The following is a 144,179-nucleotide window of genomic DNA, read 5'->3' on the forward strand; positions in this document are numbered from 1 at the left end:
ATACAGAGTTGTAGTCACTACTTTGTCCAAGTTTGTCTTAATTTGTAAATATTTTTGAGATTATAATATAATTATATCATTTCTCCTTCCCTTTTTCTCCTTCCAACCACTACCCTATGCTCCCCTCCTTGCTCTTTTTTTAAACTCATGGCCTCTTTTTATTCCAATATTTGTTATACGTGTACATGCAAATATGTGTGTGTTTCTAAATATTTAAATACAACCCGCTCAGTTCATATGATCTTATTTGTGTATGTTTTCAGGGCTCGCCATTTGATACTGGGTCAGCAACTGGTGTGTCCTTCCCTGGGGAAGACTATTCCTCCCACTCTCAGAATTCCTTAGTTGTTTATAGTTCTTTGGACAGGATTGAAGCCTTATTTGCTTTCCCCATCCAAATTAGAATGCCTGTCATTGTCATCCTCGTTCCGGTCATGTTGAAACAGCCATGTTGAGACGCCATAGGTGTAGCTTCTCTGATGGTTCTAGAAAACAAAGTCTCATAGCAAACTCTTTGATCCTCTGGCTCTTACAGTCTTTCTGTCCTCTTTCACAATGATCTCAGAGCCTAAAATGCAGGAGTTGTGTTGGAGCTGTATCAGTTAGGACTGGGCTCAACAGTTCTGCATTTTGGCCAGTTAAGGTTTTCTGTAATGGTCTCTATCTATTGCAAAGGGTTTTCTTAATAAGGAGTAAGAAACTACACTTATCTGTGGATATAGGAGTAAGTATTTAGAATGTAGCAAGGGATTTTCTTCCAAGATCCATGACTTTATTAGCTCTGGGTTGTTGGCTGATTTCCAGTACAGGGGATAAGTTCTCTCTTATTAAATGGGCCTTAAAGCCAATCAGAGAGCTGTTGGTTACCACAAAGATATGTGTGGCACTATTGAACCTTCTGGGTTGTATTATGTTGATTGTTGTTGTGGTTTATAAACATTAGAGCTTGGTAGAACTTTTGGTGGCTTCCATGCTTTGGAAGCTTGCATGAGTTATTCTGGAACCAACCAACTAGCCCTGAGAGAGGAGGCTTTCAGGTCAGATCCAGCTCAAGTCCTCTGGACCCTTTATCCAAAGTCAACAGGGTTTTAACTTTTACCTCTGAGGTCAACCAAGGACAATTGCAAATGTGTATAATGAAAAACACTGTTCTAAAGTTTATATGAACCATAAAAGACTTAGATATCCAAAGCACTCTTGAACAAAAAGAGCAATGCTAGAGAGATTACAATGCCAGTTCTCAAGGTATATTTATGTTAATATTAATAGTAATAAAAACAATATGGTTTTTATTACACAAAAACAGATATGTAGACAAATAGAGAAAAATCAAAGATCCAAACATAACTATAGATGTTTCCATACTACACATAACTACAGATACTTCATATTTGACAAAGCTGGCAAAGCACATTCTGGAGAAAATAAAACATCTTCAACAAAAGGTGCAGGGAAAATTTTATTCACAGCAGAAAAAATGAAATTAGACCTACCTGTATGACCTTCTAATTTCAAATAGACCAAAGACCTAAATGGGAAACTTGAAAACACTGAAACTCCTAGAAGGAAATATAGGTAGTAGCTACATGATATAGGTGTAGAACTTTCAGAATCAGACTCCATTTGCACAAGGATTAAGGTCAGCAGTTGATAAGTGGGAAGTCATAAAACTAAAACAAAGAAATAAGAAAGCATTAGGGAAGTATGTGCGTGTGTATGTGCATGTAGAGGTCAAAGACTGATGTTAGGTGTCTTCTTTGATCATTTGCCAACCTTATGGCTTGAGACAGAGTCTTTCATTGAATCTGGAGTTCACCAATTCAACTAGACTGACTGGCAAATGAGGCTCTGGGCTCCTTCTATCCTCCCTGACACCCAGCCAAGTACTGGGTTCTAGGTCCTCTGCATAGCTAAAGAAACAATGAAGCAGGTAACTGGGAAGCCCACCGAATTGGAGAGAATCTTTGCTAGCTATGCGTCTGAGAGAGGACAAATATCCAGAATACATCAAGAACTCAAAAGACAAAGAGATGAAAAAAAACAAAAACAAAAACAAAAACATTCAAATAAAAGAGCATGAAACCCAAACAGGGTTCTCAAAAGAAGAAATTAAAATTACTAAGAAATGGCTCTTAAAAATAAAAATTAAAAAAGAGGTTGTCACTAGCAATTAGAGAAATGCAAATCAAAATGTTGAGATTTCATCTTACTCCAGTCAAAATGGCAAAACAACCAATAAGAAATGCTAGAAAGGACATGGCAGGAAAGGAACTCTAGTTCACAGTTGCTGGGATTACAAACTGGGGTAGCCACTCTCTCTAGAAATTAATGTGGAGCATCCTCAAGAAGCTAAAAATAAGTCTACTGTATGACCCAGCTGTACTATTCATTGGCATATGCCCAAAGGACTCAACTTCATACTTCACAGATACTTTCTCAGTCACGTTCATTGCTACTTTACTCTAGGAAATGGTAACAACCTAAGTGCCCTTCTACCGATAAAAGAATAATTCAAATGTGCTCCATATACAAAATGGAATACCTTTTGGCTACAAATAAAAATGAAATCACAAGTTTTACATGTAAGTGAATGGAACTGGCTAAGATCATATGAACTGAGGTAACCCAGAACCAAAAAGGCAAACATCACGTGTTCTCAATCATCTGAGTTTCCTAGCTCCAATTCTTCAGATGCAATTACATAACTTGGCGTAACTGTAGAAATCAGAGAAATAAAAAGAGATACTGGTTGGGGTGGAGGCAGGCAATATATAAGGAGGATAGCAGGATATAATTTGATCTGAGAAGGAAATGGGAAACAAAGAGGCTTTAACCAGGAAGAGGAGAGGGAGAGAAATACAAAGGAGAGTAGGGTAAAACAACATTAAGGATGTCTGAAAATGTCATAAGGAACAATTACTATGAACTATCTTCCTAAAACTACCTAGGATACAGATAAATCTGTGTATACACATAGCATAAGTGAAATTTTCCCATCTGGGCTGATCTTGATAGATTCACATTAAGTGCTATGCCTTAATTAGCATAGCCTTTCTTACGTATTTGCTTGTGGGAATTAAATAAAGTGGAATTAAATAAAATTCTTCTTGTTTATCACCCTAGAAATGTCCTTTATTATTCCAAAAACTCCTTTTTTTATTTGATAGGCTGAGATTCAATAAACATATGCCAATTTGCTGCCCTCAACCCATGCATTATTCTATACTGCTTACCACAATTTCCCCTTTACTTCCCTTCACTGAAGAGTTTTGATTACTGATAACAAATGCCTCACTTCAATCACGCTAGTCTCACAAACTGATGGAAATGAAAGTTCTCTCTGCTTATGACAAAGATGACTTGGACTTTGTGCCTTCCTCCATTAAAACCACCAGCACCGTCTTCACCTCCTGACTGTCTCACAGCTTCACTTTATCCATAAACTTCTTTCTCTTAGAAAATATTCATAAAATGATCACCTTAACCTGAGATATTTAATTTCATACTTACTCCTTTCCTCCTATTCTCCATCCTCCCTTGTATCTCCCAGCTTCCGACCAGTCCCTTGTTCTCTTTACATCTGCAGCTGAGGATGCTGTTGTGTCTCTGTGTCCATCACTGAGCAATGTGCTTCAGCCCAGATCTTAGGTGTAGCATCGTGGTTTCTTCCCTTTCCTCACCCATAATTTATTTTCCAAACTAAAAGATGTTTGTCACCTTCTGCCCTTCTGCAGTGTTCAGAACTATATGAAACCATTTATACCTGTAACAGGTGGCAAGCTATTACTATTAAAAGTGGACTCCATTACCCGCTGGCTTCTAGCATGCATGGCAGCCTCCTACATACCACCTCTGAGAGAGTCTTGCGTTTCATTCTAGTTTGGAGACATTTCTACATCCATTAGAGCTGACACCATCAAGCTCCATCCACATTCCCTGGGATGGTTTCCTATAATGACCAACTGTTCCATCTGCCCAGGGCTGTGGATTTCCAGAGTGAAAGACTTTTGAAGTTAAATGTGAACACCTTAAAGAAGACCAGGATTTATTGCCCACTCACCCTCACCATTTCTACTCATGCTGCTTAGGGTATGTATTCATCCCCAAAACCTGTCACCTGTGCCCTTGTCAACTGCCTGCATTTACTCCTCAAAGAGCAAGAAGGAAGTGAGAATCTGTGTACCTCTAGGATACAGCTTAGGATACAGATCAACCAATGACTGAAGGGTAAAGGAGTTTGGGTTCTCCAGGGTCTTCGACCTTGATAGAGCCAAGGGTGAACATGGCTGGTACTGTCCCTAAGGCTCTCTGACTCTACATTCTCACTGTTTGTTTTTTATCTCTCCACATTGTTGTTACTCTTCCCCCACACTGTTTCAAGTTTTCTCTAAAAATATCTTCAAATAACCATTTCCTGTTTTCAGAACCAGCCTTTAGAACTATTCTCATCAAAGCAATCATTTTTTTGGCCTTTCATAATTCATTATATTGATTGCACTGTATGGGATAGTTCTTCGATGCCACATGGTGACAGCTAGAACTGTGACCATCTTGGGGCTCACCTGAGCAAGAGTATCTAAGACGTCTTATGCCATGATACTCATGTGCTTGAAGCCTTTAGCAGTCCTGTTTATTTTCCTTAGAGTCTCCCATGTGTCTTTGTCAGACAGCAGTGGGGCTACCGTCATCTAAGAGGTTAACCCCAGGTTGCTGTAAAAACTGGTCTTTATTCATTTTTTCATGCATTTTCTAATCTTCTCTTATTTCCTTAGCAACTACAAACTGGGGCCTTGAAACAACTGTGTCTACTGTCTCACAGTTCTGAAAGCTAGAAGTCCAGATTAAGGTGTGCTTCTGAAGACTGTAACTAAAAATCCTTTCCTTGATCTTAGCTGCTGGTGGCTTTGTGCTGTTATGGTGTTTCTTGGCTTACAGCTACATCACTCCAGTATCTGTATCTGACATCACAAGACCTTCTCCTAATAACATTGAATGCATGGGTTCTGGATGGTCGGAACTTGAGAAGAATATTCAGCTCAGAACATCTATATGGATTCTTGGAAATCTGTTCTAAGTTTCCAGAAGCACCAAAGTAAAAGCTACCAGGCCCTTCTGGAGACTTGTCAAGAGCTCAGAATGTGTCTGTCATTATGCTCCATACTCAGGCCATCATAGGCAACAACACAGACAACACACTTGAACTACAGACAATATCATTAAATACGCCTTATGTATCGAGCTCTTCACATGACTTTGGAGCAGTGTAGAAGGAATAATGAACTATGCTTGGCACGTAGACTCTAACTTTGCTTTGGGTTTCAGACATAATAATAGATAATACAATCTTCTTGCTTGATCGTGTCCCTGGATGTCTATTTCTTCAATGAAAGGTGTGACCCAGACAATCTGAGGTTCTTCCTACTCCTCATGTATGTATCATTTATATAGATGCCTCCCTTTGTTCAAACATCTTCCTAAAATCTTTGGAAGTCTAGAAGTAGGGGCACACATTTTTAATGTTAGTATTAAGTACACTTGAGACAGAGGATGGCCAAAAGTTCAAAGCCAGCCTGGGACACACAATAAGGCTCTGTCTCAGAAAGAAAAAAATTAATAAAGCAAACAAAATGTCTTTACAAGCATTTAATACTTATAGAAGATTAAGAAGAGAATGAGAGATCTAAAACGTGGGAAACTAATGAGGCTCTTGGGTAGTTCAAACTGTCTCTCCCCTTCCCTATATAATTTTGTAAACTTCAGTTTTGGCATTTCCCCAAATTACTAATAAACATCTGCTCAATGTGTGACTTCCATCTCAACTGACCTATTTGGCAGGAGTGGCAAGGTACTGTGTCACCAAACAAAACCAAAAAAGAAGAGGAGAGTGGACTTGGAGAAAGAATAGGAGTTCACTTTGGGGTGGGTTTAGTTTGAAGTGTTTCTGAGACATTGGAGCACAGATTTTTTGGAGATGACTGAAACATGGAAGTCATTGCTGTTTGGAATGTACTTGGACTCTTAAATGTGACCAAAATCACTTCAAGATCTCTATTCAAATGAATGGCAGTATGTTGTACTGGTTCTGCCCATAGACCCTGAACTAAGCAGCTTGTACTGTGTCCACCATTGCTACTTCCTTGTCATGCCACCAGGAAAAAATGCTAAAATATCCTAAATGAAATCTTCTTTATCTATAGAACAGAGACAAAACATTCGCTTCTGTTGTCGAATGGTACTGAGAGTTGGAAATGGTACAATTCATTTAAAACTTTGAGTACGGTTCTGAGTATTTACTAAGTGCTTTTTCAGTCACTTACTATGAGCAGATCTCTGCTTTTAGAGAGCACACAGTAAATGTGACCCATGGCTAAGACTTGAGGAGACCCAATGCTTCATAGTTAGCTAAAGAAGGATTGGTGTATGCTAAATTGCATCTGAAGGCAAGAAGTTCTAGTATACACAGTAGAGTAACTCTAGATAACAGTGATGTATTATACATTTCAAAAAGCTAGAAAAAAAGTGATTTTGAAAGTTTTCACCATAAGCAAATGACAAATGTTTGAGAAGACATAAAATGGTTTGAACAATATATAATGCACTTCTGCATTAAACATTACCTAGTATCTTATCAATACTTTTATGTCAATGTATCCATCAATGAATTTTAAGTCACCTGTGTTGTTTTGTTCTAAAAGTATGTAAATTTTACACTTATACCTTGTTCTAATATGTTATCTTTAAAGGTGATTATTCTTTTTTAGGTTGCATTATGTCAAATAATAAGTCTTGATCCAAAACCAGCTGAGAGAGAAATTTACACTGTTCTAGAAAAGTTTGTTGAGATGTTGGTAATGATGCTAGTAACATCTCAGCAGCAGCAGTACCCTAGCCAGATATGGTATCTGCAGAGGGAGAGAGAGGAAGGGAGAGAGAGAGAGGGAGAGAGAGAGAGAATGTGGAATGACAAGAAAACTTAATTAAAATCAAATCTGGATTCGCACCAAATATATAGCAAGAGAACTGGTATTAAAAAACAAAGTGTTGATATTAGCACATGCTCCCGGAAGTCTAGTCCCATTATTATGAGAGCTTTTATTTTCCCATTAGATTGATGGATGGCTGAAGGGAGCAAAAAGTGAATCCATCTTGGTAAGCAAAACTCATTTCACCGCCTGTGAATTTCTTTGGGTCAGGCCCTGATGCTGAGACACACGAAGGTTGAATATTGAGTGGTCTCTAGCTTAGGTCATTACCAAAGGCAAGCACGGGGCAGGGAGCACTTGTTTAAAGACAACCTCAGCATCGTCTGGAATATAACAAAGATCTTGAGAAATATTTAAAGAGACTAAAAGCACTGCTAAGGGTGTTTTTCCCCTTGAATAGAAATGTTTTTCTGAAAGGTCTTCAGACTGACACTGTCTGTTTACTTATTGATTGCCTGGTTCCCTCTGTGCCAACCGCATTGTGGCCACGGGGAACATTGTTGGATGCAGCTCTTTCATTTCCTTAATTAGGACAATCTAATGTATTAAAGACAAGCGGCTACTGAGAAGTCGTGCTTTCCACACCCACTCACAGGTCTACACATGAAGGATCCCTTCCTCCTCATTGCTGCCCGGCTTCTCACCAGGAACCCTTGCTTCTTTTGGTTGGGGGAAGGGTAAAAATCACTCATCCAACCATCCATGGTCCTGGTGGCTATGGACCTGGCCAAAAACAAAGGCAGAGGAAGAAAGCAAAGTGTTCACTTTACCAGTGTTAAAACTGGGCTGGGTAACATGGTTCGGCCTGAGCACAGGGTCAGCTGGGCAATATTCACTAGAGAGTAGAGGCCTCTTTCTTAAGCCATGTAGGATAAAACAGCTGAACCCACTTCTTCAGCTAAACACCTGGAAGCTATGCCTACCCACCTATCTACACGTGAAAAGCTAATTCAAGTGATGGAGCTGGAGGAAGCTGACCCATGGGCAACCTGAGACAGGTCTGTATATCTTCTAAGAATCCCAGTGACAAAACTAAACCCAGCAATGACTCCCCTAAGAGAGAAAAGTGTTATCTGCGAAAGGCAACCTTGTCTTATCCAAAAAGGGCCCTGATGACACTGAACATTGTTGCCTATGGAGACAGTCTTCTATTTTGTCAACAGAAATAACATACTGCCTTTATTTCCTTCCCTGTCATATCAGGCGCTGTTTACAGCAGGATATATGGATGACCCAGAATTCTACAGTGGGCAAGACTGTACTGAGGTAAAGTTTAATTCTTTTTTAGGGTCACTGTCTTGGTGGTGTTAACCTTCTTTTTTCTTCACGAAACAAAGAATTTCTAGAGACTGGCTAATTCAGCCTCTATGAAGCTGCTGCAGTTTGCTGTAAATGTGTTTTGCTCTGCAGACAATAGTACTGTGATGGAACGGTTAGTCAGAGAGTCTGCGAATAAATGAATAAATCACACACCTGTTAAATCATGTGCTGCACAGAATGAAAGGTTTGTGAGCAGTTTTTTCTCTTTAAGCAAAATATTTTTTTCTCTCCTAAAGACTTTCTCAGTGGAATGCCTTGTGTATCTCCTCTTTTAATGAACCTCAAAGGACTTCATAGTTTTTATATGTATGCAGTCTTTTTTCAAGTTTATCCATTATCATCATCATCATCATCACCATCATCATCATTAACATCATACAAAATCATGCTATGTAGCCCTGGCTATCCTGGTACACACTATGTAGTCAAATGTGGTCTCAAACTGGTGGTGATCTTTCTGTCTCGGCCTTTCAAGTCCTAAGATTATATGCCTGTGCCAACATGCCTGGCTCGTGCGTGTTGAATGATGGGAATTCTAAATTACTGGTCCCCAGCAATCCTAAGAATTGCAAGTGAGGCCACTAATTTGCCATAAAGAAGCCAATCAAACAATGGTGTGATCCTGGGTCAGAGTGTAAGTCAAAGAAGGAGAAGTAGAAGCAACAGGCTCTAAAGTGGTACCTGAGGCAGGCTACTCACGAGGGAAGGTGGACCACAGAAAGCCGCAGAGTATGCTGAGCTGGAGGAGCCATCAAATCCTTTGAACCCTAATCTCCAGTTCAAGAACACTGAGAGCAGTTGATCTCTCCAGGCCAGAAATGCATCTGCCCATCAGCCCAGATCAGCATAAGATGCACATCATGAAGCTGCTTTAGCTTCGGGGTTCTTGTGTATATCTTGCAGTTTTAACAACAATACTCTCATCAGAAGTGTACAAGTTTATGCCATAATAAAAACATTGCATCATTATCCAAGGCAAACAATAAATATTTCACTAAGTGCTGGGGATGAGACACAGAGGCACAGTTGCTGCCTAGCGTGTGTCAGGGCCTGGGTTCCATTCACAAGTACCACAAAAATAAGTTGTTTGTTCTTTACCTATTTTGTTACTGTTATTTCCTAAGAGATAAAAGAAAAAAAGGGGACAGGCTCTGAAACCAGATTCTGCAGCTTAAAATTCATGCTATGTATTCTAGTAATTTTTCATTGTTAAATCAATTAACCTGAATTTGTTTACTAATTCTAATGCCATGAACATGAAATTACTAGAGAGTAAGACTCTTAGGGGAATTAAGTGATCCTCGTGTGTGTGTGTGTGTGTGTGTGTGTGTGTATGTTAGGGTTTCCATCATGTTAAAACACCACAAACATAAGCAACTTTGAAAGAAAAAGTTTATTTATTTGTTCATTTATTTATTTATTTATTTGTTTATTTGTTTATTTATTTATTTCAACATCACAGTCCATCATCAAGGGAAGTCAGGATAGGAACTCAAGCAGGGCAGGAACCAAAGGCAAGAGCTGATGCAGAAGGCATGGAGGCATGCTGCTTACTAGTTGCTCCTCATGGCTTGCTCGACCTGCTTTCTTATATCCCCTCACCAACATCAACAGTCCATGGGTTGAACACACAATGGGTTGGACACAATCACATCAATCACTACATTTTTTCAAATGCCCAACAGGCTTGCTTACAGACAGATATTACGGAGGCATTTTTCTCAATTGAGGCCTCCCCTTCTCAGACAAATCTGTCTTATGTCAGGTTGACATAACACTGGCCAGCACACGCCTGTGTGTAGCATGCACTGAAAGAGAGCTAGTTAGAGATTTTGACTGGATTTTTAGGTACTACCTTATTTGCAGTATACCTCTTCCGTAGATAGTTATCAGTTGAAGCACTAGAGAAGCCAAGAAAAAAAAAAGACAAAGAGAGACAGAAAGATCGAGGAGGAAATGATTAAAAAAGAAAAAGAAAGAAAGACGGGGGTGTGGAAAGTGACTAAAAGCCACTTACTGAAAAGCGCAGAGCTTAACCAAGGTGTACTGGTGAACAGTCACAGTTACAGGCAGGGAAGTTCTGTCACAAACAGCAAACCTCTCCACCAGGAACTCCAGAAGACTCCATCCACGGGGCTGGTTAACAGCATAGTTAATAGCATGACAGGGGACAAGCTTTCCTTCCCTTCTCAGGTTAATCCAGCAGGATCTTCCGTGCGCACTGAGTTCTTACACACTCATTTTCTAATTCGCTTCCCCCAGCTTCTCTTCAAACTCTCTGACCACTATCACCATTGTTAAGGTGACTTCAAGCCCAGAGTACACTGAGCCCAAATCTCCTATATTTTGTTTACCTAAGATAGCACTGAAATCCCTCTCTGTCTTTTCCGCCTTGAAGACGTGTGTTATGGTTGTGGCCCCGGGGAGATTTTGCTTTTGTTTCTGTTTTATGTCCCATTTTGTTAGAAAGTATTATTTCAAATTTCTATTACGAACCATAGACTCTGTCACTGGATAAAACACGGATGCTGGAATACTTGAGGAATATTTTCTGTGTATTACAGGTACTTATAACCAGAGCAGACAGAGGTTATGTTCCTTCACTATTTACCTCTAAAGCTGGAGGGGCTTCTAAAGCACTCAGGGGATCTTGAAATCTGTTATTTTCAAGTGGTATTTTCCGAAGTTCATCAGCGGGACTTTTGAGGCTTATAAAATAACCAAATAGGTAGGAGGCATCAGGAAATGCCATCTGGCCTTTAAATACTGCCTTGCTTTCTCCAAACCTATTACTTTCCTACAGTTCCTGAGCTCCTCAACATTGTCTGTGTGTTCTTCTAAGGTATTTGTTAAGATCCTCCAAGCATTCCATCAAAGAGCTGGGCAGCAGAAATTGGTATGATGGGCTTATGTTTATTATACGAAGGAGGCAGCACACAGGGCTCACAGCTGAACTCGGGGGTTGGGGGGAACAAAGACGGACAGATACATGAGTGATCCCATTGATGGGTGCCAAGTGCCTGGCAGGAAATTCTCAAGGGGTGTGGAAGTGGGGGTGCCCTTAGTGATACCCTCTAACCCAGGAGATAAGGAGAGCTGGAGAAACTTCCTAGAAGAATAGCTATATTCCATCAATCTTATCATGGATTTATTTACCTTTAAAAAAAATTCCATTTTCCAAAAAATGCTATTAGAGCGCAGGAATTCTAGAAATATTAGCACAGGTTAATGTCCATAAGACAAGGCCCTGAGTAGGTAAATATTAGAGTCATTATATTTTAGACGGCACCAAGGGAGAGAAGCTGCCAAGGGCTCTGTTTAAAGATCAGGGAGATATTTCTGGGGAGGAGGGGCAGGGTGCCTGGTGGTTCAGACAGGCCAAAACACTGAAACAACACGCAGGCTTCAGCAACAATTTCACCTACATTACAGTTTTGCCTACAGCCTGCTCTAATCTTGAGCTCTTCTTACACTCCCACTCAGCAGGGAAAATACCCAGCTTGGCTTCATAGTGCAAGTGAAGTGTAAGAGGGAAATGGCTTTTAAAAATCTGATGAAGTGTCTACAGTTGTCGTGTGCCAAGCCGAGCTTGCCTGGAATGTTTCCCATACTGCTGTCCTTCAGACTGCCTCTCAGACCCCTCCTTATTGTATCATCTGTGTACTGGAAGCTCAGCATAAATATTTGTTATTTTCTGCTTGACAGAAGCATGTGCCAGCGCCTATGTGTCCTCGTTCCCACAATGCTTCAAAAGAACCAGTAAGTGAGTCCTCTATTATCTACAAGCTTTCAACTAAAATCACCACAGTGTAATTATATAGACACTCAGAGATGTAATCCAAAACCTCTAACCTGAATGGTAACCTGTGTCCCTTTTCTTTTGATCCAATTCGGAACTCTTGTGGAGTGATTGACTACAAAGGTGCCCTCTATTAAGCAAGTTCTAGAAGGTGTTTTCATGCAAAATGAAAGGTGTTCACAAGCTATCCCTAATAGGAATTTGGCTTCTTGCTGTGAATGAGGCTACACTTCTTTGAATCAGGACCCTCTCTCTCCCACCTTCCAGGAAATCCAACTTAAGAGTTGACAATTCTGTTGCACAACAAATATCTGTTTATTGTGCTTCAATGTGGAACTGGAAAAATTTCAATATCACTTTACAATTTGGACAGCATTCACTTTAACCCAACAATAAATCTGTGGAGTAAAATGACTGGTTATGTATATTTAGTTTACCAACTTTAAAGAATGGATGTCTTTAAATAAGATTGAATCTATTTGTGAGAAAACATTACATGGACCAGAAATGATGCTGGACTATATATTGATGTTTCTTTTGTTTTGTTTTGTTTTTATTGTACACCATCAATGCATCACTTGCATTTGAAAAACCTTGTTTGAGAAAATTTTTCCAACCATCATTAACTTCATCAGGTCCAATAAGTCCAAGAGCAGTGAGACATTAAAAGTCCTTGTAGAATGCATGGTTGTCACAGAAAACAAAGAAAGTTTTTACAACGGGAAGTGATATGCTGGGGAGATGGCTTAGTAAGTTAAAATGCTTGCAGTGCAAGTGTGAGGTCATGAGTTCAAATACTCAGACCTGTTAGGCCAGAAGTGATAGCATACCTCCACAGTCCTAGTACACCAATGATGAAAGGGGTGGAGAATGAGGAACCCCTGGAAGCCTGCAGGCCAGCTAGCTGATATTTGCAGAGGGGAGCAACAAAAAGAGAGACCTTTCTCAAACATGGAAGAGTTGTTCATTGACCTTTCCTGGCATGCCATACACATACAGTTGAAAGTGGAGAGAAAGAAGAAATGTTGTCTGTGAATTAATTATCTGAGAGTGAAATGATTCTGGGAGACAAAAAACAAGTCACCCAACACATCAGCATGTCACCCCTGAGCTAATGGATAGCACCTGCCAGAAGGACACATTAGAAAACGCTTGGACAGTTGTGTATCTAGACACTTGTGGGTAGCAGCATCAAATTAATTCCAGAAGAATTTAATCCCGAGGAAAGGCAATAGTCTGCCTCCATAAATCTTCATTAGAGACAAATGAGAATGATTTGGGGGCTTGAGGATTATTATACATATTCAAAAGAAATAGGCTCTTAGTATCATCATTTTGCTAAATATTACTCTATAACCTCTAGACACACATACAGAATTTATATGAACTAGAACACTAGCCATGGGTGAAGGCTTTGAAAACTGATACAGGATCCTGCTCCTGGAAGTCCTTTTAGGGATACCAACTTCTTGGTTTTGAAATTTCTAACAAATGACTCCACTTAAAACCCAGTTGTAAACAGACTCTGGTGTTAGTATTCTGATCTGATGAGGAAATTTGGCTGCACAAGTCTTCAGGGATTGTCCCCAATAGACAGAAGTAGAATGAGAATTCAATTCAAACCAGTGCTTTCTTCAAATACGTCTTAATTATACACACACATACCACACACTGTTCTTTTTTCAGCTCTATGAAGTAAACATCAGGATACATTATCTTGAGTTTTTTGTAATCAGTGAGGTGCTTCTCTCTAGTAGTTTACTATGTGTGGCTAAAGATTATGGCGTCTAAACTGAGCACGTTTAGACATGTGTTGGAGTTTCCTCAGGGCTTGCTTTATATTCAACAAAAAAGATCATGTAGAACCAAAAGGCTGTTAGCTTTGGTACAAGGCTCACTTAAAGACCTGGAACTGTTTCAGAATGTCTGTAAGTCATAGCAAATATGCTGTGTATTCTGGGTGTCGTCTTGGGTGAGATAAAGATTAAGGTTTCAGCTATGTTAAGGATATCACATTATTAGTTTAATTTTTAAATTCTCTTTTAGTTTGTGATACATTGTTTTGGTAAATTACATAAAGAATAGTAATACACTGACAATATTTAGGCTTAAAATTATTAGATTAAAAATCTAATCTACCCAATGATTAGATGTTAAAACAGCTGCACTGAAAAAATCAAAGTAGTTACTTGTTTTGGCAAGATACCTCTCTTTAGAATCTTCCCTTGCCCAATAGTGTCTAATACACAAAGACATGAATTTATATCTAGTTCATATTTTCTTATCAGGAAGTAAGGATTAGTAGAAGAAGGAATAGAGAATATTTTCCACCCACGCTGAAAAGCATCTGAGGGTCATTTTCACTCTGGAATATAATTACATCAGTCTTTTAGTTCTAAGTGCCTTCATGTACCAGTTAACTATCCAAAAGCCACTCTTAGTATTCTCTGTATCAGTTCCTCTTACCACAGAGACAGGAAAATAGAATAAGAATTATATTAAGTTTTCAAGTTAGAACACTCACATGATTCTGTTATGGTTCCTGAGACTTAAGTGGAAGCCCCTTGGGTGGAAATGGAATTTCTCTGGCACTGGAAGCAAGTCTGGAATATCAGACACCATTCTACAGCTATGAAGTAAGCAACAACTGAGTGTAAAGGGTCTGTAATTAGAAGCCTGTACCTATAAGCTCTTGCCTATAGTGGTCAATGAATGTTGAGGTTTTCAGGGGCCAAAAGCATCTCACTGATAGCTATGTATAGATGAGTAGGTAATCTAGCTGTCCATTTTGTGTTTAATCCTTAATCTAGCATTGTTTCTAGGGAAAGTTGTTCTGGCTGCAAATAGACGTATAATTCTCTTTTAAAAGGAAAGTAGTTTCTAATTTAATTGTTCAAAAACTCGAGTGTTCACTTTCATGACATCTCCCAAAGCTCAAACAAATGTTTGCTAGCTGTCTCTCTCTCTTTCTCTCACACACACATACACACACACACACACACACACACCTGTGCTTGCCCCTCTTACCTAGTGTTAGAATGATAAATTGGTTTCATCTGAGTTGTCAGCATTGATAGATGGGTAGCGGCTGTCTGCATCACTGTGTTGAGAATAATTTTGAGGCAGACTACACAACTTATAAGGAAGAGTGTTGTGATCAATCGGCCAACTCTGCCATGGGTATGAAAAATGGAGTGACACAATTGCGTTTATAACAGTTGTCCTGGTCCAGCCTACTCAAGGTTAATTGCTCAATCTGATGTAATCTTTTCTCCTCTGTTAACCCTGCATGCAGGAGTCTAGTGTCTTCAAAATTGGGCGTTTAGTCCCCATGTGGCCTCCAGTTTACAAACTAGGAAGTGAGAATATGCCACCTAAAACAATGTCCCACTGGCCTATTTCAGTTGAAACTGCACAGAAAATGTCATGACTTAAGATAACTGTGCTGGGCTATGCTGCGGTGGGAGTAGGCCACTTGCCCCTCCTTTCAAGAAAATTTTATCATTCAGGTGCAGTAAGTGCAGTTAGGTCGGCTGGAGTGATGGCCCAGGAGTGAAGAGTACATACCGTGACAGAAGGCCCAAGTTCAGTTCCTAGAACCCAAACCAAAAAGCTTACAACTCCTGTTAACTCCAGCTTCAGAGGGATATAATGCCTTTGGTTCCCTTTAATGCCTGCCCTCTTGTTAGTACACATACACACATGCACACACATGATTGAGAAAGAGAGAAGGGGAAAGGAAGAAAGGAAGGAAGGGAGAAAAAAAAGGAAGAGAAAATTAGCTCTGACCTCTAGCCACTGTGGGGAGAATCCCCCTCAGCTCAGGGGTATTTTGAAGACTCAAAACTGACTGAAGATGTGTGCTCATGCTCACGTCTTTTCCATCCAGTGCAGGACTCAGCTGCAGACAACTTCTCTCTGGGACTCTCTTTGTTGGCTACTGTCTCATTAGATCTGCATCACGACCTCAGATATTCTTAGCTTGGCTCAACTTCCTTCTATAACTGACAAGTAATTGACAGGTAGGTGTCTCTTCCCATCTGACTCATTCCCCCATCGTGGCTCACATGTGTGAATCTCTCTTCCTAATTCCACTGGGGTTTCCACTTTCTGTAGCATTCAGACTGGTACACTCATTACACTCACTTTTGCTTTAGTTTGAATAGGAAATATGCCCTGATGTCCCTTCTTGTTTTAAAAGTCTGGTCCCCACCCATGGGTAGCAAAACTTCAAGAAGCATGTAATTTTAGACCACTGAGGTATTTTGTAGAGGGAGACTGTGAGACGTTGGTTGTCCTCCCCTTTTCTTCCTTTCCTGGCCACTATGATGTAAATAGCTTTGCTCTTCATGGACTCCCCCATGAGTGCTGCCTCACCACAGGCTCAGAGGCCCCAGCTGACAGTAGATAGAGAACTTCCAAGCTGTGAGTCCAAATAAACCCTTTCTCTTTATAAGGAGGAAGGTCTTCCCATCTCAGGCATTTTGTTATAGTAACAGAAAGCCCACTGTGGAAATACATCCTTAGGCCTACAAAGCTTTTTCGTCAAATGCATAACATGCAAAAAACAGGCCGAGGGCTAAGTCAACTTTGATATTAGAGAATACTGATTAAATGCCAGACATTTGTCATAGACTGGCACAGAACCTGCATGCTCAACTTTAACATGAAACAATTACCAGCAATATTTGATAGAACTCTGTAAAGATTAGGTGAGACAATACACATGAAGTTGATTTCTAACTATTAAGCATGATACATTAAATTTAGCTATTAGTGTGGCTAATATTTCAAGTAATTCCCTTTGAGTCTGTGTGTGTGTGCTTGTGTATGTGCCTGTGCTCATGTACATACATGAGCCTGTGTACAATGGTTAGGGGTCAACCTTGAGCATCATTCCTCAGGAGCTATCCATCTTGTTTTGTGAGGCAGAGCCTCTGGGCTTGCTGATTTGGTGAGGCTGGCTGACCAGTGAATACCGGGAAGCTACCTCTCTCTGCCTCTCCAGCATTGGGATTAAAAGTGTGCATCACCATGCCTGGCTTTTTAATGTGGGTTTGAGAGATGGAAATTGGGTCCTTATGTGGCAAGTACTTTGACAGCTGCACTGTCTCCCCAGATCTTTCCAGTAATTTCCAACAGCAACTCGCAGCAGACCATTTAAATTGCAGTACAAATGCATGTTTAGGCCTCTCCAAGGCACTGGGATAACTGAGAAAATGAGGAAGAAAAGGGTCCTGTTCTAACGGAGCTTCCATTTTCTAAATGAACCAAGTCGGCTCAGATTTGCTAGCAGGTTAACCATAGTTCAGTAAACAGCAGCCTGAATCCTGGCTCTGTTCACTTCTAATGGCAGCAGCACGGCTCCATTCCAAGATTTGTATGTGCTGAGCTTTCCTGCTGAACTGCCTTGTCTTTCCTTTAGTTCCACTATACCTGATGCTGGGAATCCTGCAGGATGCTAACAGCCTCGAGTGATGGATTCTCCCTATACCCTCAGCTCAGCAGGTCCAGCTACTTGTTTTACTCACTTGCTATTTTTCTCCTGCTCTCTGGCCCTCCCCCTCCTTGCCTGAATGCTTGTACAGTCTTACCTCTCTACCCTCTATTTCTCTTGGCTTCACTTTGGCTCTCCTCCTTTGCTGTCACCATCCTGAGAAGGTATTCTCTCTGTACCTTCTGGTGGCATTGATATCTATGCAGGGAAGGCGATACTTCCTGGCAGCAATAACAGGAAGGTATTCTACTCAGGAAACAGGGCCTCTAATTCTAACACTTTCTGCAGACTGGTCGCCTCGGGAACCGACTTGGGTCTCAGAAACACTGAGATTAACTCAGATCTTAGCAAGGCAGAGACAGTTACTGCTATCTTTTACTGGTCATGGTCCCCTTTCACTAGGAAGATGGCCAGAGTGTGCCTAAACTGAGCAGACCTACTCCAACCTAATCCATAAAAGACTCACCACAGTCCTCATTCATCATTTAAAACACAGATTAATTTGTCATTACCCTATTCATCATTTAAAGCACAGACTATTTTGTCATTGCCCTAATGTCTAGTAGCTTGTAGATCACTGGCTATCAGACATTTTTTATATGTTCTACAATTAGAAATAAATATATATTCATAGAAACATATACAGCATGAATATTTATATGTGTTTAAATATATACAATATGTATATTTATATGTATTTAAATATTTGCATTCCTAAAACAAAAGTTGCACAGAACAGAACTTTTCCCTTGTTATATGCAAGACTTAATTTTTATAATTCACCTAAACATATTCTATTGACCCTCATTAAAATGGTAGTTTTGATCTAGAGATGTTTTACCTTTTTGTGTATGTATATACCATTTCTAACCAATATGATAAAGACTATGCATCCCTACTTTGAATGTTTTATAATGTATAAAATAAAGCTCATAGGATCACAAAGGAAAACAATTATTTTAAAACTCAAAGCCTTTTCCTGGGCCTTGGGAAAGGGGTCAGTATCAACAGTCCTCAGGTTAAGGACCCCTGTGTGACTAAATTAACTTTACAGCTGTCTACAGCGCCATAACCTGTAAAAGTTAACTATAAATAAAGCCTCACAACACTTTGTAGCAATTTAAAATATTAAATATTTGTCACATTGCCACGGTTTTAAGACTTTCTTTCCCCTCCTTTTCCTCTTCTATCCAGTCATGCACACAAGTGAACATGCTTCTTCACACACACACACACACACACACACACACTCAGGTTTTATATCATGTGCAGAGGGTGACACTAAGGCCTTAAGCCATTATATGCAAACCCTGTCTACGCTCCTAGTCACGCTCCCCCAAATCCCCTCTGCCCAGCAACTCCAACTCCTTCCCTCCTGGCTTTTATCTCTGCAGGACAGCGCTCACCACCCTGGCTTTTTTTTTTTTTTTTTTTTTTTTTTAAGTTTCTGTCACAGCATTATGACTTGGTAGCTGCCTTCTGCCTTCTGCCCTGGAGTAATGGTGGAAGCTCAGCCCAGACTCTCTGACCTTTATTTCCTCAGGCTTCAGTGAACCTCCCATGGCAGGTGTTTCCCTTTGATAGGCCGTTTCTACCTCCCACCAGAGGACAGTTACTCCATGTGTCACGCCCAGCCTCCAGCGGAAGCTCTGGCTTGGCTCACAGTGGCCATCCTGAACCTGCTCTATCCCCAAGATGAAGCAGCTTAGCCAGAGGCCACAGGAGAAAATACAGTTACTGTCGCAACTGAATTATGCAGGTGCTTCCCCAACGATTTGCTACAGCAATTTCCTGCTGACAGAGCAAAGTGCCCGCCGTGAATTGTTTTCTCCTTTGCATGTAGGAAGAGCAGGGCTCTCTGAGCAGAGCCCAGGTAACACACAGGGGCAGGAAGCCTCTTTCTTGTGTCATGTTACCCAGTACAGACTAAATTGGGTGCCTTCCCTCGACCTCCAGTGTTTCGGAATGCAACCAAATTTGGAGAAATGTACTGTGTGTGTGTGTGTGTGTGTGTGTGTGTGTGTGTACCATGTGTGTGGTGATGAAGTAAAGGCACCCTGCCTCTGAGCTTAATGACCTGAATTGAGTTCCTGGGACCTCCGTGGTGGAGATAGAAAACACTGCTGAGAGCTGTCCTCCTACCTCCACCCGTATGCCAGGATATACACACCCACCTCCTAACCCTCCCCCGCACTACATACACACTCACACATACAAAAGGATTAACATGGAATACAATGTTTAAAGGAGGTTACCAGAATGTCCATTCTACAAAGATTGCTGTATTATGTGAGAGAGGAAAGGTAAGATTTGGACAGAGAGGCAGACCTATAAAGAGTGAACTTACCATGAAGGGACAGGGAGAAGACAGAGCCTCTAGGAGCCAAGGAAGGAGGCCTCAGAAGAAAGCAGCCCTCTTGACACCTTGATTTTTGTTTTCTCACCTCCAGACAGTGAGCAGCTGCCCAGTCTGTGTCACCTGACTCTGAGGCGGAAGTGGGGAGCAGGATGGTTTGCCCCTCTCTCTGCACACAAAGCAGCCTGGAGTTTCAAGTGACCATTACATCCATGCCCCACTGCTCTAAGAAGATTTTGTGTGGTTAGCGTTCTGCGCTGAAAAGAAAATATTAACTACTACCATAGTCAAAGCAGGGAACAGGTGGACGAAGAGTCGCATCACTTCCTCTTCTGGGTGAAAGTGGGCTGGACTGCTCTAGAACTGCATTTCTCTAGACTAGAACACTATCAGCACAACTCTCAGAATACAAACATAAGCACAAATATATAAACATTTGCATTATGCCTAATGTTGGGTTTCAAGCCTGGGACAGTGGATAGGGTATGCAGGGTGCTGATCTGCCCTCCTATATACAATCCAACCATTTTGGTTACCTGCAGTCTTTGTTGTTGGGAGTCATGAAGGAGCAATGGCAAAACAGCTCTAGAACTCATGGAGTGCGGCTCACCGGTTAGCACAATCGCAATGAATTTGTCTCAGGAGGCATACCTCCAAGAACTACCTATCCTGAGGACCTCATGCAGTTATGGGGCGTAGCTCTGTTTGTTGCCCTTATTCACTACATCCCTCATAATATATGAGTTGTATGAAGACACCCTGCTCTATAGGGTTTGTTCCATGCACCAAGGCCTATGTATGTAAGGTGGTTTGGATCTCACTATTTGGAGTTTGTTCCATCCATTAGGATGTGTGTATGTGTATATGTATGTGTGTAAGGTTGGGTTGGAATCCATTTCTGTCTACCCAGTGTGTCAGTGTGTATTTATGTATGTGTATATATGTATATATGTATATATGTATTGTACATGTAAAATAGAAGAAGCCTGTAATAGACGCTAAATAAATAGAAAAAGCTTGTTGGAACCTACCTGTTAGAGTCTGTCTTACTTCATCATCAGGCATAAGCGTGTGTGTGTGTGTGTGTGTGTGTGTGTGTGTTCTTTTTCTCTCTTTCATTCATTTTCTTTTTAGATGTTTTGATGTTTTGCCAGTATTGGTGGAAATCCAAAGCTAGGAGCGAAAAGCACTAGCCGACGCTTACCATAATAGGTGTAAGCCTATACCAGGAAGCTACCTGTGACCAGGTAGCTAGCTGACACCAGCAGTTTATTTCTGGCCCCTCAGTTTGGCACTATCAGTGGAAGCCATGGTAGGTAGCCATCAGTTCCAGCCCTGGGAAATTACCCTCAGAAAAATTCTATTGGGCCACCAGCCAACAGCCAGGGATCTACACCCTGACTCAGTTTGCCCCAGTTGAATATTGAAGCTTTTTACCCTGTGGTGTTGAAGCTAGTTCTCCACACTTTGTACCCTTGGGTCTTCTGTCTGTTCTACCCTGGTTTCTCCCTCTATCCACTCTCCATTCCCCTCCTCAACTCCCCACATGGCTTAGCTCAGGGTCATGTACACACTGGACTCTCCCAGAGTCCCCGCCTCTGCCTATGCTTGCTCACCTATCTATAACAGATCTCTCCTCCACCATACCTAGGAGCAGCCATGTTTTCTTTCCTTTTCCTTTCTTATTTCTTTCTTTCTTTTTTCCTCATTCATTTGGTGCAGTGTTAAAGATAAATTTTTGTGGGCTTGATCTTAATGACTAACAGCCTCTAACCAGGAATTGTTATCATGTTGTAGAAACCCAGATGTAGCCTAGGCCTTCAGATGGGTTCAATTCCATAACTTCATGTAGGAAGAAAGACACCGAGACTCTGAAAAAAGATGGACCTGCCCAAGATCCCAGAGCAGGAAAATTACACCAGCCTCTGACCAACATTACCTTCCATCCTCCTTGAGTCATTAGCACTCCGGGTCGCAGCCACATCCTTTCATGGAATGGTTTGGAAGGTAAAAGGTCACAGACACTTCATAAAGTCACCCAAAAGAACTAACAAGACAGTCAATGACAAAAATATTTATTGTAAAGCCTCTGGTTTCCTCCCTTTAGGAAAAGAAAAAAAAAACCCTCCCTACCCCCCACCTCCATGCTCCTCTAAAATGTGCCCTTTTAAATCCACTTGATATAGTGCTTTTTTGCTGCACATAATTGCCATTTAATAGATCCTTTTTTAGCCAATGAAATTATAAACCTTTTTTTCTTCTTCACTTTCAAACCTTTATCTTTGTCCCATATCATAACTTTTTCCCCCCTTTCAAAATTCAATGAATTACACAAGTTATTTCTGGAGCTTCCAAATAGTTACTGTTTGTGTGTAGGCCACAGTTGTCTTCTGGAAGAGAAAATGCTTATTCTGCCCAATAGTGTCATTGCTTGTATTAGTCTTCTGTTAAGAATGGGAGAAGACCATTCATCAAACAGTATGGCTCTTCTTTACGGCCACTGGGGAGCTATCCTGAAGGTTCCTTTCAGCCTCTGACACTGTGTGCTTCCACCTTGGACAGGCTGTCTGAGGACAGACTGGCAGGGTCTTCAGACCACAGTGCTTCATTGTCCTCATTTCAGAGCTGATGAAACTGAGGAACATTACCCCCCCCACCCCCAGGGCCCTACACCTAGCTAATGCCTCCAACCTGCAGGGTTTTCCACTAACCAGGAAGTTGCAGAAATTCTTCAAAATGCCTCAAGTTCATAGCAAGTTGGTCTTGTAATTGTTTATATTTATCTCAGCAATATGGAGGCATAGGAGCACATGACTCCAGCCTCTATATAATATCGCTTGATTAATTTCAAGTTGCTCTGGTTTCAGGACTTACATTATTTCACAAATTCATCCATAAATCAGAATCTGGAAGCTGTAATCGTAATGGTACACACATGGCGAGTTATTAACCTTCTTTTGCCTCAGTTTCCCCTCACTTATTCATTTATATCCCTTCGAGATTATGTGACTTAACACACAGAAAAGGCTCAATAGCCATAACAGCTCAGTAGATATGAATGAATCTTACTCAAACTACAAGTAGGAAGATGTTACCCAAGAGTGGTTTGATAAATGTTTGCGTGGAAATGTAAAAGAGTTATTACTGACTGAAACAAGAGAAATCTCGGGCTCTGAATGGAGAAAGCTAAGCCACAGACACATCCTTGCTGTGAAGGAGTTTGAGAGTTGGGAAAACTGTTAACGTTTCTGGTTCTGTGTTTTAATCACCAGGCCTAATGATAAACTCTCAGGGAGAGAAAGAAACATCCTGGGAAGCAGGAAGTACAGCGTAACTGACTCAGGGAAGCGGCCCCGCCCCGCTGAGAGCTATTGTCCTTCCTGAAGTGAGCAACGTGGTTACCTTGGTCTACACACCCAACAAAAACAAGCCCTGCGCGATTGCTCTGAAGCACCCTATCACCAAAGCAAGTGTTATCCCAGCCTTTCCCTCAGGGGAGCCAGTCTGCCCAAGCTCCAGCGGGAGAAAGGAGCAGATGAACAATGAACGTCAGAGCAATTAGTTTAGGCAATTAAGCAGGCAATTAGTTCTGCAGCGTGTAGAAGGGGAGGAGAAGGTAAATCAGCAGCATCAGAGGTGACGGGGAAATGTGAGCTGGCTTCAGGCTCTGTTGACACCCAGGTGAGGGGCCTGGTACTCCCCTGCCTACTTTCCCTCCCACTGTCAGGACCGCGGAGGAGATTGCTTTCCAGGAGCAAAACAACCGCTCTGCGCTTTCAGCGCCACGTTCTAATTTCTTTCTCCGAACGCCGCAGATTCTCGCTGTTTGTTCCAGCAGAGGCCCTGTTGCTCTCTCCCCAGGAATCCTATCTGCAATGTTGAAATTCTTAGACGCAGTTTCCTGGGGACTCTCTCTCTGCAAAGAGTCCATTTGTTGTTTTCAAAGCTTGGGAAGGTCTCCTCTAAGGGGCAATTAATTTCTCACTTACATAAGTGTGGGAGACAGCTGATAATACATAAAAAAAATCATGATATAGTGAGAGGGTACTAAAACAGTGCCTAAAAGGTGAAGCTGGGCGTGGATCACCCCCCTGCTTCTTACGACGCTCTGGCCTTTGGCCTTGGTCAGCTCCCAAATGCAGTAAGGACAGAATAACCTGGAAGACCGTGTGGAGCTTCAGTGTGTGCTGGTCAGCTCCAATCGGGGAAACTCATATGTTAAAAATTATTGATGTTTATTTAAAATTCAAATTTATCTGGCCGTGTTCTATTTTCCATTGCTAAATCTGGCAATTTTGGATGTTAAAAAATGATAATACCCTTCTAGAATGTTATTGAGGTTAAATCAAATACCGCACAGCACAACTGCAAGGAACTGGGGGCGGGGGGGGGGACCCCTAATGTTCCTTTCTTTCCCCTTCCCTCTGCTATTATCCTCTAATTTGATTAAACTTGTTTTAATGCAGTATAGAGGTTTAGAATAACACCAGTGGCAGCTGGCTGGCTTTTCAGAAAAAGAAAATCTTTCTATAAATTGCCTGCACCAAGGGTTTTAGGCAAGGATAAAGACCTCTGAAATAAAGACTCAAGGAGAATGCCTGTATGTGATTTCATTGTGCTTTTCCACCCCAACTTTCTAAACCAGTGTTTCCAGCTGCTTTTCTTGTGAGTAAGAATTCCAAGCCTCTTAGAAGGACAGAGAAATCGGAAAATGTGGTAAGAGCCACAGGCCACAGCAGCATTTTGTCCAGCTCACTGAGAAGGATTCTTAGGAGAAGTCAGGGGTGGGTGCCAGCGCTAGCTTTCCAGTTCCCTGTGCATAGCTAGTGCTCCCATGACCCACCTAGCCAAAGGCACCTTCAGTTTCTGTGAGACACGACGATGAACCAATTATAGGAACCCTTGTTAAGAAAAAGATGCAGAATTACAAATACAAAATTAGACACAAAACTGAATATTTACTTAGAATGAGAAATTACATCGTAACAAATTACAGGAGTGCTGGAGAATCAGGCCCCTTTCTTCTAAAAATCCCTATAAGTGATTTGCTAGAAATGCTGACACAGAAATGTTCGCTGATTATAACCCAGCTTTTTCTCTCCACCTGGAACCTTAGCAAGCCAGGCACTCACACCGACCACCCTGACCAGGAAGGGACCTGAAATCTATACCTTATTAGTGTCATTATATATCTTCTCTTGCACTTAACTGAGCACTTTTATAGTCATGTTTATTGTGCAAACAATATTGTAAGCATGTTGATGGAAAACAAAAGGTGGGAGGGGATTCTCACATTTTTGCCACCTTAATCTACCATCTGTTTCTTTCTTCTATGTTCCTTTTAATTTTTCACTCACATGCACAGCTTATAAGCCTGAAACCGTGATGCTCTCATGCATTTTATGCTTCTGTAACATAATATTGTGGGCTGGGTAATTTATGAACAATAGGAATTATGGCTCTAGAAGGTAGAAGTCCAAGAACAGGTCCTGTTGTATGGCTGCTCTATGTGCCGTCTCCTAACATGCCAATGAAGCAAGTGAACCCAATACAGTGAGGGGGAGAAGGACTTTTCCTTTCACAAAAAAAGCCCACTCCCACACTAACGGTATTAATCCATTCATGAAAGACTTTGTGACCTACCCACTCCTTACGCCTGCCGCCCCTTAACACCAATGACAATAGCATCAAATATCAGCATGTGTTTGAGAAGGGCCTTGTAACTACAACACACCATTGGGTGTTTTTCACTTAGCATGGTGTCATTTTCCTATGTTTCTCATACTCCTCCTCACTGTGACATTTCAAGGCTGTATGATTATCCCGTATCCATTGTTAAGAATTCAGATAAAGATAAATGTAGTAAACGGGAAATGAATTTCAGGTTACTGTGAACAGTTTTATACTTCTAAAAAAATTAAAAAAAAAAAGAAAGAAAGACCTTAGCAACATTGTAACTCACACAGGAGTAAATAATCTGTCAATTTATAGAGGGGAAAAAATCACTTCAACCATTTATTAGATGTGGGCTGAACAAGAAACTATCAGCAGGCTGGCTTTCCACTCTTCAACTGATTTCTTCAGCAAGGTGATTCGAAATCTGTTGAGCACACCCCTCCTCGTGAGGCAAAAGAATAGAATAGGCAGATTGCCATGGGACGGATACTAGACTGGACAACGTTTTTCTCAAGAAATGTTTCCTGATGGGAAGGATCCCTACTGGAGCCACACCATGCCAATTCTACAGCAATAATTTGATTATGCCAATTAGAGAACACATTTCCCAAGAAGGCATTATGAGGACCCTCTCTGGAAGAAACGTTTGAACAAAACATTCCCACAGTGCTCAGTAGCTCTCCCTTCCTGGGTGAAAATTAGGAGTCGAGTACACTATGATTCATACCTTCACAGAACAGTTCCTGTGGGTGGACATGCGTCACTCACGTCCCCCTTACAAGCCTAAGGCTACACCCCCTTACCTTTCACTTTCTGAACTTCTCCGTGGGGTGCAGCAACCGAACCACTCTATGCAATTTTGACTTTTAAAATCTCCAGGGTAAAGATCTAGAGCAGAAGAAAAGAAAAAAATCAAATGAAAACCTCCCATTTCAGATTCTCCGGGTGTCGCTTCAAGCACCAAGCTCAGGGTGGGAAATGCCCAGTCTGTGGCTTGGAACTGTCTCCACAGCCCATCGAATTTATAAGTAAAGGTGATTATGGCTCATCAAAACTCACTTAGAGCAGCAGATCAAGATGGATCTGAGCTACTAAAATCACGGCTAAGGCAATTTTAGAATGAGCCCTCACATTAGTGGGCATGACTCATCTTATTCTGTGGCTCCTAATACATCAAAGGTTGTTGAAAATGTCTCCCCTCTGCATCCCTCATGTTCTCACATACAGGGCAGAAAGGAGGTCTGGGAAGAGAAAGCAGAAGGCAGTAGGCCAGAGCCAAAGACTGATCTGTTTCTGTGCCAGTTAGATTAACTGCTGTGTTCTGACAGTGTCAAGGCTTACACCCTCCCCAGTCCTCAGCCTGTAACATCTATGCAGACTTTAGGGCTTAGATGCCTTGGGATAAAAGGCAGATTGGGAAGGCCATCTACAAGAACAGTTTTGACCAGAGCTCTTCAGGCATTACCCTTCCTTCTGAAGCAGCGACTTACCAGGTCTCACAGAAATCAGGGTGCAAAAGCCTTGTAGAGACAGGAAAAAAAAAAAGTGTACTCTTTTTTTTTTTTTCTTTTAATTTTATGAAAGCCAACGTCTACGTGAACCAGAAACAGGGAATGACATTCTGACCAGCCAATTTTCTCACTGAGGCTTTTGAAAAGTGAAATTTCCTTTGCTTCCTATTTTTATGCTGTCTTCTAGTGTTGCTGGCACGGGTAACAATCATTCTTGGCGCTTCTGCCGTGCTTGTCATCCAAAGATTTCAAAGTGCTCTGCAGCAGGATTTCATCATCACAGTGGGCCTGGGAGAGAGGTCAGCTCTGTTGTGCTTGGTGAGCAGGTAGGACGGCAGAGAGGTGACGTGACTTCGAAGCACGTCTAATTTGCAGAGCAGATTAGAACGTCAGCTTGGTAACTTCTCCTCAGGCTGCTGTTCACTCATCTTCCCCGATGTGACCTCCTGAACATGAGGCTCACCATGACAGATTATGAACGGTTTGCTAAGTGTCTGACCCTACTGAGAAACTGAAAAACCAAAGGAGAGCCGTTTGATTTGTTTTTGAGATTTCGCTTCTCAGGCGTTAGGAACTTGAACAAATAAGCCTAAAACACTGGTGCGGATCCACTGGGTGAAAATGGCTACCAGATTTTAGTACTTGAAAACATCGAAGTATTGGCAAGGAAGCCCAGCAACACGATCTTAAAGTCTGCAGTTGGGGATGTAATTAGCACAACCACTGGGGAAAAAAAAAAAAAAAGCAACTTAGTTTTTTGGCTTGAAAAACAGATCATGTACAGCACTTCAATCCAGTAATATTAATCCTAAGCTTTGAAAGAAACCTTCATTCATTGGCCCAAAGAATATGCAAACAGATATTTATAAAATAAAATATCATCCACTGGTGAAAATGAATAAGCCACATCTTCCCATAAAATACGGATAAACTCTGTATTGTATCCATAGAGTATGGTGGGAGGGAGAGGAAAGTAAGTTGGAACTGGATATGAAAGAAATTTTGTGAAGCTCTTTTTTTTGAAGCTCAAAAATAAGAAAAGTGCACACATGGCTAGAGGAGCAAACATACATATCATAAAACTAGGAGTGGTGTCTAGAAGCAATGGAAGCAATACCAATTCGAGTGGCATGATAGTCCCGTCTTGGAAAAAAAAGCAAGGCTCTCAGAGTAGGGAGCAACTCAGCACTGCTGGTGTGTTCCAGCTCTGGGTGTTAAGTTCTGCCTCCTCATCACATGTGTGTGACATTACTTCTAGGCATTCGAAAATGATTTAAGTCACTGCTAAGGGGCTAACAGTGGGGAAAAGAGTCTTCAAGGAAGGTATGTGTGTCTGCGTTTAACTTGTTGTTTAAAGACTGTAAACGGTTAATGTTTTTTGAGGGATAGCATTTTTTTTAAATGTCTGCCAAACTGAAGTATTCAAAATAAAGATGTCATAGAAAGATTTATTATGGTAAGTTTGTAACTAGTTTACGTAAATGAGGAGCAGGATCTTAAAACTCAATCAAAGTTCTGGGAAAGTGTATAAACAAACAATGTTAGAAAATTTTAAATGAGGAAGAGATGAAAGATGTTTGAACTGTGCTGGTAAACAGAGAAATAAAGAATGTGTGGAGTCTCTTTTCAGCTCTAGGGCTGCTGAAGATTGGAAACCTAGGTACCGATAGTTGTCAAGTGGGTGCAGAACTATGAAACACAGCCTTCCAAGAGGCACTTTATGCCTCCAAGGTTTTGTTCAAGAAGGTCCCGGAAACTTCTTCAAAAGAAACATTAGAGCCCTAAAAATATTCACAGCAACACTATCCTTAATAGCAAGAATTAGCCTAAATATTGAACAATTGGAAAGTTAATAAAGTATTGAGCACCCTCAATGGAGGCCACACAACCATTAGAATGAGATTTTAAAAGATCTTTATTGATGGGAATGCAGCCCACAAAATTATTTGCACTTATCAAATTTATATTCATAGCGTGCATGCGCGCATACACACACACACACACACACACACACACACGGAAGATGTGAAAGGTTTAAAAGGTGACTGCTTTATTTATTACAAGCTCTAATACACATCTCAGTTTCTACTTTGTCCCCTGTCACAGTTTCAATAGGCAGTCTCCTAGATGAACACTGCCACAGGAATAGCATTTAAAAGACCAGAAAGTATGTGGTCTGGGAAGACACTCGGTAGTTAACAGAGCTCAGCTATGAAATGTTCACTGTAGGGTGACCAACTCTCCTGGCCTGTCCAGGATTTTCTCTGTTTCAGCAAAATCCTCCAGAGAGTGAGGACAGTTGGCCGTCATTCCTTTGGATTGGGAGCCTCGCTCTAACAGAAGCATTTCCTCTCTAACTTTCAACCTTCGTCTTGGTAATTCCTCCAGTCTTGGTACAGAGAGGGCTACCATGAGCTTGCAGAGTTCTGCGTAGCACTTGTTGATAATGATCTGAGTGCATCAACACCATCCGCCCAGCTTAGATACATCACCCCATCTCGATGTGCACTCAAAAAGGTCACTTTTCTGTCTGCTTTAGTCTTGGCTCTATGTGTACACTTCCCTTTTGTAAAGGGTAAGCGGCTCTTGCATCCAGTTATCAGGGGAAAGCTGCACCCTGGGAAATGCACATGGATGGACGCAATGGAAATGCACAAGCAAGTTCTGCCTCCTCCACAAAGCTCTGTGGAAGAGTAAAGACTCTGGCAAGCACCCAGCTCTTCCATAGACAGTTTTAGGCAACTGCAGCAAATCCTCACTCACAGTAGATCCTCAGGAAGCCCTTCTTTGAGGCTGTGTGATAGAATCTCTGCGTCACAGAGAGGCATAGTGAACAGCAGGTGGAAAGGCAGAAAGGATTCAGAGAGACTGCCTCTGCTGAAAGCCTCCTCCATGTCCCAGTGGTGGGAGTACCTCAAAACAGCCACTAGGCCTCCGTCTTGAGCCTCAGTTTCCCCAGGAATAAAATAGAGGGTGCTATTAGGGTGTACACCACAATATTTACAGGGTTGTAAATATTGTATAGGCATCAAGAATCAGAGCAGTGCCTGTAGACGGATACCCACAAAGGAGCACCAAAGGCCAGGAACACTAGATACCAGACTGAGAGGAGTAAGCGATTGAGCCGGGATGTGTCTTCACAGTGCCTCAGTGGGAAACTTCCAAATCTGTCCCAAGTTGGAGTGAGAGGGGGGACTTCAGTATCTCTGTAAGCAACCAGAAGACAGTCACCCAAAGAATGAAATGGGGACTTGGTGTCACAGCTGAGAGAGTCCCCACCTAGTCTCTTCCTGCAGACTGAGGAGCTGGGATCGACAATCCATCAGGGGGGTGGATGCAGGCCACTCTTCCCACCACTGCTTCCAGCTGGTAGCATAAGTCAGGCAGGCCCTTTCCTGGGAGGTCAGGATAGACCTGTCAGATGACTTTTCCTGGAGAAATCCTTTAGTGTTTTTCTCTGTCCTCAGTGGCCTAGATCCCTCCTTCCAGCCTTCCTTCCTTCTTTTACTTAGGATCAGCCCTTCCCAGCCCCCTTCACACTGGTGGCGAAGAGTTAAGCACAACCGTAGCCTTCCTTCGGGAACAATGTTTAGTTAGCACTGGCTTTTGTAAATTATCTTTCATTTTACTTTTTGAATATACATGATCTTAAAAAAAAACTGAAAAGGTAGGCAAACAAACACAATTAAGAAGTACACTCTAGAACTCGAGGGCCCATGTGGAAAGGCAGAAAACGGGGTGGAGGAATTGTTCTGTAAAGGGAGACTGAAGGCACACAACAATCCACTGGGTCAGGAAAAAAATAAAAATAAACAAAACTAGCAAATAGAGAAAAATGAAAACAAATATTAACATGGGTTAAGAATGCTGTCTTATTTCTGAGTCTTTCTGGTGATCCTTGAATTTTCTTTAAAGATATATTTAGAGGAAAACTAAAAAATACTTACTGGTCAATGCACCTGGTCTTTGGATTTTTATTATTTGGATTTGGGGAGTTGGCTTCATTGATGAAGCCCTTGCCTTGCAGCACGAAGATCTTGTGGTCATCAGAACCCATGTAAAAGGCAGGCATGGTGGTGCATATGTGCAATCCAGCACAGAAGAGGCAGGGATTGGCACATATCTGGGGCTTACTGGCTTATGTGACAAGTTCAGGCTTGTTGAAACCCAGGAAAGATGAGATGCCTGAGGAACAATAGCCAAGATTTTCCTCCAGCCCAGCAGTGGTCATGACCCCTTTGTGTGGGGTCACATATCAAATAGCCCATATATCAGATATTTACATCACAATTCATAATGGTAGCAAAATTATAATTATGAAGTAGCAACAAAATAATTCTATGGTTTGGGGGTCACTACAGCATGAGGAACTCTATTAAAGGGTTGCAGCATAAGTAAGGCTGAGAACCTCTGCTCTATCCTCTAGAATCACACACACACACACACACACACACACACACACACACACACACATACACAGAGAGAGAGAGAGCGAGAGAGAGAGAGAGAGAGAATGACAGAGAGAGACAGAGACAGAAACAGAGAGAGGAAGAAAGACAGACAATGCCACGTAAGCCTAAAACCTAATTTTTCACAAGTGAAGCTGGAAACAGTGGGGAGTTTTGGAGGTTGGTCTGATGTGTGTTCCTGGCCCTCATGATCTGGTTACACCTATCCTTGTCTTGTAAACCTGCCTAAGACTTACCTGATTGGTTGTTTAAACAGCCTATACCTGGGCAGGGCAGAATGGGGTAGGCGTGGCTAAGGTTCCTGGGCTTTTGGGTTCAAGAAAGAATCACCTGAGACAGACTAATGGGAAGAGAGGAGGAAGGAGGACACCAGGATGTAACCCACCTATCTTGTGCGTGGAGAGAAAAAAAAAAAAAAAAAAAACATGGATCAAGAGAAAGGACTCCAATAATGTTGTGAAAAGTCCCACATGAAGAATGTAAGCAAGTACCACGGGATTATGTATGGAAGACCAGACGGGGAGGATTAAGGTGGACGGCATTGGATTGGGACTGGGAGATGGATGGTGAGGTTAGTGAGACAGTGTAAGTGAAATATCTGCCTGGCCCAAGATAAATAAGGCAATTATAAATCTAACAGGTGTCTGTGTCTTATTTATTTGTGATAGTGGGTTAAATAATGCTGCCGTGATAATCTTAGGGCAAATAATAAACATTATCTAGCCCAACAGCCATTTTTATTATTTACAACAACAGGAGAGAGTCTGGGAGTTAAGAGAAGGCACTGCTTAATTCTCCAGAGTCCACACAGATGTAGGAAGTATGTGATTCTTAAGCACTTGGAAAGGAGTGTAGTCATCACTAAGAGACAACATATGTTCATTAAGCATGGGTCATGCAAACATCCCTTTTTTATTTTTCTCCCAGTGGGGAGCATCAAAGGTATCAATTCTTTTAATTACACAGAGCATTTGAAAAGGCTGATCATATTGGCTTTGTAATTAAGCTGGAAACACAGCTAAATTATTAGCCGAGTACCATTCCATCTTTCATTCCTTCCTTTGTTCACATCTTCATTCATTCAGCATTTATTCTGTATCCTACACTGTGCCAGAAAGCTGAAACACCCTGTTAAAACTAAGAAGCATTTTGTCAGCTTCAACCTAAGGAAACTTTCTGAAGATGCTTCTAAAATGTGGCCTAAGACCAAAAGCATCAGAATAGCATATGGTGCTTGTTAAAAATGCACATTCCTGGAGTCACGTCTCAGTCTCACAGAATCCAAATTTCAGGAAATGAGACTTGGGGATCAAGCACATTGAACGCGCGTCCTGAGCGATTCTTTAACACTCTCAAGTTTGAGAACCACTGTGAAGCCTTTCTCCACCCTTCTAAAATGATCAACATTTTAATCAGCTAGTCATTTGAACTCCAATATATACCTGGGCTGGCCAGGAGTAGTGACACACATCTTTAATGCCAGCACCCAGGAATCAGAGCCAGACAGATCCCTGTGAGGTCAATGGTAGCCTGGCCTACATAGTGAGTTTTGGACCAGTCAGTGCTATATAGTGGGAGCCTGTGTCATAAAAACAAAAACAAAACAAAAAAACTAAACCTATCAAGTTTATACATGACAAAAAGTTAGAGGTAATGCTGATAAATCAGATTAATCAAACTTAAGTCAAAAGACCTTGAAAAGGAGAAGAATAGAATGAAATTAGCAATATACACTTAATAGGGTTAAATGTTAAGTTTTGCATCCAAGTTCAAAGAATCAACTACTTAAATATGAGGTAGGAAGGCTTTAGATTGACAGTAGTTCAGTTGATAAAGATTTAAAGTTCAATGAGAGTCAAAAAGGGGATATTATTTTTAACAGAAACTACTACAAATTTTAGAAGGCATTAGTAGAAATTGAACTTAAGCTGGAGAAGGCCAAAGCTGTGCCCATCACTTCATGGACTGGTGAAGCACAACTACTTTTGAATACTAAAAAATGTAAATAGATTAACCTCGTTATCGTTTGGATGTTGGATGCCTTTCATGGCCATGTACTGGAGGCTTGCTTCCCAGGGTGGTACTGACAGAAGTTGTAGAACCGTAAGAGGTGGAGGCTCTGAGGTGGTAGGCCATGGGGTATGAGCCTTGAAGAAGACAGTACCCCCATAATCTCTCCCTGTTTCCTCTTGTTTTCTGGAGCATGGAGTGAAAGTTTTACCTCAACATTCATTCCTGACATGAGGTGTCACCCTTGCTACAAACCCCCAACCCAAGGAGGGGACACTCAATTTTGTGCTGGAATCTCCATAACCCAAGTAACTTTTTTCTTTTTATAACTTAGTATTGTTATGGTGGCAAAGAGCTGAGTAATACAACCATTTCATTATTACATATCTATATATTATTACATGCACATATATATATACAACAACCTCGAGTATGTTTTAGTTGTCTGTGTACATAAGGTTTCAGGGCTGACCATTTTTTATTGTTAACCAATAAGGGAACTCATCCTTGGGAGAGGCTAATTCTTTCTCCCTGAATAGCCATTAGTCACCTGTAATTAATTCTTTTGTCTAGGGGTGAGAGCCTGTGAACTTTTCTCCTTCCTGTTATTCTGGCTCTTACAATCATTCTGTCTCCTTTTCTATGATGTTCTCTGAGCCAGGAGCTATGATGTTCTCTGAAGCAGGAGCTGTGATACACATGTATCCATTGGGGCTGAGCTTTCCACAATCTCTTGATCTCTGCGTTGTGTCCAGTTGTGGTGTTCTGTGACCGTCTCCATTTGCTGTAAAGACATGCCTTGTTGATGAGGCACAGCAGCTGTACTTACAAGTGGATATAAGGATAAGAGTTAGTAGGTCGTTAGGAATTTTTCTGGTCTAGCAAGGTGGCGGTAGCAGATTCTTTTCTGAAGTACATGCCCTCATTAGCTCCAGGATGCTGGCTAGCTTTCCAGTACCAGGCATGATTGCCCTCCTCTTGAGTGCTCTTAATTTGAATTTGATAGCTGTTGGTTACCACAATTTGTGGGTGCCATGTATGCACCAAAGAAATATAGGAATATCTTGCCATGCTCGTCATTGCTGTGGTTCATAGGTGTCACTGCTGTGTAGAACTATTAATTTCTCCCTTCCCTTAGCAGCTTATATAGGATTATACTATGGAAGATAAATTCCAGGAAGTGGATGTTCAGGTTATATCCAGCTCAAATAATCCAAATCCTGCGCAGAGTCATCAGCACGCTTGACCAACCATTTGAAAGGAGGTTTCTCCTGACTGGCCCTGGGGTTTTTGTTAGTCTACATTTTTGTGGGGAGCATTATCAGCCCAAGTGGCATTACTTCAATCAAGATACAGATAAAATATTATAATTTTAGGCAAACTTAAAATAATATGATTTCTTGAGGTTTTATCGAAAAAAAAAAGAAACCTGGTGTTATTTGTCCTTCATCTCTCCTCCTTCTGTGTTGATTGACTAATACAACCTACAATTTAAGTATTCATGTTAAACAGAGTGTGTGAAAGAGAAGGTAGCTGGGTAGTGAGGTATATTGATCTTACATTATACTAAGAATTAGTGAGGAAGCAGACTGTTTTACACAGAAAAGTGAAAACTCAGACATCATGAGAGCTGAATTGATGGAGTTGAGATTCTATTTTGAAGTGGGAAGAAACAGACTTTTTCTATAGGGTTCCACAAGAAAGACCCAAGACACTAAAACCAAGTTTCAGGAAAGATATTTTGGCTTCATATTATAAATAACTACATAAAAATTAAAGAGCTCTCTGTGTGAAATAAGATGATACCCTTAGGAGCCAGCGAGTTCTAGGAGTCAGTTAAAATACCTGTGATGAATCATGTGGTGAGCATTTCTGTCAATCAATCAATCTATCATCAGTCAGTCAGTCAATCAAAGAAGATGCTGTAGTTGAAACGGTTTTGTCCCTGTCCAAAATTCATGTTGAAGTTTAACCCCCATGTCAAAATAAAAAAAGAAAACTGCCTGCTTTTCATCTACTCTCACAGCACTGTCAATACAGAATTTCTGTGACCACAAAACATGAATTTTTTTTCCCAACCAGCAAGTGGTTCTGCAGCCGTGGACACCAGCTGCTCTGTTCTAATCCAGATCCTGTCCTCTAATCCAATTTAATTCTGACACCATCTTTCTTGAAATAACATCAGGGCTTACAGGTTGGAGCTCAGTTCCCAAAACTGCTTTGGATTCCAGTCACACAGCCAAGATTATTCTACCTGTGCTTTGAGCAATGGGGAGAGGGTTCTCACACCTCTTTCTTGAATGTGATTAATTTGCTTGAGTCAGTCACAGGATTTGGGGAGGCGCTGACTGATATTTGCAGGTGTGTCATGAGAAAGGATGCAATGGAAGTGAATGCGTAGGGTGAGTTTGGGATCCTAGCTTCCAAGCCTCCACCAGCAGCTCTCTGTGAACATCCATGTGTTCAATTAACTGGAAATTCTCTGAACTTTGTCTCTGGGAGTTTTAGGAAGGTACATTACATACACATGCTGGCTCATAAGCTGGGAGAAGAAACTCAGCAAGGCCCATGTATTCACATATACCTGAGCAAAATTCTTTCCCCTAGAGAATTAAGGCAAAACTCTCCTAAAGGAAGGAGGGTATATATTATCAGTTTCTGGCAAATTGGAAATTTTCTTTTTGGCTAACTGAAGGCAGGGACAGATCAGAACTTTAATGATTCACCATTTGCTAGAAATTTATAATCTAGGAGACTTTTCCGTAAGAAATAGAATCTAGGAAAGCCATTTCGCTCACTATAAACATTCTCTCCTGGAGGGAGGAGAAAGGCTCCCAAGACTCATGAAATTAGAAAATAAAATAAAAAATTGTACAAGACCCAGAAAGCTTCTAACACTTAAAAGATTTGGATAAGAATCCCAGTGTTGTAGTTTGCTTTCTTGCTGCACTGATAAACACCAGGAACTGGGAAAGAAATCACTTATTTTAGCCAACAGGTTATAGTCTATAGATGCATGAAAGTTAAGTCAAGGCGGGAACCTAGAAGCTGGAACTGAAACAGGATCCACAGAGGAGCACTGTTTGCTGCTTTTATCTAGCTCATATTCAGACAGCTTTCTTCTGAGCATGATTAACAATCAAGAAAATGCCCCTCAGACGTGTTCACAGGCAAGTTTGATGGAGGCAACTCTTCAAGCGAGGTTCTCTTTTCTTAAGTATGTCCAATTGACAACCAAGAGTAGCTGCCATGAATCTATCCCTTGTCAGCCTGACACCCAAACTCATCAATGTTAAACCATAACCTTTACTTTATACCAAGATTGCGTGTTAACATAACAGTGTAAAACACAGCACAACTTCAAAAGTCCCATAATCTTTACAAATTTCAACACTTAAAAGTCCAATGCCTCTTTAAAAACCCAAAGCCACTTACTTGTGAAATCTTATAAAATCAAAACAAAATTGCATACTTTCTAATTACAAGAGGGAAGGACCAGGGGAGAGTTCTAATCAAACTTAAGTAAAAGTAAATTCCAATAGTACAGTTTGCTCAATATTGGACGTCTGGGACTTTCACATAAACTTCTGGCTCCAAAAGGCTTAAGCAGCTTTATTTCATTGGCTCTGCTACCTAAAGCACACACAGCTAGACTCAGGATGGCTCCATTCCATATCCATCACTGGTCATCCCACAGTCTTGGCATCTACACTATTTTGGGGTGTACATGGTATGAGAGTTCACCTTCACCAATGTCAGCTCCTTCCTTCTCTTCAGGGAATGGAACCCTGCCTATGGTCCAAAGCCTCAGCTTCTTTCCATAACCCCTTCAGTCTTGTAGCTTCCATGCACTGAAACCAGTATCATGTGAGAGAGCCTCATACACTGTCAAATTAGGCTGCCAATTTAAGATGCATCATTGGCCCCGCTGCACCACAGCTTCTGCGTGCTGATTCTGAGAAAATACTTCCCAGAAGACTCTGCTTCAGTGATGTGGATCTCTTATTAATCGTCACTGATTCTTCAGTCCAAGATGACCAGCATCCATTATCCCAGGAAAACACAGGTTTCACTTTCAGTCTTAAGACAAAATATCACACAAACAGCCTTGACAGAGGTTTTGCTTCCAGCAAAAATGTCACACCATGGTCTGCATTTTGCTCAGTGCTATTTTTCTAATTTCCTCTTTTTTTTCCCCCATTTTTCCTTTCATTAAAGATAGCTTTTTCTTTCCTCATATAATGCATCCTGATTACAATTTATCCTCCATTGACTCTTCCCAGTTCCTCCCTCCCTTCTTTTCCACCCAGACCCATGCTTTCTCTGTTTCTCATCAGAAAACAGACAGGCTTCTAAGAGATGAAAACAAAACAAAATGAAATGAATAATAAGACAAAACAAAAAAAAAACAATACATGGGAACAGGACAAATCAAATAATAAACAGTAGGAAAAGGACTCAAGAAAAGGTACAAGAAACCTATATAGACATTCAGGAACCCCATAAAAGGCATTAAACTAGAAGCCATAACATATACACAAAGACCATTAGAGTAAAAGAGAAAAAAAATAAGAAATATAAAATAAAATGAAAAAAAACAAAAATAAATTAAAATAAGATTTAAAACAAAACAAAACAAAAAAACCTTAACAATATTACAAGACAAGGAGCCTCCAAAGATGACATGGAGGTCTTTCTCTGTTGGCCATCTCCTGCTGGGCATGCAGCTTGCTTCCCCACGTGGTTATCAATTGGAGAATGCTTCTGGACTAAGAATAGAGTTATGTGTTCTCTTCTTTCACTTCCGGGACCCCATTTGCTGAAGACCCATGCAGGTCCTGTGCGTGCTGCTTCAGGCTTTGTGAATTCATATGTGGGTTCATCCTGTTGATTTAAAGGACCTTTCTTTCTTGTTGTCTTCTGTCTCCTCTGGCTCTTACACACTTTCTGCTTTCTCTTCTGCAGGGTCCCCTGAGCCCTGAGGAGATGATTTTCTGGAGACATCCCATTTAGGATTCAGTGTTCTAAAGTCTCCAGCAATGTCTAGCTGTGGGTCTCTGTATTTGTTTCCATATGCTGCAGGAGGAAGCTTCTTTGATAATGGCTCAGCAAGGCACTGATCTCTGAGTATAGCAGATGTTATCAGGAGTCATTTATTGCTAAGTTCTTTTAGTAGAACACTGTTTAGTTTCAATCTAGGTTCCCTGGGTATATAGTCTTTGGATCTTGGTCATCCAAGCAGTGTGGATATGGGTTTCATCTCATGGAGTAGGCCTTAAGTCAAATCAGATATTGGTTTGTTACTCCCACAAGTTTTGTGTTACCATTGCCTTAGCATTTCTTGCAGGCAGGGCATCATTGTAGACAAAGGGTTTGTAGCTGGATTGGTGTTTACATTCCCATTTGGTAGCATGCAGAGTACCACTTATGCCAAAGACACTAGCCCTTAGGGGTGAAGGCTCTATGTAGGCGCCAGCTTGATTTCTTCATATTCAATGAGTTATGTAGGAGTTGTCTTCATCAATAAGGCCTTGCTATCACTTTATGGGGAGCAACCTATAGTCTTTGCAACAGCCTGGGTTGTTTGTGGGTTCACATGGAACCCCTTTGGCCAACAACTCAATTACATGTAACTGATTACTGGTATGGAAGCTTCATTTGGTCACAACAGGTCAGTTGGGAATCTGTATCCCCATTATTTGGCAATTTCATTTTGATTGCCTACATATATGTATATATTTTAGAAAGCTTCTACTGTATTAGATTTTCATACTAACCTTCAAGTGACCCTTAATTTTAGCTCTCTCTCTCCTCATATTCTCTCACTCCCACTTGATTTCAGAGCCCTCACCACCTATCTATGACTATTCTATTTCCCTTTCTTAGGGAAAGTTATCTGTCTCCTTGTCCTTTACTCTGTACCTCACCTCTGTGGTTCTATGGATTGTAGATTGGTGATCATTGACTTAACAGCTAAGACCTACATCTAAGCAAATATATACCATATTTGTATTTCTGTCTGAGTTACCTCAGAATGATTTTCTTCTAGGTCCATCGATTTACCTGAAAATTTCATATTTTTAATGGCTGAGTAATACTCCATTCTGTAAATATACCACATTTTCTTTAGCCATTTTTCTATTGAGTGAAATCTAGGTTGTTTCTGGTTTCTGGTTATTATGAATAGATCAGCAATAAACATTATTTTGTAGTGTCTCTGTGGTAAGAAGAAACATCCTTTGGGTATATGCCCAAGAGTAGTATTGCTGGATCTTGCAGTACATTGATTCTCATCTTCTGATTTCCATAGTGGATGTACAATCTTGGACTCCCACCAACGATGGGTCAGTGTTCCCTTTATTTTACATACTTGCCAGCATGCGCTGTCACTTGGGTTACTGACTTTAGCCATTCTGACTGGTGTAAGGTGGAATATCAAAGTAGTTTTGATCTGCAGCTTCCTGATGGCTAAGGATGTTGAGCATTTCTTTCAGTATTTTTCAGCCATTTGATAGTACTCTTTCAAGAATTTTCTGTTTAGATCCAAACCCCATTTTAAAATCTAGTTATTTGTTTTCTTGACATCCCATTTTGTTTTATTTTGTTTTGTTTTTTAGTTCTTTATGGATTTTAGATGTGAGCTCTTTATCAGATATGTAGTAGGTAAAAGCCCTTTCCCATTCTGTAGGCTGCTGCTTTGTTTGAATGATGGTGTCCTTTGCAGTGCAGAAACTCCTCAGTTTCATGAGGCCTCATTTATTAATTGTTGATCTTAGTGCCTATGCTAACAGTGTTCTGTTCAGAAAGTCTTCTCCTGTGCTGATGAGCTCACAACTACCCATTACTTTCTTTCCTATCAAGTTCAGTATATCTGGTTTTAAGTTAAAATCTTTGATGATTTGGAGTTGAATTTTGTTCAGGGTGATAAGTAGAATCTATATCGATTCTTCTACATGCAGCTATCCAGTTTGACCAACACCATTTGTTGAGGGTTCTTTTTTTCCAGTGTGTATTTCTGGATTCTTTTTTTTTAATGAATGTGTGACTTTGATCAACATGTCTAGTTTTGTGCCAATATTATGCTGTGATTATTATCTCGTAGCACAACTTAAAATCAGAGACAGTAATATCTTCCACAGCTCTTTTATTATTCAGGATTGTTTTAGCTATTCTGGTTGTGTGTGGGGGGGTGTGTGTGTGTGTGCGTGTTTCTGTATGAAGCTAAAAAATGTCTTTAAGATCTGTAAAGAACAGTGTTGAAATCTCGATGAGAATTACATTGAATCTATAGATTGCTTTTGGTAGGAAGACCATTTTTACTATTTTAATCCTAGCAATCATGAGCTTGGGAGAACTCTCCATCTTCTGATACCTTTTGTCAGTTTCTTCAGTATCTTAAAGTTTTTATCCTACAAGTCTTTCACTTGCTTCCTCAGATTTACCCCAAGATATTTTATATTATTTGAAGCTACTGTGAAATGTGTTGTTTCTCTGATTTCTTTCTCTATTTATTTGTCATTAGCATATAGAAAGGGCATTGATTTTTTTTCTGGTTAATTTTATATTCAGCTATTTTACTGAAAGGTTTTTTTTTATCAACTGTAGGAGTTCTCCAGTATAACTTTATACATATACATAACAATTATATATAGTATGTATGGATATATATATATATATATATATATATATATATAAAATCATATCATTTGCAAATAAAGGTAATTTTAGTTCTTCCTTCTTAATTTGTATTTCCTTGATATCCTTCAGTTGTCTTATTGCTCTAGCTAAGACTTCAAGAACTATATTGAATAGTTCAATATGTGGAGAGAAGAGATAACCTACTCTTGTTCCTGATTTTAGTGGAAACGCTTTGAATTTTTCTCCATTTAGGTTGTTGTTGGCTGTGGGCTTGTTGTAAATTGCCTTTATTACATTGAGGAATGTCCGTTGTTTCTCTAAGCTCTCCAGGATTTTTATCATGAAAGAGTGTTGGATTTTGTCAAAGGCAACTAATTTTCATTCTGCAACTAATGAAATCATCAATGGGGTTTTTTTCCCCTTAAGTTTGTTTATGTGATAGTTTATCCATTTATGTATGTTGAACCATCCTTGCATATTTGGAATGAAGCCTACTTGATCATGGTGGATGATTTTTTTCTCTGTGTTCTTGGATTTGGTTTGCAAGTGTTTTGTTGAGTATTTTTCATCTATTTTCATAAGAGAAACTTATCTGTAATTTTCTTTGCTGTATTTTTATGTGGTTTGGGTATCAGGACAATTGTAGCATCAAAACAAATTGGGCAATGTTCCTTCTGTTTTTATTTTGTGAAAAAATTTGATGAGTATTGACATTAACTCCTCACTGAAAGTCTGGTAGAATTCTGCACTAAAACCATCTGGTCCTGGGCTTCATTTGCTTAGAAGACTTTTAATGACTGTTTTTGTTTGTTTCGGTTTTTTTGTTTTGTTTTGTTTTTTGTTTTTTCAATTTGGTGGAGTATGGGTTTTTAAAGTATGTCCTTCCGATTCTCTGGATTTCTTTGTTGTCAATTGTTATGCCTCCCCCTTTTAGTTTTGATTTTGTTAATTTGGATATCCTTTCTCTGCTTTTTAGTTAATTTAAATACAGGTTTTTTAATTTACTGATTTTTCTCAAAAAACAACTCTGTTTCATTGATTATTTGTATTCTTGTTTGCTTATTTGTTTCGCTGTTATTGATTTCAGCCCTGGGTTTGATTATTTCTTGCTGTCTATTTCTTTTGAGTGTGGTTTCTTCTTTTTTGTTTACAGCTTTTAGGTATGCTGTTAATTAGTTTCAGATATCTCCAATTCTTTTTTAATTTTTATTTTTAATGTACGTACTTAGTGCTATGAACTTTGTCTCTCAATACTGCCTTTATTTTGTTTCCATAAGTTTGGTGATGATATATATTCATTTCCACTCAATTCTAGACACTGTTTATTTTTTTTCCCCAATTTCTATCTTGACCCATTTTTCATTCAGTAATGAGTTGTTCACGTTCCATGAATTTGTAAACTTTCTGTTGTTCTTAATACTCAGCTTTAATTTGTGGTGGTCAGATAGGATGCAGGGTGTTATTACAAGTTTTTTTTTTTTATCTGTTGAGACTTGATTGGTATTTGAGTATGTGTTCAACTTTGGCAGAAGTTCTGTGAGGTGTTGAGAGGGTATATTACTTTGTGATTGGGTCAAAATGTTCTGTAAATATCCATTACATCCATATGGTTTATGACATCAGTTAGCTTCCACATTTCTATGTTTAGTTTTTGTCTGGATGATCTGTTTGTCTGCCAATCCGTGTATGAGAATCAATGTGTGATTTAAGCTGTAATAATGTTTCTTTTACAAACTTGGGTGCCTTGTGTTTGATACACAGATGTTAAGAATTGCAATGTCCTCTTGATGAGTTTTTTCTTTGATGATGAGCATGTAGAGTCCTTTCATATCTTTTTTCATTAGTTTTGGTTGCAGCCTCTTTTGTCAGATATTAAAATGGCTACAACAGCTTGCTTCTTAGGTCCATTTGCTTAGAATATCTTTTCCACCCTTTTTACCCTGAAGCAATGCCTATCCTTGATGTTGATGTTCTTGGATGCAGCAGAAGGATGGATTCTGTTTTTGCATGCATTCTGTTAGTCTCATCCAATCTCCCACAGAGAGTAGCATTAAGCTCTGAGCCTTCAATGGTTTTTCCAGCTCAAAATTTCAACCACCTCTACAAAGCTGCCAAAAAACAACATGATCCAGTCCATCACAGCAAAAACTCCACGTTTCTGGTACCAATTTCAGTTCTAGTTTGTTTCTGATGCTGTGATAAACAATACAGCCAAAAGAAATTTGGGGAGGAAAGGGTTTATTTTAGATTATGAGTTATAACCCATCATTGAGGGAAGCCACTGCTCAAGGCAGGGGGCTAAGGCAGAAACCACAGAGGAATGTTGCTTCCTAGTTTATTCCCAGGCTCATGGTTAACTGCCTTTCTTATATTACATAGGTCCACTTGCTCAGGAATAGTACCTCCCACAGTGCTGGCTGGGTCTTGTCACATCAATCATCAATCAAGAAAATGTCCCCAGAGACATACTCACAGACATATCTAACAGGCAGAAATTCTTCTATTAAGATTCCCTCTTCCTCGTTGTGTCAAGTTGACAATCAAGGTAAACCATCACAACTCAAGATTATAAAAGCAGTAAAGCTATTTCTGGGAAGAAGAAACTGACATACAGTCAGGGAGATCCAGGGATGTAGTGCTCCTAAATTGTCACTCAAGCTGGGGTGGGAGTTTTGGTGACATACCTGTCTTTGAAACACCCATGTTTCTAAGAGTAAACCCTCACCCACATTCCTTCTATAATGCACTCCAATAAACTCACTGCTCTGCTAAGCCATATTTGGGGAAATCATTTCCTGTGTCACAATGATCAGTTCCTTACCTGGGATGAAACAAACAGTTGTTCACATTCCTCAGGGAAAAGTCACACAACACATGCCCAAACATGTATAACATCACATTCCCTGATGCAATGCATTAAGAAATGTGGTTTGATGTTTGTAGCAGCTTTATTCGTAATAGCCAGAACCTGGAAACAACCCACATGTCCCTCAACTGAGGAATGGATACAGAAATTGTGGTATATTACACAATGGAATACTACTCAGCAATTAAAAACAAGAAAATCATGAAATTTGTAGGCAAATAGTGGGAACTGGAAAAGACAATCCCAAGTGATGTACCTCAGAAGCAGAAAGATACATGCGGTATATACTCACTTATAAGTGGATATTAGACATATAATATAGGATAAACATACTAAAATCTGTACACCTAAGGAAGCTAATCAAGAAGGAGGATCCTGGGTGAGAAGTTAAATCCTCATTCAGAAAGGCAAATGGGACACATCTTGGAAGATGGAGAAAACAGGGAACAGGACAGGAGCCTACCACAGAGGGCCTTTGAAAGACTGCCCAGCAGGGTATTAAGGCAGATGCTGAGACTCATAGCCAAACTTTGGATAGAGTCAGGGAATCTTATGAGAGAAGGGAGAGATGGAAAGACCTGAAGGGGACTGGGGTTCCACTAGGAGAACAGAACCAAGAAATCTGGGCACAGGGGTCTTTTCTGAGACTGACAATCCAATCAAGGACCATTCATGGAGATAACTGAGAACCTGTACATATGTAGCCGATAGCAGCTGAGTCTACAAGTAAGGGTAACAGAGGCTGTCTCTGATATGAACTCAGTGGCTGGCTCTTTGACCTCCCTCTCCACTCCCACCTGAGGGAGAAGCAGCCTTGCTAGGCCACAGAGGAGGACATTGCAGCCAGTCCAGATGAGACCTGATAGGCTAGGGTCAGATGGAAGGGGAGGAGAACCTCCTTATCAGTGGGCTGGGAAGGGACAGGGAGGAGAAGAGGGAGGGATTGGGAGGGGACCAGGGAGAGGGCTACAGGTGGGAAACAAAGTGAATAAATTGTAATAAATAAAATTTTTAAAAAAAGAGAGAAAGAAATGTGGTCTGTAGGAGATAACTTGACCTCGTGACTAGAATTAGCCTTCTTTTGACAGGGCTCAAACTTGAAAGAATCTCCCTTTGCCCTTCATAAACATGAAGTTATAATGCCCGTCCTTCCAGAGAGTGCAGCAGTAAGGTAACATTGTGGACACACAGACTTCACTTTTAGCCGACACTAAAGCTCCTGCATCCTTGATCTGAACCCCCAGGATGAAGAACTGTGAGAAGTGCCCCCCCCCGTCCGATTTAGGATATCCAGGCACCACGGGGCACCGGGTTGGATTGCAGGGAGTGGAGCATGACCGGCAGGGTGGGTTAAGCAGCATCTTGGTGGTGTGAGCACAGGAGAAAGAGCCTCCTCCAGAGAGAGTTTTCAGTGCAACAGCTCTTCGGTGTTGGGTGGGGTGGGGGTAGGGAAGGATATATGAGCCTTGGGGGGAGCGGGTAGGGGGTTTTCAGGTGAGCGTCCACCTTTGGCTAGGGCTGAGGTGCCGGAAATGCTTCATTTTCACAAAGGGGACTTCCAGGTGCTAGTTGAACACGCCCTTATAAGGAAGGAGAGAGGAAGTTTAACCTGTAACCTGGCCACCAGGCTGTGTGACTACCTAGAGCGGCAGAGGTGGGAGGTTGGAAGGCTGTGTGGGTTGGGACATGAAAGCCCAAAGCAGGGAGGAAGCAGTCCTACTCCACGCAGTCTCTCAGCAAAATTTTCGGGGTTTGGCCACATCTTAACCTCACTCTTGTTCCGCACAGGCTCCCTGGTCACTCAGCTTTCCTGAGTGACATTTTTTTTTTTTCCTTTTAAAGTGGGTATTTTAATAGCAGGTATTTTTGTCGTAGCAGCACTAATGTTCTAAGGCAGATGATTCTATTAGAAGATGGTGATTTGGGGGTAGGAATTCAGGATATATTTAACCTAGCACTGTACCAGAAATTAAAAAGAAAACTCTAAAAAAAGAAGAGATATAGAAACAAAGGATAACCACAGCACACGGGAATCTTCATTCAACTAGAGACTCCATTTCTTTAAATTTCTATATAATTTTGGTTTCAACGCTAAGCCTTTGGCTCTTTCTCTTGCTCTGTCACTGACTCACCAGAATCTGAAACCTTTCAGAGTGAGTCAGGACTCCCATAGCATATTTCCAGTGTTGTGAAGAGGGAACATGACCATGGTGGATCCAGAAGCTTCATGATCTTAATCCTTCAATCCTGGCACCCCAACTACATAGCAGCCCTTGCCAAGAGCAGACAGCAGGCTCAAGGGCAAACAGCGTGTTGGCTAACCAATGCTCTCTGTGCCAGTGCTTGCTCTCTGGCAACTCTCTATGAAAATGGGTGTAATTGTGTTTACATGAAGGGATTGTTTTCTCACTTGTGTGGAGAGAGACAGTCAACATACAATTTTACTTAGACGTTTGGGATATAAAATGGGGACAAAAGACTCAGAGAGAAAATGGGCCCGCAATTTTTGGGAGGACATTAATTAATAGAAAGGTGACTATATAGGAAGAGGAGGGAGACAGCTTGAGAGGGAAGGAGGACAGAGGACATGAATGGGATGGTGAATATGATTCAATTATATTGTGTTCATGTGTGAAAATGTCATACTGACACCCACTTTGTACAAAGAAGAATATATACCAACAGGAAGAACTTATATATACACTAAATTTAGAGAACAAAGGTGTAAAAAAAAGCAGAAACTGAAAGGCATTTAGATTGTGGAAAGACAGGCAGCAGTGGGCATAAGAACTCTTGAAGGTTCTTATAGAGACCTTTATCAGAGTTCCCCAACCGCCAAGGCATGCGGCTCTCTGCCGCTGATGGGGTGTCCTGATAACTCTGTTACCAGAACCACTCAGCGTTTGAGCTAGCTTAGCTCCTTGAGCAGCATTTTGGTCTACACATTGGCTTTCTGTGGGGTGGTAGCTGGTGTGTTTGTTTCTGTGTAAATCCTGTACAAGAATGCCTGACTTCCCTGGCTAAACAAAGAAACAAACAGAACCCGTGTGACTGGCAGTCTGGGACAGAGCCCAGGCAGCTTATCACAAGCTCAGTATTTCTTTGCAGTCTCACGTTGCCACGATCTTTAAATTTTCATGTGAAATTTGCATTCTCCTCCTTCGAGTATCTGTACTAGTTTTTTATGCAAAAAAAAAAAATGATGTTTAATTCATTGGCTAAAATAAACAATTTAGGGGATCAGCTACATTGTTTACTCCAGTTGCTTCCCATAATTCTCAGCTTGAGATAAGGGCTGCCTCAGTCTGAGACACGCCGCCTCGTAATGAGTTTTGTTCTCCTTGAGTTTTTCCTCGTGAGCCAGACAACAGCGCAGTAGCTTTCCGGAGACGTGTGTGTGTGCGTGTGTGTGTGTGTGTGTGTGTGTGTGTGAGAGAGAGAGAGAGAGAGAGAGCACATGTGTGAGTGCTCTCTGGGTGTGAGTGCCAGGCACATGTGAATGTGCTTACTGTATTACAGTGCAGCCTCTGATTGCAAAGCCAGAAGGCAGGCAGGTGTTCTACATTTTTTAACCATTAATATTTGTTATTTTGTGATAAAAGTAGACACTTGCTGAAGTAAGATGGAATGTAATATCCAAACCCAAATATGCTAATTCATGGACATTTTAAATTTTCTGTTACATTAAAAGGAACTATGTTTTTCTGAAGCCAGCAGCATTCACCTTACATAATTGCAGGCCTGAGGGAAGTTCACTTTCTTCCACATAAGCCTCACTGGACGAACTAACAGGAAGAGAGAGAGCCAGAAAATAGAAGATAGAAGCAGGACAAAGACAAACAAGAACGAGAATTAGAGTTAAAACTTAACTAAGGAGTAGATTTTGTGTAAAGGACTTATTTTCATTAGGTTTTATTTAAAATTTAATTATGTGGAGAATTAAATGTTTTTACATTCTGATGTGTTTCTTGATAGTTATTTAATGTTATTATTTATTAAGATCTGAAATAGAAATTAGTTTTTTAAATTAAGTATTGACTCCCAATAAATCAAATCTAAATAATTAAGTGTAATATTAATGGTGAGAGCATTCAGGGGGAGGGGGGAGCCCAGTGTGAAAGCCACTTTTGGTTAAAAGTTGTTCATGTAAATGTTCCAGCTTTCTGAGCTCTCACTGATGGAAGACTCTGACTTGCCCGGCTCTTCAGGAGCTACAAACAGCCTACAGTGAGTGCTGTAGGCAGGAGAGAGCTGTAAGCAGGGCATGAGGTAAGGGAGTTCGGAAGAGTCTTCAGGGGACCCCTGGTAGAATTCTGAAAGAGTGCTAGGTAAGACTGTGATGTGGACTTGTATAAGAGGATTCAGACTGAAGCAATTAGTGTCTGCAGAGCTATAAAGTAGCAGGATATGTGTGTGTGTGTGTGTGTGTGTTTGTGTGTGTGTGTGGTGTTTGACCGTAAAGGGAGGAAAGGGATTGAGCCTAGGATGCAGGAAATTCATTCCATCCGTTTGCTGCTAACCACAGTGTGCAATGCACCTCTCTTATAGATTCTATTTTTTTTTTTCTCATCCTAACTGCTGGACTGGCCAGCCATGGCTTTGAGATTGTATGTGTTTCTCCTCTACACAAGGCAGCTATATCAGAATGTCTGTATATACAATGCACTCTTAATGCAAGCTCTCAAATTAGTTCAATGGGTTGGCTTCTGGCTTTTATAGAGCAGGTACCTTGACTTCACATGTCTACAAATTGCTGTCCCTGAACTTTGTCCCTGATTGATGCTCTCTATACCTCCACAACCAGGGCACAAGCCAGAAGCTTACGGGGGTATTCTTTGATCCGTCCCCACCACTCACAATCACAGCCTTAGGGAAACCTAACTCCAAAAGAGCACGTTCCCCTGATTTATTCTCCTATGGTGACTTCCTCAGTTCGGGGTCTCAAGGTTCCTTCACAATTGTTAAAACATCTTGCCTGGACATCCTGCATTCGGCAGAGCCACACCCTATACTGCTCTCTAACACAGACAGCTCTTAAAGCCTTCCGGATGCAGCAGTGGCTGTGAAATAAAGTCTGAACAACTAGGGCAAATTCCCGTGTGTTCCAACTTCATCTCCTCAAACCTCACCTCCTACCATATGGCCTTGGACACTTAGTTACCTAGTTATACTAGGTATAACTATATATACCTACATAAATATATATGTTTGTATGTTCTATAAGTTTACAGATCATATCCCAGGAATTATCTTCAGAGCCTCTACACCTTTGCACCTGATTTTTTTTTCTCACTGCAGATTATGGTCTGTCTGCACGCCAACACCATCAGCATGACCAGGGGTCTTGATGAAAAAGTAGAAGCTTGGACTTCAAGCCAGAACCTCCAAATCACTACCCGGATTTTAGCTAGATCACTAGGCAATTCTCGTGTAGGTGGAATATTCAAATCTAAATAATTAATTTGATAATTAATTAAGATGAATGTAACCTATCTTCACTATCTTGACATGTTATAGCTAACACCGGTGTCTATAGTCACATTTTAAACTTTCATATGGTGATTTTGACTGCATTAAGTCAATGGGCAAGACCATAGACGGAGAAGCTGGCTCGGTTGGGAAAGGATGGCCGCGCAAGCTTGAGGATCTGAATTTGATCCCCAGTACCCATATAAAAGCCAGGTATGCAACCCCAGTGCTGGGAAGGCAGAGACTGGAGGATGCTGGGGCTCAATTCAGCTGAATTTGTGAGCTTCGGGTTCCATGAAAGACCCAGTTTCAAGGAATTAGGTGAAATGTCTGAAGAAAAACATATGTCTGCCTTTGGCCTCTTCATGCGTGCACACACACACAGACACACACACATAGGCATACATACACATGAAAAAATAAAAAAAAAAGGGCAAGCAACTTATTAAGTAAAATTTCTGTATGTACACCCTCGGGCACCATTTTGCTAAGACAAAAACATAAGCTCAGCATAATGGCACAAAGCTGTAATCCATGCATTCTGATGGTGGAAGCAGGAGAATTGCATGTCTAGGCTAGACAAGTCCACCAAGTGAGTGAGTTTTGAGCCAGCTAGGGCTACATAAGGAGCCCTGTGTTTTTCTGTTTTAGAAAACAGGAACAGGAAAAAACAAAACAAACAAACAAAAAACAGGATATAGCAAACAAAGTTAAAAAAAAAGTTTCCTTAGAAGCACCGAAGACTGTTGTCTACGAATGCAGACTCATTCAGACGTACTATGTGGGGAACATGGATTCGAAGAACAATGTGGTAGTTATGTGAATTTTCAAGATGGTGAACAATTCCTGGCAAGGTTCCAAAGACAGCAGGGCCAGAATATTCTTTTTATTCACAAAGAAATTCTTTTCCTAGAAAACGCAGTGTTTTCTGAAGATGTGTGGTGCATGCTGTGTGTTCACACAGGACATGGATTAGGTGTCAGGCTGTGAAAACTATAACCAGATATTCACTGACATGAATATCTGGGGTATATTTATACATCATGCTAGATGCAAGACATGGATTAGACCAGTCAGAAGAGCACATATCGTCTCGGGCCTTGCCTACTGGGTGAAAGACATATTCTCCTGTGAGTGACCAGAGTAAGGCCCCTAGAATGTCCAAACTGCCCAAAGGGTGTCAATCCTGCTGAGAACTGCGCCCCTGACTAATAATGTTTAGCTCCTTCAAAGCCTCAACTTACACAGTCATCGGTGTCCTGTGCCGCCTCGGGGCTGTTCTCCCTCTTGCTCTCAGTACCCTTCCCTACCCCCCAGCGCTCTGATCCGGTCCATTGGAAAGCACAGGAAAGTCTCCTAATCATCTTACCATCCCTCAGCAATCATCTAATCTGAATTGAATAAATGCTCAATAAGATTGTCAAACAAATTCATAAAAGGAAACAAACAAAAACCAGAAATAAGAACAACCCGAGAGCACACTGAAGCTATTGTCATCCATTTAAATGGGAGCCTCTCTAGTAGATCTCTTCTCTGTGAGGACACCGTGATAGAAAGGGACATTTGATGATCTTTTCCCCTATTCATATAACCTTACATATTTCTCTACAGTCATTAGTCTTTTATTCAATGAATTCAGTACCAATCGTGTGCCAGGCACTAAGCTATACTTTCTCTGACAGATTCACAATGCATCATGAGCGCGAGCTAAGTACAAAATGTGGTATATTTAAATGTGACATTATGCCTTCCTGGTGGTACCATTGGGGGGGTGGGGGGTGATTAATTCTGACTAGGCCAATGGAGGGAGGGGCTCTGCAGAGGATTGGATCCATACCTTCCATATATAATGATGCAAAGGTTCTCTGAGAATCTCATAAAAGGGCACTGGGAGGAAATACATGACTTACTTACTTCACTTTTCAGCACCTCTCAAAACATAGTGGAAGGCAAGTATCAAACAAAGGTTTACTGTTCTGGTCTAACCTACTGGTCCTTTTTTGACTGGCTTTGAGCACTTATGTAAACCTGAGATCAACTGTTAAAATTGACTTTGCCTAATGGAATGGCACAATCCTAGCTCTTTTCTCAAACAGACGTTTTACAATTATCTTTTTTCTTCCTTTCTTTTTACCATTAAAATATTGAATTTGGTTCTTGAGCCTGGAGGAAGTGAGTTCACCACTGAAACATACTTCTTAGTTCAAATAGTCAATAAAGTAGGCTTTGAATATATTTATGCTTTTAGAAAGAGCTGTGAGGAAGACAGTAAGAAAAAAAACCTCAAAACTGAAACACACTGAACATATCTAATATTTAAGAACTTCCCTTTAGAGACCCACCTAATTCCTTGTCTCAGAGTGCTCTTGGGTAAAGCACACAACAAATGGCTGCCAGAAGAGTCAAATGATTTCTATTTCTATTTACTCTGAGCTTCTGAATTTTCCTTAGATTGATTAGACTTTTAAGAAAGTAAAATACATTAAGGACATCAGTCTGGAAGGTTTGCTCTTCCACTCCCACAGTGAATACTGCCTTTCAGGCACAGAGGACTCAAGGTCAGGGAATGCTGTGACCTTCCGAACCTAGCACAAAGGTGGCTTTTTTTTCCTACCCTTCTTTCTCTTCACTGGTTTTATGAGCTGGTGCCAGCTGAGTCTAGATGGTGCGAGCTTTACACTTGAATGAAATACTCCCTGCCCTCGGTTCTGGGAGCTCCACTCTGCTGCCTCCATCTGCTGCCTCCGATAAATGCTCTTATTTTAAATATGTTACAATCAGCACACGCCCAGTGCAGTTTTGCAGGCTCTGCGCTATAAACAGCTCCACAGAGTGGGGTAGGGGCCCTATGCCACAGGCAACCCCACTGGCTAAGGTGCTGCTGGGGGCAAAGAATCAAGGCAGAGGGAAGACAGCCCTTCAGGGAGGAGAGAAGAGAGACCCAGACAGAGAGAAAGGGAGGGAGGAAAGGGGGGGGGAAGAGACAGAGAGAAAGGGGGGAAGGAGAGAGGGGGGGAGAGACAGAGAAAGGGAGGTAGGGAGGGAAGGAGGGAGGGAGGGGGAGAGCCAGAGACAGAGAGGGAGGGAGGGAGGGAGGGAGGGAGGGAGGGAGGGAGGGAGGGAGGGAGGGAGGGAGGGAAAGGAAGACACAGAGAGAGATAGAGGGGAAAAAGAGACACAGAGAGAGGATGAAAGAAGAAAATGAAGATTGTCTAGCAAAATTCATGCTGTGTCTTGCTGGTGCAATGAAGCTATCTGAATCCACAAATGGCTTGGGAGATCTCCAAAGAAGGTGAACACATCTGAAGTGTGCTCATCTTTGACCACATGATAGAAGGAAGTGAAATTTATGTTGCTTCCCCTTTCTCTAGTCAGCATAATCACCAACTGCTTTTGGGAAAAACAGAGTAAGACCTTGAGCCAGGAGTCTCTAAAGCGCAGAATCCCAGCAGAAGCTGCTGGGAACTGAGGAGTTACTGTCTCACTGCCCTGGGATCAGAGACTATTAGAGCCAGAAGGAGAGTCAGGGATCATCCTTCCCAATTCCTTTGTCCTAGATGCACCTTAAATTTCTCATGACTCAAGTTGATTCTTAGTAGCACTGCTTCCCCAACTCATCTCCCTTCCTTGTTTGCCTCAGCCCCCCACCGCTGACCCCGCCTCCACTAGGAGCCAAACACCACAGGGTTACATTTACCTCCTGGGTTTCTCTGCTGCCCCACATTTGGTCTGACAGCAAATGCTAATTAGTTCTCCTCTTAACATGCAGGACTGGGCCCCTGGTTATCATCTCTTCTACAGCACGCTCAAGTACCCAAACACACACAGTACACACACGCACACGCGCACACACACACACAAAGATATATATGTGTATATATGTATGTATGTATATATATATATATAGAGAGAGAGAGAGAGAGAGAGAGAGAGACAGCCCATTAGTGTTTCCTATATACACACAAGTTAAGGACAGACCTTAGGCTTGGACAGCCTATCAGAGTATTCATTCCTGAAGAGTACTGATCCTCTCTCAGCAGGCATTGGTGGCCTGTATTTCTTCCTGTTGTGTGTGCAGCACAGAGGCCTGTGTTCAAACACACATACTGGGGAACCTGGGATGTTAAGTACATGGGGTTCCTTCCAGGGAAGGAATGCAAAACCTGTTTTCTGCGCCTCAGGCTCGAGCAGACGTGCTTTCTGCCTGCTGACCTTTGTGCAATCTGTGTGGCTGGAGACTTTCCAGAATGAGATGCTCCTCCAGACCCTCCTTAGAAACCTGGTTTTCTCATTCAATCTACAGAACCCATCCTTACGGGAGGCCTCACCAGAACTCTACAAAGAGTCTTCAGTGAAGTCATGACTTATCTGTATTTAGATTACCTTGTTCCTCAAGCAGATTTATGAATGCTTTGTTGTGCACAGGGGATTGAGTCAATTATCATGTGATTAGTTTTCATCAGACCGTGCTGTGCTTAAATGTGCCTAAAATAAACCACTCGGGGTCAGACTCCTGAAGTTCGAACCAACACTGGTTACTGAGTCCTATTGCATCAAACTGCCTTCTTGCCTCCTACAGCTCATCGCTCTGCCATTCATGAAGGTTTCAGAGAAAACACACACACACACACACACACACACACACACACACAAATATACACAATGTAGGAGTGGAGACTTGTGAACTTGTGCGTTGAACCCCAATACATGTTGATATACCAACTGATATAGTCTTATTCAGGTATTTCATGGCAACTATATTGTTGAGAGTTCATGGGTGCAACATTCTTGACATGTCCAGAAGACACTATCTCACAACATTTGTCCTGGTCCTCTGGCTTCTACAATGTTCCCACCGTTTCTTTCTTATTTTCCCTGGATCTTAAGTGTAGGGGTTGGATTGTAAATGTGTCACTTGGAGTTGAGTACCCTGTGGCTATTTTGTAGCTCTCTGTAATAGTCCCCATCTGCTGCCAAAAGTTATTTGATACAGGGTAAGAGTTGCACTGATGTACATATAGAAGGATAAGTATTTAGAAGGCAGGCAAAAAACCAAAAAGATATTAATTTAGGAAAATGGTAAGAGCAGGTTCTCCTCTAGGGTCTGTGACCTCCCAGCCATGGGTTCTTGGCTAGGCATACAGTAGTGTAGTACCAAAAAGGAGTTTCCTCTTACTGTATTTGCTTTAAGTTCAATGACAGAGCAGTTGGTTATCCCCAAGATGGAAGAGCCACTATTACACTGTTGGTGATTTGATGCTGGGCTTATTGTGGTTCATAGGATTTAAAGCTGCATAAGACTGTTGACATCTTTTCTCCTGTGACAGCTGCCATAACAGCTTCCAATGTTATGAGAGCTAGCCCTTAGGGAGGAGACTTCTGGGTCAGTACTAGTTCCAATTCTCCAAGTCTATGGCTATAGTGTCTTCAGCAATACGATCTTCCATCGTATTTTGGAAGGTAGCCAAGAGTAATGGCAATAACCCACACTGGTTATTGGTTATTGGTGGCCCCCTCACCAACAACTGGAAGGAAAATATCTCTTTCCTGGCACTGGACTATTTGTTAAATAATCTATGGCTTCTGGGGGTACATTATCTCTTTATGTAGGTAACTCCAATTAATCTATATCTATCTATATATACAGCATATGTACCTACATATATTATATATTCATTTTAAGTAAGCATCTAAAATAATAGGTCTCTCCTTTGGATCATTGCAATGATATACAGGTCTGTATATGCCAAATGTAATAGCTGTTTTGGAGACTAACGTTTTGTTGGTCCGTGGCCACACTCATTTGCTAGTACAGCAACAGAAGATTCAGTACCCTGAAGAGACCTCTTAACTAAAAATATTTACCATCTCTGGCTCTTCACTGAGTTTTCCAACATGTGTAATAGGCTGTCTGCTTTTTTTACTTTGTTTTGTTTTTAATAGTGTCTCATATAGCCCAGGATAGCCTCAAACTTCCTATGTAGCTGAAACTGCCCCTGAAAGTGTCCCCTGAGCACTGGAATTTCAGGCATGATCCAGCATTCTTCTAACTGTCTTGTAAGTTGGCCTCAAAACTTCTTGTCAGGGTAAAAGTTAAAGTCTAAAAGTCTAGAAGAGGGTTGCGTGAGCTGGAGCTTCCATTATTCCTCTGACCTACTCTTCTCACTTTCCCTCACTCTGATCTACTGATGGTCTGTCACACCGGCTACCATTTTCACCAAATCTAATCTTCCTCAAATAAACCAGGCATGTCCCTGAGACAGAACTTTGCATTTTCTGCCTTTTCCACCTGAATGGCCCTCTGGAAGCACCATAAATGCAGATTTTTTTAAATATACTTTATTTCCCTCAGTACACCACAGGACCTAGGCATGACAGATGAGCAAATCCTGGGAGGCAATGATTCCACATTCCAGGTGGATATTATCCATATCCCAGCAAAGGTTCTGTAAATGTTCTTGCTCCGAACACTAGGAACCTCAGGCATAAATAACCTATAGATTTGTGAAGACATTTTTTTGTTCACCTTCACACTCGCTTCCTTCACTCTACTCCTTATCTTGTAACCAGTGTCTCATGCCGTGTCTTGAGTCTCTGGCTCTATTTCTATAGTGCCTCGGAACTTGCTCTGTACTCTTTCCCCTGTCATTATTAAAACGTATCTCCTTGGTTTCTATTACCTAAAGACCCTAGCACTTCTCTTCTAAGCCAATAAACTCATTAGAGCCCAAATATTAATGAATAATAATGTCTCTACTGCCTGGAAAATAATTTGCATTTAAACAACTTTTAGTGCCTGAATGCAAAGGGGTAAATGACTGGGGAATTCTCAGCAGGCCCTAAGCCTGGTCCAGCTAGGGCGGCCACAGAGAGGTCCCTGAAGAAAAATCATATCACAGCCCATACATAGCTGTCCACTCTGTCTCCGCAAGGTGAGCCTAGCCATGTCTGTCCCTCAGAGCATGCATGGCACAGCTAGGCAGGGTGCCAATTAGAGGTGCTGCGAACACCTCGACTTGCATAGAAACAAGCCTGTGGTTTGTGATATATATGTACACACTTGCATATAGTGTTATTGATTCCTCCTGGTAGAGTTTCGATAGCTTTTCATCCAGCTTCCAATCCCGCCGGCACAAAACACTTCTTGGGAGAGAAAAAGAAAACTAGTTAAAAAAAAAAAGAAAGAAAGAAAGACTAGTTGGGTAGAGGGTGAGTATTGGAACACAAATGATAAGCATATTTCTCCAGCATTATCGAACAAGGGAGCCACCCGAATACATGATGAAGAAGGGTCTATCCACTCGCAAGCACAGTGCCTTATTCCTTCTCCAGTGGACCGATGCTCACACTTGAACTGTCTAGAATGCTCCCAAACTTTTCCAAAGACAGCGGGTTAGGCCAAGCATTCCGCCTGATTTCCCAGAGCCAGCTCCAGGTGGTCCGGCCCTCATGATTGTTGAAAATGAACAAATTTTATTTCCAATTATAGTAGAATATAATGCCTCTCTGTTCTCATCCACACAATGCCACACAGGCTTCTGAGTTTGCCACCGGGTGAAATGGGTATTGATCTGCTCTTCCTCTAGGGGATCTTGGGTCTCGCTTATTTCATTCTCCAGACAAAGGTGTCACCTATAGAAGCTTTCCGAGTTTTCTCAAAATGTCATCCTCTAAGTGAAAACTCAGGAGACATTAGTGCAGATTTCAGATACTCAGTTTCTTGATGGACACACACACACACACATAAAGCACTTTGTAACTACAGAGAACCCTGCCTCCCAAGCTGAGTCTAAACTCACTACAGAAAGAGCATGAGGATTTTTCATACCACTTAGGAGCATGTGTTGGTTTCTGTCACAACAGAAGCGGAATCTACTCCTTCAGTGTGAGGCATCAGAGACCCTGCTGACCACAGAGAGGGCCTCACTTGTGGTTGGCATACTTCGTGTACTGGGTTTAGTGAAATCCCATGAGACACCTGCAGATAGTACAAAATCCTCAAAGGACAAAGAGAGCTGAGCTTCTGTGCTTCACTACAGGACTCTCCCTCCGAAACAAAAAGTAGAGAGAAGCCGAGGACATTTGACTACTACATATCCCTCTGAAGACACACCACAGGCCTTCTTCGGTTCTGCTCCAAACCAGAGGTGGTCACATGTCTGTACCTAGAATCCCTTGGCAGAGTCATCAAAACCAACACTGCTGAGCCTCCCACCCACCCCCATGCCCATCAAACAGAGTGTTGGGTGCAGAGTACAAAAATGGCAGTTTCTAGCAACCCCTCAGGGGCTGTGGCTGCCACTGCTCCAGGTGCCACCCCAGGAACCACACTTTCAGTATGTTAAATTGCAGTAGTATAGGAAGTTGTGGTGGGTGGAGTGAGGGGAAACATTTCAGTTTCTGCAGCTGTGGTTGGCGGGTGGGGCCGTCCAGCCCATGTTGCCATTCGATGCAGATAAGAAAGGTTAAAGACACATGGAACCTTTCTCGCAGTTCCAGGTACGTAGGATTTGCATCCGGGAGCATGGTCCTGGTGCATCTGCTTTCACAATGATTGCCTGATCAATCTGTGTGCCCTGGCCCACATTCACTGCCACGGCCACTGGCCCAGAGTTAGAGAGGGGATCCAATGATCAGCAGATGTACCCACAGGACTCATGGATGAATGACGGCCTGGGGGGTGGTTTTCAATAGTTTTTGCACAAGGGAACACAGCAGAGCAGAAAGGGCACACCCAGAGAGCCTTAATATAGACAGGAAACAGAGTTCTCTATTGACTTTCCTGGCTGCTGCTGGTGGGATTCAGTGGAAACTGGAGACAGGACTCTCAGTCTGAAATATAGACAACTACAATAGTCAATTACAAAAGACAAAAACAAAAACCACTTGTGGTAGTTTGAGTGAGCATATCCTCCGCGGGCTCATATGTTTGAATACTAGGTCTTAAGTTGGTTGAACAATTTTGGAAGGAATAGAAGGTTGGAGACGATGTGTCATTGGGGGTCTCCTTGGAGGTTTCAAAAGCCATGCCACTCCCAGCTTGCCACCTCCCACCCTCTTCCAACTCTGAGAGTAGTGTTAAGCACCCAGTTACTCTTCCTGAGTCATGCCTGCGTGCCTGCTGTCACATTCCTCACTGTGATGGCCGTGGACCAACCCCCTGAACCTATAAGCACCCAATAAACTTTGTTTTTATTACAAGTTGCCTTGGTCAGGTTGTCTCTTCACAGAAATTGATAAAGTAAGCAAGAACGTCCATGCTGCTTGTCCTGGAGACCTTGATCCTCAGCAGTCTTTAAAGTCAGATTTTTTTTTCTATGTCTTAGCCTTGGAAGAGAGTGTTTAGTGAACTAAAAAGTTGCGTTGGGTTGGGACAGACAGAGAGGAACCTTGACCATGAGGAGTGGTTTGAAGCCATTTGAGGATGTTCCTATGTAGAAGGAAGGAAGCAGGGCATTTTATTCAACAGGAGATATCACTGAAGAGCAGGGCTGCGGTTGAACACTGCACAGGACATCTGTCAGGAAGGATGACATGTTCATTTGTATTCTTGCGCTTGCTCGGCAGGTCAGCTGGGGCTCCATCTTCTGTCTCATCCTTGCTCTAGGACCCAGCCCAAGGGATCAGCAGTCCTCATGGTTTTGCTTGATTGCCACGGCAGAGGGAAACAGAGAGAGTGGTTCATTGCATGCTAGGGACTTAGGCATTTGTTCAGAAATAACACATGTCACTAGCTCTCGGGAGCTAGTGTGCAAATTCATGTCTGCCTACAACCTTAGAGTATGGTTTTAATTTGGGAACAGGTCCTTTGCAGTTATATGTGGTTAAGGGTTTTGAGATAATACTGGACTTAGACTGATCATAAAACTGGTGGCGTGGTGTGAGGAAGAGAGGGCGTGGAGACGACAGGCATGTGAAGTTGGGGCAGACACTGGAGCTATGCTTTTCTTTGAGAAATGTTATAAAAATTAATATGGGACATATATGAAAAAGGACTTACCTATAATTAGCAGGATAAGGTCCCACAGACACTTATAAGGCCAAATCCTCAGAAGCATATGAATATTTTAGTTTGTAAAACAAAAGAATGGATGAGATGATGGATCCAGGTCTTATAAAAGGGAGATTATTCGATGTTACCGAGGGGGGGCTCCACCCAATCACTTGAGGTCTTAAAAGGGAAAGGCAGAAAGAAAGTAGGCTTAGAAATTAAAGATGTGGGAACAAGAGGGGAGACAGAGGCAGTAGGAGACCCTAAGGAATCAGTGGGCTGGTCTCATTTCTAAGATGTTTAGACGTGGAAGACCTTGAGGCTGCAGCCAACAAGGAAGCAGGGACCCTGATGCTACGCCGAATGCCTGCCTGTCACTTGGATGATACAGGAGATGCGCTATTCCCTGGAGTCTCCAGGAAGGACAGCAGCCCAGCCAATGCCTTGACTTCAGCCTTGTGACACTCAAGCAGTAAAACCAGCTAAGCCCCTTGGATTTCTGTTCCATGGAACTTTCAGATAACGTGTGATTTTTAAACGCCTATGATTACTGCTATTTGTTACAGCAGTGGTGGAAAAGTAAATACTCTTGCATACACCAATCACATGTAAGTTATCTAGCCTCAAATTGTACAGTTTGATACCAAAGGGCTTCTAGGCCCTAAACACTACCAGCTTGCAAAGACCTGTATGCACTTTGATTTGAAATCTACCTGGAAGCTGACTCTCTCTTCAGAGCTTTCATATTTCTGTGACAACAGACTTCCCACGTGAGTGGTACCAGCATCAGGAAGGGCAGAGGCCAGAGCAAGAACCACTCACTGCAAGGCCATGGCCAAGGGGGGAAAAGAAAAGCAAGCATCTTAGTGTCTGTCTTGCAGAGGGAAGAGTACAGAAGATCAGTTCAGCACCTCTATGGCAGGAGGGACCTCTCTCAGTCCTATGGCCTTATGCTGAAGCACCTTCTGCTCCTAATATTTTGCCCTGAACTTGGGTGTCTGTGCCCACTTTAGATCCCCAGGGTATATTTACAAAGACATTTTGAAAAGAGACTGGCATGAGATTTGGTAGAGTGGGCAGCAGCTGGGGACCAAGATCCAACAAAAAGGAAGAAAGGGGTTTCTGTGTCTTTGGAACTGGGACATCTCACTTCCGTACCTGGATATCAGAACTCTATACACACTGGCCTTCAGACTTCAGCAGTAATACCAGGACTCCACCACGTTCTCAGATCTTCAGCCCTGTACTAAGAGTTAATATCACTGGCTTCCCCACTTCTGGGGAGCTCAGACTTGGTATGAGCTTTGCTACCAGCTTCCTGGTTCCCTAGCTTGCAGGAGGCTTATCATGGGGCTTCCCAGCATCTACAATCACACAATTCAATCTCTTTAGTAAATTCCCCCATCTATCTGACCATCTTCCATCCATGATTCCACACATCTATTTTTTCTATCTACTTATCTATGTACCTGCCTAAATATACACTACCCAGAGTAGCCTCTAGGTATCCATTGTTCTGCATTCATACATTCAATCAAAACTGTGTGGAGAACATTCAAACAAATAGGTACAGCTTTCCCTCTCATTATTTTCTAAATACGGGATAACATAGATTTACATGATATGTGTGTGCGTGTTTACTATTACAACCAATCTAGAGATGACCAAATAATTTATGTTCAAATATGTTATTTGTGCTGAGAAATCTGTCCCTGACCAACCTACAGGACTGGATGTCTCAGCAGCCTCAATCTTGGAAAGCTTTTGGGCTTTAGTTCATGTTGGAGGGCCAAAGAAGAAGGTTTCTGATGCAGTGAAGGATGGCAGCAGCAGCAGCAGTAATAACAGAGTAGATGGATTCACCATCAAGGAGCAAAAGCAGGCAGGCAAAGCACCACTGTTTTTTTCATTTGAGCTGTCTATAACTGGGCCACAGCCCAAAGGTGCTACCTACTGTACAGGAAGCTCTTACCTTCTTAGTTAATCCCTCCTAGAATTGCCCTCACAGTTCTGACAAAGAGGCATGTTTTTTAGTTGATTCCAGATCCAGATAAATGATTTTATATAGTCTATACACACTCCCCATCCTACCGTGTGAGTCATTCTAATAAATCCCTTTTAAGAATATGTTTACACTGTTCGGTCTGTTCTTTTAGAGAACCTTGACTAATATGCAATTTTATACAAAGAACTTGAGAACCCCATAGGTTTTGAAGTCCTGTAACCCATCTTCCATAAATACCAAGAGATAAATATATGACAGAGCCCATCAGGTCTGCCTCTCTGCATAGCCCTGGCTAACACACAGATGCAAACATTAGGACAAACTCTTCTCAGCTAATGTGGTAGAAGAAGAGACATACATGTAGAAATAAATATCTATTGACAAGGTGGACAAAGAGTCAGGGGACAGGCAATTAGATATGTAAAGAGAGTGAGTTATGGGACAGACGACAAACAGGGACAAGAAAGACTTCTTGAAGGTAATGTTTAATCTCAGCTTTGAAGGACAGCTTGGAATTCACTGGGTGAGGAGAGATGAGAACTGGGAAGGACACATGAGTAGAGGGAGCAACCTGAGTGAGCACAGAAGCGGAGATATACAACCGTCCAGGCGTGGAGTGATTCAGTGTTGCTAATGTGAAGAGCCTCGTTATAAAACGGAAGTCAACTGGGATGGCTCTGGCCAGAGTATTAAAAACCTATGAGCCAGGTGTGGTGGTGCACACCTTTAATCCCCATATTCAGGGAGGCGAAGACAGGAGGATGGCTGTGAGGCCAGCCTCTTCAAAGCAAGCCCAGGACTGCCAAGGCTACACAGAGAAACCCTGTCTCAAAAACCAAAACAACAATGATAATAATAATAATAACAATAATATGGGTTGTGGAGAAAGCTCAGTCACTAAAGTGCTTGCAAGCACAAAGACCCAAATTCAATCCAGAATCATCACTCGATGTTTAATTTTGGTTGTCAACTTGACTACATCTGGAATCAGCTAAGACCCAAGCATCTAGGAATGCCTTCAGGGATTTTCTTTATTTCACTATTTGAGATGTGAAGACCCACCCTAAATCTTGGCAACATCTTCTGGTAACAGCCCTCATGAAAGAACACAGAATAAGGATGCATTTGCTTTTTGCGTGCTTGCTCCACTCTCAAGGGTAAGTTTACATATGCTGCTGAGGCATTCCCCACTGGTGTTAGAATCTTCTTCTTCAGGATTCCAATGCAGACAGAAGGCCAGCATCTCTCTAGGACCTCCCTCGGACTCCAGCGCCAGATTGAGGCTGCTGCAAAATCCACTCTCCTGGACTAAACAACTACTAGAAGTTTGGCCTATCTATTGGGAGACTGTCATTGTTAGAATGCCTGGATCATGGGCTATCAGCCACCATAATAAATCACATATACAGTCTTTCGCAAACATCAGGGCTAGCAGAGTAATCATCCCTGTGAACAAGAAGGAAGTCAGGTTCAGCATGACTCAGTGGATAGTGTTGGTTCAAACATCAAGAGCCTGACACTGGGCAGTTTATTTTAGGCATATTTATGTACAGTACAATTTCGAAAAAGTTTCCTGAGGTAACACAGATCTGTGTGTAAAATGGGGCGTAATTACACTGAAATTCTTCTCAAAGTATACGTCACTTCTTCCCGGAAGATGGGTTTTACAGATAGGCTACATGTGTTACTTTAATGGCCTAGGGGAGGATCTGGTGTGGTTTCAATCATACAGTTAGTGCAGAGGTATGTGGACTATTAGCTACCTCCGGTCCTGCCTGGGGGAACTTGGTGGAGCCAGGTATGGCCTACCCCATAATGCAGGGCTCACTTGGGCTGCTAGCCACCTCAATTCCCAGCCTTCTGGGTGAGAAGCATATTATAGATTCCTTTGAAGAGACAACCCTGCACGTTTAACATTCCAAGTTTTCCTGTCGATTATCTGTGAGCCCAAGAACCTTTGGATAGTGTCTTGAAATTCTAGCCCTGAGGAAGAGACAGGGAGAAACATGGAGTTCTCCGACCAGCCAGCCTAGCGTATGTGGCAAGTTCCGGGCCAGAAGTATTAAAAATATAGTAATCTTGATTTGAAAAGTAATCAGAATGTTTGGCAAGATACCTCATCCATAAACTGTTTAAAAACAACAACAACAAGGTGACACTTTCTGAGAAATCATACCCAAAGTTGTTCTTTGGTTCTACTTGTAGGCACAAACATGTACTCTTGCACCCGTACGTGCATAAACATGCGTCACTCACACATACCAAGCACACGTTAGTAATCAGAAGCATGAAGACTAAGAAGGGAGAGGTCACATTCTAGAACTGTCCAGAGCTGATAACAGATGACTGATGAGACATGCAGGAACTCAGTAAGGTCTACGGTCAGGTGGGATTCAAGCTTGGTGCAGGAATCAGTCCACAGATGTTTATGAATACTCCTTCATCTCCTTCATACCCTTTTTTGAGTAACTGTGTTGGGCAACGAGACTGGCAGTGAATGACCCAGAAGATCTCTCATTTTGTCTATGAAAGAGTTTGTAGTAACCCAAAAGACAGCCACATAAACAGATCATTTCAGTGCTAACAGAAGCTAAGAGATGGACATTTGACTTATCCTGACCTTCTCATGGGCTTTGGTCTTCTATGGGATCCTCGTAGATCCATTTGAAAAAAAAAAAAAAAAAAAAAAAAAACTGCATCTTGTCCTGACCAAAGGACAGGTCATGTGTTGCTCCGCACTCAAGAACCTTCAGTTGGTGAACCTGAGACAGCGCTATGTCTCCGTGACACCGTATGCCTCACCTAAATGAAACAAGAAATTTGTTCCATGAAAGGCAACAACAAATATATCACTGTATGCACATCAAGGTTTTAGATAGGGTCAGAGGCAGATGTAATGTCAGGAGGGAAAAGAAAGCAGATGTGTGGCTGAGACAGAGCCTGGGAGGAGAGAGACTAGTCACGAGTTGAGAAGGCTGTGACTATTCCACTAGCCTTGGGGTAGCTAATTTCTGCCCTCAGATAGCCCCTTCTCTGAGCTTGTAACTAAGCTCCGCATTCCTCGTCTATAAGGTCAGAAGTGCTTATTTGTGCACACCAAGGGAGAACCACGTCTGATGAAAAGGTAAGGAAAGACCAGGTATGGAACTACAGGACGCCTGGCTCTTCTCCTGTCTCCTCCTCTGAACCGGGCATGAAGACATCCTCCCCAGGGCCTGTGTGGAGACCCATCTAGTTAATATAGTTAATGTGTGCTACCTGTGTTCAAAATGTCTAACGTGCAGCAGCCCTTCCTCTCCCAGGCTGAGCTCAAAGTGCGGATAAAAAATGCTTGCATTGATGGAAAGAGAACTTCTGAGGACTTCGGGCGCTCGACTTGGAGTTTCAGGTTATCTCAGAGAGAAGCTATAGAATCTGAAAAAGTTGCTATGGGTTGGTGTTTTCCTTCCAGGATAGCCCCATCCCAGCCCTATGCCCCATCTCGATTACCACCCACGTGGCTTCTCATCCACCTGACATTAAGCCCATTCCACTTTCTGTACAAATAGACCGGTATATTGTCCTAGTAAATATGGGTATATTGTCCTACTAGCTCCCAGCACGGTACAAGTGCACCGCTGGGTCCCCACCTCTCCAGGTTAGGCACAGTCCTTTCCAGTCGCTCTTCAGCTTTACAGGGTTAGTTGCTTCCAGGGACAGCTGACAGCCTTTTTTTAGCCAAGCAGCTGCTCTCCGATACACAGCGTCCCTATTGCTCAAAGTCTGGTGGGCGATGATTGTTTTCTATCCGTATCAGCAGTGGGTAGGCTAGACTCAACCAGTTCCTTTGATAGCCTCAGGGTGTCTAGGCTGACATTCAAACCATTACCGTCACAACTCGAACACATTTTATTATACACTTACTGTATAATTTCCATCTCCTCGATCAATGAAAAGACGGGATGCTTTCTGGTTTTAAGGAATTGATGATGTTGTAAAGAAGATGTTTCTCTCTCTCTCTCACACACACACTCACACAATACATACACAGAAAAGTTATATACTAAAGGATTTTTGTTGAGTGCTATTCTTTGAGCACAACAGCTATCGTGTTCCAAAAAAATGCTGGGACTCAAGACAGGGTCTGCTGACTGCGGAGGTTCCTTCATGGAAGGAAGGGGTGAGGAGGACAGTCATTGAACCCTCACTTGAGATTCCAGCTACTCCCTGCTGTACCTCTCAGACCGCTCTAAGTAGGTGCTAGAACACACAGACTATGGAAGAATAACAGAAGAATGAGGAAGCCCTCCGTGCCGCAGTGAATTTTGCAGGTGTGGTTGCTCTGAGATCTTCCATGGACAGGAAATAACCCCTTTACAGCAAGCTCAGTAAAACCTTTTGGTTTTAGACCGACTTTGGTGGAAACTTATCTTTGTTGTTGGTACCCTATCTGGTGGGAGCGGTTGTCTCCTTATTAGAAACATAATCATGAAATAAGGACACACTGTCACAGCATCACAGACCGTGGTGATTTTTATCCCAAATTGTATTACTGTCACACTGGCTATTTAGAAGGAGATGGCAAGGGTAGAAGATTTGAAGAAGTGGAATAATGTAATAGCCGTTACTGCCTTTTGGCTTAGGTCAAAGAATATCACCCAGGGAATGGGCAGGGTGTACACCCGTTATTACTTTGATCAAGGTCTTTAGTCCAAGTACTTTTGCTTCGGGATGAAGCTCAGAGCTACATTTCTAACCCACTGTTCAAGAACTGAACCCAAACAGGGAAGAGGTCTACACAAAGATGGAAACATAAGCCAGGTTACTCAACACTGCTGGTAGTGTCACCGATGGATCTAACTACTCACACTAGGGCCCGTCTGCCACATCCTGTGTCCGTCCCCCTTTCCTCTTCGTGGTTTTGCTCTTCACGTTTTAAACTACTCATCACGTACGGAACTTGTTTGCCTAACCCTGAGCGGAGGATGGAAACATTAGCCAACAAAAGTAAGAAGAACGGATGAGGACGCTTCTGCAAGAAGTCGGGACAGGGGGAGCCAGAGGGAAGGAGCTCCTTGGGGGCCAGGACCTAGTCACAGCCTCCTCCCTCCCGCCCTCCCTCCCTACCCCGCCCGGGGAGGGGACCTCCAGGGCTACTAGGAGGGTTGTGAAAGCAGAAGCAGCGCCCACACCCGGAGAGGAGGAAGGCTGGGGCTGAGCGGCTCCGAGGTCCGGGCGAGCTCGGCCAGGGGAGAGTGGCCAGCAGCGCGGGGCTGCGCAGGGGCGCGTGCCGTGAGTTCCGGCGAGCGTGTGTGCCCCACGCTCCGTCTTCGGGGCCGGCCCGGGACACGAGGACGAGAGCTGGCGAGTCGGGCTGCGAGCAGCGAGCAGGGGGAGTCCAGCTCGCGCGACCCGGGAGCAGGCTGGGTCTTGCTCGGCGCTCTCCGCCAGAGCCTGCCCAGAGCTGGGTGTGAGGCTGGCGTCACACCAAGGAGCAGAGGCGGCCAGGCGGGGCGGAGTGCGCGTGCGCGGCCCGCGGGGCGTGGGAGCGGGCGGCGCGGGGCGGCGGGCACGCGCGCGCGCGCACCCGGGCAGCCTGGGCGGCCGCTCCTGCCTGTCACTGCTGCGGCGCTGCTGGTCGGTTCCCTTGAAGGCAGGCGGAGGCGGCGGCGGCGGCGGCGGCGGCGGCGGCGGCGGCTGCTGCTCCAGACACCTGCGGCGGCGACCCCCCGGCGGCGGCGCGGAGATGTGGCCCTTGGTGGCGGCGCTGTTGCTGGGCTCCTGCTGCTGCGGTGAGTGGCTCGGGGATCCCGGCTTCTCGGGCTGGTGCGCAGCACCCGGGCGCCCCCGCAGGAGTGTGGGCTGCACCCCCGCCGGCCAGGCGGCGCCCGGAAAGGAGCGGAGAGGAGAGGGGAGAGGGTGGCGGGATGCGCGGGCCCTGCGCACCCCGGGCGCCGCCGTGGGAGGGCCCCGCGGGGCATCGGCGCCCCTGCCTCCTCGCTCTGCTCTGCTTCCTTGGTCCCCCTTTCCCCCCCACGGGGGAGAGCGGGCTGAAGCTCCTCACCAGTGCGCACACGTAGGAAGACTGGGAACAACCGCAACTGTGGGAAGCCGAAGTGCAGAGAAAGCGAGGGGGCAGCTGCCAGGGACCCCCTCCCCTCGCACCCCTCTCCCTTCTTAGTGCTCTCACGCAGCATTTGGGGTTGAAGGACTGGAGTGGGAGCGCCGGGCCTCTTGTGATGAAGTGCGCATTTGGAGTCGACCAGAAAGGCTTTTTGCCCTACCTTGCAAGCCTTGGAGCAGAGGGGACAGACACGAAGGACCTAAGTTTCATTTCCCAGCATTTATCAAAGATGTTTCTGGCCGCGTATTGTGCTGGTTGTTTTGAATCCTAAAAACAAGCTTCCTGGAAACACTTTATCGTGACACCCCCGCTACCCCCTCCCGCCAGCACTTTAATATATTCCTTATTGGAGGAAACGGTTTTTGGTTTTTTTGAAGGATTTAGTCAGTCGTCTAAAGACAGTAATAAGTCAAAATACATATGCAGCAGACTGTTGTCCTTAGATGCCAAGGATGCAGCCCCTCTTTTGTAAAGTATTTTGCTGTTTAGAAACGTGTACCTCCTTCGTAAAAGCAGAGGGAAGAATAGGAATTGTGTGTGTGTGTGTGTGTGTGTGTGTGTGTGTGTGTGACCATATACTGCCCGTCAAGTCAGGCTTCATATCCGAAGATTCCTCTGCGAACTTTTTGTAAGATTCGGAAACAGACTTGAAGCAGGGTAACGGCAAATGTTACGTTTGTCTTAGGATGCTAAATTAATTCAACGTTCAACTGATGGTTAACCTTAGCGTGCCACTCTTAAAGGGCAGTGTTTGGGATCTGTTTCCAAGATGCCCTTAATTCCCTTCTTGCCACTTTTCCCTCCCCAACCACCCTGGATGTTGTAGCTAATAATAAAGATCTGTGTTATCTGAATTGTTGGTTTTAGGTGTTTTCCTATTTCAGTCACCTTTTACTATGCTTGTTGCCATCGCTCTAACACTGCATTCAGATACCTGTTGTATAATCAGAGAGCTTTCCCATTGATCCAGATACAAATCTGTAACAAAATGCCACTAATTCAGACCATGGATGGTGAAGCTTGTTTTTCTGAAGAGTGAAAAGTATAAGCCATATACTATGGGTTTGTTGTTGTTTTTTTTAGCCTGATTCTCAAGTTAATCTGTGGTAGTCTTGCTGATAGGAATTGTGGTAGGCCTTCAGCAGTAGTTATGATCACATTAATTAATACTCATTTTGTACAATGCTAACACGTTTGACTCTACAAGGAGTTGCATGATTCAGAGCTTGTTTTTATTGTGCCTGCTATTAACTAGGAAAGAAAAACAAACCCAAAATCCAGACAGTATGCTTTTGAGTTGTTAGCCAAATGTGTATTAGGAAGTGATAATGTTTGTCAAAGATAAAATGGTGTAGGTCATGTGTATATTGTGGTGTAAATCACATTTAGATTCAAAAGAACACGTATGCGAACATGCTAACAGTCTCAGAACACACACACAGTATTAAAGGAACCGGGAGCCTGGATTTACAATCTAGAATAAGTATGGGAGTCATGGATTTTTTAACGTCCATTTGTGCTGAAGTTTGATTTTGTTTTCAGTTTCATTTATAATGAAATGGACAGCAGGAGCATGTAGTCTTTACAGTTTCAGTGACCTCTGTGATAAAAGGGGAGGGGCTAGGGTTCTAACACCCCCTTCAGCCAATTAAAACCAAGTGCAGCCCTCCTTAATGGTTTAAAAGATACAGAATGAATGTCTGTATTCCTCTCCGGTAAGTCCAATTATACTTCCTTTAAAAGCATAACAGTTTCCGGGTAGTCACTAACTAGTAAATACAACCTTAAATAAATATTGTCAGTTGTATGTATGAACCAATATATATATTTTTGATGGTTGAATGATTTTTCTTTGTTCAAAGTGACTTTTAAAAGTCAGGCATGCACATGATTAAATTAAAATGTTTTCATTATACAAATGTAGCAGTAACTGAGCTGCTCACACAAAAAGGTTTTCTTTTCCCTTGAAGGATTATTTTAAAGCACAAGTTGCCATTTTAAAGGAATACATGCCTCTCTGTGTGGCCTTGTCTGTGGGACTGTATCATCAGTCTGGAGCAGCGTGCTCATGCACCACACCAGATGTCTACATTGGGACATCTCTGCTGTCAGCCTGGTCTTGGTGGATGGCTTATCTTCATCACCAAAGTGCTAATGAAAGTTTGGAAGGCCATGTTCTAAAGGCAGAAAAGGAGATACCCACCCCCCCTGCTGATAGATGTTCAAAATGCAAAATCATCACAATTCGTGTTTTTATTCCAGCAGCATTCTTTTTTGTGCCATCATTTATGAAGAGCCATTTTACCTGTCTTTGAGGTTTTTTTCTGTCATAACTTTTAATATAAAACACAAAACTCCACATTTTTTATAGCTCCTGACTCAGTCTAATACAATGCATACCCGATTATAAAGTTACTTTCACTTTGCATATGAGTGCAGTTACTCATTGGGAAAAGGACAGGAATAACGCTGTGGATTCAGTTTTTTTTTTTTGTTTTGTTTTTTTTTTTTGCTAAACCCAGTGTAGAACAAAAGTAGGAAACAGAGCACTCAGCAAATGTGGTTCTTATTTCCCTAGACCAGTGGCTCTCAGCCTTCCTAATGCCATGACCCTTCAATACAGTTCCTCATGTTGTGGTGACCCCCCCAGCCCTAAAATTATTTTTGTTGCTACTTCACAACTTTAATTTTGCCACCATTGGGAATCATAATATAAATATCTGATATACAGGATATCTGATAGGCAACCCCTGTAGAAGGGTCATTCAGCCCCCAAAGGGGTGGCGTCCGCAGGTTGAGAACCACTACCCTAGACACAGACTCCACATGTGGAGTTTGCCTCGTGGTCGGTTACGTGGAACTGAAACTGCAATGAGAGGCTCCGCCCTTCCCTGGATATTTCATGGGTGTGGACCCATGGAGTGCTGCACAACATTTGGAATCTCCTTAGCCCCATGTTTGAGGTTTAGGTTAAGAGAATTCATTTGAAAGAAAGAAAACTTGTTTTATTTTCTGGTTTTTTATTATTATTATTATTTGTTTGTTTTACATTTTCAGCAAGTGTGGGCTCATGTTGCAGCCTGGACTAGACACTGTCATACTCTTAAAGGCATAGAGACACATTTCAAACATGGGTCCTTCCTAGTAACTTACTGTGTGGTTTATGGAAGGAAAAAAGTGTTTATCTTGTTGTGGCACTTGGTGTACTTCAGCTCACGATAAGGTCATGCTTCGGAATATAAATGACTATAACGTGCCCTAACCCCTATAATTCTAGATTGACTAGTTCTGTCCTTATAAGGACACTTTAGAGCCAGTGAATGTGGCAGGATTGTGAGAGCCTGACTGAATTAAGCTGTGGACTCCCCACTGTACCCCTGACCTTTATTTTAGCATCTGTCACAGGAGATCTTGGATCCTATCCTCCTGTTGTCCTAATTTAATTTTAGTCTCCCACACCCAAGTTTTTCCTGCCAGAGGCCGTTCTAAGGGCAGAGCTGTAGGCAGCCTTTCTGCCAGCAGGTGTCCTGCGTCAGTTACCTCAGCAGCCCTTTGGGGGGCGCTTCTCAAGCCATTGATGAACATCACTCCAAGCTGGGGAGCTGTCTGGCCTCCCAGCTGCCCTCCCAACACTATGCGGAAACCTAACTTCCTAGACAGCCTTCTCACCCACCAACTTCAGCTGGCCCCATTCATTCATTCAAGGGAAAGACAGTCTGTTTACCCATCACTTCCCTCAGAGACCTACTCCCAGCAGATTAATCCTTAGCCCTGTATCCTAGATCAGTGCCCTTGCCTTTGACTACTTCCCCTGAGCTTGCTGCGGCCATGGTCAAGTTTTACATCACAATAAAAAAGAAAAGAGAGGCCCTCAGAAGATCGGAAACATCCTTGCCCTTGTCCTCACCTCAGCACTTACTTGTTGGACTTTCCTCTCCGTTTTCTGACTGTGTGAGGTCTATTTAAAGACTCTCTGCTGCTGCCTTCTCACCAGTGCAGGTTCCACAGGCTCTCTGTTGTTCATCGGCATCACTACCAAGAAAGGAGCTACCTTTCAGGCCCTGGTTGGTTGTTCACGGTCTAACCTAGGTTGTAGCATCTCCTTTGACCATGTGAACCCAAATCCTAACCCCGCCTTGGAGTCCGCCGTATTACCGTGGAGATTTGTCTTGTTTGCTTCTGCTTCTCTCATTTCTTATCCTGTTTAAGTATTATTTCCTTGATTATTGACGTCCCCAAGCTTTTGTTCTCTGCTGTTTGCTTTACAAGGACCCTGTGGTCAATCTTCTTTATAAAGACAATTTCAACTACCAGCGAGGTTCCTGCCGACTCCCAAGTCTTTATAGCTCTGACCTTTTCTCTGGAGTCCAAAGTCATATATCCTGGGATCTGCTGGACGTGGTCACTGCATTGTACTACCGGGCGCTTTTAATGCTCAGGCTGAAACATGGAAAGAGTAACTCCCCTAAATCTCCAGTCTCTTTGCCATATAATTAATCTACAACCAGCAAGTTCCACAGACTATTTTAGTTTCCAATTTTCATTTTTTCCTTTTTTATCTCCCTCACCTCCCACATCTGACTTCTGTTGATTTTGCTGCTTTGATTTTTTTAATGCCATTTTTAGGCCTTCTTTCTCCTTGTCATTTACCTGGACTATTGCAGTTGGTTCTTAATGGGTCTCTCTTCTCCCCTTCCTGCCCTCCATCCCCCTTTCAGTTGCTGTAAAATGCAGTCCTTCTTAAAGTAAACCTTAGTTGAACCTTCTACTGTCAAGTCTAAACTGCTCAGCATGACATTCAAGAAGACTTTGCAGACTGTCTCAGCCATCTTTTCAGTCTCCTTTCCTAGAGCTTACCTGAATAATTTTCTGCTTTCAATTATTGTTTTCCTTCTCTACAAATTGTTAGTTTAAGTAGTGTGCCTTTCCTTTCCAAGTACATTTCGATCATGTTTCAGACCCATGGCCATTCTTAATCACATTTATGTTGCTTTTTTTGAGGAATTTTTCTCTCTGTATATGCAGTTGACTTGATTTTTTTATTAGGACATGAAGCTTTACAAGTGCACAAACAGACTGATAGATGCATTGGAGATTCACATGATATATGAAGAGTGATTCCTCTCCTTCATGACTTGTAAACTTTCCTTCCTTCCTTCCTTCCTTCCTTCCTTCCTCCCTTTCTCCCTCCCTCCTTCCCTCCCTCCCTTCCTTCCTATTTTTTTTGGATTTTTTTTTAATATTGACTTTAAAGTTTTTATCCACAAGAAATGTATTGAATCCTTTCTGGATGCTTGCAAAAAGTCTTAGGATGCCTGTGACATCACCTTCCTACCTTCTGAGAAGAATGGAAAGATATTTACAAAACAGTACAGTGAGAACATTTGATTAGGGAGCAAAGATCAGTAAGAAAGGACAACAGCTGAGTGATCATTGATAGTGGATAGGGACACAGGAATTGTCATCTCAATGCTACGACCAGAAGAGTGAAAGTAAGCAGGATACAGCTACTACAGCTTTATTACATAGTTGCCAAGTACATACAGGACACTGAAGTCATAGCTTCATGTTCATACTGTCATTAAATCCTCACAAAATCTCTGTGAAGTAGATACTACTATTAACACATTGTAAATTAGGACACTGAAATTCAGAGGTTGGGCAACTTGCCTAAGGTTCTACAACTGTGATGTGGGACCTGGCTCCAAAGTGTGTGTGCTCTCATCCACAGCATATACTCCATGCCCAGAGAAGGATGTGGCCCTCTCTGTGATGGGGATCGAGGTGTGCTAAGCCATGTTTATAAAGGCATGTTTGCCTATTCTTGGGCTGAAGGAAGGTCATTGTGATGGGAGATTATTTGGAAATGAGAGTACAAGATGTGAGGCTAGATAAAGTACGGGATAACCGTACTACAGTCCACAGACCCAAAGAAGCCACGTAACAAGGAGGGCCCAAGGAAGGATGCTTGAATCTCATTCAGAAGGGGATAAAATAGGCTTTAGAGGTGGATGGATGGAGGGAACTGTGTAGGAGAGGGGATGGGGAGGAGAACAAGCGTGGGGATTAGGAATTGGGAAATCCAGGGAGAGAGGGCAGGGTGAGAGAACAGAAATTGTAAGGGGGCTGTTTCTGGAACTTGCCAGAGACCTGGTATAGGGGAAGCCCCAGGAGGTCTATGGGGTCACCCTAGCTGATACTCCTAGCAGTAGGGGATATGGAGCCTTCAGTGGCCACCTTTTATAGCCAGGCAGGACTGCCAATGGAGGGATAAGGACAGCAACCCACCCACCTACAATACCTTTGACCCAAAATTTGTTCTGCCTACAAGATGTGCAGGGACAAAGATGAAGCAAAGATTGAGGGAAGGCCAACTAAAGACTGGCCCTGCTTGCGACCCATCCCATGAGAAAGAGCCAATCTCTGACACTATTAATGTTATTCAACCATGCTTGCAGACAAGAGCCCAGCGTAACTCCTCTGGGAGGCTTCACCCAGCCCCTGATGGAAACAGATGCAGAGACCCACAGCCCAACATTAGACATAGCTCGGGGAGTCTTATGGAAGGCTTGGGGAAATGATTGAGGGAACTGGAGGGATCAAGGACACCACAAGATGACCTACAGAGTCAATTAACCTGGACCCACGGAGGCTTGCAGAGCCTGAACCAACAGCCAAAGAACAGGCATGGACTAGTCTTAGGCCTCCTTAGTCTTCATGTGGTCCTCCAACAACTGGAGCGGGCCCTCTTTGACTTTGATGCCTGCCTTTGGATCCCATTCCCTTAAGTCCTGCAGCAACTTAATGTACCAGGGTGGGTTGGTACCCTTGGGGGACCTCTCTTTTGTTCTGAGGAGAAGAAAAGGGGAGAATGGGGGGGAGGTGTGTGTGAGGGTGGAACTGGGAGGAGAGGAAGGGGCTGAAATCAGAATGTAAAGTGAGTAAGTAAAGTAATTAATGGAGAACAACAAGATGTGAGGCTGGAAAGGATCTCGGAGGACCTTGTTTGTTTCATGTGCTAATGTATGTAGAGTTTGGTTGGAGAACCAGGGTGATGGGGTGTCACTGGGCAAAGGAGTACACATTTGCATTTAGAACAGTTATTATGAGGACTATGGAAAATGCATTGGCACTGTCATGGAACAGTATGGAAGACAGAGGCAGGGAACCAGACTGGAGGTCTGGCATTGGTTCATGGAACAAGGGTGAGGTGTAATTCTTTCATCAACAGGCTTTGTATTTAGAAACTACTGAATAGGTTAGCTTAACAAAATGTCTCTGTGGCTAAAGAAAGAGATAGGAGTCTAGAATGATTTATGGGTCCAAGTCTGATTACTGCTAGGTAATTGTAAGTATTTTAAGGAGGTGAAGATTGGGAAATATAGTGTTATATAATTTGGGGGACATTGTTAATTTTTAAATGATCCTAGTATCTCTCTTTGGAATGCATAGAAGACCACTGATTAAAATCTCCAGTTTAGAAGAGAGGCAGGGTCTGGTTTCAGTAAGAAAATGTGCTGATTGTGAAAACTATGGGAGTAAGGGGGAATAATTGGCAAGAGGTTGCTGAGCATGAAACCCTTGTCTTAGCTACTGTTCTTTTGCTGTGATGAGACACCATGACCAAGACAATTTTTTAAGTGTTTAGTTTGAAGCTTGCTTACAGTTACAGAAAGGGAAATCCATGGATCTCATGGTGGTGAGTATAGTAGCAGTACTTAGGCATGCTGCTGGAGCAGTAGCTGAGCACTTACATGTTGGTTTCAGGAAGCAAAGAGAGGGAGAGAGAGAGAGTCAACTGGGATGGTTGAGATTTTGAAACCTCATAGCCCATCCCAATGTCACACCTCCAATAAGGCCACACCTTCTAATCCTTCCTAAACACTTCCACCAACTAGGGGCCAAGCATTCCAACACAGGGGCCCACAGAGCCATTCTCATTAAAACCATCATATATTAGGAACACTAAAAACCTAGGTTTTAAATGCTAGGGCAAGGTGGAGGAAATGAAAAGGTATATTAAAGGTAAAGGGACAAAGTAAAAAAAAAAAAAAGAATTATGGAGAAGTCAAGACAAAATGAACCATATGAACTGGATTATTCACAAGAGGTCACTGGTGATTTCCTACTGGACCAATAGTAGAGTAATAGTATATAGAGTAGAGTCCCGTTGACACAGTGTTTGGGAGTACACCGAGGTCAGGAAATGCACATAGATCATTATCTTAGGATGCTGGGAAAGAGAGATGAGTATGTGGAACGTTTTAAATTTTGTGCATACACAATTATTAAAAGATGACTTAAAAACACTTCAGAAATGGAATAGAGGCATGTGGAGGCTGGCAGTTCATGAGTTCTCTAGATGATGGACTCGAGTCAGCAATGGAAACAAGCTATGAATAAAGGAATTCATTTCTGGAAGGGAGGGAAAAAAAAACAACTATGGATAGTCGAGGCTGTGGTTAAGTTTATGTGGGAAGTGTCATAAGCCTCTGGCTTCCCGGAAGGGTTCAATTTGAGTTGGGTAGGGAGAGATGACTGCTGGAGAGAACAGGCTGAGGAGCAGAAGGTGAATTGTCTGAGAGTCATTAAAAGGAGAAAAATTTTACATGGATGTTTAAAAACATTAGGTGCCCAGATGAGCAGTGGCTGCATGGCAGTCTCCTGTTCTCCAGTAGCAATGTAAATTTTCTTAGAAACCTGCTAGACAGATTGATTATTCTGCCCTCCACAGATAGCGCGTTGTTTGTGCAAAAAAAAAAAAAAAAAAAAAAAAAAAAAAGAGCCACGCATGTGACCTTGTGTTGTATAACCTGCTTAGAATCCCCATGTGAGATTTCAAAGCGCCTAAAGATAAGTCTCACTTTTTTTTTTCATTATCATATCCCTCTGCCCAGTCAGTGTTCTCTCGAGGTTAGTCCTAGCAACTGCTGACTGCATCGCTGCACGTGTGTGCTGTAACCTATGGAGGAGGCCTCTTTGCCACTGCACAACTATGCTTACGACTGACTTGGGGAGGTTTGCGTTGGTGCCATGTTCATGAAAGTTGTGATGTTCAATATTTTTGGCATTTGATATAAGTTAACATTCCCCGGTGGTTTCTTTGGTAGTTTGCCTGTAACTCTGGCACCATCCTTGGATAAGTTTCCCTGCTCTGTGGAAGAAGACTGCTACAGCATGTCTTATCCATATGAATTTTCTCGTGTTTATTATTTACTGTCAGTTACGCCTTGTCTTAGCCAGGTTTTTCCTCAGAAGATGAGGAGCCATATTGACGATATTACTTAGTGTTTTCAATAACGCGTTTGTAAATGAAAAGGTTGCATTTAACATCTGGAGGGATATTTGGGGCTACTTTTATTTACCCCTTATTATTGCGAAGGTTGTCTTGGGTCGGCCAGGTCAGATTTACTTTATGTTTTACCGATAGCATTGTTTTCCAGTTATGAAATGGTTTTTTTAATTATTATTATTGCAAGAAGGAAGTAATACAGTGCAATTTATACTTCATGTATTCCCTGAAAGATGTATATTCCAAACAAGTTAGAAAATTGTGGAGTGTTTGTGAGCCACCTCATTCTTACCTGGGCTCTGTTGGGGAGGGGGGTGTCTCATAGGATGACCGAGCTCTTCACTTGTGTCTTCTGGGAAAGAATGATTTTGAAATGACTCATCCGAATATAATTTTTAAACTTTGAAATGATTCATGCTGCTACAAAACGGACATAATCAAAATTTTAACTTCGCTCCTTAAAGAACAAATCAGCAAGTAGACAAAATCACTTTTGAAGGCAAATCAGTAGAGCAGACATGTTTATAGGCAAGCAAGAATGCTGAAAGGATTTATTAATGGATGGTAAAATTGGTCAGTGTCTTCAGTTTTTAAAAGTTGATGTTGTTTGCAGTCTTCTCCATGAGGTGTAAATCAGTCACAAAATTTCTAACTCTATAGAAAAATCTTGTGCATGACACTTAATTGCAAAAGCCTAATCAATTTTAGACACCCAGGTTGAATTCAGTGAAAGCAGAGCCTATCTAGAATCTCATGATTGCAGCTCTGTTAGATAATGCCCAGCACCCACTGACAAGACACTGGGTACTTTTTGTGCATTTCAGAATCAGGTATTTTCTGACATTTGCCATCCATCCTTTGTAATTGTGACGTCACCCCTCCCCCATCTCTCTTTGTACAATAAGGTTCCTTGCCTTTGGTTGCTCTTTCTCCAGGGAAATAACACAAAACTCCAAGGGTGTAGTGAATGTAATTGGACATTCAGGTTTTGCCTGGGGCTTCCTGATATTTGGGTGGCTAAAGATCTAGGGAACTAGGAAAGGTGAGCCGTGGATGCCCCCAAAGCTGCTTCAGGTGGCCCATCGCCGGGAGCGCTAAGAGGGCCCAGCTCGTTATAGTAGATGCCACGGTGTCCATTTTATGCGGTCACCCAGTTTGTGCAGCATGGTGTTGCTTAGGGAGCATTTCTTGGATGTTTTCTCCTGTGGTGCTCCCAGTGTTCTAGGAACTCGCCCACTCTCTGAGCTGATCCTCCTTATTAAACCATGCTATAGAAAAGTGAATTGCGTGGCACTGCACACCAGTGTGCTAGGCAGAGGACTTGTGCTTGGGTCTTCTTGAACACAGTCCAGATTATATTCCAGTATAGATCCTTATATTCAACCTGATGGGCATTTATTAATAATTCTACTCTTACAGTAACATTTTATGTCCTCGATTTTATTTCTAGTTTATATAGAAGGAGGAGTTATTAAAGATTAACAGAGTTAATGTTTTATATTCATTGGTACTTTGGGTTTTGAAAGAAAAGTCAACAGTCGACTTGGGTAAGAGCTTTGATAAATGTCCACATCATATAATACAACTGGAGTTTCTCCACATCTGTGCCATTTGAGTCCAATGTTGAGCCTTGTGTATGGCATGGTAGTCAGCGGTGAGTTATGCTATTGACAAGAGCCAAGGGTTATTCTTGTTCTTGGTTTCAGCTTGTTTCTTGGCTTTTGGGGTAGTTTATAGTTTATTGGAGGAAGAAATAACCTCTAATCTACATTTCAGAATTGTTCTGTAGATTCAATGAAATGTCGGGGGTAGGAAAAATGCCATTCAATTGTGTGTAATCCTTTGTGAGACTTGCATACAAAATGTCTATCGCTGTCTCTTTTGAAGCGGGAAATAGCCACAGAGAACTTTTTTTTTCCTCGTTAGCATTCCAAGGCTTTCCACCCTCTTGGAAAGATAAGATTTGATTCATTCCAGTTGCTTTGTATATTAAAGTATAATAGAACTGGCCACTTTTTTTTTTTTTTTTTGGCTATGCAGCCTGAGTGCAGAGATAAATTTCATATCACTTTAGCAAGTTCCATCTAGTAGACGTGTATAGAAGTTGAGCCCGGATAGAATACTAGGTTTTCTATTCAGAATGTTCCCACAGTAAGGACAGTATTACCCTACATATATCAGTAAGCAGACACGATTACTTCAGAGCTTTCAAAGCTAGATACTATACCTTGCATGTCCTAACACAATTGGTAAATATGTTCCTAAGATGCATGGTAATATATACCTGGTATTATTAAGACTGGATAAAGAAAAGTTACAGTCTACTAGCTGGTGTGCAAATAATCTGTTGCTATTTTTCACCTTGTTCCTGTATTGGATGCTTAAATGAATAATTGAAGTATTTTTCTTTACAATAAGGGGGTTTGTAATACATCTAAGGTAATACCTTGTATATACATATTACAATGAAATATTTTTGTGTCTGTATTCCAGGTTCAGCTCAGCTACTGTTTAGTAAAGTCAAGTCTGTAGAGTACACTCTATGCAATAAAACTGTCACCATTCCTTGTGTTGTCCTTAACGTGGAGGCCCAAAGCACTGAAGAAATGTACGTGAAGTGGAAGTTCAACAGAACATACATCTTCATCTACGATGGAGGTAAAAACAGCTCTACTCCAGACCCAAACTTCAGCAGTGCGAAAATCTCGGTCTCAGACTTACTGAAAGGTGATGCCTCCTTGAAAATGGATACGAATGACGCCGCCGTGGGGAACTACACGTGTGAAGTGACAGAGTTGTCCAGGGAAGGCAAGACAGTCATAGAGCTGAAGTACCGTACGGGTAAGTGGCGCACCTCGTCTGTTCTGAACCGCGTGTTGAAATAGGATTGCCACCGTGGGAGTGCTCTGAGGCGGGGCCTGGAAGAAGTCACGAGGAGAGATTAAGGCATTTCTCAGGCAGGTGGGTTAGCCGTCTGGAGGGAAAGAAAATCTGACACTCTTTCACATACACACACTCACTCTTCACCCAGCCCTCTTGCAGTGTTGTGAGGTCGCACAAGATCCTAACTGGAAACTGAGCAGGTGCTACCAGCATGCCTCAGAACCAGGAACCAAGTTAAACTGCTTATAACTCACCCACCCCAGTAGTCTGTTACAGCCCGGAAAGACAGGCTTGTAAAGAAAGTAACAGTAAAGCACAAGACTTGTGTCAAGGTCTCCTGTGTCCCGATGAACTAGCCCTATTAGAAAGGAGCACAGTAGTAGCCAGACGGCTTGGCTGCCATCTACAGCCCCAACACTCCGGAGCACGGCCCAGCCTTAGCTATACAAGTTTGAGGCTAGCCCGAGTAATAGGAAACCTCGTTTCAAAAACAACAGGAAGTGGAGGGAGGAAAGGAGAAAAGTGAAATAGAAAATTTTTTGAACCAAATTGCTGACCATTAATAAAAGCCCAGTGTTTGGTTGCTTCCAGTTCTCTCCTACCACTTCTCTGCTCTTCCCTATAAAATCCGCTTGCTTTTCTATCACTTATATGTTGCGTGGCCCCGTCTTGGTCTTAGGGCACTACTGAGGGAATAGGTGTTTCTGTTTGTTGTCATCAAATGTACTTTACCTGAGTGTGATGGCCCAAGACTGATCTCCGCACTACAGATGCTGAGGCAGGAGGATTGCTGTAAATTTGAGGCGAGCCTGAATCACATAGTGTGTTCTAGGCTACCCAGGGCCCCGAGTCAAGACCTCACTTCACCAAACCAAAATAAACTCTTGCAAACAAAATGTACTTTTTTTGTTATTCTATTAATTTGTAAAGTTGCTCCTTGTTATTTCGTCTTTTTGTGGTCTTATAGCCGTCAACCCTGACCAAGGATCAGCCTGTTCTAACCACACTACCCCGGCAGGGGACGAGAAGGAGAAAGGAGGTTGCAGATTAGGTAATCATGCTGATTCCTGGAGGCTTCTGTGGCCAGCTACCCTTGCCAGCACACTGGGGAAGCAGGGATTCAACGTAACCGAATTGAATTCGGTCTTGGTGCTAGCGCCCAGACTTTTCATGAGTGGGTTGGTGAGTTGTGGACAGCGGTGCTGTTAATTTGAAGTAAAACAGTCTTCTTTCTATTCTTTTTCTTTTTTTTTTTCGCTGTGCTGGCTGATTATTTTTTTCAGAACCACATACAAGGAGTCCTAACAGTTTTATTATTTTTTATTATTATATAGTATTTTTATTTGATAATTTTAATTAAATTTTTATTTTTTATATTAGTTACAGTTTATTTACTTTGTATCCCAGCTGTATCCCTCTCCCTCATTCCCTCCCAGTCCCACCCTCCCTCCCTCATCTCCTCCTTGCCCCTCTCTAAGTCCACTGATAGGGGAGGTCCTCCGCCCCTTCCATCTGACCCTAGCCTATCAGGTCTCATCAGGACTGGCTGCAGTGTCCTCCTCTGTGGCCTAGCAAGGCTGCTCCTCCCTCGGGGGTGGGGGAGGTCAAAGAGTTTGTCTTAACCTCTACTTAAATCACCAGGTGTATTAATTACCAATCTCAGAGTTGATGACACAGTGAGGACCAGCTCTGGGTGGGATCAAGATGGCTGAATTAGGTCAGCTACTTTCCATCTGTTCTCCCTTTTAAAATTACAAAAATGTCTGTTAGCAGATTGGGAGGGGGAGGGTGTCGTGATTAAACATTCTGACATAGGGTTAGAGACCAGGCAGTCTGAGTTACATGCCATATTCATGACTCAGTGTTCACCCACGTCATCAAGGAAGATTTGAGTGGAAGACTCCTAGTCCAGGCTGCCTAGCTCTAAGATGAGGATGAACATCTTGTTTTCTTGGGATGTTTATTCTATGTGGTATAAACTTGCTGCCTGGAAGTCTGCTGAGAAGGGAAGGAATGGCTTAGGAGACAAGAAGAATGTGGAAGGCCTTTCTGCGTAGAATCTTACATATACTGTAATTTTATGATTAATGTTAATTTGAATTAAAGAGACTTTCCTCCTCCTCCTCCTCCTCCTCTTCCTTCTCCTCTCCTCCTCCTCCTCTTCTTCCTCCTCTTCCTCTTCTTCTTCTTCTTTCTTTAATGTCTGCCTTTCAGGAGCGTCTAGTCAGTCAGCAGCAGGCATAGGATCTAGTTGGAGGTTTTCCGAGAGAGTAGATAGGTACATAGAAGTGAAAGGGCTGGACATTAGGAACAGTGATGTGAGTCACTGAGAGGAAACATTAAAACAAACAAACTAAGTTTCACACTGGAAAAGCCAGAAATGGAATGGAGATGAATGGGAATGGAATTCCAGTGTCTGACATGAAGACAGAGTTTATTTTGTATGTAATTGCTTTCTCCTTGTCTTCAAGATCCCCTCACAGAACTGAGACAGGCTTTGTTTTGTGCCACTAAGATGAGAAAATTCTGTTGTATGCAACATAATAATTCTCCCAGAAGCTTGAAGTTTCTGACTTTTTACCCATTTTAAAATATTTTATTTAAATAACTAGAGACGTACGTGCTTACTTCAGCCTCTTATATAGCTGTGCCATGATATCAGAACTAGGTAGTCCACAGTTGTCCTGTGTAAAGGGGTTCTCTGTCATCCCATCTCATTTGCCTACCACCATTTGATTGCAATACGCTGCTGGTAAATCAGCACAAACATCCCTGTGCCTACCCTCAATCACCCATCATGCTGAGTTACTCATGACTGGCAGGCACTAGTGTGTCATCCACATCTGACAAAGTCTTGTCAATTCAATAATCATTGATCAATGAATTACTGAATCATAATGAATATGTATGAATTCTAATCACTGCATAGCAGATGATCATCTAAGGTATGTCCACTCGGCATGATGTCCTAGAGACGGTGGGTTTCTTGGGTTTGACTGTGTTTATGTGTTTGCTTGTTGGTCAGTATAACACATGTTCATAACACATACTAACCCAGTGGGTTTTTAGCAAGGTGTATTCCATTGATTTCTCATAGCTTATTTAGTCATTCACCTGTGCAAGATATGTTGATCATTTCCAGTTTCAAGTTATCCGTACTTTGAACGGAACCGCTAACAGGTTTCCAGAGTGGCTGTTCATACGTTGTTATCAGCACTAAGAATGACCTAATTTCTCTCTGCACCTTTGTTGTGATCAGGAGCCATGGGTTGGTAACATTTTCCCTTTTTAAAAATTGCGACTGTTGTGGTTTTTAAATTAGTGTAAAATGTATTCAATATCATTGTGGCATTTTCACAGTGTATTTTAGCAGATTCTTTTGCCCCTTCATCTCACTACCCCCTTTCTGGTCCTCTCCTGGTAACCCCTCCCCCAGTCTCTTTGACTCTTTCATGCACCCTTCGTCTTTTTGCCTACTCCTTATTGCTTCCAATCACCCATTCTCAGCATTTCTTGGTATCTTCTGTAGCATTTTAGACTTTCCCCACATTTATACCCATACACTCACACCCACACCCACACCCACAACAGGCTAGGATGTACTTGTGAAAGAGAACGTGTGTCTTCTGTGTTTCCAGAGCCACCGATTTTCCTGCAAGCTTAATTGTTTTATTTTTTTACAGCTGAATAAAATCCTTTTGTGTACATAGGCCGCTTTTCATTATCTGTTCGTTATTCATTTAGGCTGGTCCCATTTCCTTTCTTTTGTGAGCAGTACAGTAGTAACATGGACGTGCAACTATCTTCTGTGGTAGGATAACCAATCACTTGAGATGTGTCTAAGAGTTACAGGGTAGTTGAGTTGTATAATAGCTTTTTCAAGTATTTTGAGAAACTGTTGTAATGGCTGTACTTGCTTGAACTACCACCACCAATAAAATAAGGTTTCTTCTTTCCTTGCATCCTCATGAGCATCTGTTGTTAGATTTCTTAATGACTAGGATGAGTTGCTAACTCCAAGTAGCTGTAATTTGCAATTCCCTGATGACTAAGGATATTGAACACTTTTAAAAATACTTGTTGGCCATTTGTGTTTCTTCTTTTGAGAATTGATCCTTTAATAGCCTATTCATTGACTATCGGTTTTTTTTTCTTTAGTTTTCACTCCTTGTAAATTTTGATATTAGCCTCCTATTTGAAGTATAGCTGTTAAAGATCTTCTCCCATTCTGCAGGCTGTCTTTTGCCCTGGCTGATAGTTTCTTTTTCTGTGCAGAAACTAGTTTTATGTTATTTCATCTGTTGATTCTTGGTGGTTCTTGCACTATTAGAGATCTATTCAGAAAGTTCTTATCTATATGTTTATCTTGAAATGTATTCCCTATATTTTCCTTTAGCAATTTCAATATTTTGGCTTTTAAATTAAGGTGTTTGGTCCAATTCTAGCTGATTTTTTTGTACAGGGTAAACAAAATGGATCTAAAGATTCTACAGGAAGATACCCAGTTTGGCTGTCATTATTCTCTTGAATATGCTGTCTTTTTTCAACTGCATGTTTTTGATACCTTTCTCCATCTTATTTTCCACAGATGTTATAATTTTTATTCTTCCTTACAGCTATATAAAACTCCATTGTGTATATGTACCATTTTTTTTATTAGTTTATTTCTCTTTTTGAGAACTCTCTGTTCAGTTCTGTAACCCATCTGTTGACCAGATGAATTAGGAACATTCTGGGGTTTAATTTCTGGAGTTCTTTATAAATTTTAAGTGATAATCCCCTGTCCAGTGTGTTGTTGAAAAGATGTTCTCCCATCATGTAGGTTGCCTCTTTGTTCCTAGAGTCATTTTTGAGGGGAGAAAAGGACTGTAAAATAAACCTTGGCATGCAACATTATTTTGGGGAGAATATGTGTTTGTAACTATAATGAAGCTTATTTTGTGGAATTGGAGATTTAGGTATTAGAAATCATTTTTTACTGTGTTGTGCTTTTTTACAAATATAAGCATAAATGAGAAAGAGAAATTGTCCAGGGTGTAATTGAATTCCACTCAGTAGAACACAGGTAATGGTGACCATTTGTTGCCTTGGTATACAGGGGCTGAAAATGTGTAAACACTATGACATTCATGTGTTTCTAGGCCAGCTCCAGGCCTTGAGTGTAGAGAGAACATTTTGTTTTTATTTTGTTTTATATTTCATCATTACCTAACGTAGGAAAACTTAAGAGGTTCAACTTACCCTGTCTTCAGGGTCTTTTAAAATTGTTTTGATTAATATTTATTAAATATGATAGTGGTTTCAATCATGATGTTTTTATACATGTGTATAATACATTTTGATCACATTCCTCCCCCTTACCCTCTCTTTCTCTTCCTACTCCTACTAATCCCCATTCTTCTTCCCAAATAGTCCCCCATCTTCTTTCATGTCCTTTTTTGAATATGTGTACATAATCTAATGGCTTTTATTAGAATTGCTTATAGAAAATTAGTGAGGGGTTATTTACAAGAGCAAGAGTGACCTACCCCTGGGAGGAGTGGTGGACACCTGAGTGATGAAGTCTTGAATATGCTGTTGACATGACCATGGCTATGCCAAGGTCTGTAGCCTCAGACCTGCAGGAAAATGGCAAAGTCTACCACCACTCCGGGATTGGGGTGAGGCTCAAAGTAATGACAAAGCCTTGTCTGGTCCATGTGTAGATACTGATAGTGTGTGCAGAAAATGCCCACAATAGCTTTTCTCCCCTCACACTGCTATTTTATGGCCTGAAAACTACTCCCCTGGTGGAGACTCTTCCTTCCCAGGTTAGTGAAACATACCTCCTTACTTCTCTGAGTGTAATAGCTCCACGTCCTTGTTTAGTTGTAAGTCTTGCCTCCTCATTCAGCTGAATAAAGTAAGTATGCTGAGCTTCCAGAGTTCTGAGGTTTCTCCATCAGAAACCTTTCCATCAGAGAGCCCACGCCATCCAGTTCTGGCTTTTCTGACCATCCGGCTGGCTGGCTGGCTGTTTCTTCACCTTCTTGCCACCCCGGTCAGGTTAAGTTCTGGAGGCCTGGCAAGAATGTAGCAGCTGTGGATTCTCAGAGAAGGGTGAGACCTCAGGAGTCTCTCACCCCTCCATAACAGGACATTGACAGCTCCGGTCTTGTGTGGATCTTGTGTGTGTAGTCATAGCTGCTGTGAGTGCAGTAGAACAATGGCCTTGTCGCGCTTAGAAGACAGCATTCCACAATACAAGGCCCTGTCCTCGGGCTCTTACATTATTTTTATTCTCTCTTCTGAGCTTTGCAGATGGTGGTACAGTGCCCCATTTATGGGTGAGCATTCAGCAGTCAAACACTCTTGTAGTCTTTTGTCTTCAATGTTTTGTTTGTTTGTTTTTTAATTAGCAAACTTAGGATGCCCTCTCCATCACAGCAATGTCTGAGTGAGAGAGAAGGTATCTCCTTAACAAAGATTTGTTGGGGACTACGTTGGGTCAGGTACTGAGGCAGGCAGTATGGATTCAATGATGAGAAAGATTGCTGCTTCTAAGTTCTAGATAGTGATTACAGTGCAAATGGCAGGTGTGGGATGACCTCCCATTTATCTGAGCACATTCAGATGTATTATTTATGTCATGTGTTGTGCTTTTCCCAGAACTCTATGATATAGACGTAGGAGTTACATACGGAGTTTCTTCTCCATACAGAAAATGAGACTCAAGTAATGTACCCAAGGTCAATCCCACACCCAGGACTTAATGTAGACTACCCTGGCTTGAAAAGTATCATAATATATAATTACTATGAAATTTTTATAAATATATAAATAACAAAACTTAAAAGGCAGTTATTAATACTTCCATTATCAATGGTACAGAAAACTTAGAATAAGTACTCTAAGGACCTAAGCTATTTGGATTTTGGGTTAAAAGATCAGCCTAACACTTTTGTCAGTTCTCTTATCATCAGAATGGTGTAAACCGTGTTCAGAGTGATGACGTGGAAGTGCTGTAGAGTTTTGTTAGTTTTGTAGTGCTGGATAGCAAAATGCTACTGAAGCTTCCAGCAATATACATTTATAGTTAATGGTTTTATAGTTCTGATCATGATGTGACTATGCCCTATGCTCACTTCTATGACAAAAATCAAGATATTGACCACAGTCTGTTTTCATTGGGATTTCGTGATCCTGTTAAAAGCTCATATAATTGCTGCAGAATTCAGTTCCTTGAGCTCCCTGCTTTGCTGGATGTCTGCCAAGGTCTTCTCTCCACTCCTGTTGGTTCATCCTATTCTTTGTCACATGAAAAGCCAGGGAAACGGACTCCTTATCTCACTGATTTTTTCTATTGCAAAGAACTTCTTTTTCTAGGATAAGTTCAGGGCCCTTTAAGAGTCATTTGATTGGACCAACTTCTGTCCTTCAAGGATAACCTCCCATTGTTAATGGCAGATGATTGCCATCTTAATTGCATCAACAAACTTCCTTTTCTAGTTGTAGTATTTATAGGAAACCCAACATACTCAGTCTTACATGAAGAGAGAGAGAGTGAAAGTGAGAGAGAGAGAATTGCACAGGCAATTATGTCAGGGACTTGGTCAAATGAATGGCAAATGTAGAGTCGTCATGTTAACACCCCAGAAAAGCCATCATAATCCTAAAGCATCAACTCAAGACTTGGCTTGGATTGTAATGTTATAAATTTTATTGTGACATTTTGGAGGCTTACATATGTATGTTTTATAATTTTTTTTGTTTCTTGAAATTATGTTGTTTTCTCTTTACTTCCTCCAGCACCCTCCACTCTCTCAAATTCAAGACCTCTTTTTATTTAATTGCTATTGCACTTGCACAAATACACACACACACACACTACACAAATGCAAATTGCTCGGTCCATATAATGTTATTTGTATATGTATGATGTCAGGGTTGACCCCTTCGTGTTGGAAAACCAATTTAGGGCCTCTTCCCTGGGGAAAACAACGATTTCTCCCACTCTCAGCGTTCCCCAGTTGCCAATAGCTCTTTGTCTGCAGTTGAGGCTCCATGAGCTTTTCCACTTTGAGGTCAGCATGTCTATTGGTGTTGTCATTGTTTAGGTCACCATGTTGGTGAGCCTTCATGGGTGCAGCATCTCTGTAGTTTCCAGGAGACACATCCTCACAGAAAACTCCCAGTTCCTCTAGCTCTTAACAGTCTTTCTATCCCCCTTCCCCACTTCAGCAGTAATCCCTGAGGCTTACATGCAGGAGTTGTATCATAGATATAGCTGTTGGACTGGGTGTAACACAATCTCTTGTCTTTTGCATTTTGATCAGCCGTGATTTTTTTCTGTAATGGTCTGTGTTGCAAAGAAAAGTTTCATTGATGAGATGTGAGGAATACCCTTACTTGTAGCATAAGGGTAAGTATTTAGATGTTGTTCAGGAATTATGCCTGTCTAGTAACCTGGCTGTTATGGCTTCACCTCCAAGATCTATGAATTCCATATCCCTGTGTACTTGGCTAGGCTTACAATACCAGACAGAGTTTCCCTCTTGTTGACCAGGACTTAGGTCCAATTAAAGATCATTTGGTTACTACAAAAGTGTACATGTCTCTGTTGCACCCATGGGATTACTGTGCCATGCTGGTTGTTGTGGCAGTTCATGGGCATCAACTGTTGGTTCCTTCCCTCATTTGGAAGCTTGCATGACACCTTTTGATTCCACAGAAGTTACTCCTCAGGGAGGAGACGTTCAAGCCATATCCAGCTCAGGTCCTCTAAGTCCTATGTCTGAAGTTCATGCTGTCTTCAGCAATGACATCTCCTTCCACCTTTAGGAGGTAACCACGAGCGACAGCAATAGCCTGTAATGTTTTGGGAGTCTCTTGGACAACCTTTACCAACAACTCAACGGGTGGGTCTCTCGTGCCTGGTGTTGGTGCTTTTGATAGTCTATGGCTTTTATGGAGAGCATTGTCAGGCCAGAAGAGAAAATATTAGTTACACTATATGTGATTATGTGTTGCAATGTATTTGAAGAAGAGGAATGGTCCCTACACCTTTGTAGGCAGGCCCGTTTTGCAGGAGTGACATCCTGCATGTCACTACAGTCAGGTCAGAAGCAAGGGTTAAACCCCTCTCCACAGACCACACCCTCCTTTGTATCATTTCTGTCTTTTTAGTAATAAGAAATTCATGTACCTGGGTGTCATCTTCCTAATGAGGAATGGGAGCTTGGGAGCATGTAGGGGAGAGTTGTCAGCCATAGCTTGGGTAGAACTAGAGCGAATGTCCTTGGAGTATCTTTCCCAGTTCTGAGATACTGTTCTTAGATCATTTTATGCTTAATTAATTTCCTTAATGCCATAGAAAGTCAAAGCTGAAATGGATCTTAGAGAAGTGCCTTGTCTCTCACTCCCCTTGGGGAGGAGGAGTTAATGGCACCTGACAACACTTCTGTAAATCAGTGGCTTAATGGACATCTAAACGGGTTTATATAAAACACAGGGGATTTTACCCCTAGCATTTTTTGACAGGGTCTAGCAATATAGTTCAGGCTGGCCTTAAACTGATGATACTCCTGCCTCAGCCTTCTGAAGGTTTATATTATAGAAGTGTACCACCCATGCCCAGCTCAGTTGATTCTTGAGTCCGCTCAATTGATTTTTAAATGTCCAGTTTAGTGAGTCAGCCTTTCCCCAGCATAACAGATCAGGGAAGGTTAACACATTCGTGTTAGTGACAGGAGCTAGACTCCAACAGAAATCTGCAACAGCATTTTTAACAAAGAATTGTAGACATCCTCTTGCTTTCCTCCCCCGCATACTTAACCACCAGGGAACATGCACACATCTTGGTGTGAAAATGAGGGCAGAGTATGTGCAGTTTGCATCAACCTGTAGCAGATTCTTACATGTTCCTATTTAGGAATCTTAAGGCATTTTTTCCCTGTATATCACTTTCTTTTAGTTTTGAACTGTCTCCTTCCGTTTCTCATTATTTCTTCATAGAGTCTTCCAGGCCTTGGGTAATCATCACCCCTTGCAGCAACTCATTCCCCATTTCTCTTGTGCCAGGAAGCTTGCTTGTGAGCATTCCAGCTTGCTGCCAGGCTGCTTGGTGTGCAGAGACACCGTTACCTCCCAGGGACCTGCCTGACCTGCCTGACATCGCGGGCCAGGTCTTCCTTCAGTCCAGCTGGGACTTGCTGTGCTGTGATTTGTCCCCTGCTGGGCAGACTGTAGCTGCTCTCCCAAGCTTATTCTTGTCTATGGGGGATGAGTCCAGTTCACTCAGCCATCGCTGATGCTCGAAGGCCCTCATTCTTACTACCCTCCTTAGGATCAATTCTCTATCTCAACTTGAAATGGGACAAGGCAAACTGAACCGAGGGTGCTTCTTGTTGGTCACATGTCTCTCTCTTTCTGTGTCGTTATTGAGGCTGTGACTTCTGACAAGTCAGCTTGTCTGTGATCCTGTGATCCTGCATCCTGCAGGACTGACGGACATTTTAATTTCATGTGAGATAGATAGCAAGATGGCTCAGCAGGTAGAGACACTCACAGCCAGCTCTCACTGCATGAGCTCAATCCCCAGACACACATGGTAGAAAGAGAGAACTAACTTCTGAAAAATGTTATTTGACCTACACAAACACACACAGAGAGAATTAATTAGTTAAGAAAATCAGGTTATCTTCTTTCCATCACAAGAGCTTTCAATCACTTGCCATCTTGGAATTAAAGCTCGCCTCCACATCCCCCTCCAATCTAGTCTGTGCCACTAGGCCCCATCCACAGAGGTCATCTGTTTGGCTCCTTGAACTGCTGTTGCTTTGGTGTCTCCTCTTTTCAGTCTCGATGTGGCAGGCTCCTTCCCACACAAGACTCAGAGCAGTTCCTTTCCACAGAGGTCTTTTCCAAGCCATCCTTACCACCACCCCGCCGGAGCCTGTTCTCTGCTTTTGTTCCTTCTTAGGGTCGGCGTCCCCTATAGTGCCGACCCTAACTGTTAATCTGCTGCTGTAGAAAGGAGATGGGCTTTCTTTGAATGCTGCTAGGATAACTGAAAATGAATAAACAACTGTAGTTGAAAATGTCTCATATTTTTGCTAATGGCTTCCTGCTATTGTGTGCTAAGACTGGTGTTTATGGGGAAGGGTCAGTGAAGGGACATCATTCTCAGCTCAAGTTAAACATGAGATTCCCATACCGATTATATTTTAATGTAAGAGTTAGCAGTTCTGTCTAAGCATCTGTGAGATATGAATGAAACTTGAGTCAGGCAAAAATTAAAAAAAAAAAAAAAAAAAACATAGGGTGATCACTGCTGGAATGAAGAAGCCTGAGTGAGAAGGTTTAGGGTGGTGGGAATATCAAAGTGAATTAGGAATTTGAAAACAGAAGGTCCATAGTACGCAGTGCCTCCTTTTCCCTAAGTTAATCATTCCACACATCATACAGATATGAGTAGTTAGCGTATACAGATCAAAGCAGCATAATAGAAGGTCTCAATTAGGAAAAATGAATTTATTGAGCATACTTATTAAATCATAAGATTTTGTTCAAATCCTTGCAGAGAGTATTGCCCAATTCCTTTGCTACTAGGATTTTATGTTGCATGAAGTTAAGATAATATTCAGTTACACAGTTGGACATTAAGGTCTTGATGCAGAATATCTGTGAATATTTCTCTCAGAGATATTCAACAATGAGCATCAAAAACTTATATTCCATTTGTCCTAGCTATGATAGCACACCATGACCAAAAGCAATCTAGGGTTCATTTCTATCTTTGAGGGAAGCCAGAGCAGGAGCTCATGTCAGGAACCTGGTGTCAAGAACTGAGCAGAAGCCATGGGTGGGTACTGCTTACTGCCTTGCTCCTCATGCCTTGCTCAGCCTGCCTTCTCACAGTATCCAGGACCACCAGCCTCACCAGGGTACTGCTCACAGTTGTCTGGGCCCTCCCACATCAATCATCAACCAAGAAAATGCTCCACAGGCCCACCCATGGGCTGATACAGCGGAAGCATTTTCTCAATTGAGGTTCCCTGTTCTAAAATGACTCTTCCTTGTGTCAAAGTGACATAAAACCAGCCGGCACACTGTTCATTCACTACTTTGGAATAATTGTTACCTTCAACAGCAAATGTGTTGTGTCTACTGTGCACAGGGCAGAACATTAGATTGTAAAGCACTGCTATTTTCAAGATAGACTTTACGGTTTCGTTATATTATAGGGATTAGTATACTTTCACCAGTATTTAGTGTGTAAGCTTAACATAAGAAGCACATGGCTGTCACTGTGGATGAAAGCCCATGAACTTCCTCATTGATAGCAAGGGCAGAAGGGATGCATGCAGCTGATCTCAGAGGAATTCCAGTGACTGCTTGGGAAAGGAGCCAGGAGCCAAAATGCTCTTCAGCTAGCACACACCTCTGTAGAGGCAAACTTTGAAATTCTTTCAGTGTGTGTACTCGGTTTCGTTGTTAGAGAAAAACAGATCTCATGCATAGAATTTCAGTCCAGTGGGATGATCAGTTGAAGTAAAACCTAACACTTTAAAAGTTCTGAACAAGTCTTATTTGGAATCTCAGTATCTAAGTTCCATGTAGATAGGATGCAGGGGTAAGGCGGATTTTCACTGTGTGATCTGTGACATACCGGAAGAGCTTCCTTAATAACCGAAAGTTCTTTGTGTTTACATAAAACTAGCCTTTTGAAGTCCGTGGCTTATGAGTTTAGTCTTCTCTTCAAGGGTCAGTTCAGGAAAAGGCCAGGGATACCCATGTTGGTCATAGTCACAGTAAGCAGAAGGGCCTAGTGATCCTGAGAGCTTTTTTACCTGGTCCCCTGAGTCAGGCTTTAAAAGAACACTTACTCTTCCTTGATGGCTATTCGGGCACTTTGCACACACAGATATTCAACAAACATACAATAACTGCAGTTCACAGTCAGTGAGCACGTGGTAAGCGGCAGTCTTTGCCTAATGCCCTTTACATACATAATCTCCATTAGTAGTAGAAATTCTTCAACAAACAGAATCTGTGTCACTCAAGGGCACTGAAGAAAGGAGGTGTCAGGCTTTGCCTACAGTCACACAGGGTTTGAGTCAGGGTTGTTTTCCACACCTGGCAATGTGGAACCAGAGAGCGTTCTCCACTACCGTCTGCTCTTCCTCAGAACACAGGACAAAGGAGTATGCTGAGGCACACCCAAGTAACCAGACCTCTCGGACTCCTAAATAAAATGTGTTCTTTTATGGGACTTGGGGACCAGATCAGTAGATAAATTGCTTGTGGTACAAGTTTGAGGGTCTGAGTGCAGATCCCCAGCATCTACACAAAAGGCCGAGGCTTAGCACTGGAGACTCAGGGACAGCTGTATCCCGGAGCTCAGTGGCCACAACCTACTCTAATCAGTGATCCTCAAGTCTGCTAGAGACCCTGACTCAAAAACCAAGGTGTGAAGATATTGAGAAAGACACTAGACATGAACCTCTGGTTAACCTCTAGACTCCACTCAGCTGCACACATCATACATACAGTCAAAGCATTTGTTGCTGAGTAAGTTATACATGAGATGTGTTTTGGCACTGTGTATGTGTGTATAAACCATGGCCCACAGCTCTAATTATTTATGTCTTTTACTAGAGGAATAAAGATATATTTGAGACTGTTAGCAGTAAGTATACTAAATACTAATTATGGTTTTTGTTTTCTTTCTTCACAGTTTCGTGGTTTTCTCCAAATGAAAAGATCCTCATTGTTATTTTCCCAATTTTGGCTATACTCCTGTTCTGGGGAAAGTTTGGTATTTTAAGTAAGTACATCAATGTCATTTTTTTCCACTTATCTTATGCTTTGGTGATACAATGGGTGTTTCTAGGGCCATGGCTCTCTACCCTTGGTGACTGTGTATCAGACATTTGGCGTATCAGATATTTAGATTAGGATTCACAACAGTAGCAGAATTACAGTTATGAAATATAAGTGAAATAATTTTATGGCTGGGGGAGGTGTATTAAAAGTGTCCCAGAATTAGAAGGTTGAGAACCACTGTTCTAGGTCATTATCCATGAATACTCTCTCTCTCTCTAACTAGCTCGTAGGAAAAGTGTTACTGTGGTAAATAAGAAAAACCAATTTCCTCGTAGTTTCTTTAAAGCATATGTTGTCCCCCGTATTTTACCACAACTCATGTTTAAGTTTAAGGTGTTTTGCTATGGATGGTGTTTTGAGATTTCTCCGGGGGGGGGGGGGGGGTGTTGAGTAGAAATGTTGATAACACCTTCAGTCCTGTGACATGATTATTTACAAATGTTGTCTTATTTGTAAACAAACAGTCATAGGATACTTGAGTGCAAAGACAGAATCCTGTGCTCTGGGGCCTTAGGATGCTCTGACTCCTTTCCTCTGTTAGAGCTTATCTGTAGACAAAGCCCTGTTTGTGCCTGCTGTGCAGGTCTGCAGCCCCTAATGGAAGGAGCTGTGCTCGGTGGCCTTGCTTTGACAGTTGCATAGCCAAATCTTGATGCTGTGTCTGACTTGCCATCAGTAGCGTAGAATTGTCATCACAGGGTTATCTGCATTCTAGGTCAGGCTCTGACCCAGCAGTATCCACACGCCAGCCAATAGCCATCCCACCAGGAACATGTCTGACCTCCTCGGTATGCCCACACAGTATAGTAAGGAAAATTGAAGTTCTACGGTGACAGACTAAAGGTTCAAACTTTTAAGATGTAAGATCCACCTGCCCTGTAAGTCCCCTGACGTAGTCACTGAGGGAACAGTAAACAGCTCTTCAGGTAAGGAGAGAATGGTGCTCATTAAATGTGCTCTGTGGCCTTTAGAGAGGTGAACAGTTAGTTACCACAGGGGACCGCCTGCTGGATAGTCCATGAAGTTCTTTTCCTCGGAATGTGAGGCTGAGTGTGCCCTCAGCGAGACATAAAAACAGATGTGAGATGATTGACGGTTTATTGGAAGAGCTGTGCCCAGCGTGCGAGGCTCTGGAAGTGTTTAGAGACTTCAAAAATTCTCTCAGGTTGTGTCTAAATGGAAAGAGAGGGGAACAAGGGCTGACGGTGGCAACTGTCAACACACCATAGCCCTTACTTCCAAGACTGCAGACGCCGCTGGAAGTTATCTGAGAATTTCAGTAAGCCTCTTATTTTAAGGAAATGGCTGATACGGCCTCAGGCCCTGCTCCATAATCACTGGTGTTAGGGAAAGCTTTCAGCCACATTGGCAGACCCAGGCTTTCAGGGCTGAGTCATGTGACTCAGGCAGGAAACAGCATTTTAAGGATCGCGCAGCGATTTCACAGCAGTGCTGTTGAATTTGGGTTGACAGAAGTTTTCTGGTTATGACATTATCATCAGCAACACCATTTTCAGTGGAAAGGCTCAGAAATGAATCTTTATGACCAGCCATATTTATGTAGAATGAGATCAATGATTTTTTTTTCTAACTGTGAAATGCATTCTGTAAGAAATTATCAAGAAAATAGACCATCTGTTGGCCCCATATCTAGAAATAAGGGTTTTTTTTTTTTTTTGGATTCTAGTAACCTTCCAGCTTCCCTTTCTGTCTCTGTTTGTTTTTTGCTGTTTTTCTTCTATAAAAGGAAACTGTAAATTGGCTCATGCAGCTTATCTGTTGGTACACTCCTCTGTCCCTGTGTCTTCAGAGTGTTGCCATGGCTGTTTGTACTCTCCTGCTATGCCTGTGTAATGTTTTATTGAACTTTCATCCTAATGGTATGAAGGAAGTTTCCAAATTTTGATACTGCAAAACTCTTGATGGAAGTGTACGAGCTTTCAGACAGCACTGGTGCTCTAAGCCTGCAGACAGACTCTGCCAACACGTGCTCCAGAGCCACCCTGTCAATTACTGCAACCACTGGCGAAAATGTCCATCACTCATCCCAGGGTCCTGACACTGCCATAGTTCTGAAATCCTCCTGCTAATTTAACATATGTGGGGGCGGGGGGAATGTCAGTGTTGTATTAGTGAGTTTGAACATTCTTTTTTTGATATTTCTATTTTGCCTATTGCGTTTTAAGGAGAGTGTGTATGAACCTAAAGAAATACTTAGGGGAAGTGTTTCATTTTGGTTCACCTTAGACAGGGGGTGTGGAGCCTGAGGGAGAGTAGGAGTGGTGTGGAAGACAAACCTCTATGGTTGGCTCGCCCAGCCTGGCCTCGCACTTACAGTTAAGGAGTCATAATAGCAGCAGAATACTTGAGGAGCTCTTGCTCTAAGGAGCGGTCACTCACCGTGCCAGGTGCTTTCCACCGAAACCATTTATACCCCACAGGGACTACTCAGCCAGCGTTTCGGGGATTGTTGTTTCTATTTTGAAGATAAGAGACGGGCAGTTTGTCCGAAGTCACCTGGCTGTTACCTGGTAATCCTGGATTTGGACGGTGCTGTTAGCCGCTGGAGTGTCTGCCGGCCTTGAACTTACCCACGGGAAGGATGATGTACCACTTTGAGTAGAGCAAAATGTTGATGTTGATTCCTTCCAGCAGTACACACCCTCTGGGGACTGCTGGGCCCCGAGCTCAAGGTTTGACGTGTGGAAGAGAGTGCACACGCCTGTTGGCTTTGAGGCCACCGTACGTCAGTCAGTGTAGTCAAGATGCTATCTCCGCCTAACTTGTATTTGCCCTCAGTCAATCATCAATCAATCAATCATTCAGTCACTCACCATTCCCCTCCACCCTATAAAAGGCTCCTTGGTTCTGACATGCTATCCTATCTGTTGGTTTATTCCACCTGTGGGGCTATGCATTCAGGATAACACAGATCTAAGACTTTTCCTTTCTGGATTTCTAGTTCCTTTAAACTTTCCATCCTGGTCTGAACTTGACCACAGGACATTTTTCTCAGGGGTCTCTCTGGATCTGCATGTGAATCTTTTGCCCTTCAAGAAGAAACCTAAACCTAAACCTTCCAGGACAGTTCATTTACAGAAAAGCTCAGGACACTGAAAACCTTTCCTCAGTGATGGAGCGTGGCCCGAGAGTTCAAAGCTGAAAGAAACCCTTCCCTAAACACATTGCTTTTGGTCGTGGTGTTTATCCCAGCAATAGAAACCTTAAGACAGACCCATTGTCTTGTATCAACTTAATGTCAGCACAGGCTCCTGGCTGATTTTTGGGGTTCTTCACTACACTGTGATTCCATAACTTCCTTCCTACATTTAGATGGCTGATAGGTACTTTCAAGTGCTGCATAGTACTGTAGTTTTTTTTTTTTTTTTTTTTTTTCAGGCTTAAGGCCCAGCTATATATAAAAAGCTGGCTATCTGTTGTTTTCTTTTCCTTTAACCCTTAACCTATACAGATAATCTCTACTTTGCACTCAGCCACATGACCATGAACCTGACCGTGGAAGCTGAGCTCTGCAAAACAGTCTTGATAATAGACAGGAAAATTACTGTCATACATTGGCCTTCAAAATATGTTGTCAAAACAAGCTGGGTTGTTGGTACGGTCCTGTGATCCTGGCTACCATTACCAAACAAACAGCAGAGCTACACAGTAAGAACCCATCTTATAAAAATAAAAACATATAGCAAAAGATATAAAAATTTCCCTTTGATCACTGCATCTGGGAAATGAAAATAACAGTAATGTGGATAATTCATGCATGATGAATCAGACTGCTGAAAAGTCAGTATTTAAAATGTCTGAAGTGCGGTTCGAATGACACTGTTGTTTTTGCTCTGTAATTTTGGGAACACAGAAAACATCCCCTGGTCAATTGTCAGACCCCCTTCTTGGTTCGTATCAGCCTGCAACATTTCGTCTTCCTGCTTTTAATTTCATGAAACATCTCAGAGTTCTGTGGTGGATTTGTTTATTTGATGTTTTTGTTGTTGTTGCAGTTTGTTTTTGTTTCTTCCTGTTTTTGTTTGTTCCTTTGCCAGACTCACATCCCCTGGGACATCACCATTGTGGTGGGAATGACGTCTTCATCCACATCAGTGAGTTCACCTTCGCTGAGCTGATGGGCTGACTCTTGAGCAGCTCTCCATGGTGGGAGTATCACTGTTTCCACAGCAGCTCCTTTGTAACTCTGCTTATTTGAATTTCACATCCAGTGTTCACATGTGTTATTTCCTGGCTCTTTCACCCCTCTTGTCTACTTTCCTTTTTTGGCAATGCATTATGAGTGACCTGTGGGCTTATCACTGGGAGATGAGGAGATAGCTGATCAGGCATTTGGTTGTCTGTGCATGAATAGAAAAGTAAGCGTGCAGTGACTGGTCACCAGTAGTCTTCAATAGCTGTGACATGTCACACTGCATGGAAGCCTTGCTTGTCAGAACTGTGTAACGTGAGGGCTTCTGGGATTCGCTCCTGTGTATTCTAGACACCCTTCATTTCCTTCCTTTCTTATCTCTTCTTATAATTGCCCCATGAGGATTTTGGTTATGGCTTGGTGGTATTTAGGCAAATGTTGTTATGATCACTGCTGGGAAATTCAAAGAAAACAGTTCTCCATCACAAGCACCTGAGGTCTCTTTAAGTCTTCGAAGTCCAACTTAATGAAAGCAACAAGGCCTTTGAAGGTGTGTGTAGAAGAAGTGATGGTTAGGGATTTTCTCAGTGAGTAGGAAGAACGAGGACAAAACACTAAATTGCAGTGGAGAGCTCAAGACGATTCAAACGAGAAGACAAAAATATCATTCTGATAAATATTACTACAGAAAGTCAGTCAGTGGTACCTAATCGTAAATGCTGAGTTTAATGTGAGTTTTATTCAGGAGTATTGAGCTTGGTCCCTTCCCTATAGTGCTCATATGATCACAAAGCCATGTAGTCATTCATTGGCTCTACTGTAGGAGGAACTGAGCCAAACTATAGCTCAGCATTTTACTCTGACAGTAATGTAGTCACCAGTTCCTTTACACTTTCAAAATCCAGACATCACTGCCCCTGAAGAAATTCTGAAATTTTTGAGCCTTCCATTGAACCAGAATAATTTGTCATCCGGAGATTCCCCTCTGTTGTGTTCAAATAGTTGCCATTTAAAAAAAAAAAAAAAAAAAAAAAAGGAGCATTTTTTTCATTTCTTTTCTTTTTTTTTTCTAGACCCTGTGGACAGGGAATGTGATCTTTAGCAGTATTCATCCTGATAAACTTATTTCATCAGAGAAGTTGGCTAGGAGGTAGAATTTATTACAGTTATCTTACTCACTAGCGGCAAGTAAACACTTTATGCATGGCAGTTCATTTTTCTCCAGCACCATTTCCACAAGGCCTTCATCTATGTGTGTGTGTTTAAATAATGAAATTGTACTTTGATTTTAAAAGTTATCATATGTACTTTATCAAATTATATTGAAAATAATATTGGTTTACTGTTCAACAGACACCAAAGGATTCTAAACTACTTTGCCAGAGTTATCAGAAAAGAACAGTATAAGAATTAAATCGACGCTTTGTCACCCTTTGTGATTTACTCTTAATCTGCTATAAACTTTATCTTGATAGTATGCCTTCTGCCTCTTCTCAATAGTCATATGGCTAGGGACTGTCTCAATGTCGTTTGAGCAAGTGTTTGGTTTTTCTAGATAGCCTACAGTCTGTGTGGGCCTTTGTGGGAGTTCTGTATCTCATTTTTAGAGGATCATAAAATTTTAACATGGTAGATTTGATTTTGAACTCCAAGTTGGCTTGGTTATTTTACTAGGTTCCTTCAGTCCCCGCTCAAGTGCCATCTTACTATGGGCTCCGTGTCGGTGGCAGAGACCAGGAAAACCATGTTTGTTCATAACAGCCCCTTGTTCTGGTCTCTGGGAGAGCACACACCTTTTGTGCTCGCTGGAATTTCAAAGGGTTAGTGCACACGGAACTAAGACTAGACTAGACCTCTGCCTTCTGTGGATTGGCTACTCAATTCTCATTTAATAAAGCAAACTGCTACTTGACCCTGGACTTGGACTAGTAAAAGGGTACGTTACAGCCTACACACAGAGTAAAAACTTGTGAAGGAGCCCCCACCTAACTCGTTTTTTTTAGATGTAGCCTGATAGATTTGTTTCATGTTACATATGATATTATTCAACATGTATTTGAGTTAGAAGAATACCTAATGTTATGATGACTACTGCCACATTGTGCCAGACAAGGTGGTGTACTCCTGGGATCCCAACACTTGAGAGGCAGGCACAGGAAGATGCAGATTCAAAGCCATCGCAGGCTACATAGTGAGACTGTATCAAAACACACAAAACAAAACTCCCATCATATGGTTTCCCCTGACACTTGCTTTTCCTGTATCAGAAACTTTTTGTTAAAGATATAAATTCTGGAAGGGGTGTGGTGGCACGCCCAGTCTGCAAAGCAACTTCCAGGCCATCTAGGGTTACATAGTGAGACCCTGTCTCCAAAACCAAACCAAAACTGTAAATGCTAATATTTCTTATATATTTTAAGTGTTGATTTCAGTAGTTTTGGCTGAGAGGAGTCTGTAAAATCACTCACTTTATGGAACTCACATGGGTTATTCTGCTACACTACAAAATTATATTAGGAAGTTTCATAAGAGCCTGCTGTTAAGAATAGATTCAATTAACCTGGGTGTGTTGATGCACATGCCTTTAATCCCAGCACTGGGGAGGCAGAGACTGGCAGAGCTCTGTGAGTTGGAGGCCATCTTGGTCTACTCAGTTTCTGGACAGCCAGAACTACGTAGAGAAACCCTGTCTTGAAGAGACGGACTGGTGGGGGTAGGACAGGAATACACTAAATTATTTTTACCCCAAGTGTTTGGAAAATTACTTGAATTCATGTTGTATCTGTTCTGTTTAATGGCTTGATAAATTGGGTGAATAAGGGAAAGTCCACTGGTTAAAGAACAAGAAGAGATCACCAACAGAAACTCTTGAGATGATTGGGTTCTGTGGAATCTCAGTGGAGCTGAGAACAGCCATAACTAGGCTAACTAGGTGCTTTCCCTCTCTGCCGTGGGGCCCGCCTGAATGTGGCCATTGTGAGCAAAGAAAGTGAGCCTGAATGTTTGCTCAAGAAAACACGGATGTTCTTCCATTACCTGGGAACACTTGAGACCTTTGCTACAATAGCTGTTTAATTAAAAAAAAAAAAAAAAAAAAAAAAAAAAAAAAAAAAGATAACGTGGAAAATAGAAGTTGAACCAATCACCAAGAACTAAGCTACCTCCAACACATAAATTCCCTAAAAGACCTTTGTATTTTGTGGTGTGTTATTTTTGTTGCTGTTGTTGGCATTATTTCCTTTACAGTGGCCTGCCTACTAAGCCTGAATGAAGTTTATGTTAGTGTTTAAACTTTTATTTTTACTAAGAATGACACTACTCAGTGTTCCTGCATGAAATTATCCTGTATTCTAAATTCTTGTTGCTTTATTTTGATGGCTCATTTTTTTAAAATATTAAACCTGGAATTGCCTCTAATAAACACTTGATTGATTGTGTGGTACATTTGAAGCAGCTTTTATGTTGCAACTTTTGCAGAGTTTTCATGCTGTATCTAGGTAGCAGTGCATATGAGATTAAATGGAAAGTGAACCATATGCCTAGCAAGAGATATGTTTCTTTCTTTGTGAAATAGGTCTTCGTCTTTTGTGGCCCAACACTCCTTTTCTTTCTAGCTGGTATATAAGCTTTGTAAGTAGAGAAGCTGTGAAAATTTCTCCTCCTGAGGAGGCAGGGATGGGACTGGACAGTCATGTTGTGAGCTGGATGGATCTAACCATGCACGCCAAAGCCCAGGGATCTTGTCACATGATGTCCCCTGGGTCCTAAGAGTGTCAGTCACTCAGCTCTGTAGACCACTGTCTTCTCCTAAAGTGACCAGAACTGAGTAATCGAAAGAATGGTGAGCAGGCTGCCCTAATGAGCTTGGCACAGCCTAAAGTCACCTGAGAAGAGGCAGTGGAGGGGTTGCTCATGTCAGATTGGCCTGTGGTGGATTGTCCTGACTGATAACTCATGTAGGAGGGCCCAGCCCACTACATTTCCTGTGCTCTTCTGTGTTCAGGGCAGCACAGGTAAGTGGTCCTGGACTCTATACGAAATTCAGTATAAGCATGAGCCAGCAAACAGAGTTCCTCCATGGTTTCTAATTCAAACTCCGGCGTGAGTTCTTCCCTCAATGGTAGACTGTAACCAGTAAGCTGAAATAAGCCCTTTCCTCTCCCGAGCTGTTTTTAGGAAGAGTGTGTTATCACAACAACAGGAAAGGAACTAGAACAGTAGAGTAATAAAAGTCATCAGGTGTCTTCCGTGATAGATTTTTATTATGGCCATTAAGTACTTTTCCAATTTTGTTACATTTAATCTGTTCATCATTTCAGTAGGAGAAAATTAAAAGCAAATACAGCGTTTAAAATAATTCCTCCCTGTATTAGTTACTTTTTTGTTGCTGTGATAAAATAACATGACCAAAAGCAATTTAAAGAAGCAAGAGATACTTATCTTGGCTGATAGTTCTAAAAGGAAGTTTCATAATGGCAGAAATACATGGCAGCCATGAAGCAGATAGATCACATCTTCATCTTCAAACACAAAGCAGAGAGATGGACAGATGGAGGGGGGAGAGAAAACAGACACACACACACACACACACACACACACACACACACACACACACACAGAGCTGGAAATAGGAGAATATATAAACTCTTAAAGCCTGCTTTTAGTGACCTGTTTCCTCCAGCGAGGCTCCTTGACCCAGAAAGTTTATTACCTCACCCAAAGGGCTCCACCAAGTGTTGATGGGGGATGTTTCTGGTTCAAACCTCCACACGCCCTGGCTGCCAGCAAGCAGGGTATCCGTTTGTAGGTGGTACCAGCAGCATGTCAGTCTCATCCTGCAGCTCTCTGCTCCTCTGTCTTATCTCAGGCGGCCTTTAATGGTCTGTTTCCTTCCTTCCTATATTTCAGCAATAACAAACAAAAAGTCCATTTGAGAGCAAGAGAAAACGTTCTGAGATCTATTACTGCCTTTTGTCTTAGGGAGGGAAGCAGCATCTGAGGGAGGATGAACCTCTATCAGGACCAGTGATGTCTGCCATGGAGCCCTTTGAACCCTTGGCAGTGTTCTTATTTCACTGTTAGTTAGTTGAAAGTTATAGGCATTCTTTCCCATAGGGATTTTACAAGGATGTGATTTGTTTATTGTTTATTCTATCCTCATTTCAATCACCCAAATTTCTAGGTGTGTCACTGAGTTTTTATTAAAAGGGACATTTCTGTTCTCAATGTTGGTCTTTACGTAGTTACGTCTTACCAGCATTGTGTGTGGCTCTGCTGTGTTATGAATTTGAAATGCCTGAAAACACTTTGGTGGGGGTGGGGGCGCTCTTACTGGCATCTAGAATGTGGGGTCCAGGGATCCTGCCATATTCTATGCACAGATTCACTGCTTGGGGAAAAAAATGTGGAAAGGGCTTAATGATGCTTCAATTTAGAAAGTCTATTATATGTAGCTTCATTGTATAAAGTGCAGGAAAGAAAATGTCGCTTACACCTTCAGCATCTGTGTGTAGACAGCCAAGACTTATAAAAACTCAGGGGGTAGGGGCGGCTCGATGCTGAGGAGTGGTACTTCGGAGGCTGCTCACACACAGGGGATTGTCCGTCTCTCACATGATGAGTTATAAAAATGGCATCACTTGTGACTGAGTTATGTAATTCCTTGTGTTTCTTTTAAGCACTTAAATATAAATCCAGTCGTACAAACAAGAAAATCATCCTGCTACTCGCCACTGGGGTGGTGCTCACCGCCATCGTTGTTGTCGGAGCCATTCTTCTCATTCCGGGTAAGATGACTGGGTACTGGGATCAGGGGTGCGGGCTGATGGGAGGCGGCATCCCACGGGGCTGTGGATTGGTTTCTGGGCCTGCTGTGACGGATTGTGGCGAGTGATGTGGCCTCACGAGAAACTCTCTGAAGGACCCACAGTCTCTCTCAAGGGCTCCATTCCCCTCTGCAAACTCTGGGAAAGCATTCTTGTCCTCCATTCTTTAGCCTCTGGTGTCTACAGACAGTGCTTAGAATTCCTTAGCCAGTAGAGCAGATCCTGTCACTGCCTCCTCCGGCCCTCTGTGTCCTGTATCTGTGTGAGGCCTGCCTCCCTCCTCCTCAGGGCAAGGACACTTACTAGGTAGACAGCCACTCATTCAATTCAGGTAACATCTTTCCACATCTTTAACTTAGTAGCATATCTTTGCCCAGTCAGTATTTATTCTGCCACATGAGTCATGGTTTCTGGGGAGAGGAAGGTGGGAATATAACCAGGGCCTCCGCTCACTCAATCCACTGGGGAGGCAAAGCTCGCTGGCTAAGATGTGGAAATGGGCGTGGACATGGAGCCCTATCTGTCTGAAGTGGTCATTTCCCCTGAGAGGTGGACCTAGGGAGAAAAGCAAAGGCTGGGGACTCACCATGGCAGACCATGAATGCCACTGCATTGTCTTAGGGAGACTGCAGCCCAGGCATATCTTTAAAACACAGATTTGGTAGCTGTGTTTGCCTCCAGGGCTGCTGAGGGCCTGGGGAGGTGATGAAATCAGGTGACAACATGGAACAGCAGTTGGTTTGGCTTTTGGGGGACTGGCTGAATACTGAGAATGAATGGATTGGTGGAAGGTGATGGCGAGTTTATCATTTGGAATTATATAAGGCAGTTAAAAGGTTAAAGCCAAATAAAGTTCTCAAACATATTGAGACACAACACACTATGTCTTTAGTTTGGCCTTAAGTGTTAAAATGGGAATAACGTATTTTGTATGAACTTGAGGAAAATATTTTAAGCCTTTCACAGTTTATAAGGTAGCACTGAGACAAAAACATTTAGTAGAATTGGTACATAACTTCACAAAGAAGTACACAAGAAAATACTTTAAATCTATTTCTTTATTAACAGGAGAAAACCCTGTGAAGAATGCTGCTGGACTTGGCCTCATTGTAATCTCTGTAGGAATATTAATACCACTTCAGTACAATGTGTTTATGACAGGTGAGCATGCTTAAGTCTGACATCTGCCTTTTTCTTTAAAAAAAAAAAGTGCTTTGCTGAAAATATTCTTGTATGGTTTTAATAAAGCTGGCTTATTACGTTGTCCATTGTATTCTTACTGGCATTTCCCATACAGCTTGATTTTAAGGTTGCTAGGTCTCCTCAAAAGTTATTTTGTAGAAAGCAGTTTTCTTGAATATTTGATGGCATTGGTGTAATTTTAAAGTGTGCTGTGTAATTTTTTAATGGTTATTTGCATATTCTAATTTTAGGGGGAGGTTGTAGCGCTCTTTTTCTTGATTTAGTAAACCTTTGCATTAGAACACTGGTTCTATGAGATGGGATTTTTGTCACGGATTTTAGAAACACTTTCTTATTGCTGGAGACACAGAAAAGTGTAGCTATCCCAACTATAATGAGTATCATTTTTGTGCATTTTAAAAATAGGTCAAGGTCATGTTTTTGTTGCTGTTAAAGAGTCTCATTTAGCACCAAGTCTTAGGCTCCTTGGGCTGTCTTTAAAGGTTCATTGGAAAAGCATAGATCTTGTTCACCCACATAGTAGAGATTATGTTTGTGTGGTAGGGTTCCCCCTCCCAAAACAGTCATGTGCCTGTGGGGAAGGCGTGCATAGCAAGCCATCCATACTGCACAACTTATAAATGTAACAACAACGACCTTGTTTCAGGATTTTCGTAAACCCTGCCAGTCCCTCTCAGATGACTGACAGTAATAACTTGCAGATCGTGTGAGTCTGGAGCTGGCATTCGCAGGGGAAGGCTAGCTGGAAACCATGCCGTCAGACAAACTGCAGCCGTCTTTGAGCCTGTCGAATGCCAGTAGGCGCGATGGCTGCATCGGAGCCCTCCACACGTTCCCATTATGTCCTTTCCCTCCCCCAGCTTTTGGAATGACCTCTTTCACCATTGCAATATTGATCACCCAAGTGCTGGGCTACGTCCTCGCTTTGGTTGGATTGTGTCTCTGCATCATGGGTGAGTCACTCTCTTCTCTGTTTCTCAGTTTCAGTTAGCTTAGCGCTCTTACTTTCTCTTCTTCTTTATTTTTTTTAAACTACATGGGTCTTTCTTTCAGAATATCCGTGATGCATTCATAGGAAAACCTAGTGGAAAGTACAGAGAGTTACCATATGCTCTGCCCTTTTTCCTGTTCCCCATACACCCACAGCTTCCCTCAGCAATTCGCACCAGCCTAGTGGACGAACCAACGTAGAGACATCATCACTGTCATCATTAATAGCTTACATCACGGGTGCTTGCTGGGGTTGTGCAGTAATACATCCCATGGCTGTGACAGATGTGCGATGACATGTGTGCCCACTGTGGTATCACGTGGAGTAGTCTTCCACGTTCTTCGTCTGTCCCTCCCCCTAACCCCTGACACCACTGACTTTTGAACTCTAAATAGTTTTTCATTTTCCTTAGAGCTGGATTTATTTTGTGAGAAAAGCCCAGATCTCGTCTACACAGAGCACAGAGGTTATGTTTGTGCCTTTCTTCATTTTCGTGTGGGCTTCCTTCATCTTTAAATATAAATCTTAAGTTTTGTCCATGTCTTTTTATAGCTTGATAGCTCATTAGTGTGGGAAAATATTGTTGCCACGATGTGTTTAGTGTTTTGCATTCACCTACTGAGGGGCCATCCTGGTTGCTTTCCTCCTTTTCTGACAGATGAATAAAGCTACTGTAAACATCAATGAGCATGTGTTTGTGTGGATATAAATTTCCAGCTCTAGCTGGCTAAATACCAAGGGCTGTAATTTTTGCATTGTGTGGTAAGGTACAGTTAATTTTTGTAGTAAACTGGCGAACTCTGTTTGGTAACACCATCAGGGAAGGAGAGTTTGCTTCTCTGCATATTTTCAGCATTTGGAATTGTCAGCAATTCTTTTTCAACACACACACACACACACACACACACACACACACACACTCAAACAGACCAGTATAAGTAGTATTTTTTTTCCCATTGCTACAAGAATGTTGCCTGTTACCTGTATGTGGCAACACTGTTGCTTGTGGGATGACTGTCTTAATAGACAAATTGTGGTGCCCATATTTGTGGGAGAACTTGTCAAATAACCAGGCTCTAATTGATTGGCATCATGTTTTTCACTAATCTTGGTACAGTAAGAGTATACTTGGAAAAAAGAAGGCTGTTTTCTTTTAATAATTAAGCTATTTTGCCGAGTTAGTAATAAAGATAGTCTTATACTGTGTACGTGTAGATAATGTTCTTACTGGTCATTAGAATAAAAAAATAATATCCTTAAAGCTGGCATATGCTAGGGTGCAGCTCAGAAGTGGCATGATTTCCCTAGTTTGCAAATCTAAAGAGCCAGGAACCTACGGCCACTAAATACACCAAAAGAAAAAGAAATCTGACATTATTGATTGATTTTGATTGATTCCTCGGTTCCTTTATCGATTCCATTATTGTTGATTCCTTTAAATTAAGATTTGCTTACTTTATTTGCATCTCTAACAGAGTTCCCTTTGTCTCCACAGCCTGTGAACCAGTGCATGGCCCCCTTTTGATTTCAGGTTTGGGTATCATAGCTCTAGCAGAATTACTTGGACTAGTTTATATGAAATTTGTCGGTAAGTTGATCTTAGTGTTTTTTTTCAGCCTCCACAAAGAATTTCAGATGTATAACTGAGAAAATGAGTTTAGTACCTTTTCCATCTGAGGGCAGAGATCTATTAATGTCTCTAAAAATGAGAAAATATAACTGGAGAGGTGGCAATTAAAGAAGGCGAAGGCATGTGAATTCGTGCAGTTTGAGTTACAAATTGAGGAAGGAGATGGCTTTGTGTATTAGAAGGTAGAGAGTTTATTTTTATAAGCAAAAGAAGACACCTCTGAAGGCTCCATTTTAATTAGTTAGTTCATGTTCCATATTCCTCTTGTGGAGCTCTTTGTCTGTCCCTCTGGTCTTTGTATGCACACCCCTGAGGAGGCAGGAGCTGAAAACTAAAACCTGTCATGTCTATAATTTAATACGCAATGACTCCCAGTGCACTGCCTCAAAACACTTCCAGTGAGAAACCCATATATTAAAAGAGATCTTTATGTTCAGGACTCTACTGCCTTAAAATTATTTGTTTGTTTCTTTGCTCTGATAAGTGTGGATTTGGACGCACCATTTGGTGTTTAATCTGCCAACCTCAAATGTGGGCTTTCTGCATCGTTGTTATGAACATGTATAGACAGAGAGGAAAGCTCTAGGTCAGCGGTGCCTTGCCCAAGCCACACCTGCCCCCAGCTGTATGATTTTTGACAGTCTCCGCTAAAAAGAAGCCGTTTGCTATGTTCATGAAGTAGAGCAGATGCTTCACCATGGGGCAAGAAACGCGAAAGTTCAAAGCAATTGAAGCAAATCAGTATTTCCATGTGCTCTTAGATGAACTTTTCTAAAGATTAATACAAAAAGTGGAATTATTATAATCAGTAAAATTTGCATACTGTTTACGTAAGACTTTCAAAGAAATTTCACCTTCATTCCTGAACTTCATTTCTTAATCTCGGGTCATGAAATGTGATCTGCTTTATATATATATATGTATTTATATACATACATATGTATATATTCTTTTTATATACACTCCAAAGTGTACCTGCCTTTAGTTTGGGAGTTCAGAAGTATTCGTTGTTCCTTACTGAGCTTTCCTGTCTTTACGCCACATAAACCTGTAAACCACAGCTAAGACATCTGTAGCAGGCTGGCGCTCCGGAGTTGACTCTGATGCCTTGAATTCTGATGCATGTTCTATTTTTGTTAGGCTTCCAATCAGCCAGTGTCTGGACTTGAGAGCTGACACCGCTGATTTTGTTGCTCCCATGAATGCTAAGAACAGTATGTGACCTGCAGCATTCACACAGCTCCGGGGCAGTATGGGACCTGCAGCGGTCACGTGACTCGGATGCAGTGGGATTAGGTGTCTCTGGCCATGGTCAGCTGTCCCCTCTTATTCTTCCCTGTCTATCTGGAATGCATCCTTCTGTCGCCAGGCTTCCATATCTGATCAAGAGTGAAGTTCAGCATAGCTGCCATGAGAATTGCCATCAACTGATGGCTGGCTGCTGCCTTTGCTCTCACCCTTCCTCCATGGCTTATGTCCCCTTGAAGCTCATAAAGCCACACTAATTGCACATGTTACTGTGTTCAGTTAAAGCAAAGTGAACTCAGACTATGATGATTTACTAGGTAAACATACAATATGTAAGTTAAGAGTTTAGTCCAGTTTTGTTGACACTTTGAGACTATCTTAAATTAACTTTTCAAATCAACTTGTCTGACACTACCAGAGTGGAGAGAGACTCCTTCGGTCAGTTGAAAGGCAAGAAGAAAAGGTACAGGATGGCTGCTTTTTAGATACTGTGGTAGACTAGGACAGTGACTGTTTTGCTTATGTGTTCTGACTGCTTAAATGTAAACATATGTAGCATTAAGGTTGCAAATTTGTTATCGGGAACTCAAAGTTGTGTTTCCAAAATAATCCCTGCTCATTGTCGAAATGGGTGACTTTTTATTTAAATGCAGTAAAATCTTCAGATACTTAAAAAACAAAAAGTTCTCTTCCTAAAGTGAGTTAATATCCCTTTGATGATCACAACTTTTATATATTCTTTTTCTTTCTGAGTTTAAATTTGTAGCCTTAATTGCCATTTTAAGGGACATGATTTTAACTTGTGCTTTCTATGGCAAAATATAACATTTAAATTATATTGTATTTTTCTTACGATAAGATTTTAACCTTATGATGTCAGAAAATTATAATAACAATATGAGCATGTAAGAAAGACTACAGGGAACCAACTGTACTCACTAAATCAGAGCTTGTTTTTGTATAGGGAACCTGCAGTCATTATGTATGTGACACAAGAGTTGTTTGTTTTTAAAGCCTTTAATATTCAGTGTGGGATAAGGGCAGATACAATTTTTCTGATTCAAAGCAACTTGGCAGGAGATCCATGTCTGCCACAACATCTCAGGTATTCTGAAATGATAACAGAAACACACATATATATTGTGTGTATTTATTCAGATATAATTTCTTGCCTGCTATTTACAAGTTCTCTATATGTGAATCACTAGAAAAAAAATTAAAAAACATTGAATTGAAAGCCTGAAAATATGTTTATGGCATGTAGTTGGGCATTTCAGAGTGAAAGCAACATACCAAGAACCATTGCGAGACTGCAAGCAAGCATGTGTGGAATGATTAAAGATTTTTGACTAAAAAATAAAAGAGGTGACTACGAATGCATAAGCTCACGACATGATGGCAACAGACCAGCCGTCCCCATTCCTCATCACATGGCTTATGTCGCCGTTAGAGAGAACTACCCCAGGAGAAACTCACTCCTGCACAGGTAGTTTTAGAATTTCCAAGGACTGGGCCTGGCTAGTGCCCCTCATTGCCACTGTTCCTGTAGATCTGTTTCAGAATCAGCTAGCCAAATCAGACTTGAAAGTGAGAACTTGGCAGCCATTGTGTGCCAGTGAGCAGGGTGATGGCAGCACAGCAGAGCGCGTCTCAGTATTACATATGACGGACACGTTTCTGAGCTTGACTCTAACTCTAAAGGAGCATCTCTGACCCTTGTCGTAGGCAGTGTTCCTGGAGAGGTGAAAAGTGTCCTCTTCCCATGTAGAAAAACAGTGGCAGATCGAAGCTTGGATAACCCCAACATCCAAATCGGGGAACCAGTGAGTTTTAGGGGTGAGCAGGAATGTCTCAAAACACAGCCACCTCACCAAAAGCCCACCCCAGCATAGGTGACAAACAGCCCACGAACACTGGGACCCTACAAGCCTCCAGGCAGCTCAGTGGGTTGGAGTGTCCTGTGCCAGTAGTGCAGTTTGCCTAAGGGTCTTCCAGACACCTTGGCTGATCGTTTTTTTCTTTTTCCAGGGAGTTTGTCTGGTCTGAGTATCTGAGAGTGATTCTCAATGCTCTTTACTGTTCATATAAGCTGGGAGAGAGAGGAGCCTAGTAAATCTGGTCCGATTCAAGGACTTCAGGAGCTCTTTTGTTATTTTTTTTTTCTCTCCTTGAGCCTGCGGAGCTTCCTTGCAGGATGGAGGGGGTTTTAATCTCAGAGGAGAGTGCTACACAACACCCCTTCATATCACCAATTAGAAATCTAGGTGGTTCCTTTGCTTTAAAAAACTTCCATATAGGGCATGGGACCTGAGGTGAGTCACAGAGACAGCGCCGGTGGCCACAACGCTCTAAATTGGCTTATTTTACTGGGGCGGCTACTGGACGTGCTGCGTGTGAATCCACCGCACTCACCACCACTTTAAAAAGACCCTGCCATTTTGCTTGGGTTTGAGGAACAAACCGTTCCTGAGTGCCTGAGTGAGGGTCATTCCTTTAAAGCCACCCATGGCTCTTAGAGAGACACGTGCACTTGAGCCAGGTACATGACTGGTTTCACAGAGACGGGCAGAACGGGGCTCAGATGTTGGTAGGGTGCAGTACAGCCGAACCATCCCGTTGCTCTCGGCAATCCGCATTGGCTGCTGCTCTTCTGTCCCTTGTGGTCACTGGCATCCTGCCCCACAGTCTTCATAGCTAGCAGCTGCCTTATCCTCAGCGTTAGGTCCCTGTTTGATTTTTTTCAAAATTTGGTTTATATTTCACTTTTAGTAGTCAGGCATGTACATTACACAAAATGTAGGACTCAGCAGTAATTTCCAGTGTGTTTGCTCTAGGAGATACCCGTTTCGCGTGCTGAGTGAACAAAGTTAGAACAGCTTAGGAAGCAGCTCTACTGAAATATTTATGTGTTTATCAGAGTCAGACACTAGTGTGTGCACGTGTATAGTTTACTTCCTCACTTTTTCTAAATAGTGAGCTCTAATTCAATGGCCATTCTTATATCAACAAACAAATTTCTTGATAAATTTTGTTACTCCAAAATCTTGCAGTTGGCAGTGACTTTCTCTTTCTTTCTTTCTTTCTTTCTTTCTTTCTTTCTTTCTTTCTTTCTTTCTTTCTTTCTCTTTCTTTCTTTCAGAAAAAGAAGCTTTAATTGACTTAATTCTCAAAGATTCTCACTTACCAGTAGGAAAGATTAATTGCTACTTAGTCATCCTCAGATCAGAGCATTTAGTGGTATCAGTTTAGCAGTGCACCAGCAGAAGCCAAGCAGTTGTCTTTAGGATGCATTCCCCTCTCTCGTTAAGTAATGCTCTTTTATTTCTTACCTTGTTCTGCTTTGCCTCTCCTCCCTATAATTTCTCTGGGGCCTCCTAACGATGCCCTCACGTTCTTTAATTATTGCTGTTACATATATACATGTGTGTATATGTTCCATGTAAATTTGTAAGCACAACCTGCTGAGTTCGTTCAGTGTTGCTCACACGTACTTGTGTTTATGGCTGCATCCTTGGGATTTAGTCTTCTACCAGGAGGCTCATCCTCAGAGAAGACTGATCATCCTTCTCCCAGGAGTCATGAGTTGCCTGTCGCTCTTCCTTTAGGGGCAGGACTTTGTGAGATGTCCCCCATCCACATTGTCATGTCAGCTGGTGCTGTCCCTGTGCAGGTATTGTTTAGGCAGCCATGTTCTTGAGATTTCTTGGGTGCAGCTTTTCCTTCGTATAAAAGGCACTGTAGGCAAGTTGTGTACGTTACAGGAAGCGTTGCAGCCAATGTCCTGGTTATCTGGTTTTAATGGTCTTTCCGCCCCCTCTTCTGCAATGTTTGCTAAGCTGTATGCTAAACTGTAGGCACAGGGATTACGTTGGAGCTGACTGGTCAGTCGTTCTCTGCGTATTGACCAGCTGTTTTTTTCTGTGATCATTTCCATTGGTTTCGGTTAGAAAGTGTTTGGAAGAGTGGTGGGAGCCACTCTGTGCATATAAGTATTTAGAACACAGTTCTGCTTTAGGGGACGTGGCAATAATAGGTTCTTTTCTGGGTCCTTGACCTCACCAGCCACAGGTGGTTGTCTAGGATTAACTATGTCGAGTATCAATCCCCTCCTGTTGAGCTGGCCTTAAATTCAGTTAGACCGTTGGCTATCTCTGGTATGTGAGTGACACTATCTCACCTTTGGTGTGTCTTACTGCTATGGTCAGTGTTGCTAGCAGGGCCAGACTATTGATTTTCAACTTTGGCAGCTTTCATAGCTCCTCGCTGAACCCTGAGAGCTAGCCTTTAAGAAAGGGGCTTCCAGTTGGTCTAGCTTGATTCCTCCAAGTCCTCTGTCCAAAGCGTGCAGTGTCTTCAGCAATAGGTCTTACTTTCAATTTTGGGAAGGTAAACAGGGCCACGGCAATAGCAATATCACACACACACACACACCTAATTGTAATAAACATAAAATAATGACTCCCTATGGCTCTTTCCAAAATTTTTATGATTATTTGTCCCTCTTTGCCCTCTGAAATTTTCATAAATGTGCACAATTTATGTTGATCATAATGACTCCCCAACTATTTCCCTCCAACTCTTCTCAGAACCCCTAAACCCATTTTCTTTTTGACTCCGTGTCTTCTTTTGTATTACAGTAATACTAATGATGATGGTAATGATGGTCTCCTGAGTCCAGTTAATTCTGACCACATGTGCATGGGCAGTGTTTTTGCCAATAATAATCATGATGATAATGATAGTCTCCGGAGTCCAATCACTGGAGCCACATCCCCATAGAAAACTGATTACCCTCCTCCCTCACAGCCATCACCTGCCAACAGTTTTTTATCCAGGGCGGAGGTCCTGTAAGCCCCTCCCCCAGCCATGCTGGGGTTTTGGTTGACCCAATCTTGTGCAGGTCTTGTGTAAGCAACCATATCTGCTGTGTTTTGGGTGTGTCTGTCAGTGATGTCATGTCCAGAAGGCAGCATTTCACAGCTCTCCTCCCCATCCTCCAGCTCTTAAACTCTGTTTACTCTTCCAAAATGTTCACTGAGCCTTGGGTGGAGAGAGGCTGGCGTAGAGGGCCTGCCTATGGCTGAGCTCTCAGTCACTGATTCTCAGCACTTTGACTACTTTGTGAGTCTGCACCGACCACTGACAACTGCAGAAGGAAAATTCTTCCACCAAGCTTGAGAGCGGCACAAGTCTGGCTTTCCCACATGCACTCTCAGTTAAACATCCTTTTTTATTCCTGTTGCTTTTTTATATGTACATACACTACTGTGCTTTCTCAATCTTTTTTATATTCTGTTATTAAATGTGTCCTTTGACAGTTTCATACATAGATTTATAGTGTGCATTCTGATTACTGTCGCCCTCAGCCCTCCCTTTTCCCATCAAACCACTCTCCTCTCTGCAAGTCTGTTTTCCGTATTCTTGAGCTGCTCTTCTGATTTAATGCTGAGTTGGTTTAACCAGGGCCATCTATGTGAACATGAGCTTAAACTCTCTATTGGAGCTTCACGGGCTCATGAGTATTTATCCAACTGAAGGAGTGACTCTCCATGCTCCAAATCTATCACTGCCCATTCATTTGATGATGGGGACACAGGCCCTTTGGGTCCCTCTCCCATTAATGTCTGGCTTCTGACAGTCCATTTTTCTTTCAGTTGCCTTAAGACAGAATGTATCAGAAGATAGCAGTTCTGTAGCTCGGCTTTCTGTCTTCCAGCTCTTACATTCTTTGTGCCCTCTCTTCCCCTATGTTCCCTGAGCCGAGGGGAGTATGGGGTGTATGCCTCATTTGTAGCTCAGCAGTTAGTTACTGAGTCAGTTTGCAAAACTGAAGAATGGTTGAGCTTTGCTTCCATCTCCTGCTTAACTATGTGGTGCATTCCATAGCTGCTCTCTTTTTACAGGCACTTTTCCTACTTTTAACTCTGTACTCAAGTTCTTCCTTGCTTGCTTCCTGTTTCTTTTTTACCTACCCTCCCTATCCCTGGGTTTCTCATTGCTGTGAATGAACCTCTACTAATTCTACTGGTAATGTGATATTTAGTGGCCTGTTGGCAGCAGTCTTCCTGTTTGAGGAAGCCTGGTCCTCATTAGCTTTAGAAGCTTGCTCAGTCTGCAGGGGCAGGGTAGGGGCACTTGGCTGGCCTGGGTGTGCCTTTGTGTGCTAGCCAGTTGGGTTTCAGCGGAAGCATAGGAGCCCTGACACTGTTTCTCAGCAGTCTAAATGACTTGGAAATGATTCTGCTTTTCTCTCATCTTAAAACTACATTGTCCACTCTGCTGTTGCTCTTTGAATGCTGTACTATTAGAATTTTTTTTTTCTTGAGAACTTCGGGTTTCTTAAACTGAGATAGATGGGCGGGGTAGGAAATTGTGCCGAGGAAAAGAATATTGAATCATTGAGAGAATGTCTCTGGTCATGTTTTCCCATCTTTGGACACTGGCTGTGTGTTGAGATTGGCTTTAGCTGCTCTATGGCTTCCTCGCCTGGTTTTATAAGGAAGTTTTGTTTGTTTTTTGTTTTCTTTTTTGTTTTTTTTTTTTTTCATAACAATCCCAAGTTGTTCTTTTCCCTCTTGTCATTCAGTTTCTGCCCTCTAGTTATGCATCTTCATTTAGCTAATCTGTCCAGAAGCAGCGAAGGGAACAACTCAGAATGCCAAGGAGGAATAAATACACAGAGGAGGCCCCTGGTTTGGTCTGAAACCAGCTTTCTGGGATAGCTCTAAGCTCAGAGGGTGGGAGGGTTGGACCGTTGTCATGTTTTCTTGTAATTTGCTAGCTCTTGAGAGAACTGGAAATATGAGAGAAAGGAAGGAAAGGCTGCTCAACTAGGGACAAGAAGAATGTGTAAAGGGAGATGCCCTCAAGAGGAAGTCACTCAGTGCCCTATTCTGTCCATCCCAGCTGAGAAGTCGGAAGAGATGGAACCCTGTTAGGAGAGAGTAGTTGACAGCATGAAGTATCACAGGGTTGCTGGCCTGAGAGGGGCACATGTACATGTCTATGTTTATTGCTTGCTGTAGGCATCTTATCTGCTTCCTTTTCTCCTGTCAGTACATATAACCAAGAATCCTCTGTAGTTTTTTAGTAGACTGTCAAAGCTAGACCCCCTTTTCTGGAGTATCTAGGACCTTCTGATTTCAGCCCTGAGCATGTTCTCTTAAAGTTAAGCGTTGCACTGTTTATTTCATTTATTGCATTTATATTTTTATTTATTCCAGCTTCCAACCAGAGGACTATACAACCTCCTAGGGTAAGTTCAAATGTATTAAATGAATTAAGAACAGTTGTTTAATGGATTAAAACGAAGGTTTGGTAATTGGAATATTGGGCTGTTTTGCTCTTTGCTTAATATGACATTAAATTAAAACAATGCTGAAGTCATTTCAGGGCCTGTGCATGAATGGGTCTGATTCTACTGTAAAACTTACCTTGGGCCATTTAAGTACCAATGAGCTGGGAGAATTGGTCCTTTAAGATCCAGAATTGGACATGCTATGAGGAGGAGTGTGGTTAGCTCTTCCATCGAAAGGAAGCTGACGCCAGTATGTCTCCCCACCTATTGGATCTGTTTGACGTGACTTCACAGAATGACAGTTTCAAGCCTGACAGTAAGCAAGAGAAGTTTGTATTAAACTGACTTTACTAAAAGACACAGTCTATAAGGTAAAATTCGTCCCAAATAATGACTCCCCCGTTTTATCAGGAGTTTTCTCTCCCAAGGGTATATACTACAGGTCTCATTGTATTTTGAGTACCTTCATAAACTCTTTGGGATAATTCTAAGAAAAGAAAGCTAATTCAGGAGGAGATGTATGAGAGAAAAAAAAAATCACCATATAGACTCACCATGGTGACAGGCCTGAGAGAACTTACATGGAATTAAGATCTGAAGGGGACCATATTGTACTCAGCTTCACGTGCATGACTGACAGATAAATCTGGCAGCCTCTAAGGACAGGCCCAGAGGGCAGGCTTGGGCAGAGCATGTTAATTCACCTCCGCCTTTTATTCTGAGGAGACTGGTGTCATAGCTACGTTAGTCACAAGCAGCTAGCAGCTTTCCTAGTGCCTCTTAGAGATAACCTGACCAATGGACCATTAAATCCTAACAATTTTCTTGCTATTACCGAGTTCAATTTGCATGATGTGAAAATGATTCCGCTTCGCTACCATCTCTTACTTAACTGTATTTTCTATCTGTTAATGCAGTCTGCATGTTTGTACATTAATACTTTCATAAGGATTTCTTGAACTGAGAATGATGGGTGGAGTGGGAAATTTTTTCACAGAAAATATACTACAAGAATAATATGGTTATTATTAAACTATTAGCTAGCCTTGGGAAACTTTGTTTCATTAGCTTTTGCTGTCTTTATTTTGCTTTTAGACCTTAGGATTCTCCACTTATAATACAAGTTCAATGATAGTGTAAATTTTAGCATAAAAGACATAAAATAACATTTTATATAAATGTATTTTAAATATTTTCCAGAAAGCTGTAGAGGAACCCCTTAACGGTATGTGATTATTATACACTTGGTTGTCATGGTCCATTAGCAGATCATAATTTGAACTGATCCTCAAAGCTATTAGAATGCCCATCAGTGTCTTGGGAAGAATCTAGTTTGGGAGTTTTGTTTGTTTGCTTGCTTTTTGGTCCATACGTTCTCTTGCCTTGATCTCTTGATTCTTCCTTGATTATTCATCAGAAATTGGTAGCATTGCTTTTGTAATGTTCTCACTGCCCTGCACTATACTGAATGACATTTGGGCAAGGGGACCATTGATCCATTTTATAGTGGACGAGATGATGTGTCGCACCCTCAGTTAAAAAAAAAAATCTCTGTAGCTTATGATTTCTGATTTGTCAAGTTTAGGAAAATACAGGCTGCCACCATGGAGTGATACCAAAATGTGTCACTTACTTTCTGTGTAAATCCAGCTCTGTGTTCCCCAGCAAGTCTGTTTGCTGGGGGTGTGAACTGTAGAAGTGCTTTGCAATGAATAGTAGCCTCAAATGAGTCAAGCTGCGGAATAGTTGGCATTGTGTCGTCCGCATTTGTTTATTTTGAGATTATTTGTAACTGTGAAATCTTACTAACTTTCCTTCTTACTAATTGCCTGCTTGTTACTAATCCTTAGCATTTAAAGAATCAAAAGGAATGATGAATGACGGTAAGTAGAAGATTCACCTGTGATTGTACACTGACTGATGCATGGACATTTAAAAAGAAAGCAAAGAGGTTCTTGAAATTGAAACTTAAAAAAAAGGTGGGGGGAACACTGTCAATCATGAATGTCCACATTCATGATATTTAAGCCTTCCGTTGAAGTTGCTGTCTTGTTCTTTCTTTTACCTACCATAGTGTCACTTTTTTCACAAGTGGGTAAGGAACAAAACTCATAGGGTCTCACAAACTGGAACCTCCTGGTTCCTCAGCAGAACGGTTGCTGCTTTTGGTAAACATGTTTTAGGTCATGTACCTGTTGATTGAACCTTTAAAATGCCTTTTATAAGGTGTGCAGATATCCCGGCATACTTGTGTCTCACCCTCACAGGTTCCTTTCATACTCGTGGAAATGGTTTTGTTCCACTGGGGGTGATGTGGCTACTTTTCCAAGCAGGAACTTGCTCCCAACCTTGTGGAAAGGGATTAAAGAGAAAGAGACTTCATCACTCACCCCAGCTTCTCCCTCTCTTCTGAACTCCAGACCAACATACATTTCCTGAATGTGACCAACACATGCACTTGTTAATTTTTACCGAAGAAGTCTGTGATTTTGCACCTTAATATATACATTTTTTTAAACCTTAACATACTATGATCCTCCAGGCCCATTGGCATTTAGTAACTGCATTTGTATTTTCATCCTATTTTCAAAAAACTGTTTTTCATGCCATTAGTACTTGCAACCGTTCCTTGCTCACATAAAGCCTTTCTTTGTATTGTATTTTACTGTCGTAAAGCTTGTGACCTGCCTGCTCACCTCCGTAACAAAGAGCTGCAGGAAACCCAGGAGGCCTTCTTCCCCAGAGCACAATTAACTCCTGCCTAAGATTAAAAACACCTGGATCGTGTGCTGGGCGAGCTAAATTTAAAACAGGTGCTGGTTTCACGGGAAGTCCAGAATGGTCCCATGGTTACAGAGTTTTGTCATAGCTTTTAAATGTGTGTTTTGTTACACAAGCTGCCACTACCTAAAAATATTGCCTAAAGTAGGAATAAGTGTAAAACAATGCCAGGATTCCTGGCATGGTTTTATCATGTTTACTCTCTGTATCTTGTTTTTCAACTTTTATGTTCTTCTTTTACCTACCATGGTATCATTTTTCTGTAAGTGGGTTAAAAAAAGAAACTGTTCTCCATTTGCAGAAAACTAACATGAAAACCTTCAGTTCCTCTTTGTTAATTTTCTTTAATTTGTAACCTTTTTTTTAAGTCACCATATCTGGAGATGGCATTAAGAACTATTACTTTGATTTCTTGTTTGTGTAGAGAGGTCTGTGGTGACCTTGAAAATGCCCTGAACTTTGTTCACATTTAGCCGAACATGCTTTGTTTTTCAAATGTTTGTTGATGGGCTCTGTCTTCTGATGTCCACTGTGGGCTCATGGTGTGCCTTGTCACACTGAATGTGGTTCAAGGTGACTTCCCAGGCACTTCCTCCTTACCTAGGCCAGATTCCAAGTCTGTTTTACTTCTATTAATTGAATGGTGTAAATCTAAAGTGAACGTGGTAGAATATTATTCTTGGATCAATAACTTCTGCTTTGAGAAGGATCAACATTCCTTGCCTTTTGTTGAGCTCACGCAGCAAGATAAACCAAGATTATCAGCCTGTGTTGACTGTATTTTCATTTGTCCTTGGCATTTTGCTCGCCAAACTGAAAAGGCTAATGATTTGCCTGATTCCTTGCCTATTACCTTCACAGATACGTTGCCATTATCTTTGATATAGTATATCTGAAACAGATCATGTCTTAATACATAGGAAGTGGACATGAGGAGTGATGAAGTGTCGCTGTTTCTTTTTTCAGAATAGGTGAAGGGAAGTGATGGACGGTAACTTGAGAGTCAGCAGTGAAGGGATACACTTGTGTTTCAGCACCATGGCCCGGATTACTCACAGCTGGAAAGAAGAACACAAACCGCAGTAACTGACTTTCATCTATGAAAGAACATTTCATTGACCCATAGATGATTATGACAGTTAAGTTTCTATTCAAAGCAGCTGTAATTTACCTAATAAAAGAATTACGACATGTGTTGTGTAACCAACTGAAATCCATTTTTCTATTGTTTCTATTCGACTAGGGGCAAAAGTTTCAGGGGCAACTTCCAAGAATGATGCTTGTTAGATCCTTGAGTCTCTGGACACTGAGTTTAAGTTGATTCTGGATGAGACTTGCCTAGCACTAACCTGATGGTTACCCGCAGATGCCTGTGAAAAACAGTGGTACCCAGCAAGCCTTAGTACACTCAGGTTCCCAGCAGCTTTGTCACTTACGCTGCCAGCTGAATGGTGAGACTGCCACTTGCGGGTCACAGTAACAGAGATGGCAGCAGAAAAGATGAAACAGATTGGGCAAAGTCACGTACAGCCCGTATGTGTGCCATGATATTGATGGCACTAGTGTCTTCATTCTTGGGGGTTGCCGCCATTCACGCATTCTCCCCTTTGACATACAGTGCACCCAGATTTTGGATACTTTTTTTATCGCTATGTTTTTTTTTTCCTCTTTCCTTTTTTGCACACGACCCTTTGCACCCTGTCCTGTCTTGCTACTTGTGTTAGCGGTACAATATGGAGTACCTTTTCTCCTCTCCAAACATGGTCCTGTGACACGATAGTGTCGGTTGCAGAAAGGAGCCAGACTTATTCTCCAAGCACTGTGCTCACACTCTTCAGAAAAAAAAAAAATAGCTATGGTTGTAACATATGTATTCCAGACCTCTGGTTTGAAGGCAAAAATCTACAGTGTTTCTTCCCATGTTTTCTGATCGGAGGCATGACAAAGCAAGACTGAAATCCAAACTATGCGTCTCCTGCATGGCAACGTGTGTCTCCGTCAGGCCCTAGCAGGGCCCAGGGAGGAGGTTTTACGCCTGTTGTCTCTCTGTTGCATGATGAACACACATCACTTTCCTCCTGTATCCTGCCTCCTGCCTCCTCCTCTAAGTTTGGAAAATTGAAACAAAACCACCACATTCCCTACCCAGTTAGAAGAAATCCAATGTCCTGACAGTTGTGACCGCATGGAGTACTTTTAGATTATTAGCACTTGTTTCTTTTACCTCGTCTGTGGGCGTGTTTGTATGTGCACATGTATAAGGTAGGCACACGCGTCTTCTGTAGGGACAAAAGTGGGGCATCTACAGAAGAGCCAATGCTAACTTTGTGCTTCTAGTGAATACATTTAAACACAAAGGTCTTTATTGGGTGGAATTATATTTGATGCAAACATTTGATCTCTTTAAAACTAGGTCATGTGCCAAGCTTTTTTGACTGCTCACCAGTGTCCTCTTAAAAAAAAAAAAAATACCAGTAACTTTTCCTATTTGTGTAACGAGGCATTCGTGTTTGTGTTTACATTACTAATGGTTATTTCTTCTCAGTCCACTGAATGTTTCCTTGTGCCTCTTGTATGCCAAATTTATTGTCATCTTTCATGTGGGGACCAAGTGGTTTGTCTGTGGCAAACCTAAACTTACGACCTGCTGAGGCCTCTCAGAAAACTGACCACACTACCAAGATAGTGCTTCTCAGAGAAAACTGGGTTTCCACCTGATTTTGTAGCTGTTCAAAATATTTGCGTAATGAGAGGGAGCTGAATGCCTTTATACACATCTGATGGCTCCTGGTGGCTTTTATTCTTCCTTTGGAAAATATTTACACTTTGCTCATATTGTTGGTTACTCAAAATCAGTTTTGACGAAGTGAGCAGAAAGCAGGTGGACTTGGAACAGATTCAGATTTTCCTATTCTCTATTAAGAAAGTCAGGTGTGAAAATCTTTACAGTCAAAATTTTTTTATGAACTAAAGTTGTACCTTTTAATATGTAGTCAATGCCCCTCTGCTCGGGGTTCAGTCTTGGGTCTTAACCAGCTGCCATGTTCTCTGTGCTGCCTGCCATTTGAGGCATTGAGTGCCCTAGACGGTGCCACTGGCGGTAGCCAGTGAAACGCAAGGTGAACTCAGCTCTTGCTCTTAGTTACCAACTTCTCCGTATAAAGGACTGAAGCAGCAAGAGTCCTCCTGCCTGGGCATTATTGGGCCAGTTCACCCTCTTTAAATCAAACCCACCATGGCTCCCAGCTCTCGTTCTATCAGATTCAAATTGCTAACAATACCATGGGCATCGCGCATCTGTTTTGTCCCACGGCATGCTCTTTTCTTCTCCCCGATCCCAGTTTCTGTTGTCGTATCCCCGATTCGGTTTTTATTTATTGTCTGCGCTCCGTTTATACAATAGTGCAGAGTGATGCCATTTGTCATCTTCTGCAACAGTTTTTCCAGCCTTTATGGCGGAACCCCATTTTTCTTCTCTTTCAAGTCATGCGCTCCCGCTCTCATCGCTCACTGGCTCTACTCTACAGTCTGTCCCCATCTGTCTGGGGGCCTCTTTCATCTCTCACTTACCCTTCCTGGTGCTTCATGTATCATTCCTTAGCTCTGTTTTTTTTTTTTTTTTTTTTTTAGTCTTATTCTTCTCACTGGACTTTAAAATTCCTTCCACAGCATAAACTGTTGCTTCCCTTTTCTGCCCGCAGTGTTCCGCGCACATTAGACACTCAGTACAGAAGTTTGGCGGCAAAAATTGCCTGTATTTACATTTCTCTTTTTAATGGGGTGAGCTAGAATGTTTTCTTGTCCTTTCTCTTCTTTTTCCTTTTGACAAACTTCACAGGCTTTGAAAATTGCAAAAGGTGTTGGTTCACCTGAAAATTCCAAGTCTGGTGTTTAAGTCATTGAGAATATCAGATTAAAAGTCATGGGGCTGTATCATAATAAGCTTTCTCTCAGGATGCTGTAGTCAATAGAGTGATCAAATTGTATTTGAGTTACTAAAGCTCAAGAAGTGATTCATTCACTCTGCTGTTCTCTCACTAATAAGAGCTCAGCTGTATTTCGTCTAGGTTTATCTTGTCTTACAATGAGTATTCAAAAATGGCCGCCAGAGGATGTGTGTAAATACAAGCGCCTATATCTGCCTGTTGTTGGGAACTGAAGAAAAATATTGTCTGGCAACCCCTTGTCTTTTTATTGTATTTAATTGAAGTTTATTTAGAGACAAGAGTTTTCAAAATCTCTTAACTGCCACACCCACTGGGGGTCTCATTACATCATCTGCAGTGGCTAACAGGGATGATCCAAGTTAACTTTAAAGAGATGAGCAGTGGCCAGGAAATTGTCCTGCCTTTAACTTTGGTCACCCTTCATTGTGACTGTTTAATACTGAGTTTTCCATAAATCTAGTGTTTGGGGGGGAAGAAAAGGCATTTTTAATAAGTATTCCTGTAAGTCGGCATCGGTGGGATCTTCAATGTTGTTACCATGATGGATGAAAGAGGAAAACATTTTAGATTTTTATTAAACAGAGCATTATTTACAGAAAGCCATTGTTGAGAATTAGTTCCCACATCACATAAATATCCATTAACCATTCTAAATTGTAAGAGAACTCCAGTGCTGCTATGTGCAAGGAACTCTCCTGGGGAACTTTCTGCATAGCAATTAAAGGTATGCTATTTGTCAGTAGCCATTTTTTGCAGTGATTTAAAGACCAAAGTTGTTTTACAGCTGTGTTACCCTTAAAGGTTTTTTTTTAATATGTATTAAATCAATTTATCACTGTTTGAAGCTTTGAATACCTGCAATCTTTGCCAAGATACTTTTTTATTTAAAAAAATAACTGTGTAAATATTACCCTGTAATATTATATATACTTAATAAAACATTTTAAGCTATTTTGTTGGGCTATTTCTGTTGCTGCGACAGCAGACCACAAATACCTTTCGGAGGAATTTTTCTTCTTTAATATATTTTCCTAGCTTTCAAAATTCTGTGTGATACAGGTGACTCTTAAAAAGAGCTTTTATTTAATAGTTTGAGTATATTCAATGTATGACTCTTAGGGTTTAAATTAGAAGTTTGAAGCAGATGCAGTGTATGTTATAGGTAACTTTTTCCCCACAATAGGATGTAGCATTAGGAGAAAACAGGGGTCCTGGGTTCTCTTCCTGGAGTTCTGCTCCCTGAAGCACTTAACAGTACCTCCAGAGGGTGCGGTTAGCCTCTGCCCAAACCAAAATCTATGTGGTTCTCCATTTTAATTTGTCCTTGATGAAGCTAGTTCACCTGCAATTAAAGACAAATTAAAGAAAACTCAAATCTCAGGTGAGGGCTGTGCAGATCTTTTGACCAATGTAACCTGAAAATTTAGCTGTTGCAGCTGGAGTCTGGGCTTCTGAGCTAGTCAAGGGGTGATCCTATTCTGCCAGCTTTCAGCTTTTCTCTTCATGGACCCTGCCTTCCCAGTTCCACTTGATACGAAAGGACTTAGCACAAGAGTTGAAAACCTGAGTACGTGTCAGTTTCATGTTTCGTTGCTGTGATGAAAATACCTGGACAGAAGCAATTTAAGGAAGAAAGAGTTCATTTTGGATCACAGTTTGAAGGTTTACAGTCCATCAAGGCAGAGAAGCCATGGTGTCAAGGTCTTGAGGAAGCTGACATTGCACCCATAGTCAGGAAGCAGAGAGAAATGGATGTATGCTACTGCTCCGCTTCCTTTCTCCTTATTCTTCATCCAGCAGTTAGGTTGGGTCTTCCAATCTCAACCTAACTAAGATAGTCCCCCAAAGACACGCCCAGAGGCTTGTCTACTGGGCGGCACTAGATCCTATCAAACTGGCTGTTTTAACTATCGCAGTGTTCATGCCTCTGAGTCCCCGAGGCTGAGCATTCCTTCCTCTGACTTGGCCGGACCCACTTCCACATCCAGCCTGAAACAGAGGCGGTGGTGGGGCTTTATCCACGGTGCATTAACCCAACCGGGAGTTTGAGAAGAGAGGGGAAAGTTTCTTAAAGCATAACTGGGTAGCTACCAGGTGATTGAAGTCAGGAGATTTGGTCTGTGCCACATCCCCTCAGGTCCTTCTTACAAGTCTACATTACATGTGTGATTGTCGGCCATTGAAATGGAAAATAATATTTGGCAGCAAAGTACCATCTTGTTCCCTACATCATAGGCAATTTAATTTTTATGCACTTAGGAGGACTTTTCTCGTTCTCAACAGGAGTAAACTAATGGAATTCAGAAAGCATTTAATGGCCTACCTCCTGCACTGAAAGCTGCTCTGTGTAGCACAGAACTGTACTCAGCCTGATTAGAACTCCCACTGAGGTGTAGGCTTCAAGTGCAACTGGGTTTCACATTTGTGTGGCACCTTTCCACCCAAAGCCTCAGGTTTGACAACTTTACAAAACAATGGATTAGGGTAATATCTGAGCGTGCCCACTTGGCAGTGTTTGCCTTGTGGGAACTCAATCCAGCAGGCTGTTTGTAAGCTTTAGGTTCAGGTACTCACCTACCACACCAGAAGGAAATGAAGTGTTTAACCCTAAGGTATAGATAACTGGGCTGCTTATTTAATGTTGAAGACAGACCACACAGAAGTGAGTAGAACACCAGTTATTAATCAGTTGTGTGTGTTTAATCATTGGACGAGATGGCAACCACCCTTTAGCTCCGGAGTAGCGAGGTGTGTAGGGTGGTAGATGTCTTTACCCAATTTGGGTGACTGTAAGTATCTCTCAAATTCGGAGATTAATAATATTCTGAAAGTCTGAAAACTGCAGTGTGGTGTCCGTCTTGGTGACAGCACGCTAATTTTGCAGTTTTTGTGATGACATGCACTTGCTCTCTGTGGACAGATGGTGAACACCGTAGCATGGTAATAGGCTTTCTGAGAGACCCTGTTTAAAACAAGCTTATTGGCTCATAGATCCATCTTCCAAACACCACACCACACACACACACACACACACACACACACACACACACACTTTATTGTTTGATCAGAATCTTACCACCAAACTTGCTATGTAGACCAGGCTGACCTCAACCAGAATGATCTTCCTGCTTCAGCCTCCCAAGTGTTAGAATTGAGTACCAACACCCAGCTAATTATTACAGATATCTTTCAAGTTGCCATAGGTAACTTGAGAAAATCCCTCTGGGTTAAAGTGGCAGCCTAGACTATTAGGCTTTCAAAATAAAGGGTAAGAGGGTCTTGCCAAGAACAGCTGGTCATTCCTCAAACCTTTGATCTCCAGGACCTCTCTACAGGAGTAGCTGCCCCATCAACTTAGGAAACAGTCCTGTGTGGGCTGGCCTCTAATCCCACCTCCCAGACAGCTCTTTCGAGGAAGGCTCCTCATGCTCTCCAAGGAGTTCCACCCCCAGCTCAACTGGGAGTTTCTAGAAGGTGACGTCCATTAGCTTCTTGTTTGCAAATTAGCAGAGGCGTGTATTTGATTACCTGAAGAAAACTTTTCTCACTCCAGTGTTAGCACATGTTCCTCTCACAGCTGGATAGGCTGTGTGTGTATGTGTGATCTTTACTTTAATAATCATGGATTCAGTAGTGTCGTGTCTTTGACCAAATGCATATTGGTGGAAGTGGTTCTCCTAGCAACTCCGGCTAAATGTCACAGAACAGTTTATCCTGGATCAGCCTTCAGATGCCAATCCAGTATACTTCTCACCTACGATGTGCAAAGACCTAGGTTCAATTCAAAAGCCTCCTGGCTCCTAAGTAAGAATACATTTGAAGCATCCAAAAATAATAATTTTGCACATCGTCACATTCTTGTTCAAAGAAATCTATCTGTCCAACAAACTATACTTTTATGCTTTTAGCCCATTTATAGTGGGGCATTGGATACCCTAAAAAGAATTGGGCTTTAAAATTATTTTTTAAATAACTTTTTTTTGTAATTTGTATGTTTTTTAAACCACCAGATTTAGAAAAAAAAATGAATATTATTGTGTTTTTGTGCGTGCCCGGAAAAAAAAAAAAAGAGTTACGTATGTATTTATGTTCTTTGAGAGAAACATCTGACTAAAAGATTTGACCGGGATTGTTGACCACACTTTATCCTTAGGCTTCTGGCTACAATTATTTTTCTTTCTTGTGTGAATAGACTAGTTAGGGTTACTATTGCTGTGATGAACACACAATGACCAAAGCAACTTAGAGAGGGAAGATTTATCTTCCACATCACAGTTCATCAAAGGAAGTCAGGATAGGAACTCAATCAGGGCAGGAAACTGGAGGCAGGACCTGATGCAGAGGCCATGGAGGAGTGCTGCTTACTGGCTTGCTTCTCATGGCTTGCTCAGCCTGCTTTCTTATAGAATCCAGGAACAGCCCCACCCATCATGGGCTGAGCCCCTCTCCATCACTGATTAAGAGAATACCTTACAGCTGGATCTTATGGAAGCATTTTCTCAATTGAGGTTCCCTCCTTTCCAATGACTCTAGTTTGTGTCAAGTTGACATAAAACAAACCAGCACAACTGGACTCAGTAGAGAGAGCAGAAAGAGCAACTGTGGTTCTCCTAAGCACTCAATCCTGGTAACAAGGTTTTCGAACATAGTCTCCCTGGAGTGGTGAGTCTCTAGGGAGGCCACTCATCTGTCTTCATGTGTCTTCATGACACTCGTATTGCTGCTCATAGTTTCTTCATGTGATTCCCTCTGTTCCTCAAAGGACAGGAAAGTGACTTCCCCTGATTGTAGCCACAGTGGAGATGGATAGATAGATACAGAGAGAGCAGAGGGGTGCCAGGCAAATACCCCTATGCAAAGCCTTCTCCAGCTCTGATCTGTGCAACCGAGACAGAGGTTGAAAGATTAATTTGTAGCAAACGGTTGTTTTTCATGTTTCTCCTGAGAAACAAATCCACCAAAATTTCACTATATATAGAAAACAAATTTGTTTTGTAATGAAATGGGGACAAGATTCCTGCATTCACACTTTTTAGGGCCAGAGATGCTGTCTAGAATCAACCCATCCTGGTCCTCCTGTGCATTTTAATTCCTCCAGCTGGAGATTAGAAAGAAGGGATGGCCTCTCTAGGCAAAAAGAGCGAGAACAGCAGGTGATTTTCAAAAGACTCAGTAAGATGATAACAGATTAAAAAAATCTATTGTTGGTTATAACTTACTTACGATTTCAAAGGACCGTCTTAAAATGAAAATCTTTGTAAGCAATAGTAAGGGAAGGTAGAGCTCCCTGTGGTGATGTTTAGAGTCCTGTCAGGTAGTTAAGTCTAATTATTAGCCTGAAAGTGAAGAAGAGAAAGACCTGGCCAGTGTCAGATGGAAAGCAGTAATAGCCGTGGCGGTGCTCAGAGCCCCATGTTAGTGCCATAAAGGATGGCTCATCTCATTTGTGGCTGCCCTTGGAAGCAGGCCACGGAGGTGTCAATGTCTCCTGATAATCATTTCCATATCTATGGAAAAGGGATGCTTCCTCTGTCCCTACCAGGAGCATCCCATGGGAGACCTTGCCGTGTGGGTGGGACAGCACACACAGTTAGGGTTCCAGGGCTCTGTTCCTCACTGGCTGGGCCACCTTGCACAATTTAACTTCTCCGTGCCTCTTCATTTGACAAATGAGGATTGAATATGTGGCTCAGTCAGAAGCAGTGCGGTTCACACACTCTCAGTGTAAACACCCAAAAAGTGGAAGCATTTCTCCCCTTTTCCTCTTCTTACCCATCAGGAGGGAGGATCCAGCAATGAGCATGAGTATACCAGCGTCTGTACTGACCTATGCTGTTATTGCCAAAAAGCCAAACAGAACATGAAGTGACCAAAGTATAAACAACCAACATGGCTACACTTAAACACCAGGCTCAGCCACAACATTCTGGTTGGTGAAACCAGAAGACAGAAAAGTGACATTAGGCAGCAGATGATTCTCTTTATACTTGAATGCAATGAACTGAGGAGAAGAGGAACCCATCCTTATAGCACATGGAGGGTACTTGGGGCACCATTCCAGCCAGCAGCATTCAATCTAATTTATTCATTCATGCCAGTGACTGATTCTCAAGACCTCTGGAAAATATGTTAAGAGCAGACCCTCCAATCATGCTAGACAGAATGTGATTAAGAACATGGAGCTGTCTCAGCCTAATAACCAGCAGAAACTGAATCAAAGTATATGGGAGTGGAGCTACATATTGAAGAAATTGAAGCCTCATTAATGCTGCTTCACAAATGGAAGCGTTTATGGGTAGAAGTTTTGCTGAGTCTTGGGCTATACAGTAATCAGCCTGCTCCCTTCTTCAAAAGTGACTGACATCCTTGCTCCAACTGCCCTCGTGGGTGCTGTGGGAAGCAAGGAGAGGCAGCTGGTGAGGGGCTGGGACTTGAAGCGGCCTCTACTTACTTTTCCTCTGCCCACTCCTATGGCCAGGGATGGTGTCCAGTTCAAGTAGGACTAGAGCATCGTGTAGGTGAAGTGGCCGCATCCTTCAAGCACAGCATAGAAACTGCTTTTGGAGGATGCCTGACAGATAGGCTCATGTTACGTGTGCAGCATGGCTTTCTGTTAAGCTCTCAAGGCTTACAATACTTATGCACTATCCTCTGAGAAGAGACTGTACTGTCCTGTTAGTGTTTAGCTCCTGACTCCCGGTTTGGACTTGGTCTTGCGAAGAGTCAGTAGCTCATGGTACACTCAACGACTCTTTGTGGTTGGTTTTTAGGTGGGGTTTTGTTTGTCTGTTTTTGTTTTGCTTGATGCTTGCAAACGCAGTCACTCTTCTGGTGTCCTCCCTTGGCCTGTCATCTGTCCCCGAGGAACAGAAAGGTCAGTCACAGCACCAGTGGGAACCCTGCAGTGCATCAGAACTGCAATGAAATGAAAGGAGTTTTGCACATATTCCCCTCTCAGGTTTTGCTCCAAACCCATCGCTCATTCCTTTCCTCCCAGAAATAAACGTGCACTGGGACGCACGGCTTTATCAGTGAATTCGCGGTGAGAGGGATGTGCCCATTAGAGAAGACTGTAAAACCATTTGTTCTCCAGTGGAATGACGACAGAACCGTCTAGATAAACACAGAACAACCAACTGCATTCAACCAACATTAGCAAGAGTGCTCTACAGAAACATAGATGTCAAAAGCATTAATGGAAATTAAGCAATATCTCACTGGAATTAGTAAATAAATGTCTATCTATATGCATAATTTAAAGTGAGTCCTGAATTATGTTATACTTCTTACTGAGCTGTTTAAATCAAGACGGTCTAATGTTAAGTGAGAAAAAAAGCAACTCAGGACATCTTGTCATCTGCATTTAATCAAGAATTCTGCATCTCAGAATTCTTAAGATGGGCGGTAGTGCAGCTAGAATCTCCTACAAACTTCCTCTGCCTTTCAATGTCCAGGTTTGTAGCTCTCCATTCTGGATACAGACATCCAGAGCTGTGACTCTGACACTATTTCTGGAAAGAGGAGGTGGCTCAGGAGGGAAAGCGCTCGCTGTGCAACCACGAGGACCTGAGTTTTATCCCCAGCAACTACAGCTATCACCCCAGATGGGTGTGACAGGAGGCCTTGGTAACCCGAGCACTCAGATTGGAGGGAACATGGAGACAGGCCAGCCTTGCCAACTGTTAGGCTGAGTCTCAGTGAGAGACTCCCTCAAACCCAATAAAGTGGAGTGCTACAGACGAAGACAGACTTTGGCTTCCGGCCTCTACATATACCCATACACACATAGACATGCAAAGGTGCACACAAACACACCAAAAAGAAACAAAAATGATGCTATTTCCTCTTTACCTTTCAGTTTGTGGCTCTGATTAAAAAACAAAACAAAAAAACAAACAAACAAACAAAAAAACCCACCATTTTGAGCTCAGAAAAACACAACTGCAGCTAAAATCATTAGCATGTTGCTTTTCTGCCAAAAGGCACCCCACAGGAATGCCCAGCAAAGAACTGACGTGGTGCCTTTGTTCTTGTCTCGAGTCTTGGGATAATCTCAGCGCTGCGGTATACGTTAGAGGTCAGGCATTGGGACTTCATCGCAACCGCTTTGTCTAAACACCTTACCATCACTCATTTTCTAGGCTGGGTTCTTTCCACTCTCTCCTGAACTTAAGCACACACGGTGACACCTGAGTTGATCTGTGCTAAATGTAATGGCAGAAAGGTGAGTAGGTGGTGGGGTGAGGTAGGAGGGAAACAGGCTTCCCTCTCCCTACAGTCATTAGAAGGCTCAGGTGTAGAACAGGCGATGAACAAAACCAGGAGTTAGAGAGTCTCATGGCTGCCCCCTCACCAAACCGTTCCACATTCATTTCTTCTCACTTCTCAGGAATATTTCCTGGATTGGTGAATAGACAGGTGAGACAGCGTGTCAAATGCAGTCAAATCCCAGGAAGAAAGATAGGATGATACATAAATCAGTGCCATTTCTTATGTCACTGTTAATTGCATCGGCTTCATTCCTGTCTTCTTCATCCCACACATTCCCCTCCTCCACTTTTGAAAAGATACCATTTAGTGGCTCATTCGCCCTGGAGATGACTTTATCAGCAATCATGCCCTATGTCAGATACAGTGCAAGAGACTGAAAATACAGGCAGAATCAGAGTTCTTCCACGACAGTGTAAAAATTTAGTAGGTTTCATACCTTCTGTGAACACCAAGCCCTCATGTTTTACAAATGAAAAAATAAAATAAAAGAGAATAAAGGAATAACATTTTCCTTTTGTAGTTGTGCTTTGAGCTTTATAAGTCATGGTGTTGGCAAAAACGAAATGTAAATAAATAAGGCCTAGAAAAATTCTTGAGCAAACACAGTTAGGCCTCAAAAATAACTTTACTCTTAGTTAAGCTGTAAAAAGAAGCAACCCTTCATTTGGGTAATTGTTAGTCATCGCCTAGAAATGTCAGATGGATATAAAACTTAACCTCGCCCAGTCATGGCAACTGACATAGGAAGATATGGCTAGGGAATTTCCAACAGGCAAAGTGGAAAAGGGAATTTTGGATTCAGCCCATCCAATGATTTCTTTGTTCTGCTTCTCACTTTCCTTATAAATTCTTGACTCTGATAATTTATCAGAGCACTAAACCACTTGCACTCCTGTATTCCCCAGTTCATAAACTGCTTTTTATTCAAATGAACTGTACGGTTTTATTGCACTTCAGGTAATTCGTTTACATATAAAAGTACCTAATGAGATATAATGAGAAACTGAACAAATTTTACTCATTTCCCCTACCACTCACAAACAGAAAAAGAAGAAAAACTTTATATCCATACAGTCTCCTGGTTTTTGAACTTTTTCATATTCACCTTTATTTTATGTGTATGAGCGTCTTCACCTTCATGCACTTATGTGCACCTTGTGCATGCCTGGTGCCCTCAGAAGTCAAAAGAAGGCACCAGCTCTTCTGGAATTGAAGTTCAAATACTTGTGAGCCCATAGTGTGGGTGTTGGGAAGCAAACCCAAGTCCTCTGCAAGAGCAAAAATAAATAAGTAAATAAATAAAGCTCTTAAATGCTGAGCCATCTCTCTCTCTGGCCCCTTCCATTTCTTAATTATTTTAAGGGTGGTGTTGGATAAAAGTTGAACTTTTTAATATTAAAGAACAGCAGATAAGTTATTTAGTTCTAAGCAGCTGTTCATAGCCAAGAAATCGCAGAACTACCATGAGTTCAAGGGCAGCTTTCCTGGGTGGATCCCACACTAGCAGTGAGTAATGAGCCATCTGAGTCCTAGGAACCCAAAGGCCTCCAGGCTCCAAGAAGGAGAAAGAGGCCCTGGAAAGTAGAAGCCACACCCCAGATTCCTGGCAATGGCTGTCCTTGCTGCAAAATAATACTCACTTTGTGCAAGCTGGTCATGCATGGTCATGCCCAGGCCAGAAGCAGATTATTTTTTTTGATAGATGGAAAAGGAAACAATTCTCTCAAACTCTGTTTAACACACCTCCCAACCCCAGACACACACCTCACACCGTTCACCTCATGTCTTCCCCTGGTCTTAATGAAGTTCCCCCAACTTCAGCTCTAAAGTTCAGTCATTCCCTCTGCTTGAGTGTTGGTTACACTCCAGGGAAGGCAGGGAGACCCTGAATGCACACGGTATAGGCAGGGACCACATGACGTAGCAGTCAGTGTTTCATTCCATCGCTGTGCCTGATGAGCTCTTAAGAGGCGTAGGCCTTCCTCCATCCCAGCTGATGTCTGTGTAGCAGGAGGGTCTGGCCCAGATGCTGTGTTACCACCTCATCCCACCCTGCTCACCAGTCACCTCTGCCATGTTCTCAGCACTCCAGGACTCTGTGTTTTTACTTATCTTGACTCTAGGTAGAGGTCACGTCTGGCCTACAGAAGAAACCAGGGTCCCCACTCCTACCTCAGTTGATACAAAGACACCAGATAGGAAAACCTGGTAAGAAAAACACATTCCCTTATACTCAGCCTGCTCTAGGCCCATAGCATCTCCTGAAGAAACCAGGCCTAAGTCAAAGGCATGCCTTCCTGATCATTTAGGACCAGTTTAAGGAGGCCCAGAGTACCTGCAGGAAAATTCAGCAAAGACCCTTCAACATTCAGAGAGCTGTGTACAAGATGACATACAAATGGGTCACAAACCAGGGTTTATTTGATTTATTTTTTTAAAAAAAAATTGTATACTAAAAGAAGTGAAGTTTGGGGGAAAAAGCAAAAAGAGAATATTCCACATTTTAAAATTTCCTAATTTCCACCTTCTATGCAAAAGAATAAAAAGTAGAAGGAGGAGGAGGAGATAACAACAACGATGATGATGATGATGATGATGATGATGATGATGATGATGATGATGATAATGATGATGATCATGATCATGTGACCATATGGGACCTGCCCCTGTCTCAGTGTTGAGCCTTGGAGCTGCACAGCCTTGGCCCTTTGCTAGGAGTGAGGATCTCCAATTCTCACATCTCCTTCCACAGTTGCTATTTGAGCATGTATATCAGTGTTGTGCTTATTGTGAGTACAGAAGTATTTCTCTGTGCCTCAGAATCTACAGAATTTGAGAAAACAAAACATATACCCACAGGGGCTTTCCCAGCAAGTGGAGAAAGCATCTTTTCGGAAGCAAGGAATAATGTTAATGCTTACCACACAAACCCCTAGCACCCTGGGCTCATTTACATTACCTACTAGGCTCTTGCTGGTTGTGTTGCATCTCTCTGGGAAAGTTGGAGAACGGAAATGAGCAGACAGTCTGTAACTGTTCTTCCAAACCCTTCCTCCTCCTTGGGTCACGGTGGGATTGCGTTAGCAGCAGAGTGGCAGGAGTTCTATAGTTTTCAGCCCTTGCTTGTTTCGTTGCCTGCAGCAAACTTAGCAAATCTCATCCATCAGCCTTCAAAGGGGGAGATTTGGGAAGCTAACCTTTAGCTTGTTTGCTTGGAATGTTAAGAGCATGAATTTCTATTTCTGTCTCTTCCATCATTCATAGACATAAGGAAATACAGGCTCAGACAGGCAAACAACTTGCCCAAAGGGTGGAAAATGAAAATCAGCTGGTCTAGACATGAACTTATCCTTGCTCCATTTCCTGGGAAGGACCAGGAGATCCTCTCCTGGTCCTTTCCCTCTTCTCCCAGGATGCCTTCAGTATGTGTGCGTGCTAGCCCTCCAGTTCTTAAGCCTGCTAGCTCTTCCCAGGCCCTTCCTTGCCACTCCATCTAGCAGGTGGAGCACAGCAGCGAAAGAGAAAACAGGTGCCCGCAGCCACGTGAGACAGCTTCTGACAACACAGCCTGGCTAGGAAAACCAGACCCTGAAGTCCTGAGGAGAACACCAGCTGCTTGGGAACGAGGACAACTAGAAGCCACCTCCCTTTTCTGCTCCTGGCTCTACAGTGCTGCCTGGATCCCAGCAGAAATGTCTGAGGAAGGAAATGAATGCACAGTCTAGAGCTGCAGTGTGACTTAGATCATGACACATGGATGGTGGCATACAGTAGCCCCTGTCCATTGTCATCTGTGCTCTCACACTCCATGATTTCAATTACCTGTGGACAACTCTGGTCAGAAAATGCTAGATGGGAAACTCCAAAAATAACAAAAATTCAAAGGCTTGAAATTGCACACTATTCTGAGCAGCATAATGAAATCTTGCAACGCCCTGCCCACGATGTGAATTACCCCTTTGTCCAGTGTTTCCAAGCTATATAGATTATGTCCTTGTTGCTTAGTAGCCGCCTGAGTCGTCAGAATAACTGCTATGGTTCTGCAGTGTTCTGTTCAATTAATCTTTACGTGACTGGCCTCATTTATGTATTAGATTCCCCCCTCCTCACCCTCTCATGTAAGCATTGTATCACATCATCACAAAAGGTATGACCATGTATAAGGTATTCAAAGAGAGATAATAGTTACATAACTTTTATTGTAGTAATTGTTACAGTAGCTCTAATATTATGTATTCGTCTCTTACTATGCTTAGTTTATAACCTTTATCATAGGTGAGTTTCAACAAAAAGGAAACTCATATATAATTTTGTATGGTCTGTGATTTAGAGTGTCCCCTGGGGAGAAGACGCTAATAGTGCATACACACCCTCTGAAAAGAGAAAGCCCACACAAACGTTATGAGTGGGAATAAACTAAGGGCCAAGCCTTGGACTCTGAGGTTCTCCTCAGTCACTGCATCTATTTGACCAATGCCTACTGTGTTAGGCAAACAGTGTCCCTATCATTCCTGTCTTTGATCACGCAGACCACAGAGGTGATTCTTTGCTGTGTGTGAATCCTCTCAGGAGACATTTCTGAGGAAGCCCTGAGGCTTCTGTGCCTACAGCTTTAGGTCAGGATGGAAACAGCCTACTATCAACTGAATGCTTGTGTTCCTCCTCCAAATTCAGATGAAAAACATAATCACCACTGTGGTGATGCCCGGCGTGTGGCCTTTGGGATATATGGTTAGATTGGGTTCATAAGGGCAGGGCCTTTCCGAACAGCCAACAGAAAGAAGGAATGACACGACACAGAAGCTGCTGGACCTGTGTTTCCCCAACACTCAGAACTTCGAGAAACAAAATTTGTGCTTCAAGCTACTTAATCTACAGGACAGTGATGCGGCAGCCTGAGCTAGGACACGACCCATAAGCACTGTTTGGTTGTGACTTCAGCAAGGGGTAGCTCTGTAGAGCGACCAGTCATCAAAAGCGCTCTTTAGAAACCAGGGACAAAACTTCTACCCACAGTATGGGCTGATGGAAACTCACTTCAGGCTTCAGGAAGCAGTTCGTAATAACAACTTCAGTCTCAGCACTCTATTCAGTACTTTGATTTATTATCATTCCTTTAGATCCCACAACACTCTTTGACAGGTTCTTTCAGACACATTTTATCCCTGAACCACACAGAGTTTGGAGGAAAAAGAAAAAAAATCCCAGATCACCCTGTCGAAAACAGACACTGGCAGGTTTCAAACCAGACGCCCTACCCTGTTCTCCACAGTGCCAAGGAAGGCTCCTTGGGTTTCGGATGTTTGAATCTCCGTTGACTTCTAGGAAGCAGTTTAGGCCAGCTGCAAACATGGTTTCTATAGCTGTCTTCCTGAAGAACACACCAGAGTGACTTCCTGTACCCACACCACCCAGATGACTGACAGCCCAGGTGGCATTAAGAGCAGACTGACCTATTTCAACTTGATGGCTACATCCTGACACATTTAAAAATGAATCCATAAACAGTGAAATTTGCTATAGAGCCAAAATCGGTTAAAAAAAGATCACCATTCTTTCTTGATTCTAAGATACATAGAGCAATAATAACCTAAACCCAGGAAGTATCTTAAAAATCAGTGCCTTATTTTACTGTGGAAGGTTTCTCTCTCTCTCTCTCTCTCTCTCTTTCCCTAACTCTTTTCCTCCAACAAGAGTTATTGATCCTCAAGTCAGGGAAATTAAAAAGCTGCAATTAAAATAATTGTGTATACTAAAGATCAATAGCATCTTAGAAAGAGGAAACTGAGGCGACGTCTGTGCGGAGCATCAATGCTTGGTGTATAATATGATTCCAGCTTGTTAGAAGATCAAAAGCCTCGGGAAAATAGACGCTGAAGGTTTTCGTCGGGAAAACTGTCAGGCAGGTTCTAAAGAACGGAACGCAGGCTTTGTGCAGCTCCGCTATTTTCAACACATGGGCTGTCTTGGTCTTCTCTGTCCCTTACCCACACCTTCTCTGCTCCAGATACATTTTGAAGCAAATCCCAGATGTCAGGGATTCTTCTCAGTAAATGTTTGGATGTGTATCTGTAAAAAGACAAGTAATAACTTAAAAAAAATTACAACATTAACACACCATCCTAAAGTCATCACAGTTCCCTAAAATCAATATTAATAAAGCCCTCAATAGCATCATCTCAGTATTTCCATTTCCCTTATTCTCCTACTAATAACCTCTATCCTTTGTCCTTTTTGAAGTTAGTTTTCTCAAGGTCCAAGTAATGCCCATACCTTTTTCCCTGTTTGTTGTTAAAGAAACCAGGTCTCGGGGTAAGGTGAGAGCTCTACATTGTGGCTTTACTTCATGGATGGGATCTACATGGCATTGTTTAATGCGTGGTCCTTTTCTCCCCCAGTTCCTATACATGGGTATTGGCTGCTGCATGTGTGTGGCTAATTTATTTTTGTATGTCAGGAGGTATGTAATGCCTGGTTGTCTCTAGTTATTATTAGCTGTTTATTGATGATCGCTTTGTTTTCGCCATAACCAGAACTTTTATATCACTGCCCCACATTCTAACCTGCCCCTCCCCAAATATCCTTAGAAAATGGTGAGTCTGAGATGCTAGCTGTGCCTCCTGTTCAGCATTTGATGCCTTCAATTACAAGGAAGAATAATGTTTTCTGCTCTCACCTCAGTGTGTTTGGCAGCGAAGTAAGCACAGTGGGCCCACAGACCCACACCTAAACCAAACGGCACTGGACAAAGCTTTGTTTCAGTCAACCAGAAACAAAGAGGAGGTAGAGTCTGCAAGAGGGTCTATAACAAGACCCGTGCTTACAGTTCTGAGGATCTAGGACAAACACCTAAATGCATGAAACAAATCTGCAGCACAGGACTGCAAGTAGCGCCCGTTCGGCACTTGTCCACCAGGCCATCACTTATATAGCACATCTTCCAGGGTTACACTATTTTTAGCACAATAAAGAAGTCATGACACTGAAGCACCAGGTTCTTCCTTCTCCCCACACAATGGACTTCTGCATTCACTTTAAGAGACTCTGTACACAACCACTAGTTTATAATTATATCCCATTTGCTGTATGAGAACTCATACATGCCATATATGTGTGTGTGTATGTATATGTATGTGTATATGTATATGTATATGTATATGTATATGTATATGTATATGTATAGCAAGAAGTGTGAAAGGCTTGTCCTAGGCATTCAGGGAGACAGCCATGTCTGAAGGCAGATATAGAAACCTCAGCAGGGTCAGAGGCAGTTGTCGAGGCCAGAGTAGCTTCTATGAGCGTGTGCCCCTGCCCTTCTGTCTATACCCCTTATTTCCCACTGGTTACAGACTATTTTCATCACATTTGCTCTGCATACTTCAGCGGGAGATGCCTTAGGGCTATGCACACACACTGCAGAAGATTTCTGATGTTTGTCACACCATTAATAAGTTTCCGTTATGTAAATGCAACCTGTAAGTGTGTAAGTGAGTGTATATAAGGGAGCATAGACAGGTAGGAGCACACATATTTTCTTCGCAACTAAGGTTTTAAACACTATCATTATTGCTAGGTGTGACATAGTCTGGCACTTTCTTTTCTGTTCTACTTCTTTGTACAAAAAAATAAAATAAAATAAAATAAAAATGCTGGTTGTGACCCACTAAATGTATTTTAAAACACACAGGTGGGTCATAACTTTCATCTTGAAAGGCACATCCTACAGTGAAAGTAGAGACTGGAGACATAAAAGCAAAGTTCTTGGGTACCAGACGGATTCCAGCTGCAAGAAATAAGCCTGGAAAGAAATGAACACCGTGCACCATGGGTGGGGTCAGAAACTGGAACACCACTGAATGTGCCACATGACAGGACACTCCTGGGTGACCCGGGTGATCAGAGAAGCCCCCTGTATATAATTGTGATCCAGTGAATCTGGGAAGTAAATTAAGACCCTACAGACATCCATCAGGGAGAGAGGTGCCCACCGGTCCGTTGCAAGCTGTCTGAACCCTGCCTCTCCTATTGTGGTCTTGATGGATCTGCACTTCCAAACAATAACCGTTCATCACACCAACCCAGTTCTATTTGTCCGGCTCGGCAGAGCACACTGTGCTCTTTGAAGCCACAAAGGGGAGGAAATAATTCCCTCCAACACTCCTGTGTGATGAATTTTCCACCTCTACATAAAGCCCTCTACACAGGGCATGGCTTTTTGGCTTTTTGGCTTTTTGGGTTCCTACTGTGACAAGAGAACTGGGTTGAAGACCAATAATACTGCTGCCATAGCCCAACTTAAGCTACCTTACATTTGTCACTTCTTCCCTTCTAAAGAGTTCCCAGCTCTAGGAAAGGGGAAAAAAATAAAGATAACAGGAAAGGAAAATCTACACAATATCAATAAGTTTACCCTTGGGATCAAGTCACTTTCTCAGATGATGTTTTCACAGCATAAATTTTTTATGCATTGTGCTCAGATTTTAAGATGTTTGGGAAGAAATAAAAACTTCCCTCCAGGTTTTTTTTTTCAGTACCCACACAGCTTAGTTTACACACACACACACACACACACACACACACACACACACACACAAAGTCATTTCTCTTATAGAGTTCATTTCCCATACCAAGAACAGACAGCTGTTTTTGCAATATATTACCAACCTCGAGGTGTTTGTGTACAAGTTTGCTAATATTTTGGGTAACTGAAAAGGAAGTAATAACCTATGAGTCATGAAAATTTTGATACGATTATTCTGATGTTTGTTTATCATGAGTTAAATTTGCAGGGAAATAAAATCACCCTGGCAGCTAAAACTGCACACACTCACATTCCTTTGTATGAATTAATTATACTTAACTACTTTGTAATGTCCTGATTAATTATTTCCTGTTCCAGTCAGTTGATTGTGCATTTTGATATGAAACTGGCATCATGATGAGAATCTTGGTCCTGCTTCTCATCTTGTGCCAGGCCCCCCATAGAGCTGATCTGAACGGGGAACTTCAAAGGAAGCCCATATCTTCACCAGCTCTCCAGGAGGCCTGTATCAGTCACAGGTGGCCACACTGTATTTTTGGTCCAGGACAGAGAGTCACCACTTACACATAGACAGTGAGCTGTGGATTTAATGCTGAGAAATAAGACTCCGCCCTATACAAACACTGAGGACTTAGTCTGCCAACAGTGCCTCTCCTGTGTGCTGTGATCAGGGTCCTTGAAGGCAGAGTGGACAGGGCCAGATAGGTCCCGGAAGCTAACTGCGAGGAGCTAACAGAACCTGTTTTCTCCCTTTCGTTCCTAACAACTGCAAACATGCTATAAAACGATACAAATGTACTACCTGATGGGTCTGTGTTATGTGTTCTAAAATCAAGATGGCAAAAGGGTGATAGTTCTCCCATTGGCTCCAGGACAGACTCTGTTTTCTTGCCTTTTCTGGCTTCTTCTGAAGGCTGTCACACTCCCTGGAACATGGCCCTTTTATGCATCTTCAAAGCCAGCCGAGTAGAATCTTTAAATCTTCGGTGTGTTCTTTCATACTCTCAGCTCTTACTTTTATTGCCTCCTTTCCTTATATGACCATGGTGATTACACTGAACCTAGCTAATCTGCAGTCTTCTCCCTTACTCGTGATGTCTTAACTCAGTCACATCTGCAAGGCCTCTTTATAATGTAAGATCACATTTGCAGGTTGTAGAGATTAAAAGGTATATGTTTTGGGGTGGTGTGATGGCTTGCGTGTCTTCCCCCAAACTCACCTTCTTGAAATGTAATGGCCAATGTGATGGTGTGAACTTTGGAGGTGATAGCTGATGATTCAAGGGCAGGTTGAGACTCTTGAATAAAGGAGTTTAGGGGATGCATTAGTTACTTGTTGCTATGACAAGAAACCTGACAAAAGCCACTAAAAGAAAGAAGGGTTGATTTGGGCTCACAGTTTAAGTACAGAGTCCATCATTACAGAGGAGGCATGGCAAAAGGAGCAGGGGCAGCCACCTGTATCACATCCACAGTCAGAAAGCAGAGAATGATGGCAACTGGTGTCTGGATCACTTTTCTATTCATCTGGGGGCTCCAACCCATGGAATGGCTGTGGTCATACTCAAGAGGAGTCTTCCTACCTCAGTAAGCCTAATCTAGAAACTCTCACAGACATGCTCAGGGTTGTTGCCCAGTTGGTCCTCAAGCTTTTCAAGTTGGGAATCGGTATCAACCATCACAGGGACCGGGTTCTCTTCACCACATGTATTCAGTCACCAGGTGATGTGTTTTGCCTCGTTAGCATGCAGAAAGAAAGACGGCAGCATCAGATGTGGCCTCTAGTTCTTAGACTCCCCAATCTCCAGAGCTGCGCTTCTCAACCTGTAGGTGGTCACCCTTTCGGGGGTCGAATGGCCCTTTCACAGTGGTTGCATATCAGATATTTACATAACGACTCATAACAGCAGCAAGAGACAGTTATGAAGCAGCAATGAAAATAATTTTGTGGTGGCTGGGGATCACACCACAACATGAAGAGCTGTACTGAAGGATTGCCACATCAGGAAGGTTGAGCACCACTGCTCTAGAACGACAGAATGAACAAACCTGAAGTGTTTATAACCGTTATAGTCTGTGGGTTTTTGTTATAGCAACACAAAATGGACTAAGTCAAAGGCATTTATCCTACCCGCACACTAAGCGTGCGACTGAGCAGGACGGAGTGTGCAGAAGGGAGAGCCTGGGGCAGGGGTGTAGCCAGGCCTGCACTGGTCCTAGCAGGGAGAAGCAGGAAGTCTGAAGGTGTGAGTTCTTATCTTGACAACGACTTAAAGGATACCCCCGTGACTCTTACCTTTTCCCTAGTTACATGTGGATGGATATCCAGCTTCCCCTACAACCTCTGGCATCTTAGCCTGTTTTGCATTGCTGTAACAAAATGTCTGAGTATGGGTAATTTACGAAGAAGAGAGATTCGTTTCTCACAACTAACTAGAAGCCCAAGGTAAAGGGCCCACACCTATTGAAAATCATCTTCATGTGATATACATATCATGACAGGCCCCAGAAAGATGAGCTATCCTGTATGTTTGAGGGGGGAAAACACACAGACTCATTCTTTATCAAGAATCCACTCCAGCACCAGCCACCCTACTCCTGCTGGATTAGCATCATTTCATCTCTGAGCTTCAAACCCTCATGACTTAGCCGCCTCCATCTAAGTTTCACCCCTCAACACTATTGTTTTGGAAACTAAAAAGCTTTGGGGAACCCCAACACTGAGGTTTCAAATTAGCCTGTAGGCATGAGGAAGCCTAAAGAAAAGCAGGAGAGCCACACAAGAACATAAACAAGAGGACTAAACGACTAAACCAACACACCGTTGATTTTTTAAAAATTGTGCAGTAAACGCAGTAAGCCTAGGAAGAGGAGTGTAAGAATCGGGAGGGTTAAATGAACTCTGCAGCAGAGAAGTGGAGGTCGCCCTGTGCTCCCACATAGTTCCTTCTCTTGACAAACCCACTCACTGAGCCTGTCCCCACGAGAGACCCGTTCGTCTGACACAGGGGCTGAGGTCCATAAATCTGCAGGTCATGTAACTATTTGTTCTTGACTCTGATTCCAGGCTCATACCAAAGCACTGGGATAATTAAGCTTCCCAGGGAGCCCTCTATACAGAGAGAGGGCACGCTGTCAATCACAGGTCTGCTTGACAGACAGACTCTGCTCCTCATAGAAAATTAGCAAACCCGGCATGCTGGCTTGCATATATTTATGCCTTGGGAATTTACTTAGCATGAGTCAGCACCTCTAGGCTGTCAATCTTTGATCGTCGTGACAGATAGTCTAATTTTGCATGAAAATTAACAAACAGATAAGTGGATTTATATTTATTAATGTCTTCTGAGCTCAGTTAGAACGAGACAGAATCAGTTCTAACCGGCTCGCAAATTCCTCAAAGACCTGACCACAATGCATATTATACCTTTGAGTTCTCCAGACTTCCCACTGTACAGCTAAAAATCCTGCCCTTCCTTTTTTTATGCCTGTCACCCTCATTTGTCATTTATCTGCCCCACCATATATAGTGATCATGTTTGTTGTATTCATTCTTGCATATCTAACCCTGACACAGTGCCTGGCACACACACACACACACACACACACACACACACACACACAATGATGCTTGATAAATACTTGATGAACAAATAAATGTGTGTTGCCCTGACCATCCTCCTGCTACAAGAGAGTAGAAAATGGATACTACCATAATGAAAGATTCCAGAGTAGATATTATAAATTAAGGGAAAGGTCACATTCAAGATAAGACAGAGGAAGCTTTTGTGGAGTTAACAGGAAAGTGTCTCCTCAAGAGACAGCCTGTTAGGCCGGCCTGTGACAGGACAAACCAGCAGCAGTGACAGCACAGCCACAAGGCATCTCTAACAAACAGAACAGCCGGGCATTTCTATTTGAATTTCCCCGACATTATGGCAGATCAACATATCCCAAAAGCTAGCTCATCTTGGGAAAAAAAAAAAATCTGTGTTCTTAAATGTCTCCCAGGTTCTTCTGTTTGGCGTGATTTGAGAGTTCTCTCCCTTTAAAGTTCACACCAGTTAATAAATCAACAACCCACAAAGGTTTCTGACATCTTTGTCACCTCAGCTCTAAGGCCTAGCCTGCAAAACACCTGAGCAGCTTCAGTGCCTTCTTAAGGCTGGCTTCCCATTTCTCCTCTCCTTCCTTCCTTCCTTCCTTCCTTCCTTCCTTCCTTCCTTCCTTCCTTCCTTCCTTCCTTCCTTCCTTCCTTCCTCCCTTGATGTTTGTTTGACTGGCTATGGTTTGTTTGTATTGAGACCTCATTCCTGGAACTCACCGTGCAGACCAGGCTGGCCTCAAACTCAGATCCACCGCCTCTGCTCCAGCATGCTGTGTTTAAAGTCGTGTGCCACCACCACCTGGCTTCCTCTTTCACTTTTCTTAGGGTTTTAAACAATTTCCCTAAAAGCAAAACAGTTTTTGTTTTGTTTTGTTTTGTTTTTATGTCTGGGTCAACCTAGGGCTTTGTCTAAATCAGGCAAGTGCTCTACCAGAAGACATTTTCCTCTT

At 42.2% G+C, this 144,179-nt stretch overlaps 2 protein-coding genes across 13 annotated transcripts; one reads left to right on the plus strand and one right to left on the minus strand.

Moving 5' to 3' along the window:
- Positions 1-63,083: 63,083 nt before the first annotated feature.
- On the minus strand, positions 63,084-67,965 carry LOC132648570 (uncharacterized). The gene is made up of 2 exons (XM_060370522.1): positions 66,438-67,965; positions 63,084-64,392 (listed from the first exon to the last, which is right to left on the minus strand). The coding sequence occupies exon 1, from the start codon at positions 67,764-67,766 to the stop codon at positions 66,726-66,728; it is 1,041 nt and encodes a 346-aa protein (XP_060226505.1). The 5' UTR covers positions 67,767-67,965; the 3' UTR covers positions 63,084-64,392; positions 66,438-66,725.
- Cd47 (CD47 molecule) lies at positions 67,232-120,065 on the plus strand. 12 transcript variants are annotated; one of them, XM_060370512.1, is made up of 13 exons: positions 67,232-67,361; positions 79,479-79,826; positions 80,836-80,919; positions 93,586-93,675; positions 97,793-97,849; positions 103,566-103,673; positions 104,781-104,873; positions 105,776-105,868; positions 107,402-107,494; positions 116,008-116,039; positions 117,282-117,306; positions 117,932-117,964; positions 119,829-120,065. In XM_060370512.1, the coding sequence occupies exons 1-13, from the start codon at positions 67,316-67,318 to the stop codon at positions 119,831-119,833; spliced, it is 1,107 nt and encodes a 368-aa protein (XP_060226495.1). In that variant the 5' UTR covers positions 67,232-67,315; the 3' UTR covers positions 119,834-120,065. The 12 variants fall into 12 exon arrangements, with proteins under 12 accessions (XP_060226495.1, XP_060226498.1, XP_060226501.1 ...); XM_060370510.1 differs by lacking the exon at positions 67,232-67,361 and adding an exon at positions 78,542-78,639; XM_060370515.1 differs by lacking the exon at positions 80,836-80,919.
- The last annotated feature ends 24,114 nt before the right edge of the window (positions 120,066-144,179 follow it).

The sequence above is a fragment of the Meriones unguiculatus genome, chromosome 17, assembly GCF_030254825.1.
Source record: "Meriones unguiculatus strain TT.TT164.6M chromosome 17, Bangor_MerUng_6.1, whole genome shotgun sequence".
Lineage (NCBI taxonomy): Eukaryota > Metazoa > Chordata > Mammalia > Rodentia > Muridae > Meriones > Meriones unguiculatus.

What these genes read in the sequence shown, in the direction of transcription:
- Cd47 (XM_060370510.1), top strand. Translation starts at nt 78,549, where the DNA reads ATGTCCACATCATATAATACAACTGGAGTTTCTCCACATCTGTGCCAT. An exon ending in AGAGCTGAAGTACCGTACGG is followed by an intron (nt 79,827 to 80,835) that starts GTAAGTGGCGCA and finishes GTGGTCTTATAG; the next exon opens with CCGTCAACCCTGACCAAGGA. An exon ending in ATTGTGTCTCTGCATCATGG is followed by an intron (nt 105,869 to 107,401) that starts GTGAGTCACTCT and finishes TTGTCTCCACAG; the next exon opens with CCTGTGAACCAGTGCATGGC.
- LOC132648570 (XM_060370522.1), bottom strand. Translation starts at nt 67,766, where the DNA reads ATGCTGCGTGAGAGCACTAAGAAGGGAGAGGGGTGCGAGGGGAGGGGG.